General features: G+C 37.6%; 4 protein-coding genes across 15 annotated transcripts; 2 read left to right on the top strand and 2 right to left on the bottom strand.

Annotated features, from left to right (window-relative positions):
- Positions 1-40,815: 40,815 nt before the first annotated feature.
- Positions 40,816-55,594, top strand: TSEN2 (tRNA splicing endonuclease subunit 2). Of its 7 annotated transcripts, none has more exons than XM_039342568.1 (12): positions 40,816-40,948; positions 43,486-43,706; positions 43,829-43,910; positions 44,946-44,982; positions 48,618-49,104; positions 49,567-49,644; positions 50,325-50,375; positions 50,868-51,006; positions 51,989-52,025; positions 52,876-52,987; positions 53,870-53,959; positions 55,237-55,296. In XM_039342568.1, the coding sequence occupies exons 2-12, from the start codon at positions 43,518-43,520 to the stop codon at positions 55,294-55,296; spliced, it is 1,362 nt and encodes a 453-aa protein (XP_039198502.1). In that variant the 5' UTR covers positions 40,816-40,948; positions 43,486-43,517. The 7 variants fall into 7 exon arrangements, 6 of the variants coding, with proteins under 6 accessions (XP_039198502.1, XP_039198504.1, XP_039198503.1 ...); XM_039342570.1 differs by lacking the exon at positions 40,816-40,948 and adding an exon at positions 40,978-41,162; XM_039342569.1 differs by lacking the exon at positions 40,816-40,948 and adding an exon at positions 40,978-41,183.
- Positions 55,595-55,881: 287 nt separating this feature from the next.
- Positions 55,882-61,421, bottom strand: MKRN2OS (MKRN2 opposite strand). The gene is made up of 4 exons (XM_039342573.1): positions 60,961-61,421; positions 60,611-60,660; positions 58,321-58,483; positions 55,882-56,408 (listed from the first exon to the last, which is right to left on the bottom strand). Exons 1-4 carry the CDS (start codon positions 61,176-61,178, stop codon positions 56,174-56,176), a joined length of 666 nt encoding a protein of 221 aa, XP_039198507.1. The 5' UTR covers positions 61,179-61,421; the 3' UTR covers positions 55,882-56,173.
- Positions 61,422-63,470: 2,049 nt separating this feature from the next.
- MKRN2 (makorin ring finger protein 2) lies at positions 63,471-81,432 on the top strand. Of its 2 annotated transcripts, none has more exons than XM_039342565.1 (8): positions 63,471-63,634; positions 64,560-64,688; positions 65,806-65,993; positions 67,629-67,936; positions 69,979-70,193; positions 71,064-71,174; positions 74,869-75,013; positions 77,369-81,432. In XM_039342565.1, the coding sequence occupies exons 1-8, from the start codon at positions 63,606-63,608 to the stop codon at positions 77,510-77,512; spliced, it is 1,269 nt and encodes a 422-aa protein (XP_039198499.1). In that variant the 5' UTR covers positions 63,471-63,605; the 3' UTR covers positions 77,513-81,432. The 2 variants fall into 2 exon arrangements, with proteins under 2 accessions (XP_039198499.1, XP_039198498.1); XM_039342564.1 differs by lacking the exon at positions 63,471-63,634 and adding an exon at positions 63,705-63,906.
- Positions 81,433-86,574: 5,142 nt separating this feature from the next.
- Positions 86,575-142,132, bottom strand: RAF1 (Raf-1 proto-oncogene, serine/threonine kinase). Of its 5 annotated transcripts, XM_039342563.1 has the most exons (20): positions 142,001-142,052; positions 124,432-124,522; positions 122,296-122,349; positions 119,452-119,682; positions 114,395-114,501; positions 113,544-113,646; positions 109,224-109,381; positions 105,148-105,243; positions 104,207-104,360; positions 103,177-103,236; positions 101,244-101,271; positions 100,125-100,249; positions 99,107-99,224; positions 95,006-95,090; positions 92,531-92,707; positions 91,986-92,032; positions 90,873-90,991; positions 89,874-90,005; positions 88,100-88,234; positions 86,575-87,715 (listed from the first exon to the last, which is right to left on the bottom strand). In XM_039342563.1, exons 4-20 carry the CDS (start codon positions 119,656-119,658, stop codon positions 87,575-87,577), a joined length of 1,992 nt encoding a protein of 663 aa, XP_039198497.1. In that variant the 5' UTR covers positions 119,659-119,682; positions 122,296-122,349; positions 124,432-124,522; positions 142,001-142,052; the 3' UTR covers positions 86,575-87,574. The 5 variants fall into 5 exon arrangements, with proteins under 5 accessions (XP_039198497.1, XP_039198493.1, XP_039198494.1 ...); XM_039342559.1 differs by lacking the exon at positions 122,296-122,349 and having other exon boundaries at positions 142,001-142,132; XM_039342560.1 differs by lacking the exons at positions 122,296-122,349; positions 142,001-142,052 and adding an exon at positions 141,174-141,197.
- Positions 142,133-144,179: the final 2,047 nt, after the last annotated feature.

Below are 144,179 nucleotides of genomic sequence, written 5' to 3'. Positions count from 1 at the left end.
ACAGCAGAATAGAAGAGAAAGAACTGGAGAAGATAAAAAAATACAAAGACCTACAAATAGAAATAGAAAGACTGTGGCAAAAGCAAGCAAGGGTAGTACCAATAGTAATAGGCTCCTTGGGTGCAATCACAAAACAACTGGAGCACCACTTGAACACCATTGGCATTGACAAATTCGCTATTAGTCAATTGCAAAAGGCGGCCTTACTAGGAACTGCTTCCATCCTGCGATGATATCTGTAATACCATCAAACATCCACATCTGCCTATCTCAGGTCCTGGGTAAGGACTCGATAGGTAGACAAAATGCCAAATCCAGTCTGAACATCCGGCTGACTGTGCGATGATCCATAATAATAATAATAATAGAGTTGGAAGGCACCTTGGAGGTCTTCTAGTCCAACTCCCTGCTCAGACAGGAAACCTATACTATTTCAGACAAATGGTTGTCCAGTCTCTTCTTAAAAACTTCCAGTGTTGGAGCATTCACAGCTTCTGGAGGCAGGTTGTTCCACTGATTAATTGTTCTAACTGTCAGGAAATTTCTTCTTAGTTCTAGGTTGCTTCTCTCTTTTGTTAGTTTCCACCCAGTGCTTCTTGTCCTGCTTTCAGGTGCTTTGAAGGTTAGGTTGACTCTTCTTTGTGGCAACCCCTCAGATACTAGAACACTGCTCTCATGTCACCCCTAATCCTTCTCTTCATTAAACTAGACGTACTTTGGTCAAGAAACATATCAGAAGGAACTTTCCTTTACTTTTATGGACTAGAGTAATAGAATCTTAAAAGCCTAACTGAATTTTACCTCCTTTTTACACCCTAGGAAATTAGGAAGGAGTTAGTCTGAATTTATTTTCAGGCTCCATTTCTTCTGCTTAACAAATTTTTCCCAAACATTACCTCCATCCAGTTTCTTCAAGATCATCTCTGTGACTGCACAAAAGAGATCGTTTTTACTGGAAGCACTTTCTAAGTTGTACAAAATGGCCTTTTCTGTTTGTGTCTTCAATGTATCTCAAATTCATATTATGTAATCTACAAATTTCTTGGTTTCACAGAAGTTTTAGTTCAATACATGGCGGTCCAGCCTGGCTTTGCTCAAGAGTTTCTAATGTTTGGTGTGGAAAACATTCATGAACCGCAAAGATATTGCATGGGCTTCCAAATAAATATATAAATAATGGCTAAAATCTCGTGAGATCACCAATAATGCAAGATGTTCATATTCTCATTCAAAATGTTGCAAGATTTCAGGAATGAATGTTTTAAATCTCAGTAGGATTCATATTTTCACAAGTTTTCAACATTAAAAAATAACATGTTGGTATATCTATTTCATCAGGTTTTTACTTGGTGGTTTTTTTGCTTTTAAATTGGTTGTCCTTATTAAGGTTCTTATGGGAGAAACAAAACATCAATATAAAACTGAAAAGAATTTGATGTAGTGCAGGGGTCTTCAAACTTGGCCCTTTTATGACTTGTGGACTTCAACTCCCAGAATTCCTCAATCAGGCACACTGGCTGAGGAATTCTGGGAGTTGAAGTTCACAAGTCATAAAAGGGCCAAGTTTGAACACCCCAGATGTAGTGGTTAAGGTGCTGGTTTATAGATAGTGAGTTCTAGGTTTCCCTCAGATACTAAAGCCAGCTGGGTGACTTTGGGCTAATAACTCTCTCTCAGCCCAACCCACCTCACAGAGTTGCTTTTCTGAGGAAAATAGGAGGCTTGAGTATTAGTTAATTTGAAAATAGAAGATGTACACACACATACACTATACCCATTCATAGACACATAAGCTTAAGGGAAAATAATAATAATAATAATAATAATAATAATAATAATAATAATAATAATAATAATAATAATAATAATAAAGTTGGAAGGGACCTTGGAGGTCATCTAGTCCAACCCCTGCTCAGGCAGGAAACCATATACCATTTCAGACAAATGGTTGTCCAGTCTCTTCTTAAAAATTTCCAGTGTTGGAGCATTCACTGCTTCTGGAGGCAGGTTGTTCCACTGGTTAATTGTTCTAACTGTCAGGAAGTTTCTCCTTAGTTCTAGGTTGCTTCTATCCTTGATTAGTTTCCATCCATTGCTTCTTGTCCTGCCTTCAGGCACCTTGGAGAATAGCTTGACTCCCTCTTCTTTGTGGCAGCCCCTGAGATATTGGAACACAGCTATCATGTCCCCCCTCGTCCTTCTCTTTGTTAAACTAGACATACCCAATTCCAGCAACTGTTCCTTATATGCTTTAGCCTCCAGTCCCCTGATCATCTTTGTTGCTCTTCTCTGTACTCTTTCTAGAGTCTCAGCATCTTTTTTACATCGTGGTGACCAAAACTGGATGCAGTATTCCAAGTGTGGCCTTATCAAGGCATTGTAAAGTGGTATTAACACTTCACTTGATCTTGATTCTATCCCTCTGTTAATGCAGCCTAGCACTGTGTTGGCCTTTTGGGCAGCTGCAGCACACTGCTGGCTCATATTTAGGTGATTGTCCACTAGGACTCCGAAGTCCCTCTCACAGTTACTACTATTGAGCAAGGTACCCCCTATACTATACCTGTACATTTGGTTTTTCTTGCCTAAATGTAGAACCTTGCTTTTTTCACCATTGAATATATACTTATACATTAGGGGTTTTTTAACAATCCTTTTTGCCATCTAAAATTTTAACCACAACGATTTCCCAAACAATTGAGTATCTCCGTTAAAAATATATTTCATTTTATGTGACCTATATGTTTGTCTTACAGATATGGACAGACACCACAGCAGATTTCAAGGGAATGTTAATTCTACTAACAAAGATAGTATATTATATACCAATTTGCTTCCAATCTGCAAACACAATCTAGAAAGGTTACAATTAATAGAATAGAGTGTTCCCTTCAAGGTCAATTGCTGAAATAGATTTATTGGGAATTGTGTGCTACAAAGGAATCCAGGTAGATTCTTCCAATGCTTAGATTCTATTCAGTTGGGCATTTTGCCAATCCCAGTTGGGATTTTTCAGTATGTGCACATACTGGTGCCCACAGGTACCATATTGCTAATCATTAGTTTATATAATTCTCAAAAGCCAGAATCTTATTGGTGTAGAAAAGGAAAACCTTGGGGACCACTGCTACAATATTATAGCACTGACTTTTGTGAGCTTTCCTGTATTTCAACAGAATTTATCAAGGCCACATAGCTTTTCAGAATTTGTCCATAATTCCCTGGAGCATAAAAACCACCAAATTGTGGGGGTAGTTTAGTTTTGTCCAAACAGTGCTTGATATCCGCTGACTTGATTTTCAAAAAGAAAATAAAGAGTTAAACCAAAAGAATGCTTTATTTCCATGCACAGTGGGAACAATTTAGGGAAATGATAGTCCATTTGGAATAGTGTCAAAGATTCCTAACTGCAAATTTGTTCTCAGAGGCAGGTACTGTATCTTGAACTTTGACAACATCTCAATTGGAAGGGGGGGTGTTTGTTTTGTTCTGCATAATGCCTAAATCATTTTTTCTCATTTCAGTAAAAAAAACCAACAGTAAGGAAAGGAATGAATCCCAAAGTACAGACAGACAGACAGACAGATAGAACACTCACTAGTTATTTGTAACTAGATAACCATGTCCAGTTGGGTCATCGTTTCAGAAATATTTCCCTGCTTAAACAGAGAAACAGAGTGAAGAAGGGAAGAACTTTCGACTTCCTATCAGCTTCCCTATTGAGTTTCCTTATGGGAAACTTAGGGAAATCTGGCAGGGAGCATAGGAAATCCTTCATTCCTTCCTGGCAGGTAAGTGGCTGCTGCTGGGTGGAGGAGCAAGGGATTGTGAGACTGGCTGAGAAACTCTCACAGAACATTGAAAATTAAGGTCATGTGATTGTAGCAGCAGCCAGTAGCATTAAAGCCGCCACAAATTTCCCAAATTTCATTTTCTCAGGAGTCAGGTGTCCTAGATTTTGGACACATTCTGTAAATTAGCCCATTTGAAGACCTTGGCTGAAAAACTGGAGCCCTATAATGCATCATTCTGTTCCAGTTAAAGGTCATAAAAGCAAGAATTTTAGCATGACTGTAGATGACTTTTTGGCTATTAAAATGCTCAGCTATCAAAATCATGCCTTGATTATTAATATTGTTCCCATTACCATTCAAGTAACACCGTCTCATCATCAAATACTCTTTATACGTTTCAAAAATAAAGAGAAAGAAAAATGTTCTTATGGATTGGAATCTCCCTTTTTTTCCCACACTTAACCAGATGGAATGCTATAATTTGAAGCACCAAACCTCAAAATGTATTAACATTCCATTATGTTTTAAAGGAAATGTAAAAATGGTTTCTGGTATGGCTTCTAAAATAGCAAAGATGATAGGAATGAAATTCAACTTTATCAAGAGTAACCTGTACTAAAACTGGCTGTCAGAATTTTTGTAATCCTATTTCCCATGTTATTATATTTTCATATATTATTCTGCCTGCCTGTCTATAAAGTAGGTAGGGTGTATAAAAACAGTGAGTGCCATGAAGGGGGAGAGAAAATTACAAAGATTAATAAAAATAAGAAACCATTTTGCATAAGCTCAAGCATGAGCTTCACTTTCATGCTCACATTTACTTTTGGAAACAAGCCTTGGCTTTTTTAATGAACTATTGCAGTGTGGATAGTTTCAAAGTTAATATATGCCATACATGCTGCTGAAATGAGCTGTTGTCATTAAATAATCCATATTAATGAAGGGCAGAAGAATTACATGAACTAGAATAGGGACTGACTCTAATCTTGATCTGTTTTTCATCCCCTATAGCAGTGGTGGCGAACCGATGGCACGGGTGCCAGAAGCGGCACGCACAGCCCTCTCTGTGGGCACGCGCGCCGTCACCCCAGTCCTAGGCCTTCAGCTGGGTTTTATAAAACCTTTTCGCTTTAGGCCTCTGCTGCCATGTGCAAAAAAAAAAAAGGTTCAATCAATTAGTCAATTTCAACTTCTCGTGGGGAAAAAAAAGATCTCGCAAGGTTGGAATTGATTGATTGAATTTTTTAGTCCCACCCAGTCTGCCGTTATCACCGCAGCCACGCCCACCCAATGGGCCACACCCACCCAGCACTCGACAATGCATAAGTAGGTTTTGGGTTGCAGTTTGGGCACTCAGTCTCTAAAAGGATCGCTATCGCTGCCCTGTAGCTATTTGAGATTCGTCCTAATTGGATCCTAAGTGGATTGCACCCACCTCTTTTTCCCTTAAAGCCTCCCACTGCTTGGAGAGGACATTTGAAAAGGGTAGAGCAGGTCAGCACTAGGCCATCTCTACCAAGTCCAGTGAATACCTCTGGCATATTTGCAATGTTTCAAATGCATTTTGAAACCAGACACTTGTCTAGTCCAGTCTAGTCAATCTCCTTGGTAGGCTGAAACTCAACAATGTCTCTCCAGTGCACAGAGTCCTTCATTCCTAAGAAATCCTGGGGACATTATGACCTCCAGCTGTTGTAATAAAGGAGCAGAAAATTACAAAAGTGTGCAAAGAACAGTATGTTTTAATAACATTATTTGCTATACATGGTTTTTATATCTTTTTAATATATCCCTTGAGGATCTCAGGAATTAAGTTCAGAATGAAACCAAGAATGTACAGAGAGCAGAAAAGAAAAGAAGCATACCTTTTGTTAGAGTCAGAGGCAGGGAAGGAATTTGAACCCAAACTAATTTTGGGATTAGTTAGAATGAATTATAACTGACATTATTATGGGTTTAATTTCTGCTTCGATTGGATATTTTGACAGACTCGCCATTAAGAGATGCCAATGAGTAATGAAGTGGAAAACAAAACAGAGTAGGCAATGGGGCTCCTTTTTACTGTTGCTTTGCCTAGGGACAATTACTAGGAACTCAAGGAGCAAAATGGAGTTATGTTTTTTCCTCATTCTTTTCTAGTTGCACCTCGGATTGGATAGTACAAAATGATGCCTCCAAGCATCACAGAGTCCACAGAAGGATGTGGCCTTAAGCATTCCTTCTGAATTTCACTGACAGAGAATACTATGAAATTTGTAGTGAATAACCATATTATTTGCACTTCATCATAGTAATTCTATTAATTTTGGCTTCAGGAATATTTGGGGTCGGGGTAAAAAAAATCAAGATGGTGGACATAAGCATGTGATCTAAACCATCATCTTGACTTTTGTTTTAGTCTCCTTGACATATCACCCCAGAGCCAAGCACTGTCCTTGGCCCAAAACTGGCATGTATCAATGTCTTTAGTGAATAGAACATCTCTGTACCAAATACCAATTGAAGAGGATCCCCAGGTATGGATTATCCATTCCCAATATTCTGAGTAATCTTCAAAAATCCAAACCTAATCAAAAAGAGTTCTCAGATTAGTAGAGACTTCTGCTTCTTGTGTGAAACAACAACATATTCTGTTAATTACTATAATATAAGCTAGGAATGATTAGAAACTTTCAGGGAAAAAATGGATCTTGTATGGAGAATGAAATTCAGCAGCTACTGATTTAATGAGCCAAAAAGTGCACCAAATGTTTAAGTAACATCTCTTTAATCTTTTTATCATTCTATGAGACAACTTACAGGAAAATAGTTTAGAACAATGAATGAAATGTGTTGATCATTTTGTTTTTCTGCCTTTTGTTTCCTAGGCCTACAATCCTATATTCATTTAACTATGAAAACAGTCCACTGAACCTTTTGAACTAAGTGAGACTTACTTTTGAACAAATATATATGAAATTGTATTATTAAGAAACTTACATTCAAATGAGAAAATTTGTACTGGTGCAAAATGTAACACTCAGGATCAATTGCACCTAAACAAAAACTATATCTATCTATATTTATTCATTTATCAAACATGTATGCCACCTGACTCAATGAAGGCACTGTGAACTTATTATTTGCATGTTAGTTCACTTTTTCTCCTTAAATATGTTTTTTTCTTCTTCTTTGTAGTCACAGCAAGACTAGAACAAAAGGGCAGAAATGCAGAATGACTGAAATAGAAGACAAGATCAAGACACACCCAAAAGTCACCATCTTGGAGGCAAACATATTGTAATCTAAAACCTTTGTGCTATTTCTTTGAAAAGAGGTATTTTGATTTTAATATTTTCTTTTTCACTTCTCTCCCACTGATTTCTGAGGTAGCTTATAACACATTAGAACAATAATATAATTAATAGAAGGTTCTGTCTGTTGCCTTACAGTCACCAAGATCTCTTGATAGACTGACATGAGTGATAGAAATTGAGGTCATCACATCTGGAGGCCAGAACTTTCAAGAAATTTATGTCAATATGGAAGAAGCCAGAATATTATTTTCCTTATTCCTCGAGCCTAAAGCAAAAATCTCTCTGAGGTTGGTCCGTAAAGGTTGCTCGGATTTTGACTGGCAACAGTGACAGTCAGAAAAGTCTACCCTCTATCATATATTGTTCTTTTTGAGAGGAAAGAAAATGTAAGATTCCAATGATTATTAGCAGAAATCCTTCTGTATGGTTTGAGCAACAAAAGTATTAAAATACAGATACTTTTATTCTTTATGTATGCATCCCTCCCCAATCTGATATTGTTAGATGGCCACAACTGCAAAGGATTGACATTATAGAAAAATACAACCTAGGCCTCAACTAGAAATTGTAAAGATGGAAAAAATGTGTTGCAACATTATGCTGCAAATCCTCAGCCTTTCATATTGCTCCTAATATAAATAACCCTACTACTTAAATCACAGGATTTGCTTTGTCATGACACAAAACATTTTGTGACATTTTGTAGGTGCCAACCCCCTGTGGACACCTACAAAAGCACATCAGGTGGATGCTAGATTGAGAACTTGCCATATATTAGTCCTGTGGGGAGCCTCAAAAACAATAAGAGCTGGCAGGAGCATCTCCCTATAATTCACTAAAGCAATTGTGTCTTCTTGTGGGCTCATACAACTGTTTTCTGCAGCTGCTGTGAATACTTAGGAAAAGATACATTTGATTTCACACATCATACACGCTCCATACATGCTTTGGTACTAATATTTACAAAAAATTGCAACTCTCATCAGCCAAACTGCCAACGTCGTCAGAGTAAAAGCAAATGATCTGGAAGTTTTTACTTATACGGCCAGCTGCTTCTGTGCCCTGCTCCTTGAGTGAGTCACCGGTCCATTCGCTTCAATCAGCCGTAATGTTCTTAGTTGTCCCGCATCTGTCAGCTTGTTAGCGGGTTCACAGGCTGTTCCCCCACCCAGCCGCTTTTGCTCTTCGCCCTCCTCCTCCCACTCTTCTGACTGAGCCTGAGCGTCCATCTCAGAGTTGAATTCAGGGCACGCTGTGGACTCATAGTCCTCCTTGGTGGTCACAATTGTTACACCTACAGCCCTGCCGTTACAATCCTGCAAGGAGCGGGATGGTGTTCCTGTTCCTCCCACCCCTAAGTGTCTGGTAAGCAGGTAAGAGGTCTATATGTTGGTTGATTGAATTCTCGTCAGACAGCCATAATAGAAGCTTCGAAGCACAAAGCTGAAAGCACCAGCCTGAAGATGACGAATGGGGCTTCGTCGAAATGTCGCCAAGACACTTCCAATTTTACGCGGGAGAAAACCTGAATAATCAAAGACCTACTTACAAATACCCGCGAAAACCTCAGAAGACATATATATATATATATATAAAATCAGCTATGCAAGTAAAAATATGACTCTTGGGTAAATTCTGAAAAGAGAATCCAAAACTCGATTTTGCCACTAATACACAGAACAAATAGGTAAACATGAGTCACAGCACTGAAAATCACACTACCATACAGGCTGGCAAGAGTTGTATCTATTTTAGACCAACATTAGAAATGGCATAAAGGAAGATCAATATGATAAAGTTTTTGGAATATGGAATTATTTATAAGATTGCCAAGTTATTTTTCCTGTGGCTATACAAAGGAGTTACACAGAAGCAATAGTTTACAGTCATGCTGCGCTTGATTTATGGTAGTATTACATTTTTGGCATCTTGAGGAACTTTCATAATAGGAGAAAATGAATAATCTGTTGTTTGAGCAAAGAGAACCCATTTGAATACAGCTAATTCATTTTTTTAGCCAAGTACATCAATGTAAATCCAAGTCTAGCTATGTGGCAAGATGCAGAAAGCTATACAAAAGAAAATGAAAACACGATTGTACATATTTAGGAACTTCTAGTTAAGGATCCTTAGTGCTCTCTGAGCCTGCGTGTTTTCTTGCAGATGTTTCATTACCCTAACTAGGTAACACCATCAGTACTAGTAAGAAGTGTTGTTTGCCCTCAGTTTATATTCTGGTGTCTTGCCTATCTGTGTGGGTGGGGGTGGTATAAGGGATTCTTTGGTTGGGCTGTTTAATAATGGCTCTTTGGCAGTTTCTAATGAAACATCTGCAAGAAAACAAGCAAGCTCAGAAAGCACCAAGGACCCCTCATTTCAACTCTGAGCTACAAATATTTTCCTTCATTGGTAACTTCTAGTTAAAAACAAATGGCACATTAATAGAGCGGTTCAATTAAATAAAATATATTTCCATGCCATCAAAGTTTCTACTCTCCCATACCAATCCCTTCAAAGCACAGGTAGTCCTCCACAACTGGGACAAGAATCTTGTTTGTTTAGTGAAGTAATCATTAAAGCTCAATGACCATAATTCCAGCACTCCCAGTTGTGGTCATTAAACAAACTTGCAGGTCATTAAGACAAGCCAGGTAGCTCTTTTGCTCTGATTTCAGTTCCATTTAGGTTTCTGGGAAGCTGAAATCCTTGGGCAGGCAGCTCTTTCAACCAGCCTCCACAGACGAAAGGGAGGAGGCAACAGTTTGCAATCTTCCTTATTCAGTTTCTGGGGAAGCTGGCAGAGAAGATTGCAAATGGTGATCACATGATTGCAGCACACTTGGCAACTGGTCATAAGTGTAAACAGGTTGCCAAGCATCCAGATGGTGATCACATGACTTTAGGGTGTGTGTGGGGGGGGGGCATAGGCTTCATCTTCAATAATCAAAAGTGCTTTACAGGCTAAAGAGCATCCTTTCTGAGACTGTTGCTAAGCAAAAAGTCATAACTTGAAAATTGCCTGCATTTTCAATCTGACCCATAAACCTCTTCACTCACAGCCCATCTGTCGGGGCAAAATGAAATGAAATAGCAATAGCACTTAGACTTGTACACCACTTCACAGTGCTTTACAGCCCTCTTTAAGAGGTTTACAGAGTCAACATATTGCCCCCAACAAGCTTTTTTTTTACTGACCTCGGAAGGATGGAAGGCTGAATCAACCTTGAGCTGGTCAGGATCAAACTCCAAGTAGTCGACAGAATTAGCCTGCAATGCTACATTCTAACCACTGCACCACCTCAGCTCATCAGCTATAAATAAAGGCTCCCTTCATCCACTGCAAGCAGGGATGTCTTCAGGATGTGGTTTAAAAAAGTCAAGATAGCACATATGCACATTAAAAACAGGCAGAGCTCTTATCACACCATTGTGGTCACCATCTTGATTTTCTTGACCATGCCTTCAGTTATCCCCAACTCCAAATAATGACATGATGCTGCACTGTCAAGTCCTCTACAGCTGAGCTGTAAAGCAAGAATGGCATCCTTTGGGGCAGTGATGCCTGGAAGGGCTTTTTGGTTTATGTTCATCTCCTGCCATTCATGATCTCTTTTATTTATTTTTAATTGTAAGCTGCCCAGACTCACTAGGAGTCAGACAATGTTTACATTGTATAAATAATGGAAATCAGTGACGGACATCCATAAGTCTTTTTGGGGGGGTCCCATCCCTCTGAGTCAACACTGGCACCTGCCAACTGCCTGGACAAGTCCCTGCAATTTTCTTGGCAAGGTTTTTCAGAATGGTTTACCCTTGCCTCCTTCCTAGAGCTAAGCGGGTGTGACAAGTCAAAGATCATCAATCTGCCTTTGTGCCTTAGGTGGGATTAGAACTCAGAGCCTCTCAGTCTCTAGTCTGGTGCCTTAACCACTACATGAAACCCACCAAACCACCACTACATAAGAACAACTACAGGCTCTTGGAAACTGTAAGAAGAATTTCCTAGCCTTGCTTTGAAATACTTTTCTCAGATACTTCCCCATCTGGGCTAACTTGCTCTTTAGGCAATACTTTGTCAACTGACTCATCTCCCGGATTGGCAGCTTCCTTCATGCAATTGTCTTTAGTTTTTCCAGGGTAAAAATGGTATTTTCCTTGTTACCACACAAATCTTTCCATGTCTAGGGTGCATTGTTGGTTGTGGTCATTTTATCTTAGGCTACTACCTAATCTATTCATTTTTCTTATTTTTATTCCAGAATATCAGTTGATTGCTATTCTTGTGTGTATATAGCATAAACATACTATTCCAGTGATGGCAACCTGTGGCATAAGTGCCAGAGGCGGCACTCAGAGCCCTCTCTATAGGCACACATACTGACGCCCCAGCCCTGCCTCCCCCATGGCCCCCTCCTCACCAGCAGTCCCCCCGGAGGAGAGTCATCCCGGGTGCGGCCCGCTTGGAGCAGCATAGCCAAAGACATGGCAGCTGGGCAGCAGGGACAAGACTCCACCCTCGCGCCCCGTTGTGTGCAGATGATGCTGCAGGGCATGGGCGGAGGGCATGGCCACCATGGCACTGCAAGGCCACTTGGGCATTCTGCAGCAGGCCGTGGAGGCAGTGGGTGGCCCTGCAGGCGGTGTGGGGACAGAGCAGGGTGGGGGGGAGCAGGGCAGGCCAGGGGCGGGGAGATTTTTGGGCACTCGGTCTCTAAAAGGTTCGCCATCACTGTACTATTCTATGTTTATATAGAGGGGAGGGGAAGAAATTGGTCATATGTAAATCTCCTCTTTGCTTTGGCTATGGATTTATAAGACCACTTTGTTAAGCCTTCACCAATCATTTTCTCTTCTCCAAACTCTATTTCATACATGTTGTATAAATAATAAATCATTAATTCCCTAGCAATGTAGTCAGTTATCCAGTTATTTTCTATTCTTGATTGTAAGAGCACTACATTATTTAACAATAGCACAAGATAGCAAAGATTCAACAGTGTATCTTTCCTTGAATTTCTGTTATGCAAAGTAAACACTTTTGAAATTATCTGCATAATTATCTGAATTATTTGGGACTGGAGTCTAAATCACATTGATTAGTCCAATGTTTCGATGAACCTGACATTTCTCTACAGAAAAAGACATAATTATAAGCAATGAAAACAGTAATATTTTTATTGCAATTATAAACTGTACTGTGCCTTGCAACCACTCAACAATTGTAGAATAACTGATTAAGATACTGAAGGTCTTGTTTAATTTTGCAAATTTCCAATGACAAATTCTCAATTGGACTCCAAACATGATTTAAGTAAATATCTGCTCCCTGAACTGATAGATATTCCTAACATTTAAGTGATTTCTGAGTTTCACAAGTATTCGCATATTATGGGTTATATCATTTTAAATATTGGATTTAATGTTATTATTAAATGCATTTAATTTTATTTTAAATATGCAGCTAATTCCAGGCATTGTCAGCCATTTGAGGTAAAGTAGACTAGGAAACCAAAGTTATAAATACTACTTTTATTCTAACATTACAATAACAAAATCAAACAAGTCTGAATGTGCTCTCCCTCTTTCCTTCCATCCCTTTATCTTTGTGAGAACTAGAAACCATCAAATCTGACACGCTTTCTCAAATTACATTTCTGCCCCAGCCTCAGATTTCTTTTTTTGACTGGTACCTTGCCCCTCAAGATTATTCCTATTGCTCATTACAGGTATCTAGCTTAACCCATATTATTGCTTATTTATTTGTTCTTTGTTTGTTGGTCAAAGACCAAACCAGACACTGTAAAGAACAAGGCAGTATAGTCAGAAACTTACACAAAAAGTATTGAGGCTGTCAAGATTACTCAACAGTTAGACATAAGATAGAAGTATAGCTGCAAGAAGAGAAATGGCTACTTGAGAGATATTTGGAAGCTTGTCAACTAAGAGGAGGAGTAATTATTGCATTATATATTGCATTGTTGTATTGCACCATATTTCTATCATCACTTTGTGATAGAAATCTACACGTGGAGATGTCATTTGTCAATTATTAGTTACAGCTTCTGTGTCAACCTATTGAGTACTGCTAGCCAATGTAGCTTATTGTGGGAGAATAATTCATAGGAGCCTATACAAGTTGTCTAAATCATTAAAACTTCACATGCTGATAAATGGCCAAATTTTCTTCTCTGAATTTTGATTGGCCTAAAAAGAATTAAAATCCACCTTGGGTTGTAGCCAAATTCTTTAAACCTGATCACCAGGAAGCAACAAGATGTCTTGGCTTCATTCCTACACCCCCCCCCCCCCCACATACACACACACCTCCCAACTTCTTGCCAGAAGGCAAGCTGGAAAACTGGAAAAAATTAAAGGGTTAGTGCTCCATTATTTCCGAGTTCATCCCGGCGTGTTTTTCATTTCTTGTATGGATAAAGAGCAGGACATTCATGTGAAATTACTGTTGGGAAATCAGGAGACCTCGTCCATTAGTTTCCTAGGGATGTAAAGGTGTGGATTGTTTCTCTTCCATCCAGATTTTTGCTGCTACAAAATGCCTTTTTGTATAAAAATCCAGCACTTCTGAAACATCATGCTGTGGCTGCCTATGCACCATGATGGTTGAGTGGGATCAGGGAAAGAGTTCTTACTTAACTGAGGGCACAATGTCTTTGTCTGAAAATTCCACAGCTAAACAGGAATACATTCAAGCAATTGGTAACTGTTTATATTTACAAAACAAACCTGGGGATCAGCCTTGGGTCTACCTGCAATCTTAGATACAATCTTAGATACATCGTGGTTTCTAGAAGAGCCTAATGCAGCCTTTACAATCTGATGCCATCCAGGTTGTTGTTCTAGGCTACACTCCTCTATTTTAAGGTTGCTACTAAATGAATTCTCGGATCAGTTTTGTTGGCTCTCTACTCCTGAATACACTCTCCTCCATGTCAGTTTATTTAATAATTTAACAATCAATCTGATGAAATACAACTGGCAGTTTCAAACTTGGATGCTTTTTGTTATAGTGGTTGTTTTTAAGAATAAAATGATTTATTTACTTGATTTGGAGGTGATCCACAGATGCCCCCATAACATCTTCTTATTATATGGCAAATTGGTTAGTAAATGAGAAATCTCTTTATAGTCACGGAACAACATTTGGATTTGTGTAAATTTGGATGGGGTGGGGTGCTAGCATTATTCTCTGCATCAAATATGCAAGTCTTTGCTGATTATGCAACATCATAATGGATGTCATTTTGGAATAGAACTTTCTATTTTGTTCTTCCACATATGTAAACAAATAGAGATCAATAAGCGTTTTTAGCTTATATTAGCAGATGTACTTGTTTTTCATTAAACAGACATGGTTCCCCATCAGATCTCCAGAAAGCCACTTCAAGGTCTCCACATAAAGTCTAGTTTAGGACTGAAGAGTGATAACTTGGCTGTCCGTAATTGTGTCAGGACTTTTTCCCTGTGTATTGTATCCCTTACATTCCAGTGTTGGGACTAATGATCTTTTTGTTTCTCTATGGGTGGGTATTTAAAGAAGAATGTCAACTGGGGGCAATTTTCCAAGAACAATTCCTATAGTGCTTGTCATTTATCAAGAAATTTAGTCAGATTATTTTTCCAAGAGACCACATGATTATGAAATTTTTCCAAATGCCAATGAAATGAAAAGACTGGGGCAAAGAGTACTGCTAGAAATGTAAAATATCTGTATTTTCAAGAGCATTAATCTTCTGTGTGGTCAAAATATTGGGCTAGATGACCTTTGATGGTCAACTACCTTAGGGACACCATACATAATAAGGAAAGAACCACTCTGGAAGCCCACTCTTAAGAAGCATGTATTTTGTAGAGGTAAACCTGGGCTACCCATGATCTCTATATATTTTCAGGACAGAACTACAATCAATCCTGCTTTATGAGGAGGACACTTTTATGATAAATGAAACTATGCTGTAAATAAATAGGTTGCATTCAACCTCTACTTACGTGGGTGCAAATTGAAGAGCGATGTTCTCACTGATCATAAAATTTGTTCCGTCTCAATACATCACTTCAGAGAGTAGTCAAAATAGACTTGGAATGACTCCAAAGTGAGAATGATACCTCCCAATAACTAGCATATGAAACCTGAAAAATATTCTATTTACTAATACTTCAGCAAAGTGGGGTGAAATTTGCCAACTGGTTGAAGCCTGATTTTAGATAAACTCATACTCCTTTAAATTTTATTTTAAAAAAGGAAAGGAGTCAAGGCACTTTACTGTTCTGAGAAGAAATCAGATTACATTTTCAAGAATAGTCTGGGACAATAGACCCTTCCCAAAAGTTCAATTCGCGTTGTACAAAGGGAGAATGTACACATTTGAGATGATTCAACACAGGAAGACATACAGAGACACTTGTTATTTGATGAACAATTTGTACGAAAACTGCAAACACTGTAGATTGGCATTTGGGATGGAAACTGATGTATTTTTTATAATATATATTCCTAATATTGTTTGATAGAATGTGATATGAAAAAACATTTTCTGCAAGCAAAAGATACATCTGCACTTATTGTTTAAGTCTTTCCTGGCAGCTTAAGAGTAGAGTTAGGAAAAACATATCCGGACTGAGATGCTGCAGTAATTGTTTGTAAGATATTCAATCCAAAATGCAAGCAAAAATATAATCCTATTAGACAATTTCCCTATTGCTTTGCCCCTTTCACAACTGCTTGTGTGGGGATCATTTAACTTCATGTCTGGGTGCTGTATGTGTACACAACTGCACACAGGATAAAGTCAAATTATATATTGGTGCTTAAAATATCAAAATGTATATATATGGAGATACAACAACTAGCTTTAAAAAAAATAATTTCTTGCCAATCATTTTAAATTCTAATTGCTTTTACTTTCCTTTCTTAATCAGAAATAAAATAGCACAGCGGCTAAGAACTTTGCCTAGTTGATAAAAGGTGGTATGTTATCACAAGGGTCTGGAATAATATTAAAGAAATTGAACCCTTCACCCTCAATGATGGGAAGGAGATGAATATAGATAGCCATTGTCAGTTTCTTTGTTCAACAAATGGTTGCTCTCATTGGAGGCCACTAGCAGCATTGGCAAGAAACCTTTTAAAGAAGAGACTGGACAGCCATTTTTCTGAAATGGTATAGGTTTCCTGCCTGAGCAGGGAGTTGGACTAGATGACCTCCAATGTCCCTTCCAACTTTATTATGATTACGATTATGATTATTTAAAAACAATAATTTGTAAACATCACTCCACATTCTCTGTAAGGTTCTGTCCTGCTCATTCCTTCCACTGGAATTTTGCTACTTCTCTTTTAAAACTTTTCTTCTTCTTTGAAGCACACCATGCACATGATCCCCACTTACGGTCTCTGAATGTGTAAGGAGAAGAAGATATTACATATTATACAATTGGTCTTGGGACAACTTCACAGTAGTGTGTGTGAACACACAGATCTTGCAATTCTTGCTGTTTAGGTTCTTTCCTCCTTCCAAACAAGTGGAGAGCCCAAATTCACTCAGAACAAATATAGACTGTTAGATGAGAGGAGGGAGCTGTTGAAAGGCAAGACTGAGTAAGGAAAGCTCACATACTAGAAATATCTTGAAGCAGACATAGAAGGAAAAAAAATCTTGCATTGTGGGTTTTCCAATGGCATCTGATTGGATCTTATAGGTTATGGAGAGGAACTGAGTACTGGCTTTGAGTCTTAGGAAAGTAGGGCTCTTCTTAAGATGGTATAACTTGATCCTAAGTAATAGAACTTATGGAGAATTTGGCAAAGTAGGATCCATCAGAGACTTGTTTTGAATCTACTCTGTTATCAGCAGTCACACTGATTTATGAAATTGCCCAACACTCACTCTGGGTGTTGTTCCACTTGCCCCAGTTCTCTGTCTCCCTATAAATAGCCAATTAAGTGTGTGTCAGGCTTGTACTGTTTTTACAAAAATCTATCTGAGAATGGGCTGCTGACTTTGCGTAACCTCAAAAGCTATTTGGGTACCGAGGGGAAAAAATTATAGGATGCAGTATAGTAACTGATTAGCCATGTGATATTGATAGGGGAATCATGTACATTACAAAAATGTATTCAGTCTCACTAAGAACTTGTGGTAGGTGATTTACCAGTTGGCTGCCTTTTTTGCTTTATTAATAAGCACTGTTGATATCAGGTTAATGCCATTCATACAAGGTGCAAAGGGGCATTTTACAAAAGCTGTCTGAGAATAAGAGAGTATTGAAAGTTAGCCGACTAAACCAACTATTAATAGAAGTAAACTTTGCCTTCTTCTGGATTCCCCTCTCTCAATATAGCAAATAATACAGTGAAAATACATTATTTTCACTGTACTAAATATGGCAAAAAAGCTGAAAAATAACTTTAGCATTAAAAAAAAAGGGCTGTAAGATTCTCCCTGCTTCTCCCTGTAGTTGCAGCTATGTACATTCCCACCTTCTCTGAAGTCTGGGGCTGATTCAGTGTAGAGTATTTCTGTTCAGAAATACCTAATTATATTATATAATTAAATTATTTCTCACTTTTTCAGATCTTTGAATCCCAGTGTTTAAAATGGTCTTTTAAAATTCATTTCAAGATATGATTCTGTTAGAGAGAGTTGCACTAATTCAGTCTGAGAATTGATTTATTCACACAAGTACTTTTGGTAAAAGAGGAATCATTTATAGCAGAATAGAGAATAACAGAGTTGGAAAGAACCTTGGAGATCTTCTAGTAGTCCAACCCTCTGCCCAAGCAGGAGACCCTATACCATCCCGGACAAATGGCTGTCCAATCTCTTCTTAAAAACCTCCAGTGTTGGAGAATCCACAACTTCTGGAGGCAAGTTGTTCCACTGGTTAATTGCTCTCACTATCAGGAAATTTCTCCTTAGTTCTAGGTTGCTTCTCTCTTTGATAATTTTTCATCTGTTACTTCTTGTCCTGCTCTTAGGTGCTGTGGAAAATAGTTTGACTTTCTCTTCATTTTCATTTTCAATGGATATCTAGGTGGAAAGGATTTGACCCATAACGCATACATGCTTTTCCTTTGCTACTGCTACCTCTGTAGGCCATATTTTCTGTGACAAGTATGCCACTACTACTCTCATCATTTGGATTTGCTGTAAGAAAGCTGCACCTGGCTTCTCTTTCCCTGTAGCATGTGGTGTTCTGCAAGATACCTGGACACTGTCACAAAGTTATCACAAACTCACTGTGCCTTAAAGAAATTGTTCTATTAACTTCAATATGTTTTAGTGACTATGGAGATTCAACAAGTTAAGGAAAGAGGACCAACTTGTTTTGAAATACCTATATTCATGTATGGGTTTGTTTGCTAAGACAAATGGAGATACAAAATTAGAAGATTTCTCTCCACCCTTTTAGTATCAAATAGGGCTCCCAAACAAATGTCAAGGGAAGTTCAAAACAGCATACACTGAAGAAGCCAAGTAGCACTTGAGCATATTTCATAAGCTGGTCTAGAATAACATGACTTAAATATCCAGTGAGAAAGATAATTTATTATTTTTAAAAATAGAAAAGGAGCTTACTGAGGCACACAAGCATTATTCCATTCTAAGCAGACATTTACTGAGAAAAGCAAAGAGTAAATAACTACTTACTACTTAGCAATTTATATATATACATGTCATGTCTGCAACCTTGATAAATTCTGGATAGCTATAGTATAACTAACATCAGTTCCTTCCAGTATTTCAGTATTTTCTATATGTTCTAGGGACTCTGCTTTCTGAAAACTGAGGCACAAATAGAATTAAAATGTCATATCCTAACATTTGCTGTCCCATACAAGTTTGAGTCAAATCAGTTATGACACAAGACACAAGAATCATGTTGTTGCTTACTTTAGCTCCCCTACCAAGAAGATAAGTGGCATGTAAAATGTTTTAAAAATTTATTCTCTATCAGAAATTTTGAGATTCATTTTGTAGCAACTGAAGGTAGGTTTTAACCAGGATACTGAATTTGCTTTTGCCTTACTTTTTCTGTTGCAAAATAGTAAAAAAATAATACCTTCTCATTCTGTAAGATTTTGAAAGCATGACCTTCAAATATTCAGAAAATGTTTAACATACTTTATTTGTTTACTTACCGTATTCTGGCAATAAGATTCAGTGCACAGCCCTCATTCTCCTTATCTGTCTTGTTGCTTTCCAAATGTATAAGGCTATGGTTTCCAATATTTTCAGCTAATAAGTGGAAATTTTGAAAGTAAATAGTCCAGTATATTTGGAGCACATCAGATTAAGGAAGATTGCTGTGAGCACAGAAAAAAAAGGTTAAATCTTGATCACAAATGCATTATTCTGGTTTTAGAGATGGAAGGAAAAAAACAGTCAAAATGGACTCAGTTGTGAAGCCATGTAATGGACATTTCTGGAATAAGAAACATAAGAAAAGTCTTCCTGGATTAGGTCAGAAATTATTTATTCCAGCATTCTGTTTTCCACAGTATCGAAGGAGATGCCTCATGTAGAAATCAACTTATATGTTTTGGGACTTTTCCTTTTACATGTAACTTTATTAAATTAAAAAAAAACAAGAATAAAAGGAGAAAAAGAATTGGGGAAAAAAGGAAAAGTAAGAAAAAAAGCAAGATAAAGTGCAAAAAGAAAGAAAAAGTAAAGAGAATAGAAAAGGAATGACTTCTTGCTTTCTTTGGTGCAGATATAAATAAAAATACATCAAACCCTTCTTCTAAAGTTGACAATAATCTACATTATTTCTATAATTCTAGTCATCAAATCCCAAAATCAAAATTTCATTTCTTTCAGTTTCTCGCAAAAAGTACAAGTGGTTTCCATGTAGAAATAAAATTGGTCAAAATCTTTACTTCAATAAAAACTGACAATTTTGCCATCTCCAAAAATTCAATCAGCTTTACTTCCACTCCATTCTTCCATTGTAGATATTTAAAAGTCCTTCCACCTTTGAGCATATAGAAGTCTCACCACTGTTTTATATGTTATGGGAGTTTTCCTAATTTTAGAAATTTCTTTCTTAAAGAATGGAAAAGAAACTGATATTGGAAAACCAAGAGTACATAAATACTCTTCATTTATCACACTATTTTAGACTAATATCAGCATTTTTGGAAACAGAAATTTTCCAAACCAGAGTTTAGTTTCCAGAAATTATGACATGAGGTCCATAGGTTCTTTTGCAGAATCATTTGCAATCCATTTCTTCCCTTGAAAAGCACCTTGAGTGAAGTGGCATGTTAGAAGGAGATTCATTTCTAATTAAAGATTCGTTTCTAGCTTTGCTCAGCAAAGGATTTCTGGGAGCTGTTGGAGCTTCATCCCAAACTCAGGTTAAATAGTATCATTAGAGATAGCCAAATATTCATAGCCATCAGTTATGCTGGTTTAATTCTAGGCCAATGAATCTTAATTAATAATGGAATTATTTGAAACTTGCATCTTAGCTGCAACAATGGCCTTGATACATACCCAGTTCCACAGATTTATAAAAGATGTCAGCTCACAGTCTAACTAGGAAGACAAGAACTGGTTGTACATGAATATATATTTTTCCCTAATAGGCTATGAAAGTATTGTTATTTAAAAATAAATAATAATGTACTTTATTTACAGTTCTGAAAATAAAGATTGCACAGAAGTTGGGTGGCTGACTCAGGCAAGGGGAATTTTTGAAATGATATGAAGCCATGACAGAATGTTTAACAAATCCTTTGCCATAAGTTGGGCTGATTTGGTTACGGGAAACAATTGTTTGCATTTACTTGCTTATAAATGTGTTTTAAATAAAGAGAAACTTCCTAGCACATGCCTCGGCATACAGTATAGTATTTTGTTGTTAAAATGGTAAAAAAAATGGAATAAAGCTGGTGGTATTTCAAATTCAACAAAGGAACAGCAATCCTTTTCCTGTTATGAAAAAAGAACGGAAAGAAAATATTAAAAAGTGGGACATTTCTCAAGAGGATGTTTTTTAGTTTATTTTTGTTTAAGAAAAGACAACATGTCTTTTCTGGCAGAAAATTAGGGGTTTTTTGCTTCCACACTATTTAAGAAGGTGATGATTTAGGGCATTATCCTGTCTTTTGGATAATGAATACCCATTTTCTGAATTATTTTGGAAGTTTTTAAATTTTTAGGACATTTTAGACAATAAACAGGCACCAGGTCAAAAAGGTTCTGAGGCATGTGCCAGATTTATAACACTGTATACAATGGGACTATTAATAGAAAAGCCCATTAAAACATGTGCTTGATTGCTGTACTTTGCTGAATCAGGTCCATGCATTGTTTCTAACATTCCTGCAAAAAAGGGAAGACCAAGGGCCAATTTTAGTCTGATTAGAGTCAATGCAAGTTGAGATTTTCTGCCAAAAGTGAACTGATGCCTGGAATTAATAATTCAGAATAAATCATTATTAGCTAACTGGACCCATTCTTAAGCACAGTTCCAAACTAAATGACAAATCTACAATCCAAGCCAAGACATCTTTTCCATGAAGGGCAAGACACAGACACGCCCCCAACCCCTGTGGGAAAGCTGGCTGGATTGGCAATTGAACCTGCTAATGAGAGGACAGCATCCCTCAAGATGCCTAAAGGTAACAGCCTATTTTAAGCTCTCTAATATACAAAATCTGGTCTGTTTTCCTAACAACCAGGCTGTTTCCCAGCAGCCGGTACTTTCTCTGTCTAAAGAAAGAACACCCCCCCTCTTATCCTAAATGATAATGGCAGAGTTAATATTTATGTTCCAAATCATTCATTGTATTCGGTTCAGAGGTAAAATCATAGAACTTGTCTGGGGTAGGAGGGAGAAGCCAAATATTCATATCATATCATATCATATATCATATCATATATCTTATTTATACCTTTTCTTCAGGAGCTCCAGGCAATGTACATAGCACTTTTTCTTCCAATTTTTTCCCACAACAATCCTGAGAGGTAGGCTAAAGGTGACCATGAACCTTCATGGTTGAAGCTCTAGGATAGTTCGGAAACTCCCCCCCTTCTCCCACACACATCCTGCTTTTCCATTGTGTATAGCTCTGTGTTTTTCAAACTTGGCAAACCTTTAAGATGTGTGGACTTTCACTCCCAGACTTGCCAAGTTTGAAAAACATTGAGCCAGACAGTTCTGAGGCAATTTTAATCTCTGACTGGTAAATATCACTGACTTCTACTGCCTTCCTACATATCTCTTAGTTTTTCTAAGAACAATAGAAATTCAGTTTTTATTATTTTCTTGTTTAAGATGTTTTGAGGCCAGAAGTATCTTACAGGATTACAATAAAAACATTTATTAAACAATAGTAAAACCTACAACAAATGAAGTCTGAATAAGGTTTACAATCACCACCAATTAAAGCTACCATCCCTACTAAAATTAATACCTACTAAAATTAATACCTACTAAAATTAGGAGGTGGGGATGTAGCTCCAAGTCTATGTTGATTCCTGGCGACTTCCTGCTCAAGACTATGCAGCACTTTCAGAATTAGTTTGTCCTTGGCTACTTCCTAGGGCTGAGAGTGAATGGCTCAAGGTCACCCAGACAGCTTCATGCCTATGGTGAGACTAGAACTCACATGATTTCTAGCCTTCTGCTTTAGCCACTAATCCAAATGCCTTAAGTTCTTAATCCCAACTGGCTCTCAAAATTAGGCTTTGTTACAGTCAATATCCAGAAGGGAACCCTAAAATTTCACTGGGAGAAAAACTTGGGGAGAAAATCAATAGGTCTCTAGGGCTTTTTAAAAAAACTGTTAATGATAGATCCTGGTGATATAAAAGGCCCTGTGCTCCACTTGTAAGATGCCACTAGGGGAAATCTTTCTTGTTAAAGCTCTTTCAGGAGGGTATTAAGTCTCTTCTTCAGATGAAACAGTGAACACTGTTATGTCCTGGGCCAGCAGGCGCAGGCTGCAGCGATTGGCCCGGGCAGACCACGTGGATGCCTGGCACCAGAAAGGCTGTTCCCAGCCTTGCACGCATGCACAAGGCGGGAAAATCCCTTGCAACGATTGGCCAGCAAGGTACTGTGCAGGGGACTATAAAAGGGAACCGCACCATTGTGTAAACTGTTCTGTTGGTGTTGCAATAAAGAAGGACTGTTTGGAACTCGTTGCTTCGTCTCAATGTCTCTTTTCCGAAAACAGAACATTGGCGACGAGGATGGGATGCCTGCAAGGAAAACAAAGTAAGAAGCCAAGCTGACTCATCACGGGAGGCTGGCAGCTCAGAGAAGTGTGGTGTCTGGAGACTGCGACTCAGCCTGCCAGTATGGAAACGCTGGAGGTGAGCTCAGCGAGGGAAGCCCCTTCTCAAACCTTGCAGCAGGAGGCATGGAGGAAGCTCCTGGACTGTAACGATGGCGAAGATAGGCAGGCTGTCGGAGTTTGACATAGCTTATCCAGAACACTGGAGCTCGTATGTGGCCCAGGTAGAGAACTACCTCCGGGTGAATCAAGTTTGTGAAGATGACCTCAAAGCTGCCATGCTGCTGTGTGTGTGTGGGCAAGAGACCTTCGAGATTGCGGAGAATCTGGTCACTCCAGCACCACTGGAATCAATCACCTACACAGAATTGAAGACGATGCTTCGAGAGCATTTCGAACCCAAGCTCTCAGTGATTGCTTGGCGACACACGTTTGAGCAGAGGGACCAGAGGCCTGGTGAGTCTGCTGCGGAATTTGTTGTGGCCTTGTGACAAGCAGCTAGGCCCTGCAAATTCAAGGACTTGGAAGAGAGGCTGAGAGATCGGCTGGTCTGTGGCCTGTGAAGCCGGGAGTTGCAGCAGAAGCTCTTCGTGAAGGAAGGCCTCACGTTCCAAGATGCCTTGAGGGAAGTTGCCGCCGAAGAAGCAGCAGGCAAAGCTGTGAAGGCCTTGCGGCTCATCAAGCCCCCTCAAGTTCCATCCACCGTCCATCAAGAGGTCGCTCACAAGGAATCTGAACAGGATCCAGAATCAGAAGTGGACCGGCTGCATCAAGCTCTAGAGAGAAGGCCTCATGGAGGAAAGGCCCAGCCAGCATCATCCTGTTGGTACGTCGGGTGTGGAGGCCGCCATTGATGCGCAGACTGTCGTTTCCGCACCGCCATCTGCAGGGCATGTGGTAGGCAAGGCCACATTGCCTCCATCTGTTTGGGTCGCCAGAGGGAACGTTACCCAGAAGAATTGCCTCAGAAAGGTACCAGGGTCCCCAGCCAGAACAGGGTGGGTTTCTGCGCATCACATAGGAGCATTTTTAGAACGGGGGTCCACAGGCCACTTAGGAAGAAGCTTCACATTGACATGAAGTTGCAAGGGGTCCCCTTGCTGATGGAGCTGGACACAGGGTCCACTCTATTGATCATTTCCCTAGACACCTTTAACAAGGTTTGCAGCAGAAGCGGCCTACGAGTCAAATTCAGGCTGTCAAACCTCATCCCCACAGATTTCCAGAATTCCAGAGTCAACGGGAGGGGGGAGGCCACGCTCAAGGTGCAGCGTAGGAATTTTGAGGGGCTGCTAGATGTAGTTGTGGTTGGGAGAGACCGTACGAGCCTCGTTGGACTCGACTGGTTTGAGGCCCTTGGGATTCAGGTGACTGGAATAAACAGAGTGCAAACAACAAGCCTGGGTGGGGTCTGCAAGGAGTTTGCAGATGTGTTTAGTCCAGAACTTGGCTCGTACAAAGGCCCCCCAATTTCTCTGAGGCTAGATCCAGCTATAACCCCAATTAGAATCAAGCCACGCAGGTGCCCTTTGCCTTAAAGGGTAAAATAGATGCAGAGCTGGATAAGCTAATTCAGCAAGGCATCTTAGAGCCTGTGGACAGCAGTCCATGGGAAACCCCCATGGTTACATCACTAAAGGCCAATGGTGAAGTCCGAATCTGTGCAGACTACAAGTGCACACTTAACAAAGCGCTGCAACAGCATTCATATCTGATACCTGTGGTCAGCCACATTCTGGCCTCCCACAAGGGGGGCCAGATCTTTGCTAAGCTTGACCTGGCCCAGGCCTACAAACAATTGCCAGTTGACGAGGCAACAGCTGAGGCCCAAACCATAGTAACTCACAGGGGGGCATTCAAGGTAAGAAGACTGCAATTTGGAGTAAATGTGGCCCCGGGCATCTTCCAGAGTGTAATGGAGCAAATGCTCTGAAATATTCCTGGCATTTGCCCATACTTTGACAATATCCTTATAGCTGGGGACTCAGCTGACAATTTAGCCGAAAGACTGAGAGCCATTTTGCTATGTTTCTGCCAAGCGGGGTTGAAGCTGAAGCAAGACAAGTGTAAGATCGGGGTCAACTCCACTGAGTTCCTAGAATTCCACATTGATGCTCAGGGCATCCACCCTGCTGAATCCAAGCTGCAAGAAATTCAGCAGGCCCCAAGTTCCAAATCCAAAGGCGAACTTCAGGCCTTTCTGGGACTGTTAATTTTTTACTATTCATTCCTTCCCCACAAGGCTGCAGTGGCTGAGCCATTACATCAGCTCTTGGACAAACAGGCTCCTTGGCAGTGGACATGAAAAGCGTTTCAAAGAGGTCAAGTTCTTGCTCTCTTCAAATGCGGTCCTAGCGCATTTCAATGAGCAATTGCCGGTGTGCATCGCCTGTGATGCGTCCCCTTATGGGATTGGGGCTGTGTTAAGTGACTTGAAGGCAGATAGGACACAAGTCCCAATAGCAAGCTACTCTAGGACCCTATCCTCAGCTGAACACAACTACGCACAGATAGATAGGGAAGCTTTAGCCATAGTGGCTGGCATAAAGAAGTTCCATGACTTCGTATATGGCTGCCATTTCACGGTCTTTACAGACCATAAGCCACTGCTTGGATTGTCCACAATGAACAAATAGACCCCACACATAATATCCCCAAGAATGCTGAGATGGTCTATCTTCCTGTCTGCATATAACCATACATTGTTCACAAGCCAGCCAAAGACATGGGCCATGCAGATGGCCTCAGCCAGTTGCCATTACAGCAGGTAGAGGCAGATCCGGCACCTGCCAATGGCATCCTGTCTATTCAGGACTTGCCTGAATCTCCCCTTAATGCTAGGGATGTGGGTGCAGAAACAGCCACCGATCACACACTAACACGTGTGCTGACCTGGGTGTTGTCTGGATGGCCTGACACATGTCCAGGCTCAGAATTCCAGAGTTCCTGGCAGAGGAAGCACAAGCTTTCCACCTTCAAGGGGTATGTTCTATGGGGTAGCCGGGTGGCAATCCCAACTTCATTGAGGACTAGAGTCCTGCAGTCTCTGCATGAGGGACATCCGGGAATAGTCTGGATGAAGGCGTTAGCGTGCAGCCATCTTTGGTGGCCTAGGCTCGAGAAAGACATTGAGGCCCAGGTCCACGGGTGCAGTGTTTGTCAACAGTCAAGGCCCAAGATGCCCCAGGCCCCAATTCATAGGTGGGAGGAGACTCATACCCCTTGGTCGAGGGTCCATATCAACTATGCTGGGCCCTTTCAGGGGCAATTCTTCTTACTCATTGTAACAGCCATTCCAAGTTGCTAGAGGTCATGCCTGTCTCCTCCACTACTACTGCTAGGACATCCAGGTGCTGAGGGAGATCTTCGGCTCACATGGACTTCCAGATGTCCTGGTCTCCGACAACGGGCCCCAATTCACTTTGTTTGAGTTTAAGGCTTTTCTTCAGCCAACATGATCTGACATGCCACATCCGCACTGTTCCATCCAGCTTCCAATGGCCAGGCTGAACAGATGGTGCGCACAACCAAGGATGCCTTAAAGAGGATCACTTACAGAAACTGGCATCACATGTTAGTGGACTTTCTTCTTTACCACCGTACCACACCTTGCACAGCTACTGGGAAGAGCCCAGCTGAACTCCGCTGGGGTCGCCGCCTCATCACAAAACTGGACAGGTTGTACCCAGACCAGGTGGCTTCACAGATGTCACAGCTGCGGGCACTTAGGAGACTACAGGTGGGCGATCCGGTCAGGGCAAGGAACTATGGACCTGGACATCTCTGGGTCACAGCAGTGGTATGCAAGGTCTCTGGGCCACTGTCATACGAAGTGGCCTTGGAGGGTGGTCGGGTGATCCAACTCACATTGACCAACTGCGCTGGAGGCTCCACAGCAATACTTCCGCTCTGGGCTCTGCTCTCAGGGGGGGAGGAGGACCACAGTTACGATTGTGGACCACAGTCTCTCAGACATTCACAGGCTTCAGCTATTGCTCCAGACAGGGAGTCTCTCTGACATTCACAGGCTCCAGCTATTGCTCCAGGAAGGGGGTTTGCCATGGAGGCAGCTCTTGACTCTGGCACCTGCGGCACAGACACTGGCGAAATGGGCCATTGGGGTAGGTCAGCTACTCAGGCCACTCCAGCTGCTGGTCTTGGGCTCAAGGGACAGCGCTCCCAAGAGGTGTCCAGTGTGGACTTGGGGGATTCCACCCCTCCACTGGACTTAGGGAATTCCACACCCCCCCCCAGGAACTCTGGCTTGGATTTAGTGGATCCAGCCAGTCAGCAGCTGGGTGGGTCACCTGGGTCTTGGGGGCAAAGTCCTGGCCTGCATAGCTTGGCAGGCGGGCTGGCAGGCCAGGCACACACACTGACTATGAGGAGATCAGGGAGGGCCAGAGGTCCTCCCAAATACTTACAGGTCCTTATCAGTTCTTGTGCAGGCCTAGTGGTCTGGGTAAGTAAATGTAGCTCAAGAGGGGTGGGGAGTATGGCTGTAGTAAGATTGTAGCTTGTTGTGTATATATGAAATGGAAGCAATGTAATGAAGTGTTGGAGTATTTAAAATAATAAGTGTGCTTTATTGTTTTATCCAAGGGGGAGGGGTGTTATGTCCTGGGCTGGTAGGCACAGGCTGCAGCGATTGGCCCAGGCAGACCACGTGGATGCCCGGGAGCAGAAAGCCTGTTCCCAGCCTTGCGCGCATGCGCAAGGCGGGAAAATCCCTTGCAACGATTGGCCAGCAAGGTACTGTGCAAGGGACTATAAAAGGGAACCACACCATTGTGTAAACTGTTCTGTTGGTGTTGCAATAAAGGACTGTTTGGAACTTGTTGCTTCATCTCAATGCCTCTTTTCCGAAAACAGAACAAACACCATCCTACGAATAACGTGGGGTACAAAGTTTAAGATTGATGTCAGCAACAGCTCTGTGAGATAGGCTGGGCTGAGAGAAGAGGACCCAGTGAGTTTCCATCACTGAGAGTGGAAGTGAACCTGGTTCTAATCCCAGCCCTTAGTCCAAACTTTGTGATATTAATCCTTGTTAATAAAACTGAATCAACTATCAATCAATTATAAAAGCATTGTTACTGCTTCACTTAGCTTGTGCAAACCTACTGTGAGTTCCCTGAGCAAAGTGTGAGTGAGTTCTGAGTGTGCTCCTGTTTTTCCTGAACAAGCCTGATCAAAATTATTATCTCCCCCATAGATTACTCTTGACACTCCAAGGAGTCACAACATCTCACAGTTTTTAAAAATAATACTTTATTCAATATTTTAAATTCTGTGCATGTTAACACTATACATTTAGGAGAAAAGAAAAAGAGAAGTGGAATATTATATTCTTTTTTCACAAATGCATGCTGAGTCAAAATAACTTTTGTATGTTTTAATTAGGCTGTGCTGTGAATAGTCAGGCAGAGAGCTAAAACACATTACAGTCTAAACGTCTGAGAAGAACAATTAGCCATCAGCCCATGAGCTGTAATAAAACTTTATCTTTCAGTGAAAAGGCTACATTCCACTATGACTATAAGAATAATGGTTTCTGAGGATCACAATCATTAAAGTGAGTCCATCTTCAAAATGTGCAGTGCTCAGGTCCAACAGCTAACAACAATGTTCCAAATATATTGACAAATGTGATAGACATATTGCAACCTATATTATCCTCCTGTCCCTTATTAAGCCTTAACCTTGAGCCGGTTCGTTTATGGAACCGGTGAAATTTGAATCTTAAACCTCACATGAAATAGCAATAATTAAAGTTCTCAAGATTTGGGCCTAGTAACTATATTCTGGATAAATTCTATTCTGAAGGATAAGAACAAGTCAACATATCATCTAACTTGCAGTGGGAGATTGTGGTAAGGAGGTTTGATTCTCTCAGAAATGTCCTTCAATTTGCAAAATCAAAACACTGCACCATGCTGACAATGAACCAACTCTTAGATGTTCGTTGCAGATGTTCAGAGAGGACATAATTCTGGGCAGTATTGCAGATGAAGTACAGCAAAACTGGGTACGTGAATAAAATGTACACCCAACTGCAGTTAAAGTATTTAATGAACTTAAGAATAAAACATATATGTGATATTGCTAGTTTTACAAGTGAAATCAGATTGAGGTTGGTCTTAAGAGATTTGTGGGAGATTTAATGTCATTCATTAATAACTAACTTGGCATGCCTCACCTTCTGTTGACATTTTCAGCAGGCTATAAACACATTCCCATAAACTACTCTGCAGGAAGATTAATTTTAAATCAGGGATAAACAGTGAAAATTACTGAAATGGGGACATCTAGTGGCTCCATCTATTCCTTTTTTCCCAAAGAATGAGCACCTTGACAATACAATGGCAAAACACACTGGACTTGTCTTTTCATTGAAAAATAGAACTTAATTGGTTGCTTTACCCTTGCTGGCTAAGAAGATAAAAGGGGTCAAAACAGAACCAGATGAGCCTTTAAAATAAGCGCTTGACAAAAGATTAATGCTGTAGAATTCATTATTTAATGCACATGTTTAGAGTTTTTCAAAGTTACAGTTGTGGGGTCCTGGATGCTCTCAGAGATCAGCATGGACCCACAGCTCAACACTGAGCTACAAATGTTCTCTGCTATTGGTAAGGCTAGATTTAATTCAGAATGCAGCAGCCCATTTTTTTATCAGCAATTACAGTGTGTAGCTAAAATACAGTATGGGCTATTAATTAGTTTAGGTTATAATTTAAAATGTTTAATATTTAAATTCCTAAATCAGTTTTGATAATCCATTGTTGTAGTTTTGACTCAATATCAATTCTATGCTATCAGGTCCCCTGCACCAACTTTCTTCCTCACTTGAAATTAAACTGAAGCAGTTCTTCCCAGTGAGGATAGGCTGATTCTGCTCCTTCTCCCAATGTGATAAGTGTCCCTACAGCAGCTTTGTTCAATCTCAGCAACTTTTAAGATGTCTTGACTTCAACTCCCAGAATTCCCCAAAACTAAAGGTGTTGAGGTTGAGATAATTTGCCCTACAGGCTGAGATAGAAAAAGAAGTTGTGTTTCAAAGATTTCAAAGAGGCCAGGTTGGGGAAGCCATTTTAGGAAGAAAAACTTTATTTTTAATAATAATAATAATAATAATAATAATAATAATAATAATAATAATAATAATAATACCTGGCAATGGCTAAGAGCAGGAAAATTGAAGAAAGAGACCGAGGGACTAATTCTGACTGTACAAGACCAACCCTTAAGGACAAATGTATACAAAGTCAAAATTGAGAAGACAGCAACAGACAGTAAGTGCCGCCTATGCAAAGAAGCTGAAGAAACAGTGGACCACCTGGTAAGCTGCTGCAAGAAGATTGTACAGACTGACTACAAGCAGCGGCATGACAAAGTAGCAACAATGGTGCATTGGAAGATCTGCAAAAAATATCATTTGCCTGTAAGCAAAAACTGGTGGGATCATAAAATAGAGAAAGTCATAGAAAATGATAAAATTAAACTGCTCTGGGACTTCAGAATTCAAACAGGTAAGCACCTGCAACATAATACTGCAGACTTAATAATTATCGATAAGAAAGACAAAAAAATCTGGATAGTGGATGTGGCAATGCCTGGAGACAGCAGAATAGATGGGAAAGAACTGGAGAAGATAACAAAATACAAAGACCTACAAATAGAAATAGAAAGACTGTGGCAAAAGAAAGCAAGGGTAGTACCAATAGTAATAGGCGCCTTGGATGCAATCCCAAAACAACTGGAGCACCACTTGAACACCATTGGCATTGACAAATTCACCATTAGTCAATTGCAAAAGGCGGCCTTACTAGGAACTGCTTCCATCCTGTGACGATATCTGTAATACCATCAAACATCCACATCTGCCTATCCCAGGTCCTTGGTAAGGACTCGATAGGTAGACAAAATGCCAAATCCATTCTGAACATCTGGCTGACTGTGCAATTAACAACAACAACAACAATAATAATAATAGTAATAGTAATAATAATGTTGGAAGGGACCTTGGAGGTCTTCTAGTCCTACCCCCTTCATTTGATTGGGGGATGTTTGTTGCATCACATGTGAGATTATATTTTAATAACGTTAATATTCTTTTTAAACATTCAAATGTTGTTTTTATGGTGCTTATAGTTTACATTCTCATTTGTATTTGACTTTCAAGAATATGGCTTTTTAGTTATTTTTTTCTTAGAGACATATTTCAGAGTGTAAGTTTCAGGTACTACTTATAATAGTAGAATGCTATAGATTGCCACAATAAGATGTGTGTTAATATGCAAATCCTTATCCATAAATCCACTGGACTTAATGATGCAAATCCTTATTGTAACAAGCCAAATTTGTGGGTGAACCAAGATATAAAAAATGCCTTTAGAGAAACTGGCAGGAATTAAAAACAAAGCTAAATTTTAGTGGCATGTAAAGCATGTAAGATAATCTCTGCTTTATGACCCTTTTTTGGCAAAGTGACATACCATTAAAGTATCATTGCAATAAACCAACCTTATATAAGCGATAGCATGATTTAAATGAAAAGTTAGCTTTTCTATACCAATACCAATATGTAGCTTTTTAATACAAAAAGAACAACTCGGTGGCACTCAATTGGATTGAAATATGTTGACATACGTTGCCATTCTGTTATTTTTTAGATAATTTTATATTCTTCCTGCCATGCCATTTCTGGGTCTGTGCAATAAGTATAGTTTTCCTTTCTCTGCTGTTGCCATATTATATGCAGGACAGAATCCTTGCTAAGGAATGGGAAATAAAATAGCTAAAACAAAAATATGCAGTGCTTGTGAAATATTTATTAGATTTTTATCCCACTTTTATTACTTTATAAGTATCTCAAGGAAGTGAACATACATAATACCTCCTCCTCTTTTTCCCCATAATAAGCCTATGAGGTGAATTTAACTAAGAAAAAATGGCTGGCCTAAAGTAACCCAGCTGGCTTTCATCTCTAAGGTGGGATTAGAACAATAAAGCAAGTTAAAAGCAATAAAGCAAGCTTTGAGAAAAACGAAGTTTTCTATTTAGGCAGGAAAAAAAAATCAAAGGTATAAGTACAGATTAGGCGAGACCTGGAACGAAAACAGTAACTGTGAGGGACCTTGGAGTCCGACTGGACGATCACTTGACTATAAGCCAGAAGTGCGCAGCAGCAGCAGCCAAAAAAGCTAATACAATCCTGGGTCATATAAACAGAGGCATAGAATCAAGATCACGCGAAATATTAGTACCGCTTTATAAAACCCTAGTAAGACCATACCTGGAATATTGCAACCAATTTTGGTCACCATACTACAAAAAACTGTTGAGACCTTGGACAAAGTTCAGAGAAGAGCAACTAAAATGATCAAAGGCCTGAAGACTAAAACATATGAAGAGTGGCTACAGAACTTGGGTTTGGCTAGTTTAAAGAAAAGAAGAAACAGGGGCGACATGATAGCAGTATTCCAGTATTTGAGGGGCTGCCACAAAAAAGAGGGGGTCAAATTATTCTCCAAAGCACCAGAAGGCAGGACAAGAAACAATTGTTGAAAACTGACCAAAGAGAGAAGCAACCTGGAATTAAGGAGAAACTTCCTAACAGTGAGGACAATTAACCAGTGGAACAGCTTGCCTTCAGAAATCGTGGGTGCTCCATCACTGGAGGTTTTTAAGAAGAGACTAGATAGTCACTTGTCTGAAATCATATAGGTTCTCCTGCTTGAGCAGGGGGCTAGACTAGAAGACCTCCAAGGTCCCTTCCAGCTCTATTCTATTCTTTTTTTTTATAACAAATTTTATTGGTTTTCCATTCTGGCATGATGTCACATGTTCCGACTAATGAAGCACTTCAAAGAACTTTCAGGCATGTTTCCTAAAGTCTTTATTTGCAGAGCTACAAATTTTGCCGGTCATCATGTTGGACTGGTTAATGCCAGAATCTGAACTTCCGGTCGCTGGCATCAAGCTTTCCTTGCTCAACCCCTCCCTTCTCATGCAGTCACAGGTCACATTATCCAATTAGTGAGAAGGTCAAAAGTTTACTTCCTCTTTCTTTCCCGGGCTTTTTCCCCCGCCCAGTCTAAGCTAAGTATTAACCCAATAAATGCCAAACAGTTTTGCATATTGTCAAAGCAAGAATATACAGTATTTGCAGCATTGACATCTACATTTAAGTATTTGGAAAGCAGCGTGGTGATTGGGTAGTCAATAGTTCAATAACAAAATCTTTAGTACATATCTCAGGTTACATCATCAAAAATTAAATTTCTAATTATAACAAGCTCAGTTAAAACATTTATCAATATATTTTTTGTTTATACATATCCATATCCTGTTTTTAAGTTTTACTTAATTTTTAATTACAGTATTCCAATTTAACCTTTAACATCCATAGTATTTAAGTTTCCTTTATTTCACTACATAAAAGTTATAATGTCTAAAATACACATATTACTTAAATATATTCTTATTTTATTTCATAAACATTTTCTATTTCTCATCCTAGTACATCCCTACTTACTAATAGAGTATCCTTTATTGTCTCAAGTCCGTCATCTGTATTAACTGGGCTAAACAATAGTTCGAGGCTAATTCCTAATAGTTAATTTGCATTTCCCCTATTAATCTAAATATTAGGCCAATTAATCCCTTATTTTTTACCATTTTCCAACAATATTTAAATCTAATAATCATATTTCCCTTCATCTCTAGATCTCCCTTTAGCCCATTAATTGAGACTTTAGGATCCTCTGTTATAATTCAAAAGACCCCATTTTTTAAATCTAACTCTAGCTTTCTTTTTATGCCAACCAGGCTTCCATACCAATGCCTTTAAATCATCAGATAGATCTCCCTTCATTCTTGTACATGTTACTTGAATCAAAGGAGACCATCTAGTTATCAATTTTCCAGAGAAACTGGCCCATTTATAATTGTTAAATTGTTGCCCTGGTGGCTCAGATCTCCATATTTGCTCTAGTATATTTATCTTCAATTCGGTCTGGTCTTCTTGTTCCTCAGGTTTCTTCTGGTTTAAGTAGAAAGTCATGTCCAATTTTATGGTTGTTCTTTGGTTGTCTAGGTTTTCAGTATACTGTACTTGTTGATCTTTAACACCTTCTGTCTTGGTATTACTTTCTTCCGCTTCTGTTGCTTTTTGGGTTATAGGTTCTTTAATTGCAATCAGGGTTTGGTTGTCAATATTTTCAGTACATTGTACTTGTTGTTCTTTAAAGTCCTCTGTCTTGGTATTAATTTCTTCCGTTTCTGTTGTTTTTTGAACTGTAAGTTCTTTAGTTGGAATCAGAGTTTCATTTTGGCGCCTTTGTCTTTCAGTCTAGATTTAATTATCTCAATAGCTTCAAGAATTTTTTCAAGTATAAGTTTATAATTAGCCGAAATTTGTTGCTGGTCCTCTTCCATTTCTGAGATGGTTATAAATGGTCCTTTAGTGGAGGCTATTTTTTTAAACAAGAGTCAGTAAGTATTCACCTCCACAGTTCCTAAAACCCAATTTCACCACCCAGCTTTTCTCTCAGCTTTTTATCTCTTTTAGATAATACCAAGGACAGATCTGGGCTGTGAGCAGGTCTCTTTGTCAAGAATATTTACTTGCTGTACCAAGCTTTGCCACAAGATGTCCCCAATAGCATTTAAAGTCTTTTTCAAAACCCGGGCTAGGTTTTTATCCAATTTAAGTTCTTTTCCATCTTTTTTACAAGTAGATAAGGTGACAGATGCCCATGAAAGTAGGAACTTTGGGGGTCTCCAAATATCAAGAAAATGCAAATCCAGTTACTTAGTTGTTCTTTTCAGGGCTTTATTTCCCCTAGGTAGTCAGACGCCGCCATTTTAGAGGGTGGGAAGAAGACGTTCCCTTCCCTCTCTCCTTGCAGGGGGAAGAAGTTTCAAGAAGCTTTTTACAGGAAAGTATTTGGGATACAAAGAAGGTAAGATCTCACCCAATTCCTCCACTGTGCTTTCAAAGTGCTTGATAGTAATTTTGGCCTCGGCTGATAACGGCTTAGTGATGGGTCATGTTAATGGCCGATCTTTTCTCCATCAGTTTGAAGAACTGTCCCGGATCAAACGGGAGGACTGCTGCCCTTCCGCGATCAATCAGGGGTCCTCTTCACGCTCGTCGCCCTTCCAGGGCAATTTTCGACCCTTTTCAGGGTCCCTCAGCAGGAGAAAACCGAACGGCAGAAAGAGCGATTGCCCCGAACGTCCACCAGTGCTGCGATCACAAACCGGAAGCCCCAGCTCTATTCTATTCTAAATCTGCTTTCAATTAAAAATAAATGCAAATTAAAATTGTATGGAAAAAATATTTCTCCAAATTGCAATATATATCTGGTCTGGCTTTATTACGTATTTACCAAAGATGATAAAAAGTACCAACAAAGATTGTTTTTCCAACATACATTGGCAGGGCATAATCAGCTGAGGGATGCAGAGCTCCTCAGTGCCACCTTTCTCATTGTGTTGTTGTAGCTACTCTACTATATCCAATATAATTCTGAGATTATCTCTTTTTTTTAAAACAAGTTTTATTAATTTTTCAATTTTACATCCAAATGCTTAGGAAGCAGCGTGGTGATTGGGTAATCAATAGTCCAGGAACAAAATCTTTCGTACATATCTCAGATTCCGTCATTAAAAGTTCCCTCTCTATTTCCCTTAATTATTATATCACATTCAAGTTCATATAGCTCAATCAATCAATACATTTGTCAATATAATTTTACTTATACATATCCAAGACATGTTTTTAAGTTTTACCTAATTTCAATTACAATGTTCCAATTTAGCCTTTAATACCTATAATATTTAGACTTCGGGTAACCCAAATTTTCCTTATTTTATTACAAAATAGTTATCATATCTAATATACACATATTATTCAGTTAATTGCATTCTTACTTTATTTCACAAGTATATTCTATTTCTCATCTTAGTACCTCATCATTTGCTAATAAAATATCTTTTATTGTTGCAAACCAACTTCCGCATTACAATTCAAAACTATAATCTAATGGCTAATTTTCATTTCCCTTATAAATCTAAGTCCTAAGTATTAAATCAATCAATATCTTTAAAGATCTCCTTAGCCCATTAAGATTTTAAGCTCTTCCATTATCAGTCAACAAAAAAGAGAAAAAAATGAAAAGAAAGAAAATCCCATTTTTTAAGTTTAACTCTAGCTTTCTTTTTGTGCCAAGCAGGCTTCCATGCCAGTGCCTTTAAATCCTCAGATGGATCTCCCTTCATTCCTACACATGTTATTTGAATCAAGGGAGAGCATCCAGTTATCAATTTTTCAAAGGAACTGGCCCCTTTTTGATTACTAGATTGTTGCCCTAATAGTTCAAATCTCCATGTTTGATTTAAAATATTTATTGTCAGTTCAGTCTGGTCTTTTTCTTCTATCAGTTTTGTCTGGCTAAAATAAGAGGTCATGTCTGGTGTTGCAGTTGTTGTTTGATTGTCTAGATTATCTAGGTTCTCAATATGTTGTGTTTGTTGATCTTTAGCACCCTCTATCTTAGTGTTGCTTTCTTCAGTTTCTGTTGCTTTTTGAGTTGCAGTTTCTTTAATTGAAATCAAGGTTTGACTGTCAAAGTTCTCTGTAAGTTATACTTGTTGTTGTGTAGAATCGTCTTTGATATTAATTTGTTCCTCTTCTGTTGTTTTTTGGATTGTAAGTTCATCAGTTGAAATCTGGGCTTCAATTTGTAATTTTAAGGTGACATCTTTGTCTTTCACTCTGGAATTCATTAGCTCAGTGGCTTAAGGATTTTTTCAAATATGAGTTTATAGTTAAGTTGTGGGTAGAATTCCTCCATTTCTGTGGTGATTGGAGATAGTCCTTTAGTGGAGGCTATGTTTAATAACAGTCGGCAGATGTCCACCTCCACTATTCCTAGAAGTTGTTTTCACTACCCAGCTGTTTCAAATTCTTATCTTTTTTAGATAGTACGAAGGACAAACCTAGAGAGTAAGCAGGCCTCACAGTCAAAGAAATTCACTTGCTGTACCAGGCTGCGCTACAAGATGTCCTCGATAGCATATAAAATCTTTTTCCAGACACAAGTTAGGCTTTTATCCAGTTTAATTTTTTTTCCCAACTTAACAAATAGATAAGGTAATAGATCCCTGTAGCAATTGGAACTTTTTGGGACCCCAAATATTCAAAATGTACAAGTCCAGTTATTTAGTTGTTTAGATTAGTTGTTCTTTTCTTTTCAAAGCTTTATTTTTCCAAGGTAGGCAGACACCGCTATGTTAAAAGCGGGGAAGAAATTTCAGAAGGCTTTACAGCAGTGATTCTCAACCGGTTGTAAGTCAAGGACTACTCAACCGGTCGTAAGTCAAGGACTACTCAACTGGTGCAGCACCGTTTGCAGAATGGGACTTTTGGCAGGCTAGGCAGGGCAGAGACAGCCTGGACAATTCCTATTGGCTTTTGAAAGCCAATAGAATTAGACTCTATTCAAGAGAGTCTATTCTATTGGCTTTCAAAAGCCAATAGAATAAAAGGGAGTAGCACAGCTAAGGAAAAGGGAAAAAAATGGTGGATTGCATTGTTTGGCGACCCCCGTGAAATGGTCGTTCGACCCCAAATGGGGTCCCAACCCACAGGCTGAGAACCACTGCTTTACAGGAAGATAGTTGGGATACAAGAAAGGTAAGGTAAGGTCCCACCCAATTCCTCCGCAGTGCTTTCGTTGTGCTTGGTGGTGATTTTGGCTTTTGGCTGGTACGGCTTAGTGATCGGCCATGTTGATGGCCAATCTTTTCTCCATCAGTCCAAAGGAGCTGCCTCGGATCAAACAAAAGGGCTACCGCCCTTCTGCAATCTGTCAAGGGTCCTCCTCATGGTTTTCGCCCCTCCAGGGCGACTTACAAACCTTTTCAGGATCACCCGACAAAGGGAAACTGGGCGGTGGAGAGAGTGCTCCCTCTGCACATCTGCTAGTGCCACGATCCAGAACTGGCTCAATTCTGGGATTATCTCTTAATAGTTATATTGGTTATCATAAATAAAGTCCTATAAAATCCTCTTTATTCTATCAGAAAATATTAATGTAAATATTTCATAGTCATTATTCAATCAATCTATAATTCTTAAAATTAAATTTCATCTTTCCTTTGGTAATAAAGCACTATTAGCCCCTTCCAAGATTCTGGCATAGCAAATCCCTGTAATTCATCACGCTTTTAAGTGATTGAAAAAGTTGGTCTTTAAAACTCTTGGTAATCCATCAGGCCTTGGTGCTTTCCCTATTTTATTCTTTTTTATGGCTTTGGATATTTCAAAACTTGTTATAGGATTATATTATGGAAAATCTTAACAAGCAATTTACAAAAGTGATTAGAAAAGTATGTGAACCCTATATCTTTAAGGGCACTGACAGTGGTTTGGACTACAGTGGCATTCCCTCATCTATCAGAGCTCTAAACCCATTGGAGATCACTGGCTTGCAGACTTCTCATGAAGAGTAATTGTCTGAAGCACTTGTGGGCAATCCCAAGTGGTCTCCTTGTCCAGAAAGGAATCACAAAGAGTCAATTCACTCACTATCATTCCGTTCTGTCATGGTCATTAGCTCCACCCTCAGTCGAGCTGTCCTTAACTTGTCATTTTTCCCCCAAGGAGCAGTTTTTAGGTATTTCTTTAATCTGTGAGGGGGAGATCTTTGTTTTGATATAGAAGTCTATTATATTTCCAGGTCAATGCAATATACATTCATCTTGCTGTATCAACTGCAAAACTCAATATAAAGCAATTACAGGTAATACTACTTGAAGTATTTCCAAATGATTCCATCAAATTCTGACCTCTAAAAGGAAGTTCATACGTTATGCACCAGGTTACTGACCTTTCTTTAAATGGGCTGTTAAACTTGAGCAATTTTGTTATCACTGTGAAAGAAAGTGAACTGCTATTAACCCCAGCTAAATATATTGACACATATCTATTTCTGGCAACAAATGGGCATTTCAAACTTTTAAAGACAGTCTCCATGAATTGTAAAATTTCTATGTTGTTATACTTATTGGAACTAAAATTACTGTGGTGTATTATTATCTGGCCTTCCCCCCTCTAAAAATAATAATAATGTAAAGCACAAATTTGATCTTTAAGATAATTATTGCCAAAAGCATTATCAGAGAACAAGTACAAATAGCCTTGTTAGAGACTGAAAATAGCTATGTTTTGCTTCTGAAATTTCTTTAATTTCTCAATTTGTATGTATCAAGGTAACTCTATTCAGCTTGAGTTAAAACAAATTGAAAATAATGTAAGAGGCTAAAGCTCAGCTCATTTTGTTGGGCTTTATTTTGGTTCAAGAGGAATAGCACTGAAGTTATCCTCCTTGATGCCATTATCAATTTCATAGATTAGTGAACTGGCGAAACAGGCAAAACCTGCTCCCTATTCACCCACATTTTAACTAGTCATATTGATGTATTTTCCTTTTTCCCCCTGGTTTATTTTATTGTTCTATTATTTTACTTTCACTTTGTTTAAATTTTATTTCTCTTTTTTGTTATAAACCATCTAAAACAACCCCATGGCAAGACGGGCGGCAAATAAATTTAATTATATTCCAAATAGTCATATTCATGATATTTATTAATTTCAATTGTATTGTTTATAGTGTTTCATTATAGTCATTGTATTTCAGATATTTGATTCAATTTGGGGTAGTGGTTAAGGCACCAGGCTAGAAATGGGGAGACCATGAGTTCTAGTCCTGCTTTAGGCACAACGCCAGCTGGATGATTTTCAGCTACTGACTAGGAAGAAGGCAAAAGTAAACCACTATCAAAAACTTTTACCAAGAAAAATGTAGACCACTCCCCAAGAATCTATATTGACCCAAAGGCACAATGCTTGTATGCCTGTGTGTGTGCTATGCACCTCAGAATCCTAAAGACATCCAATTTACTATGCATCACTACGTTTTTTGACATTTTAAAGTGCTTTTACATCCACATTATAAATCCACAGTTTTGGAAAAAGCTGGCTGGAAAACTGTTGCAGAGAAATAGCTAGACGTGTTCAGAGATCTGCAGAAATAATATCCCGATACACCATTGCAACGAACAGACGTGCAATACCTTTAAACCAATGTTTCTCAACCTTGGCAAATTAAAGATGGATGGACTTCAACTCCCAGAATTTCCCAGTCAGCAAGCTGGTTGAGGAATTCTGGGAACTGAAGTCCACCTATCTTCAACTAGCTAAGGTTGAGAAACCCTGCTTTAAACACTAGACTCGATTCATTATAGCCTCCCCTCCTCCCCCCCCCCAAGACTTCTCCAGAGTCGAGTCAACCGCATCAAAGGCACGTCGCTGCACAAACAGCGATGACGAAGCCTTTGACGTCCCTTCGTAATCACGCGCTTTCTCCCTCGCCCCTCTGTTGCCTCAGCAACCGAGCCGTAAATCCATGCCATCTTCCGAACGACCTTCTGCTGCGCTTCTCCGTTGCCACAACAACCACGTTGGACCGTAAAGGAGAACAGTCGTCAAACTAAGATCTTCGACTATAAAAGTATGTTGGGAGTTTAGTAAGCCGGGTGGTTTCTTTCGGGTCGGGTTCGACTTCTGCCGACGTCATAGGGGATTGCCTTGCTGTTTTCTGGACGGCCGCGCGGAATAGTTCGCCACTGCCTTCCGCTGGGTTGCTTTCCGATTTCCCCTTCGAGACTGCAGCACTGGGATTCCGGGGTGGTCTCCTGTCCACGCATTAACTAGGCCTAACCTGGGTAGCTTTCGTGTTTAGCAAGGTCGGCGGGTGCAAGGGGCACTTAGCCATGTTTTACTCCAAAGCTCAGTTCCCGCTTGGATTCTAAGTCGCGAACTCAGAAAATGGGGCTTTGGGGATAAACCTGGGTTCTTTTAATCTTAGGCACGTGTATCGTGTGAACGCGGATTCGGCGGGCTGGCGGGCGGGATTGGATTGAGCAAGGGAGCTGCCTGAGAAACGGGAGCAGAATTCTCCCTCCGCGGGGGCTTTTTCTTAAAAGGGAACTTCCTCTGCGGCTCTGGCCAAACGAAGCGGAGTCCCCTCACTCCATCGGGACTTTAGTTGGGAGTTGCCCGGAACACGATTGCACCAGGCTCGCTTTTTTAACTACGCGCCATTCGGCAGGGTTATTTCCGCAGAGCTTCGAACCTGGAGGCTCTTTCGAGAAAAGTGCCGCTTTGGCTATCTGGGCAGTGAATGAACGAGGAGCGGGATGCTCTTCAAGAATTAAGAATCCGACGCAGGGAGCTGGGCTTCCTTGTTTGAGAAATTACTTTGAAATCCGATATGGCTATAATCGCTTTCAGTTACGGGAACCCATAAAGCGCAAACGGGGAGCAAGGACTGCAGTCGTAATCATCTATGTGCGGAGCAGAGACTCTGATCTGATTGTAAATGCAATCTTTTGGGAAAAAAAATGGTTACAGAAAATCTCTGATAAGGAGCCCCTCTTGTTAAGTTACATTAAAACATTTAATTTATTTTAAAGTGAAGGATATAGAGGCCAAATCAGGGATACAGGACTCCTGTGCTTGCACCAATTGGATTTCTATTCAGTATACAGGTTATTTTTTTAAATGCTCATAGCAACCTAATTAGGGACTTAAGCATTCTGTTAATTTTTAGCATTATTAATAATATGAGAACAATTGGGTGTTTTGGGTTTCTAAACGTATTGCATAGTAACAAATTCATATAGTGCATGCCTGCTTTTCCTCCTTAGAGAAGGCATAGAAAGTCTGAATGTCAGACCTAAAAGTAACATGGAGCTATTGTCTTTTATCCTCAGGAAAACAAGCTCTTGTTACTTCCATTTTTGCAGAGAAGTCTGTGGAGTTGCTTACTTTCTAAGAGTAGGACATACCTGCAGAAACCCATTTATAACCACTGTTTAAAATAACCATAAATTTTCTTAACAGTTCTAAACAAGATAATGGAAAAATGCATGTCTACATGGGGGTGATGTATTATAACTTTCCCCTCAGTTGGCTTATGGTCTGTATAGAAGAAGAACTTGTGCAAGTGTCTTTTTTTTTTCCTTTCCCATTTTGGTTTTGAGTGAAAGGTTATAAAAAATGCCAGAGCAGATGGCAGTATCTAACAGCCACTAGACATTTCCCACCAGCCTCCAAAAATGCTAAGCATGATCCAACCTGTTTAATACGTGGATGAGGGAGAGCATTGCAAGTGGCTAAGCTATAGAGCAGAAAGTAGGGATATATTTTAAAAGAAAATAGTGCTCATATTACTGCCAAAGGTTCCGGTATGGATGGCTCTGTGACATCCCCTGAAGCTATATTCGATTCAAAATAGAATTTCTTTTGTGTTTTGTGAAGAGCCTATACCTCAGTAAAGAGCCATAATGTTATCATGCATAAAAGTCCATATTCAGTCTCTGGTATTTCCACTATTTTAAGACTTGGACCTACGCAACACTTTGCACGCTGTTAAGAATACAGGCAGCCTTTGTTTAACAATTGCAATTGGGACTGGTATCACTAAACAACATGGTTATTTAGTGAGATGTCACATGACTATGATGGATGTGTGACCTCAGTTCTATCAACACATCTGTAATTATTAAGAACATCACATGACTGCAGATTGCAATTTTACTGATGGCTTCTCCATTCACTTTGCTTGTTGGAAGCAGGTTATGAAGCACAGAAATGGTGTTCACAGGATGCTACAATGGTTGCATCAATGATTGCAAAATGCCCGAATCTCAATGATGATTGCAGGAACACTGTAAAGATTATAATTGCAAGGACTGATCATAAAGTTATTTTTTTTCAGTGCTGTCCTAACTTTGAATGGTCCTTAATGGGGAAGTTATTAAGTGAAGAATACCTATGCGTAGCTTTGGACAATGTAAACAATTTAGAGCAGAGGTGTCAAACTGCCGGCCCGCAGGCCAGACACGTCATCTGGAGGCCACGCCCAGCCCATTGCCGGCAATGGCAAAACCGTCCCGATATGTTGTGTGACGTCACAAGTTTGACATGTCTGATTTAGAGCATAACAAAATATATCAAATATTTCTTTATGCTATTTACCCTTAGGTACTTCCATTGAAAGAGAAAGATAATACAAAATGGCAGAAGCAATTTTTCATCCTCCAAGAAGGAAAAGAAAAATATATGAATCATATGATTCTCCATTCCCTATTTCTCCTTCCGTAGAAGGCAGTCATGGAAGAATTTGTAAAATGTGCCGGGCTGAATTTATAAATAACAATGTAATTGTGAAGAATCCTGAAGATATAGAACAACTATATAGCAAGGTATTTTGGGTTCATTTTATCTGTATAAGCCATTAATCAGTCTTGGATCCTTATCCTGTGCTTCTGTCTGAACAAAGAATGTTCTGTTAATGAGTGGTATCATAATTTTGCTTGTTTTCTAGGGATTTTTTGGAAAAGGTATTCTTTCAAGAAGTCGACCAGAATATAGTATTTCAGATCCTATGATGACTGCTAAATGGAAAGGTAAATTGAAGTATATATGCCATGTGTGTATATATGTATTAGACTTATATAGCTCCATCTTATATACCAGAATCCTGGACAGGATCACAGAACAGCAACAACCAGTCTCCTGCCCCCCCCCCCCCCGGCACTACTCTCCTACACAGTCACATTCAGTTGAGCTCTAGCCTCACCCTTTTCTGATGCTTGCAGGAAGAGCCAGCTCTTTAGAGACTTTCAAAAGATTAGGAGAGTGGAGGCCTGCCAGATCTCAGGGGAAAGGATATTTCATAAGGCACGGGCTGTAGAGAGAAGGAACACTTTCTTGGTCCTTTGGGTTGGTAACATTTAAAAGAAGAGATCTGGCATGCACCCACCCTATCAGACCTAATTGAAAAAGTAAATAGATATTCTGGGAGAGACAGTTCAACAAATAACCTGGCCTTTCACCCTCAAAAGAATCTTCCCTAAAAAGGGAAGGTTGGAGAATGGACAAAAATTATCCAACTCAGTTGGATCCAAAGAAGGCCTTTTGAGAAACAGGCGTACTAATGCCTCCTTCAAGGGAGGTAGCCCTGCCCCATCTTCCAGTAAGTCATTAATCACTGTTTGGACCCAATTGCATGTCACCTCCCAGAGGATCTTAAGCAACCAACAGGGGCACCAGTCCAGCACAAAAGTAGCAAACTGGCCTCCCTGAGGACCTCTGTCCATTTCCTCAGGAGTAACCAGCTCAGACTCTTCCCAGATAAATTAAAAAAGCATGTGGTAGGCATAGGGTTACGCAATATTGCAACAGTGCTGCTTTGCGTTCTCTGTGCAGATTAAGAGACAGCTACACTTTTCAAATTTATTTCAAGGTCAGCATATTTCTAGATTTATTTACCCCATTTATTTATATATTGTCCCTTTCCCAGCATTCAATGTAATTTTCATAATAAAGCATTTTGTATATTATATAGTAAATATAAGTGCCTTTCTAAACTTGTATCCAAATTACGTTAATAATATTGAAATATTATTTATATAAAATAGTAATTACACTTTTTATTGCAGATGCTAAGTTAAATATGCCAATCATCTCATCAGAAAAGTAAGGTTTTTTTTGCTTTGTCTAGCCTAGAGTTTGAGCTTGCTTAGTAACTATAAAAATTACAGTTTAATCAATAAGTATTGTCTCATTGTTAAGATACTTTAAAGAAGCAAAGTACTCTTTCTTTGATTCCTCAATTAAAACCATCATCGTTCCAATTATTAAGTGATTAAAATGGAGAAATCTAAATATGGACAGGTTTTTCTGAACCAAAAATTATCAAACAATGATTTAAAGCAGGGTGTCAAACTGCCGGCCCATAGGCCGGTTGCATCATGTGGAGGCTGCGCCCACTCCAGCTCTGGCAATGTGAAAAAAGTGACGCAGCAGGTTTGACACCCATGATTTAAGGCCTAATTTGATATGCTTTTAAGTATTACCAATAGAATAGAATATTTGTAATTCAGGGTTGAACTGTGGGATCTTGGTGCTCTCTCAGCTTAGTAGTTTTTTTACAAGCATTTCATTACCATGAATAACATCATGAATATACTTTTGAGAGATTAGCAGTCATCTGTTGCAATATGATATATTGAATCTTGCTTCAGAATTAACAAAGTGCATCAAGCGTGGTCTCCTGTTTTCCTTGTTCTCATATCAAGAAAACAATTAAAAAAATTTCTAGGTGAATTGCACTTTTTTTACAAGGGCTTGATATAGGGGACTTTGACTTGTTTAAATGTTGGTTAGTGAAGAAATCGTATTATTATGGCTTGTTTTCAATTATAATTTCAGCAAAGCCTGTCTTTCCAGAATTATCGGTGATTTTCCTTCTTGGAATTAACACTTCCTTCTGGAGCAGTTAAGCTGGTTGCATATTTAAACTTGCCTTTTTGAATGGAGGACAGTTTCTGGCCATACTTGGTCAGCAGTAGAGTTTGGACTAGCTACAGCTTTTCAGACCCAGGTTTTATAATTCAGCAGAGAACATGCACCCATACATTCTCATGAAGGATGATCTTTTAAAAAATTGTCTATGCTTTATTCCTCACTAACTTTTAATCTACAGAGGAAAAACATTTGTCTGAGAATGGGGCATATGCAATATTAATGTTCTTAAGCAATAATAATGAGTTCCTTCTTTATGGGAGCTTGAAATTTAGAGTAACCCTTTTTTGCTATATTTAGGGATGCAGAAAAAAGCCTTGTAAAGAACAACATATTTAAACCTGCTGGATCCTTTCAGTCTGACCTCTGATAGCAAAAACAAGTTACTTATACAGTTACAGATCCTCTGCTAATCATAAAAACTCACAAAAGATCTCTTTTCTTCTTGAAATTACTATATACATCCTTATCCAAATTTAAGAAGGAGTAAAAAAATATTGTTATGTCAAAGCAATCCAGAAAGCTAAAGGAGAACATTTTTTTTAAAGAATTCTTGATCAGATCACAGTTTACTATAGATCATTAGGTGAGGAATATTGCTTCCGAGAATTACTCTTCGGAATTTGCTTGTCTATTCAGTTCTGTTGTGAAAGTCACATCTGACATTGCTATTGTTTCCTAGTAATGTAAAAAATATTCAAGAAATATGCTGAAAAACCACAAATTTAAGTATGTGTTAGCAGAATCTTAGAAATAGTGTTCATACTTTGGCTTGAATATGAAATTTATTCCATGTTTTTTTCAAAAGATGAATGCAGGCATCAGAGCAATCTTGAATCCTAAACAAACAACTCAAGAATTTAAAAATGGAAGTGTTGGAATTTACTATGGCAGCCATCATCAAACATTATGGGCATCAGTAATTCTTTCTGAAGCATACTTCATATCCCAGTCTAGAAGACACCAGCATTATACATTTCAAAATTTTTCTGATACCATGAATCTAATGACATTGGCAGTGACCTATAGCAGTGGTGGCGAACCTGTGGCACGTGTGCCAGAGGTGGCACTCAGCGCTCTCTCTGTGGGCATGCGTGCTATGCCCCGGAGATGGCAACCGTCCCTTTTCAACCAGCCGCCCGCTAACTCGTCGAGGTCCCTCATGGCTGGATGCATCCCAGCACCCATGCGCTCACTGACCTCTGTATTCAGGGGCCGATGGTGTCAGGCAGCAGCCGCCCCGGCCCTTGCCTCACCTTTCCCTGTGACAATGGCACCCCCGCCCTGCCTCACCTTGCCTCGCTTCACCCCGCAGGACGAGCCTCCTGCCCACCACCCCACCTGCCAGAGACCCCCTGGATTTCCCCCAACACTGCGCGGCCCCCACAGACATCCCTTCCCATGAGCAACATCGAGGTGATCACGCCCACCTTGGCCACACCCACCAATCTGCCATGACCACAGCCACGCCCACCTGGCACCCGGCGATAAATAAATGGGTTTTGGGTGCAGTTTGGGCACTCAGACTCTAAAAGGTTCGCCATCACTGACCTATAGGGATGATCACGCACTGCCTCTGGTCTCATTTCCATTCTCTATTACAAGATTAGAATTACATGAGTCTCTGGGTTCATCTCAGCTTCAATTCACAAGAAACTAGGATTGTTGCTGAACCTCTAAACTTACAATGGAAATGATTGTGGAAGAAACAGACAAAATAAGCATAACCACAGTGGTGGTTTTCTTTGATTTAACCACTTTGACCTCAAGGAGGCAACAGCGTAATATTAGTTGCTGGAACTGAAAATAGTAAGATTCAGTGTCAGCATGAATGACATTTCAGTTAAAAAATGGTATTCAGGTGAAAGCTTACTTGGATAGTCAAAGTATACAGTCTATCAAGAAAACCCAGCCTTCTCTGTGGGAAAATAATGCACAATATGGCCATTGTCTCTAAATAATAATACTACCAAATCTTGATTTCTCAAATAACAATGTAATAATTTCTAATTAAAGAGTTTGCCTTCTGAACAATTAATACAAATAAATGATGAAATTAAATATTTGCTCTAATGTATTGCATTTTTTAAAAGAAAATAATTCTCAAATATTCCTTAAAAATGTATCCTAAATGTAATTAAGACCCTAGATCTCAAGCTGCAGTTCAGATTCAGTTCTACAATTCCAATCTGACATTGTTGTAATCTTTTTTATTTTATCTACAAGTTGCTCTTCCTCCGGATGGTCAAGTTGCAAGAGTAACTTGCACATAAAATAAATAATACAACAATCATAAAAGAAATGGAGTAAAAGAATGAAATTACTGGTCTCATCATTCAATAACACGCACGTTACAGTAGTGAATTTTTAATGTATTTGTCTCAATGCCACTTAGCTCTATTGTCTTGATCAAAAGATGAAAGCTTGAGTGGATAATAGTATAATCTTTGTGCACCTCTGAAAATGTCAGAAGGTGTGGATTTCTCACATAAGGCAATCCTAACTAACCCAGAAAGACAATCATACTTGTAGTCTTTGTATGTTGTGCAATATAAGAATAAACAAAAAAATATTTATGAGTATCCAGGGATATATAATATATGATTAAATAAACTAGATATTATTTATTTATTTTTCATATTTCTAAATCACCCATGTCCCTCAAAGAGGGGCTCCTAATATACCTAAGACTTCAGTAAAACTTGAGAAGTGATCATTTGTTTTACAGATATTTTTATATTGTTCATACATTTATTCAGAATGTCTACTTACTATGAACCCATACTTTCTGTTTTCTTCTACTCCAGATACCAGCACTGTATTGAATGGGCTAAAAAACGTCTGTCAGAACAGGGAATGGATGACTCCACAATTAACAACATCATGCAAAATTATACTAAACAAATTAATCTGAGAATAGAAAGGAGAGAAAGTAATAGATTTCAAGATGAAGAAACATTTAAAATGGAAGCTAATAAAGAAGAACCAGAGCTTTTAATGACTTCATCTGAAATTAATGGGAATAACACAATGTCTTTCAGAGATAATCCACATTGTGATCCATTAGTCAAACATGACTGTAGTGAATCAGATATAACAGACCCTAACATTTTAGCTAAAACTCCTTCACCACAACAATGTTCTCTCAATATGTATGATAGCTGCAGAGAAGACAGTTACGTTGAACCAGAATCTCATTGTTTCAGTAATAGTGAATATGACCATGAGCTTGTATTAATAGAAGAAAAAGAATCAGATTTGTGTATGGAAGAGGAAACCAGTGAGAAATTGCATGTAAGTATAGCTTGCTATAATGGTAATGGTAAAGTCAATTTTAAAATTATTAAATTGGGTATTTTGCTTTATAGATGTCCTTTATCCCTTTTTATTAAGAGATTCTGAAACTAATCAGTTGATGGATATCAGCAAGAAATGTTTGTCATTTACTCTGTAATCATAGCTTAATTCGGAGTTTACTTCAGGAGTCCTGTTGAATTGCTCTATCTTATCCAAAGCATGTTGTAACACCAATGAGACTGAATAGGAACATCCAGAAAGTCATGTCTTTGCCTGCAGATCTACTACTATAATGTTAGAGCAAAAGCTTGAGGATTTAGGAATGAAAAGCCAAAAAAAATCAAAAGGATGTCTTACGACACAAAGGAAATATAATACTGGTTGACCTTTAGCTGATGCTATGTAAATTACAGAGATGTTTTGATTGATTGCTTATAATTTTTATTACTTTTCTTGTAGTTAATTAAAAAAGCAAAATTAGTATGCAGAAGAAATCCTTTCAGGATTTTTGAATATCTGCAACTCAGTCTAGAAGAGGTAAGTTTTATATTCTCTCTTATTTTGCATCTCCATATACTTGTATTAGGAAAAAGCCTTATAAGGAAATCTCTTTTTCAAAAGTCTAAACTGAAAACTTACAGGCAAATGTATAAGATGGAGATTAAATAGATGCATGCATAATTGGAGCAACAAAGTGATAATGTCTACCAAATCCTTCCATTTGGGAAGTTTTATTAAGCACCAATCCATCTGCCAACAGATGTTGCATGATAGCAAAAATTGACTCACCAAGTCTTACTACCTCATATTCTTTTTCCTTTTTGTTCCTTGAGATTTTACTCTGATTTCCTCTTTCAGCAATGGATTTCTGTTGCTTAGCACTAATATACACAATGGAAGTTTATTCCTCTCTGGACTGCTTCCATTTTGTGGTAGTACATAAGGGAAAGAATATCCTTTTTTTCCCGGTTTAACTTGCTTAGGAAAATATCTCTGTTATTATCATTGCTTTATAGAAATACATTTCTGTAATCGTATACTTGCTTATTCGGATGTAAATAAATCTAACTAAATCCCATTTTCTTATCAAATTGTAAATATTGTAGATAATTTTGTATCTTTAAATATGATTTCCTTTTTAATTATATAAGGAAGCTTTCCTAGCATTCTAGTACTTCAAACATGCACAAACTAATTTTATTTGATGTTATTTTTAGGCTTTTTTCTTGGTCTATGCTCTGGGATGTTTAAATATTTATTGCAGCGAGGTAAGTTAATGCCTGTTGTCAGTAGTAATTCTTGAGTTCTGTTGATTGGAGTACTGCTTATTAGCAAATAATGAAGCACATTATTTATACCAGCTTTAAAAAGGGATGCTAATTTTTCCTTTAATATAAAGGAGCAATACTATTTATTTGTTCATGTAAATAATTTTACTTATTTGTGTATATAAATAATTTTTGGCTGCATTCCTGAAGTAATATTTTTGCCTAAAACTGACTGGTCAACTTCTATACAAGTATGAGGCAATGATTTTTTTAAAAGAAAATGTATAGGACAATTTTTTCAGAAATTATTGCCGAACTTTTATCATTGTGAAATAATAGCCCTACCAAATTACTGTTGTCTGCTTTTTATAACTAATTTCACACTTGGCTTCTATTTTGTTTGTTTTTATAATTTTGCAAAGCACTATTTATGACATTTCTATAATAGTAGAATATATTTATTTGCAATAATAATATGGTTGTGTTTTTAAGGCACCTTTATCTATCTTGAAGCTATGGGACCTTTTTAGTAAAGCACAACCCAATTTTAAGGCTACCTACATGGCTTATCATTACTTCCGCAGTAAAGGATGGGTCCCTAAAGTTGGCCTGAAATATGGAACTAATTTGTGTAAGTAGTATTCTTTCATTATTAGCACCTAATGTAGTAACTGTACAAGAGTGGGTCCATTCACTTGTGAACATATGAATGTTCCTCTTTCTTTACATTCAGTAATTCTTTAGTGGGGTTGAACATTAAATCATTCTTTAGTGGGGTTGATGTTCTGCTGCTAGGAATATTGACATATTTTAAGTATAGTTACGTCTGCTTGTCATATTCTTGGAATATATTATGTTTGGAGAAAAATGTTGGCAAAGAATAATGCTGGGCTTTATTCTGTGAATATATGATTGTATTCATGTATTAAGTGGCACGTTCAGTTGATGTATTATATTTTTTTACTATACATCAATAAAACTATACTAAACAGCTTGTGATCCTTTGGCTCATTGTTTCCTTATAAGGTTCCAGGTTCCTCAACGCCTTCAACAATGGCAGGGTTTCTAATTTATTTGAAAAGTTCTTAAAATTTTAATGAGATATTCAGTGCATCTGAATAAAGCCCAGTTGAACTGTGTAGCACAGTCAGACATTAAGAACTGACCACTGGAAATGTTTTGTGACATTCTGTATTATGTCATAAAATGTTTTATGAAAATTGACATGTTTTTTTTATAAAACTTGTCAAATTTTGGTTCCATGGGAGTCATGGGACCCAGTTTTTAGATGCATTCTGTAAGTTAGCCCACTTGAGGTATCTTGGCTCAAAAGGTTTTGCCCTATGATGCACCATTTTGCCCAGTTACTGATGTGAAAATTTTAGTAGATAGAAGTAAAAAATCAATTTACTTTCAATAAGAATGTGGTATCACTTCCACTTATTTTGAATACATTCATGTTATAACTGGTTAGAATACAAGCTCATCTTACTATAAAGTGGTTTAGATTCTCAAAGTTTTATAATGGGTTACCACAATCTTATCTTGTTATAACTGAGAACAAAAAACACGACTTTTGTAGTAAATGGATGTTCATTTTATTCTTGTTGTAGTGCTATATCGAAAAGGCCCTCCTTTTTACCATGCCAGGTATAGCATTAAGGTTTGGATATAGTTTTCATTTTTACTATGTACTATGCTTAATTTTGATGCTATTTGAAAATATGATTATATGTTTGTTTCTAATTTGCTTTAACATAATTCAGAATATTGTTTTTCCAAAGCTGAAGCTAAGAATAACCTCAAATTAGGAGAGCCCATGGGTAGCCATCTTCAGTAAGAACATTCAGATAACCAATCCTACACTGGAGTGTTCTGTTACCCACAGAATAGCCCTGGAGATGCCCTGAGATTCAAATAAGGGTCTCAAACTCTTCAGTAATAGGAATTTCAAACAAAGAAAAATTATGTTGATTTTGGCATACTGATAGTGTATTGTCAGTATGCATTTTATTAAAAGCTGCCCTTGTGGTCTTCAAATGCTGCTTTGATGAAGGCAAACCAGTGTTGCTCCTTCTACTAATTAAAGTAATTAAAACATGAAAGTGGGTGGTGATAAGTACCTCTCCTCACAAATATTTGTTCTGTGGGACCCTCACTGTTGTCCAGAGGTGATTTGGAAAGGGGAAAATGGCTTTGGTGGCCAGGGGAGGGTATAAATGCCCTCATCATCGTAATATTACATTGGATTTTACCTTAGCTTTAATTACATAGTCTGCTTGTCTATTTGAATGAATACTGTGGGAAACTATCCCTAATTTACTAATCTCAGAAAAGAGACTTAAAAGAATATGAAAAGAAATCTAATATGCTGTTGTTTGCTGAATTGATTCTTTCATTTATGCCGAAGGAGCCATCAGTATTTAAGCTATTTTGATTGTGATTTTTGAATACATGTTTTTTCATTCTAAAAAAAAAAATATTGCGGGTTATTTTCCAGCTATTCTGTGATTGCTGAATTAATTAATGATGATTTTGATGGATCGTTGCACAGACCATTCAGTTGGAAAACTTTGTCTGGATTGAACAGAACTACAGCAAATGTTTCCAAGGTAGCCAATAAGAAGAATTATTTTAAAATACACCAAAAATGCTATGGAGGAAAATGGATGTATAACTTTAAGTACAGTAGGAGAAATTATATAAAGCGTATAGTAAAATAATTTTACAATACTTTTGCAATAAATGAGAGTATGTGTGTGTATGTGTGTATGTTTCTGGTTAACAGTGGAAAATCATCTTTCATATAAATGTTGCAGTGTGTGAATTGTAAAGCAATCACAATGTGGTCGGGTTGACTGAGGCTGCTGTGATGGATTTTCTCTTTTCCGTCTTTAATATTTCATCACTGACACCAAGCAGATTTTAGATTCCATTTTCCCAAAAAAGAGCGAAAAAAAGACTAAACTTTCATAGTGGTGGCCTGCTGCTAAACTGAATTTCAGCTTTCTAGTTTTTAGGGAACTCAAATGGTTCAGATTATATTTCTCTAATAATTGAGGTTTCCTTGAATACTTATCTCTACCCAGTGCTTTTTTAGCTCACTTTTCAAGTATATTTTCATTTAGTTTAATATAGTTTCGTTTAGTTTGTCCCAATATACTATTTAGGATAAAAGTTGATAATCCCCACTGTACATTTTTGAAAGAGTAAATGGCATTTGAAAATTAGCTCTAGAAAATCACCTAATGGTTTGGAGCTTCCCCGGGTGCAGTAAAATGATCAAGAGCTTCCAGCGCTCTTTTGAAAATTAGAAGATTTTGATTAAAACACCCTCTTACAAAAGGACTATTTTACCCTTGTTTTAATTATAATAATAACGCTGTCTATCCTATTACTGCTATAAAGAGTGAATGAACCTTAATTTGAAGTTTTCAGGAGAAACATCTATTATATTTACATTTACTTGACATTTTGATAACATTTGTCACCAGGAACTCATGTTCTGCTATTTGATTAAGCCATCTGATATGAATGAAAAAGAAATGCTTTCACCTGAATGTCTCAAAAGAATGAAAGTCCAGGTATGTATGTTTCCTCCCAATTTAATGTTTTGTCAGAAATGAAAATGGAACTGTTTGTTTGTTTGTTTATTTACTGCTATGGTAAATAAACATACTGTGTCATTTATTCACTATCAGCTCTCTAAAATTAACATATATATATTAGAACAGATTAAAATACATCATTTCTCCCAAAGAAATAGGAATGATGCATGATCCGGATACATTAAACTAATTTGTCCAATAATAAGTTACAGGTAGACCTCATTTAGCGACTACTTTGTTTAGCAACCATTTGCAGTTATGATAGTGATGAAAAAGTAATTTTGCAACTTTAGATTTACAACCTTCTCAAGTCTGTAAAGCAAAGGAAAGCTTAAATAAGATTATAAGCCCACAGTTTCACTTAGCGACCGCCTCGCTTAACAGTCAAGTTGCCAATCTCAATTGTTAACACTAATGAGGACTGCCTGTAATTGCATTTGAAAGAGCAGTGCCAAAAATAGGTTTTGGTATAATAAAATAAACAATGGAAAATAATGGTTTGAATGCAAGATATTCTATTCTTTAATCTTAAAGGAATATGAGCTTATCTAGAAATGAAACAGCCCCATCAAATAACAAGAAGTCTATGAAGCATTCCCAATACTGGAATAATATGTTCAAAGAGAAAAAGCTTTTTAAAAAACTCATAATATGCACAATTCTAAAAATAACACCTTAGATCTCAGCTATGTAAAACATTCATCAAATAGATTGATCTTTTAAAAAATCTGAAGGTCAACCAAATGACATTGAAGTGCTATTGCAACTAGTACAAGCAATTACTAGTGTAGTTACTTTCTGTAAAAATGCCATAAATACCAAATTACCGAATTCCATTCTGCTTGTCTGCTAATAAGTGATAGTGGTGCAGGTACTGATTTCAGGATGACAAAAATATTTTCACAAATAATCAAATTCACAAATATGGCCTTCCAAAATAATGAAGATTGTCTGTATTTTCATTAATCAACTATAACCTTCTTTAGAGATGAAACAACCATTATATGTAGGCCACAGGGAAGCAATATTTAGGAAAGAATCATTCTTCCATTTCCACTAATAGTCTCAGTAGTTTTCATAATTGTGCCAATGATCATGTCTCCGGTTTGTATTTTATAATTGTGAATCAAATACTTACAAAAGGTAGAACCAACCCAAATGCTATCTCTTCAGTAGGAAAATATACATTAGCTAGCAGTATTATTCAGCAACCACATTTACATATTTTATAACCCATGTCTGTCTTTTTAAAGGAATTGATCCTAAATCGCTGGGTTTCATCCTGTGAACGTAGTGAACAAGAAGAGCTGTGAAAATTGGAATCAGAAAGTTGAGCAATATTAATAGAATTGCAGCAACTAAATAAATTTTAACTATTCCTCCTTTTAGCATGTGTATATTAAATGTATATAATACAGAGCGCTACAAATTTGATTTTTTTATGAAAGCTCAAATGGATAGTGACAATTAACATGAGCATGTTTTATGACTATTAGCTTAATACTTCTAGAGTTAATAAATCTCTGCTATAACCTTAGCTCAAAATGTTGTTCTGGTTATGCCATGTGTGTTGGAGATAGCTTAAATCAATTAAAATTAAATCAAAAAATAGATTTTTTTTAACTTTTGTCAATCAAATGTTTTTGCTACATTCTGCCAAATTAAAAGTACATCTTATTGATGTGGTTGATAGGTCCTTTCCAATCCTATGATTCTATGAATGCTGAATTTAATTTTCTTGGTTGGTAGGAATTTCCTTAACTTCTATTCATGAATACACCCAGAGAAAGAAAAATGTCATTGTCTTTGCTGTGTAGTGCCATCTGGAGTAGAGAAAGAATTATTAAAAATTGTCTTCTACTTCCAACAAAAAGGACTTCTTGATCCCAATGAATGGATTTTTTTTTCTATTCGTAGATTCTTAGACTTCATATCAGTGTCTTTAAATGAAAATAATACTAAATATAATTATTCAGACAGAAAAACGTTTATTAGAAAGATTACATTGTGATTCAGTTTCTGCAGTTTTATGGATAATAGGAAATAGTTCTGATTTCTCTTGGATTTCTGTCCAATTAAGTATGATGGTAATGTTTCCCACTTATTTTACAAGAAGATAGGAATAACGCTTTGTGTCTTAACTTGAATATTTTAATTTTATTTACCATCAGTAAGTGCTTCGGCCTAAAATCAAATGGCATTGGCAGAAGTACTGCCTTTCTGAGCAGGATGGTCAACAACGTAAAAACCATTCTTGCATATTTCTTTGTAGATAGTGATATATTTGGAAGCTTTTCTTGTTCGCGGAATTACAAATTTCTCTGTAAATTCATTTTTATTCATTTGTTGTTGCTTTTGGGCACTCAGCACACAGTTAATAAATGTTAGTGCATAAGTATAACAATTATGGAAACATTCTTCATACCTGTTAAATAAAGAGAAATGAGTCTCAAAGTAACAAAGCTCCTGCATAACTACTATATATTAACTTCTGGTATATTTATAACACATTGTCTCAATGGGAATAGAATCCTAAACAACTCTTATTTAACATACTTATCCTGCTCTTTAACCCAAACAGACATCCAAAGATCCTTCTTATTCAGTCTAAATAAGAGAGAAGAAAAAAGCAAGCCAGGCACTGGATTTTAGTTGCAGATTTCTATCGTGCTCAGCTACAATAGAAATAATAGTGGCAGCCTTACAAATAGAATAGGTTTACAAATAAGAAAAAGTGTGGCAAAGAATATTGCCATACAAGAATATTGCAATAAATTATTTACTAGTCCTGTACATGCTCTGAGCAGCATTATTGAAAAATGTGAGTTTAGTAGCTTCTTGCATGGAAGGCTGAAAAAATTTAGATTGCTTAGCTGATTGTAGGAAGGTGCTGCACTTAACAATGAAAACTCAATGCCAGTATTGCGACAAAAAAGCAAATCTGTTCATAATTTTCTGCAGACCAAAAAATATTTTTCAATACACATGCTAGCCACCAAGGTTATTCTCATTAGGAGGTCATGTAATTCCTCTCCTTTAAGGAGAGCAAGATATTCAATTTATTTTTCCACACAGGCTACTTTTATGGAATGAAACTTTCATACAAAATTCTGCAATTGACAAAGAGCTCAAAACTATTCAGATTCCAATAAATTAAATGCAGGTAGTCCTCGACTTAAGAAGGCCACAACTGAGCCCACAATTACTACAGCTAAGCGAGACAATTGTTAAATGAGTTTTCTCCCATTTTATGACCTTTCTTGCCACATTTGTTAAGCGAATCACTGCAGTTGTTAAGTTAGTAATGTGGTTGAATCTGGCTTCCTTGATTTTGCTTGTCAGAAGGTCACAAAAAGTGATCACATGACCCCGGGACACTGCAGCCATCATTAATACATGCCAGCTGCCAAGCTTCCAGATTTTGATCATGTGACCATGGGGATGCTGCAACTATTGTAAAACAGTCATAAGTCACTTTTTTCAGTGCCATTGTCGTTTCAAATGGTCACTAAATGAATTGTTGTAGGTCGAGGACTATACAGGTATCCCAATTTTTCAAAAATATATTTTGAAAAGATATTTCCAGTTTGCTTCTGGGACTAGTTTTCTTTTCCTGAACCAAACCTTTCTTCTGGAAGAATGAAGAAATCTCAGAAAACAAACATCTAGCACCTACCACCTGAGGGTGTTACCTTATTTGACCTGATGATAATTGAAGCCTATACATCTTAACATATAGAAATATAGAACACTGGGACTGTTTTCGGTTGTAGAATGATCAATAATTTCTCCAAAGTTCTATCAGCTGGTTCAATTGCAATCTGTTTATTTAGAGCTCTTGTTTAAAAACAGATAGTCTTTATTTAACGACTACATTTGGGACTGGGAACTCCATCACTCAGTGATGCAGTCATTGAGTGAAAAATCATGTGACTGTTCCTGGTGAACAGGATCAGTTCCCCTGCAATCATTTAAGTGAACCACCCACATCACTCAGCACAATGTTAACGTAAGTTGCAACTTAACAATTTACTGCTGGCTTCCCCTCTGACTTTGCTTCTCAGAAGCCAGCTGAGAAGATTGCAAATGGCAATCCTGTGACCATGGGATAAGCACCTTTTTCAGTTCCATCATAAGTTCAAACAGTTGGTAAGCAATGCAGTCATTAACCCAGAACTACCTCTATTTCTTGGAACAGGTTAATGAAGGCAATGGTTCTGAAGGGGTTTATTCTCTTCAAATGATTGCATGAGACTCGTCTGTAACTCACAGCCTAAGCAAAGTCCAAAAATTTAACTTATTAGATGAAGTCACAAATACCATTTTGAATGCCATACCTGTGTGGAAGCCAAATATCTGTTGTTGAAAATTGTTCTAGATAAGTATCCCATTGATTAAGGAGGCCATACATATCAGGCTGCACAAGTGGAATGCTTACACATTGTTCCCATCCATATTCAGCAATGGTAATACCAGTTTCATTGTAATTATAAACCAAACCTACAAATACAACAACAGATGTGATCAGAAGGGCAAAATTGCTGTATATACAATGGTAATTTAGTGACTATCTCTTGTAATATTTTCATTTCCTTTACAGACATGTACAGAAGTTATCTGAAAATCCTGGTTATAAGAATAATGTGGAATAGTGGAACAAAGAATATTTACCAAATGTGGCTTTTCTGACCATCCAATTGTCTAAGCTTTTGGTGTCTCAAAAACATTGAAATATATTATTTTGAACAATAGAATTATTCTAACGGAAATAGAATATTTGAATGCTAAATTTACTTTGTAAACATGAAATAACCTTTGAGAGTTTGCCATCTTTTATCCATCTTCCCATTTTGAATGACATAATTAAATCTTTCAGGCTTGTCCTACAAGCCTGCCATTCTACAAGCTGCATCCTTATGTGCACAACATGGACTATTAACCTACATGTTGATGCCCAATATGCAAGACAGTTCTGAAAGATTGTCTCATTATTCAACATAAAATATCAGCAAATGAAAAAGACTGGTGAAATTTTAATGAATAGGCTAACCCTGCTTGTATATAAACCCTATGTTCAGCGAGAAACTTCCTTTAATTAAAATTGTTTAGATTTGAGGTAAAGAAAAAAGATAATGAAAACAAAATAATTTGAAAAAGTGAGAAACAGAAGAGCCCAGCAATGTTTGCTACAAAACAGATACTGAGGCCCTCAATAAATAGTGAGAGAAAGAAAGGCAAAAGAGTAGAAATTAACACTCTAAAACACAGGTATCAAACTCGCCGTGCTGCGTATCGCAACTTTTTTTGCACTGCCGGAGCTGGGATGGGCGCGGCCTCTGCATGATGCAACCAGCCTGTGGGCCGGCAGTTTGACACCCCTGTTCTTAAAGATGCTTTTGCATCCTATGTATAGAAAGAAGGTGGTGGCCTGAAGAATGGAGGGGCAGAGAACCATCTTAATTCACATGTTGTCAGTACAAGTGTGCAAGCATCCAACTCTTCCTTGAACAAAGAACATCCTAGCCTTGCAAGCAATTCAGAACTGAACTTCTGCACAAATGTGAGATTTAGCAAACATTTAAAATTAATAATTTTTAAAACATAATACTTCCAAAAGCGCACCCCTTTGTCTTTCTCAAAGGCTCATTAGTTTACTAGGCACAAGGCACAGAAGGGTGATCAAGTAAATCCAGCCCCAAGATATGTTGCCTTTCCACTTTTCTGTCAGTGTGATAGATTTCTAGATAGTTTGAAAAGAGGATTGGGCATATGCAGCTGCTTCAGTTTCGATTCTCATCACTACTAGCAACCAGTTTGCATATCCCCAACCTAGAATCAAACTGCCTTTAAAAATTTAATTTTAAATTTCTTGCTCAAAAGCAGTGAGCTATACAGGCCAAACTAATTGGAAAAGGCTTGAGGGATAAACCAGCAAAACTGTACTTGCCTGAAGACTTGAGCTGTGTTTGAACTTAAGGGAAGCAGTTTTGTGTCGTAAAGCTGCTTCCAATGGAATAGAATGGAATGATATCAGAGTTAGTAGAAACTGTAGATGTTCATGGTTTATTAGTGAGGAAACAGCTTTTCTCTTATGCTATAATTCTGAAAACACTCTTCCTAGCTGTAGCTAGGACATGTACTGTATTTATTTAACAAATGTATACCCCCATCCATCTAATCAATGGAATTTTAGTCAGCAAACAGAGGTAAATTATGTGTCATGAAGTCAGTGGCAACTCAGCAATCTAGATTTTCTCCACAATACACAATCATAAACTATTATATGTACCTACACAAGACACAGATATATGCTAACCTTCACTGAACATCCTGGTTACAGTGCCTGAGGGGAGGGGAAACACAGGTCTTTATGACTTTCCAGAAGATAAGCAGGATTGGGGCCCTCAAATCTCTGGGTGCTCCAAGAGGCAGGAGCTATGACAACAAAGGTACATTTCCTAGGTCCCACACTAGGTGACACTGCTTCATAGAGGCCATTTCATATTGCTGTCAGCACTGCATGTAATCAAACTACTCTGCAGGATAGAAAATACAAATTGTCCTATACAGTATACTTACAATGCATGGATACTTCATATTAGAAAGTTAATTATATGTTTTTCTTACCATTGGTATTAGTTATTCCAACATGAAGGTCAGAATCTCCATCATAATCTCTGAAAAACATTTAATGTTTCATTTTGGAAAAAGACATTAGAGATTTTTTTTAATTAGAAGAATTTTTGAAAAAATAGGCTGGATATGCCATTCAAATACAATTAGAGATAGAAATGTTATTTTATTAGCAAGAGTAATTACTTCTAAAAAGCTCTAATTGAGTAAAAAGATCTCCAGTAATTAGATGTAAAAAAAATCCACCTTTTCTAAATTGGTGTTTGCCTTATATTCCAGCAATGACAGAAGATAGCTTCTACGTGCCTTGTTTCCAAACATAGAATAACAAAGAAGATCCATACCTTAGAAATGTTCCTATAGTGGGCTTCAGTAAAAAAGAACATTTTTCTCCGTGTCCATTAACAAATGGGCTTGGAATACTGACAGGTGCTTCTTCCAGACTTCTGTAAATCAGCCTTTGCCCACATAATGGGCAGTTCTCTGGAACAAAGGAGCAAAAAATGTCTTTGTCACAGTGGGTGACCTTAATTAAGGCTCTCTCTGAATCCAGAGGTTGCATGATTAGTCCTTCCTTGGATAAATGAACCTGCTTTCCAACTTGTATTTAATAAACAGAAGTCAGTAGAATTGGACATTGAAGGAAGGAAGAGATTAGTTGAGAATGACAGCTCCCAGCACCAATACTTCTCTACTGTGGACTAATTAGCAAATGAGATACAAGATATGGGAGGGACAGCTTTTCCCTGGACATGCTTTTAAAGAGATAGTGTTCATTTTTTGTATTGATTGTATCTGGTACTTCTGTGCTGACTTAGTTTGATAAATAGAAACCACCACATTTGTCTGTTATTAGTCTGTAGAATAAACTCCTGTTAATTAATTGTAAGCAGATACATCTTTGTGAATTTCTCTCCTTGATTAAAATGAGGAATAAACAAATTTAGATTTGCTACCATCTCTTGATACAAATCTTCTGACTTTTGTACCACAGGCAAAAATGTAAAATTTTCTAGTTTATTTGGTCATAAACTGAAACTTTCTAAGTACAACCCTACTCTTCTTGTTGGCTATACTGGCTGAGATTTTCCAGGAACAGCAGTACCAAATTATCAGAAGAAACCAGATTGGGAAAGATTAGTTTTGTCCTTGGCAGGAAAAGATCAGCATCCTAAATTTAATGCTGGCTTATCATACAGTTATTAAAGCCAGGGGACTCTATCTCTTTTTATTAGTATTCTATTAATTTGAATAATTCAGATTTATTCTGGTATATGAATGAATGCAAAAAAAAAGTATTGCAGACAACTCACAATGTTGTCCAATAAGAACATAAACATGAACAGATAAAAATTAAGATTTCCAGATCTGAAGCAGCTGCATATGGTACTTCTCATAAGCTGCCAGATATCAGAGAGTACAAGGAACCAATACCACAAAATTTCCAAAAAGTTCTGTCCTTGGTTCTAGTTATGACATCACTAATAAGCTATCTGCATACTGCAAAGGTTATACGTCTCCACAAAATAATACACATATTTATTATAAATGCTTACAAATGACATAAGATCAAAAATATTTGCATCCAATCTAGAAATGCTGATTTTCCAATTATTGCTTGATATACGGTCCTAGTTGCTGTCCTTACATGATCAACTTCATTTATCTTCCAAAGCAATATGAACTATCATCTGTTCTTACCTTTACAATCATGAGACTGCTGTAACATTTTCCTGATCTCTATACTCTGCCTTTTAATCTATACATTTTACAAGATAACTTCAAAAGGAGAATCCAACATGAAGAGTTTGGATTATATGGACTATAAACTGATTTAAAATGTGATAATTATTATATCAGCGCCAGAATCATTCTCAAGAATTATTCCACATGGACTGAAGTTTTAAGATATTCATATTTTCTGTGTCTGTGTGTGTACACATACAAGATGGACTCGCTCATTTAAAATGCATTTTATAAGTTGAGTTCTGATGCATCTATATAGCTCAAGCCTTCAAGATATGTCAAGATAAATCCGTTGATGTTCCAGTTTTACACCATCTGTTTATTTTTTGCTGCAAGTTAAACATTTTATTGCAACTAAATATATCTATATTGGCCTAGCAGACTGCATGTCTTTTGCGCCTCAAAAATGAGAGAACAAAAACCAGACCTCTATGGAGATTCTCAGTCATCCAGGTCATGGTTATCCCAAAGATGTTCTTCACGGGGCAACTGGACTTTGGGTTTTTTTTTTTAAAAGACGTTTCGCTTTTCACCCAAGAAGCTTCTTCAGTTGAAGAAGTTTCTTGAATGAGAAGCGAAACGTCTTCAAACAAAAACAAGAAAGTCCAGTTGCCTCGTGAAAAAGCACCTTTGGAACAAAAACCAGACCCTCTCCTGTTGCTGGTTGTGCATTTTCCCCCGTATTCCCTGCCAGCTAGGCAAAAGGAACCATGCAGATATCCCAGAAGTAGCGAGTCCCGAAACCTATAACTTTAAACTGAGAGAGGGGCACTCTGTCCGGCAATCGTGCTTCCGCCAGGCGGCCGCTCTCCCGCCTTCCGGATCTCTATGCCCTGCTCTTGAATGTACTGTATACTCGGGGAGCCGCGTTAGTCTATGGCAGAAGGCCGGCTGTCCTTTTCCCGACTGACAGTTTTATTAAAACGCAGCTTTCCAATAATGTGTCTAGTCGATTTCCTTCCTTCCAATATTTAATGTATCATAAGCGGCCCTCCTGCTAAAAGATTTTATACCGCCCACCCACTGCGGTGCAAAGGAAAGCCTCTCTCTCCTGCTCTATGGTGGAGTGTTTCATTCATAATTTCCGGCCGGAAACCAGTTCCTGTAGCAAAGGACCGGCTCTCTTTGTTGGGTTCCCAAACAGCTTTCCCTTCCTCTCCCCTCCCCGGCGCTACAGCGGAACCAAAATGCGAGGAGCCGCGCAGGGAGGAGACACCGAAGCAGGAGCGGTGCCAAAGGAGACATGAGCAGCACGAAGGACATAACCTGCAGGTCAGAGGGAGCGGTTACCGCTTGAGATGAGCGCTCTCTGCCTTCCTCCCCACCCCGAAAAACGGACGGGCGCTTGGAGACGCTCCGCCCAAGGGGAAGCGGGGGGGGGGAGAGGGAGGACGAGACCGAGATGCCTCCCGCCTCCTTTCCCGCTCTTTTCGTCGGTCTCTTCGCCAACTAAGCCGCGAGAGGAAGGGCAAAGCCGGAGAGACGATGGTTTCCTGTCCTTGTTCCACTAACTCGCGGCCCTCCAGTGGCCCTCTTCCATTTCCGTGTGTGTGTGTGTGTGTGTGTGTGTGTGTGTTGTAGTCCTTGAAAATGCCTGTTACACATAGGAGAGCTTTTTCCAGAACAGGGAGGGTTATTGCGGGTTACTGGTTCCCCCTTAAAAATCTAAATCTGATTTTCCCTAAATAATTCCTAAAGGACAGTGTGTCTTAAGGCCAGGGCCTTTGTGCAATTGGTCCAAAAACATGGCTACAAGTCAAGCTCGGGTGGTTCTCTTAGTTCCATATCATAAGAGATTGAAGTTTGACACAGGGATGGAAGTAGGACGTTAATCCTGTGGGCTGCTGATTTGTCCCAAAGTCTCTCCTTATTGATAATCAGGGAAAGCTTTTTAGGATGTAAACTACATGTATTCAGAATCTTAAAATAGATTTTTTAAGTTCTTTTAAAAGTGCCAATAAAACAACATTCCTAGAGAAAACGGTGTAACCTTATTTGAGCCATGAGTTTAGAACCTATCTCTTATTTTAGGATATTTGTGTATTTCAATATACAATATACAAATATTCCACATTCTGCTTTTCTGAACTTTCTGGAGAAAATCTTGGTAGATTTATTTGTGGACTTGACGAATACTGAAAGAATTATATATTTGACATCTGTTGCTGTATATGACTTTGCATATATATTATTGCAGGTATTTTATACAAGGAGTATGTCGTGAAGGAAATAGGTGTCTGTTTTCCCATGACTTGTCTACAAGCAAACGATCTAATATCTGCAAATTCTATCAAAAAGGACAGTGTGCTTATGGAACTCGCTGCAAGTATGAGTTATTGGTTTCCAAGAGAAAACCTACAGTTAATTTATCATGTTAAAGACATTTAAGAAGCTGCTTATTGTTTGTGTACTTCTTGTACTTAATGCCAGTGCAATTCTCATAATTTCTTATTAGCAATGTTTGCTGAGATGATTGGGAGTTGAAGGAATTTGGAAAAGCCTCTTTTAGAAGAGGAATTTTAGAATTTTTTAACTGTTTTAAAAGAAACTGCACAGAGATGTGGTCCATAAATAGGTTTTATTTTTATCGAGATGACTTTCTAAAACCCGATCATATGCATATCTACTCAAAAATAAATGAAATTCAGCAGGTCTTGCTCCCAAATAAGTAACAAGACATAGCAATCTCAAAGTACACTAATAATGCAATGTTCAGACCCCAACTATTAAAAGGAGGAAAGACTTTCTTGACTTTGTAATTTTTCTTTCTTTTTTTTACTTGAACTCCAAAATCTAGTTCAGATATAAATTATATGTTAAACTACTGAGGTCAGAAATCCTGATCTATTATAAAATACCCAGAGATCCACTAATAGATTCTGATTTACTTTCTATATATCCACATCTTAAAGTCATAATCCTGCACATGCTTGAATATTTATTTTATTAAATTCATCAGATTGAATTAGCATTGTTAAACTAGAAAATATGACAATAATCCGTATTGAATTTAATGAATGTCTATATCGGACTACTAAATATTACCACGAATGAAGTTTCTTTTTTAATCATTTGGAGTTCTAGTTATATATCATTATATTCTTTACAGTTAAGTTGTATTGAACTTTGAATTTCATAGGATAAGATTTTTATATTACATGTAGTTTTATTATATTATAAAATTAATAACAGGCATTTAAATAACTAAAAGCCTGTTAATTGTTACTACTTTTATTTTCGGCATCTTTCTCCTAGGATTAGAATAATTTAGGTTTCTGCATTGAGTTGATCAGTTCTGTGAAACAAATCCATATTGCAAGTATTGCTGTCTTTGAAACCATTAAAAATTCCACAATAGCACAGTCTTATCTTTGTGTTCAGCAAGCTTGATGAAATAAATCCCTGTACTATTTATATCTTATTGTTGTTTCTAATTTGTTAAGATATGATCACGTCAAACCTCTGGGGTCCTCTGCATCTGGGGGCACAGTGGGTTCTAGACCACTTTATATTTCTGCACCACCATTCCAAAGACTCAACTCTCCATCAGAGCAAAACCCAACTGTTACCAAAAGTAAAGTACATGAATCTGGAAAACGTGAAAAGAAAACCTTAGTGCTCAGGGACAGAGGTGAGCAAGAATGGGTCTCTTTTTTTTTTAATGGATTTGCTTTAGTTCATTAAAGTGTAAAGTTTTTCAATCCGGTTCTAATCCTGGTTACATTACAGACATGTCCATATAGTTTTGTTAGTAACAATAGAGAAGTTGCTTATTATTGCCTTCTGAGGTTTTTTTTATGTCTAATCTGCAATCCTGGTACGGTATTCATCCTCTCATGAACGTAAACCTGCTTAGCTTTTTGAAGTCAACCATGGTCAGCCATCTATCTGGATTTGACTAGTTCTTTGTGGTCCTATTTTTTCTATTAAAAAACCCTATTGTACTATGAAAATTAACGAGTTGTATATGATAATCGATAATTTTCCTTTGTTGTTTACCAATATCCATTCCCTTGTATTTCATTTGCCAATAATGGCAAGTTCAGTTCAGTTATTCAAGCCAAGGGTGGATACATCCAAAGTATTTGGTTTACTAGACATCTGAAAATACAAGGCACATCTTAATATTTGATTGCCATCTTTTGCTAGCTCCCTGTAGAACCAGATCTTTGGATATGTATGGCAATTCTCAGTATTCTGTCCATTGGAGGCATCTTTCATCATATTGGTAAAGAAACCTTTATGTAAGAAAGCTTCAAATAGTAACCCGACATGTCTCATACCATTCATACCTACCTAAATCTTGAGGCGAAGCCATTTTCTTACTATTTCTGGCAGATGAGATCTGACAAGGAAGACCTTTTCGGTGTTGGTATCATGAATATAGAGTGGCCTTGTCTTAGAAGCTTGCCTGGCGCCAGATGGAATTTTTTTAAAAAAAAAATAACCTCCTATGGTGTCATAGACCCTGACTTTTGCTTTTGAAAATTTTAAGACTTGCTTTTTGTGGTTTGTATTGCAATCATTTTTAAAATTTATGTTTAATATCCAGAAGATTTTATGGGATAAATATAAAGAAATATCATCGGGTCCCGTATTCTCTCAGTTGCTAGACCGACCAAGAAATAGATCCTGCATTAAATTGTGTAGTTAAGGGCAGACTTGATTCATAATGGGTGAAGTCAGAAAGTAGATTTAGCCCCAGTTCCCACTCCAGTAGTGGTATTATATTGCATTCCTTGATGTTCTTTTCCCTGATTGGATGGCTGCTACTTATAGAGGGAGAATAGTAAATGTTGTGCTTGTAGACTCATGTTGCAGCCAAAATATGCTCAAGCCTCACCTCTAAAGTCCTTGAAACAAGTTTTTTTATGTGCACCCCTCTGGTTGTCATTACTGGTATTTCGTTAATCTGCAATGATTTTCATGTAGTGTTGTAAACTGAGAGATTATGTTGCTGCTGCATGGTTTTTTTAGGCAACTAATAGCCATAATTTTGTGGTTTTATAGTGTGTCGCTGGAGATTATAGTAATTACTATGCTTTGAAGTTGAAAGCAGATTTACCAGGTTTGATGGAAGCACATCAGCTGTTATTAAAAGTCAAGCTTAGAAATACTTGCTAATTCCCTCTGCTTTGGAATAGGGATTTAATGAGAATGGCCTGTTTTTAATGCAATCAAATATTCTTCTTCTTCTCCTCCTCCTCCTCCTCCTTCTCCTTCTTCTTCTCCTCCTTCTCCTTCTCCTTCTCCTTCTCCTTCTAAGACTTGTGTGGAACCAATGAAGAAAGGACAAGGCCCGGGGCAGTAAGTGACTTGGCATGTTGCAGTATTCCAGTTGACACACCAGAAACAAAGCCCCATTCGTATTTAGATGCTATCCGCAGCGGGCTTGAAGATTATGCTGAACCTGGCAGCTCATATACATATGATGAACAGTTATGCCCCTATGCAGCAGCTGGCATGTGCCAGTTTGGGGACCGGTGCCTCTACCTCCATGGGCAAGTATGTGAAATCTGTGGGTTGCAAGTACTCCATCCCTTTGATCCAGAACAGAGGAAGGCACACGAGAAGGTAAACATAACCAGAAATAAAACTAATCTGGCTGTTATTTTCAAATCAAATCATTATTCAACTGGCAAAAATATCAGGTTAACTAATAATACAGGATGTAAAATATAAGAATGACAAAGATTGAACAATTATATGTGCATGTAAAAATGAGGAACTGGTCCTCATCTGATTTACTAGCTCTTGTTATGTTAGTGGCCAATTCCTGATGGATTTTATGTACTGTTGCACAGAACATGATGATTGTGTATGTTATGGGAGGGGTTAGGTATTAGCACAGGTTATAGGCTTGGTCTGAAATCAGTACTGGGGAAACAAGAGCACTTCAAATATCTTTTAAAAGTTATCACTGAAGCAAAGCATGCTTAGGAAACTCAACTGGCCCACAAGGGCATAATCATATTACATATTACATTAAAGTTAACACCTACAAATGTTAAAAATGATTCATTCCTGTTCAGCTTATGACCTATTGTGGCAAACTTTGATAATCTGTTGTATTGGCTGCATGTTGTGGAGCTTCCCTATACACATCGACCTGGTTCATATATCATGCTGTGATTTATGGCTTATTGTGTAAGAAATATGTGCTCATTTATTTAGGTCAGCGGTTCTCAACCTGTGGGTCGCGACCTCATTTGGGGTCGAACGACCATTTCACGGGGGTCGCCAAACAACGCGATCCGCCATTTTTTCCGCCATTTTCCCCCTTTTCCTTAGCTCTGCTACTCCCTCTTATTCTATTTGCTTTTGAAAGCCAATAGAATAGACTCTCTTGAACAGAGTCTAATTCTATTGGCTTTCAAAAGCCAATAGGAATTGTCCAGGGCTGTCTCTGCCCTGCTGAGCCCGCCAAAAGCCCCAGTCTGCAAACAGTGCTGCAAGGGGAACAGTCTGTAGAGCTTCCCTCCCTGCTGAGCAACTAAAAAGTAAGTAAAAGAGGGGTGGGAGGTGGGGGGCCGGTGGGCACAGGGAGGGTCGCTGGCGCGCGTGGGGCCCGGCAGGTGCCTTACCTGCCTTGGGCTGGGCCAGCTGGTGGCCCAGCCGGTGGTCGCCCTGTGCCGCCGCAGCCACCCGGGAGCGCCTGGGCCTGCCTGCCGCTGCCCCAAACGGGCGGCGGCCAAGGTAAGCCTAGCAGGGCAGCGGCAGGCGCAGGGAGGATTGCTGGCATGCGTGGGGCCCGGCAGGTGCCTTACCTGCCTTGGGCTGGGCCAGCTGGTGGCCCAGCTGATGGTCGCTCTGCCTGCCACGGCCGCCCAGGAGCGCCCGGGCCTGCCTGCCGCCGCTCCTTGCTGGCTATGGCTCAGCCGGCGCAGGGGGCGGCACCATGCATACGCTGCGCTCCCGGGCCGGTAGTCCTCAACTTACGACTGGGGTCACGGCTATAAAAAGAACCACTGATTTAGGTTGATAATTTATACTGCAGGCCACTTTAGCTGACTGTGTTCAGCAGGTCAGCGGTTCAAATCTCACCGGCTCAAGGTTGACTCAGCCTTCCATCCTTCTGGGGTAGGTAAAATGAGGACCCAGATTGTTGGGGGCAGTGTAAATATATATATACATTGCTTACTGGTGTACACCGCTTAGAGAGTGCTTGCACTTAAAGCGGTATATAAGTCTCATAAATAAATAAATAAATAAATAAAAGGTATAATTCTATTCAGTTCCTTTTAAAATCCAAATTGTCATCTTTTTTTTTTTCTGTCTGGCACTTCAAATGCCAGTGTTACTTATGGTGGTGGATCATGTCCCATTTTTCAGTAAGAACAAAGTGACTGGTAGTTTTTAATAAGGTTATTTGTTATTATGTAATCCAATTTTATTAGTGACGGTTCTTATTAATAAAATTGAGATGCTAGCACATAAAGCCTTCAGTAGTATGCAGAGACGGCCCTTTCTCAGTTATAGTCCTGCATCTACTCTATTTATTGCAGAGTAAGCCAATTGATTTTAATGAACTTGTGTTTTTACTGTGAGCATTCTATTTGACCAGTCTAGAGCAAACACTCCTTTCCTTTGTCTTTGCCTTCTCTTTCCCAATCTAGATGTGCATGGCTAGCTTTGAACATGACATGGAGAAAGCTTTTGCCTTCCAGGCAAGCCAGGACAAGGTGTGCAGTATTTGCATGGAAGTGGTTTATGACAAGCCATCCGCCTCGGAAAGAAGATTTGGCATCCTTTCTAACTGCAACCACACCTACTGTTTGTCCTGTATCCGTCAGTGGAGGGGAGTCAAGCAGTTTGAGAATCCCATCATCAAGTAAGTGCCCACAGCCTGCCTGCTCTTCCAAAACTTAGTTTGTTAACTTGTTTCCTTTCAAACAGCTCAGTCCTTGCAGCTTAAATAAATGTTAGAATAGCTGACATTTGACAAGGGGAAATAGTTTAACTTACAGTTCTATATTCACCAAAAGACACTTAAGTTGAACAAAAAAATAACAAGGTGGATTTCTTAGTTGCAGATTATCTTGATTAATTTCAAACTGGCTTTAGGGACTTTGGGACTGTGATTTCCAATGGATTGTCTTCCTTTGTACATCAGGTTACAGACTAATGCCTGATTTCTGCATCATTATTAATGCTATTAAGCATAATATATTTCTGCTGTTTGCCATAATTCTATTCATTTTTTCAGACAAATTTTAGTTGGGGTAATTATGATGTCCCTCCAAGTTCTAGTCTGTCTTCATTTTAGTTCAATATTTATATGGAACTGATGGAGTTCTCCAGCAGATTTTGAGTTGGATGGTGCTACTTATTTCTTAAGTTCTAGTCCTGCCACTTAAAAAAAAAAAAAATCTAAGGACACCAACAAAAGGGTAAATATAGAACTTTCCAAGAAATGAAGTAGGTGTTCTTCAAATACTGTAAAGCTTACTTTTATTATAAAAAGTTAAGCCATAGGAATGAAAACCTAGATCAGAAAACACAAATAGGAGGGACTTTTCTTAATAAAGAGAATGCTTAGGTTTAATACAATTACATTGTAGATGTCTTAAAAATCATGACAAGTGCAAGGGTAATTTATTCAAAGAATCTTTGGGAGGGGTTGCTTTTTGTTCTATTTTTGAGTTCGTTAAAATAGCTTTTTCAACAAGCAATATACCAGCTTTTCTTTTTGCTGCTCAAGGTCCTGTCCAGAATGCCGTGTGATATCAGAGTTTGTCATTCCCAGTGTGTACTGGGTGGAAGATCAGACAAAAAAGAACGAACTAATCGAAGCATTTAAGCAGGGGGTTGGGTAAGTATATATGTTCAAGCATTTAAGGCCACTTGTAGGACATTTTTGAAACTGTTGCTTAATGAGTGTATGGTAAACAGGGACTTCCTGTAAAGAGGAGTCAGAATTCTGTACAACCATTTATTTTCAACCGAAGCAGAGTTGTATGTTGCAAAATAGGACCAACTTATTGACCACCAAGAGTCAATCATTTCAATAAGCATGTACATCTCTAAATCACTCCGTGGATAATCCATGCTACATGCTCTTTTTTTTTTTCTATGAAATCAGCCACTGCACCAGAGTCTAAAAGAGCAGAGGGTTGTGTTTCTGAGCTTGGTAGTTTTCTTCAGACATTTCATTACCCAAACTAGGTAAGATCATCAGTCCTTGTAAGGAGTGGGGTTTGCTCTCAGTTTATATTCTAGCAGAGCAGCCTGCCCTGCCAAGTGTTGGTGGGAATGGTCTTGGAGGTTCTTTGATTTACTGTTCTTTGTTTACTGTTAGCTTACTTGGCATTTCTTTGATTGGTATACCCAATCCTCATTTCAACCCTGAGCTACAAATATTATCCGAATCAAAGAATCCCCAGTACCACTCCCACCAACACCGAGAGGCCAGCACAGGCCATTAGAATATAAACTGAGAGCAAACTTCATTCCTTACCAGCACTGATGATGTTACCTAATTTGGTAATGAAACATCTGCAAGAAAACAGCTCAGAGAGCACCAAGGGACACCCCCACCCCCATTTCAGCTCCGAAATACAAATATTGTCCTTTATTGTATTTCTGTGTTGATGGGATGTGAAGAATAACAGGGATAATAACATGCATTTGCCTATTGTTCCTTATCTGAGCCATTTTTAATTGCCTGGGGCCTGCTTGCTAAACTTTTGGGAGAAGACACCGGACTTTCCTAAAGAAGAGGCTATGGAGTGATTTGGGAGGTGACTCACAGTTCCACTGGTATTGCGTTCCAACCAACTTGGAGGAAGAAAGTTTGGCAAGACAAGCCATGGCTAGATGTCCTAGAGCTCCACAGCAAAAACATAAACCAAGATCTGTCCTTCTTTATTTCTTTACTACAGATAAAGATTACTTCACCACTCCTATTTACATGGTTTTACTGTGCTGGAATTCAAGGAGGCAATAGGAGTAGAAATACAAAATGCCATAAAATCTCTTTTATTCTTTCTGTGCATCAGCTCATCCATCAATTAGCATACAGCACAATGGTTTTAAATTCTTTGGTATGCTCCGTCTTACTAGTTTATCCTTCAATTTATCAGACTCAAAGTCTTTGTGAAAATGTTGAATTAGGACAAGATCATTTAGTGCACATCTCCAGCATGCAACTAAAAATTAGCCACATACTACTACAAACTCGCTAGTTCCTTGTTTTACTTTTCAAATCTGCCAGACAGTGGTCATTAAAAGCATCTCCATATTTTTTTCTTTCCTAAGCCCAAATCTTTTGCATATACGTTAGTAGGACTGTGTTTTCAAATCATATTCTTTTGGTAGAACATCTTTCATTGATTTATTGAAGTCATCAAATATGTTCTACAAATAGCAATTCAGAATGAAAATGTGAACAAGCTTAAAAAACATGGTATTTTGATCAGTGTGTTTTGTTGTAGGTCAAGGCAATTGTAAGTCAAAATTTCACCAAACTGCTTGGTTTTATTTGAAAAAACAGTGATCAGTATATACCATAAAGTAATAATTAATCTAGTATTTAGTTAAAAGTATGTTATGTTTAACAAAAGGATGCATTTGTAGTTCTGTGACCTTCACTGCTAGCCTCTAAAACGTTTTGTGTGTGACTCTTTAAAAAGTTGAACTTTCATTGTTTAATTTATGTTGCTCTCTATTTATGGAGTGTTTTGCTTATCAGTCACATCAGGAGCTATGCTGTTAATAACTCTAGAGCTGAAATCTACAACCGTTGATTAGAACGCACAGATTAGATTTATATTACATAATTTAGATTATGGTCTTGTTTGAAGTCTATAATATATAGATTTCCATAGAAATTAAAGAATGACTATATTAAAACTGATTGTTAGATTGTTTGCCCATGATGGTTTCCAGGTAACTTGTGGAATAAATCCCTTTGTGCAGCCAGGTAAAAAGACCCTGTGAATTTATATTTTGCAATGATGTAACTGGAAAAGATTCAATGATTTGGTTATAAGTCTACCCTAAGTGGGAATATAGTTTCTTTCACTTCTGTTATTTTCTTTACCAAATGATAAATTTAACAAAGTTAAGATAGGCAAGAAAATGGTGAGCACCTGTCCACCCTAGACAAGTTCAAATCACTAGGACCAGATGGATTACACCTCAAGGTTCTGAAGAAACTGGGAGATGTGATCTCATAACGACTGAACTATATCTTTCAAAGATCCTGGAGCACTGGGGAACTACCAGAGAACTGGAAAAGAGCTGATGTAGTTTCCATCTTCAAAAAAGGGGAAAAAAATGGATCCAGGAAACTACAGACCTGTCAGCCTGACCTCAATACCTGGGAAGATTCTGGAAAAGATAATCAAACAATGAATCAGCAATCACCTAGAAGCAAACAAAGTTATTACCAAAAGCCAACACGGGTTTGTCAAAAATAAGATCATGCCAGACAAACCTTATTGCATTCTTTGACCAAGTGACAAAATTAGTGGATCAGAGGAATGCTGTGATATAATTTAATTGGACTTCAGTAAGGCATTTGGTAAAGTAGATCACAACTTACTACTCGATAAGATAGAAAAATGCGGGTTAGACAGCATCACCACCGAATAGGTCCGTAGCTGGCTGACCTGCCGTCCTCAATGTGTGGTCCTCAATGGAACCGCATCTACATGGAGGGAAGTGTGTAGTGTGGTGCCCCAGGGCTCTGTTCTGGGCCCAGTGCTCTTCAACATCTTCATCAACGGTTTGGATGAGGGGATAGATGGGGAACTCATCAAATTTGCAGACGACACCAAGCTGGCAGGAATAGCCAACACTCCAGAAGACAGGCTTAGGATACAGAAGGATCTGGACAGACTTGAACACGGGGCGCTATCTAACAAAATGAAATTCAATGGTGAAAAAAGTAAGGTTCTGCATTTAGGTAAGAAAAACAAAATGCACAGGTACAGTATAGGGGGTACCTTGCTCAATAGTAGTAACTGAGAGGGATCTTGGGAGTCGTAGTGGTTGACGAAGAGGAGAGAATGTCTGTCATACTTCCGATTGCATAAAATTTGGTAGGATAATTAATACCACTCAATAACATTCAAAAGTATCTTTATAAATTGGAGAAATGGGCTAAAATAGAATAAAATGACTACAGAAAAAACAAGCAGGTACAAAGATCAGGTACGTTACATTTTGACAGTGGCAGTCAGAGAAATGGTTTTGTAATACCCTGTACACTTACAGATTGTTCAGCAAGGGTTATCGCCAATATTAACTGAGAGAGAAAAGGAAAGGTGTTGGTGTTTATTCCAGCATATAAATACAGCCAAAGGTCTGTATTTACCAAGTTGCTTTCCTTTATACTTTTGTCGTCACAATTCACATTTCAGAAATTGTCCCCAAAATATGCATCACACTTGCTTTCAGGATTAATGTTCTATGTGCAAATTGGCTTCACTAAACTCCTTGAGTTTTTAATAATCAGTTCAGTCTGCACATACTGATACACATTCTTCACCCTCTTATTCTAGGAGAAAAGCCTGCAAGTATTTTGAGCAGGGAAAGGGGACTTGCCCATTTGGGGGGAAATGTCTGTATCTCCATGCTTATCCAGACGGAAGACGAGCTGAGCCAGAGAAGCCACGAAAGCAACTCAGCTCAGAGGGGACAGTCCGGGTAAGAAGATACACAACTCTGTCTCCTGTCTTAGCTTCCCAAAACTGCCGAGGTCGCTAATAATCTTCCTTCTACATTTAAACATTTTGAGGCAGCACATGCTATATTGAAAAGAACTGAATAGTTGGGGTAGGAGGAACACTATCTGTGATCCCCAAATAATAGTCCTAGTTCCAACTTTGACAATCCACGTGTTTGTTGTTTCCCTTTTAGAATGGGAACCTCAATAATTTTAAAACGTGCATTTAAGAATACATGGAACTATTTGTCTAGCAATTGTAGTTCCAACAGCTTTGGAAATTATTTACAGTAGTCCTCGCTTACTGACCACTTGTTCAGTGATCATTCAGAGTTGTGACAGTGCTGAAGTGAAATAGTACTTACTACCAGTCTTCAAAGTCCCAGCTGTCACAGCAGTTCCCAGTCATAAGATTGCAATTTGGCTGCTTGGCAACCAGCTTGCACTTAACAATTGTGACATCCCAAGGTGGTGTGATCACTCTTGGCAAGCTTCCCTGCTGGTTTCTCACAAGCAAAGTCAGCGGGGAAGCTGCCAGAGAAGGTTGCAAGTCATTCTGGTGCCAGCCCCCCCCCCCCAGCCTTTCTGCACACTACACTGCACCCTCCTTCCTCAGCCTCCTTGTGCTTGCACCAATACGCAGTGAGGTGTTGGGATGCTGCCCTGGGTGTGTGTGTGTGTGTGTGTATGTGTATGTATGTGTGTGTGTGTGTGTATATATATATATATATATATATATATGTCTTTGGTTGTTCGGGTTTTCTCCCGCGTAAAATTGGAAGTGTCTTGGCAACGTTTCGACGAAGTCACATTCGTCATCTTCAGGCTGGTGTTTTTAGCTTCTTGCTTTGAGCAGCAATGTGTGGTTTTAGCTGTTTCTTCCTTTTAACTGCCAGTGAGGGTATGAACTGATTGGATGGGAGCTTGGCTGTGTTCTGATTGGGTGGAGGTGTGTTCTGAATGGTTAGGGGCTTGGCTGTGCTCTGATTGGCTGGGGGAGTGTTCTGTTTGGTTGTGCTCAGGTTATCTGAGTTGCAGAGGGGTTTAAGATTTTGGGGTTAGGGAGTCGTTTGTCAATAAGGGCAGGTTTCCAAATGGCTGGTAGGCGGGAGGTATCATCTCGCTTGTTCATGCTGTGTGGCGTTTTTCTATCTCGATGGCTTCTCTGATTATTCTGTTATTAAAATGTTCACTTTTGGCAATGGTTCTGGTATTTTTAAAGTCAATTTCATGTCCTGTGGCTTTAAGGTGTTGGACCAGGGAAGATGTTGGTTCCTCTTTTTTGACTGAGTTCTTATGTTCTTCAATGCGTGCACTTATTCTTCTGTTGGTTTGTCCGATGTATGTGGTGGGACAAGTGGTGCATGGGATTTCGTATACTCCTTGATTTTCTAATTCAATTTTATCTTTGGGGTTTCTAAGGATGGTGGATATTTTTCTGTTTGTGCAGAATGCTGTTTTGATGTTGTGTTTATGAAGGATCTTACTGATTCTGTCTGTGGTGCCTTTTATGTATGGGAGGAGGGCTTTGCCGTTTTCTTGTTCTTTGTCTTGGATTTTGGTGGGGGTTTCTTTTTGGATTAGGTTTGTAATCTTATTTCTATGGAATCCATTGGATGTTAGTACATTGGTGAGAGTGTGTAGTTCGGGTTTTAGGTGTTGTTCGTCAGCTAAGCGTTTTTTTTAATAACAGAATATAATCAGAGAAGCCATCGAGATAGAAAAACGCCCACACAGCATGAACAAGCGAGATGATACCTCCCGCCTACCAGCCATTTGGAAACCTGCCCTTATTGACAAACGACTCCCTAACCCCAAAATCTTAAACCCCTCTGCAACTCAGACTAACCTGAGCACAACCAAACAGAACACTCCCCCAGCCAATCAGAGCACAGCCAAGCCCCTAACCATTCAGAACACACCTCCACCCAATCAGAACACAGCCAAGCTCCCATCCAATCAGTTCATACCCTCACTGGCAGTTAAAAGGAAGAAACAGCTAAAACCACACATTGCTGCTCAAAGCAAGAAGCTAAAAACACCAGCCTGAAGATGACGAATGTGACTTCGTCGAAACGTTGCCAAGACACTTCCAATTTTACGCGGGAGAAAACCCGAACAACCAAAGACCTATATACAAATACCCGCGAAAACCTCAGAAAACATATATATATATATATATATATATATATATATATATATATATATATATATATATATATATAATATATATATATATATATATATATATATATATATATATTGTAGCTGTAAATCCAAACAATGCCTCAAATATGTTAGTAAGAGATATGTGTAACTCATGCTTTCTGTTTTAGTTCCTCAACACTGTTCGTCTGTGGGATTTTATCGAAGACCGAGAAAACAGAACGCCGCCCGTCGCCAATGATGATGTATCAGAGATTGGAGAGCTTTTTATGCATCTTTCTGGCACAGATGCTGAATCTGCTGCTCCTCCCTAGAATACCACAAGATCTCTCCCGTGTCTCTTTCATATTGATCCCTCTGTTTCTTCAGTAACTTTGTATCCACAATGTTAGAATTACTGTGCCATGGAGACTGAGGTCCTGGTGAAATTCTAGTATGAGTGTCACTGTAGAGCAAAAGTGTTGAAACATCATAAAATGAGTGCTTGGAATAAAAGTGATAGATGTAATCATGAGGAGAAGAACTTTTCTATTAGAAGGGAGCAATGTGTTTTTAGTTTAAAAGAACATTTACTCCCATTTTATTGAAAAAAACCTTGGTATTCTAAGATTTGAGGTAGATTCAAGTATTTGGAGGTTGTCTTTTAAAATAATCATCATATCTTAATAAAAGAACGGAAAAATACATCTAATTATCCATGTCAAATATATCAGTGTGGTTTAAAACTATCAGACTCTGTTTTCAGGGTTGTTAGCAAAAAAAACAATCAAGTTATCTTAAGGGTTTGTAACACTGCCCATGGCCATTTTAAAAAAAAAAGTGATTTTTTTTTTTTAAAAAATGGGCATGAGTATCGTTAATGTATTTCATAAGCAGCATGGTTATTTAAACATTTGCTGCACTAGCTATGCTACAGTTCTGGCTTAAGTTGACACATTTTTTTCCATTTTAATGCAACTAAAAGTAGCAACATTTAAGATTATTTGCAGGAATGAGATATCTAAAAATGAAAGTACGGTCAAAATAATCCATGTTAGTTATATGATTTTCTTGGAAGCAATAACCAAGATACATATAAGTAGAGAATTCCTTTGTTAGCCCCAAGTAGGAGGAGTGTGGCCTTTCAGAAATAATTGTTTAAGTTTCAATATGCCTAAGTTCAAATATTGAACTAAAATCTGTTAAATCCATATATGAGTATTATTTTTTTCTTTCCATTTAATTGTGTACAATTCTTGGAGACTGGACGAGCCCCTGCAGTTTTCTTGGTAAGGTTTTTCAGTAATGTTTGCTATTGCCTCCTTCCTAGGGCTGAGAGAAAGTGACCGGCCCAAGATCACTCAGCTGATTTTATGCCTAAACAGGACTAAAACTGATGAGCTCCTGCTTTTTAGCCTAACCACTACACCAAACTGGCTCTCATGGCCATAATAGGCAATGCTAAAATACTAGTGTTCCATCACATGATATAATTTAACATACTGTGTTTCAGATTTGGAGGCAAAAAGATGCTTTAGAGCAGTGTGTTTACTCACGGAGCCCCTTTCTGCAGCTCTTTAAAGCGGCTTTGTCTTTTTTTGAATGCTGTGCATTTTTGCCTTTACATCCAAGTATTGCAAAAATCTTCAGTTGTTTTAAGCTGTTCTCTTATGCCAGCCCCATTAGTGGAAGCTAGTAGTGTGGTAGTAGTTCTGTAGTAGTGTACAGCCTTCAAAAGAGCCTTCACTGATACCATACTACATAGGAGGATAGCAGGTAATGGGAAATATGACTCATGTCAGTCCAACTAGTGGGTGCATGTACTAATTTGCACACAGAGAACTTTCTGAGTTTTGAACTATTCTTGCATGGAAATTGCAGTCCCTGTCAGAATGAACGACTCATTTGGTATCCTGCCTGATATTAACTGAACTTTAATATATCTTTAAAAACAATGTCTTATATTCCTGGTAACTGCAGGAAAAGTGTACTTTTCTTGGCAGGCATTACCAAGTCTATTTTTTATTGTTTTCTCAGAAAAAGAAATCCCCCACTTTAATATACAGTCCGAGAATTCCCAGGTAGTCTCCCATCAAAGTATTCATCATGATAGACCCTTCTTAAATTCTGAGATTGGCTGAAGTTGCTGAGCTGACTATTAACCTTTTAGGCCCGTGATGGCAAACTTATGGCACGCGTGCCACAGGCGGCACGCAGAGCCCTCTGTAGGCACGCGCACCGTCGCTCCAGTCCTAGGCCTTCAGTCCCATCCATGAGCAACCTGCATAATACCTGCGTAGGGTAAGGTTGCCACACCTGCCCTTGCCTCCAAGTGTTTTTTTACTAACCTGCCTCTCAGCTGCATTCTGTTTCTCCATTTGCTTCTCAGCCTTTGCCGCTGAGAAAAGAGTTCCATCAAACTTTCTATTGGTGAGATCTAGATCAGGGGTGTCAAACTACCAGCCCGTAGCTGGTTGCATCATATGGAGGCCACGTCCACCTCAGCTCTGGCAATGCAAAAAAAGTCATGACAGTTTACATGACGTGGCAAGTTTTGACACCCGTGTTCTAGATCCTCACAAATGGGATTGTGTAGAATAGTGGTAAAGTAAACAGGGAAATAGATTAATCATATAGGTTTCTTTGTAGTGTATGTACCACCATATAAAGAAGCAGAGTATCCTGTCTGGCTTGCTTATCTAATATAGGAGCAGGCAGTCTATGCTACCAGGAGCATGTTAGGAGTTTTGAGAGTATATTATGAGTTCATTCTCTCAATCAATGGCGTGGGTTTGAGAATCTATAAATGCCCAAAGATGTGATGAATGTACACCATGTGGTCAACACCTGCTCTAGTAGACCTTTTAAAAATGCATTTAATTCAGTCATCTGGTTTGGCCTTTATGCATCAGGTGAGAAGAAACAAATATGGTCACAGTCTATTCTCCAACAGCATAGTTCCAAAATAGCATCATTTTCTGTACCTGAACCAGATATTCAATTTCATATAAAAGTCCTAAGTGGCATCTTTCATAATTAGCCTTGTTAAAACTCAGTATCTAGAAATCAGCTATTGGTAGGGGTCTAGAAGTTGTAGACAAATATCCAAGCAGACTGAATAATTAACTTGCTTTGTCGGTGGTTAGTAGTGTCGGTGGTTAGTAGTGTCACCCAGACTAATCTTATTTGAAGACTATATTGGCTATTGCTGTAATTTATTACTAGATAGTGTATTAAATATTGTTTCAGGTTTGTGGTCCTTCAAATGCTACTGAACATGTGCAGCTTTCTTACCACAGATTTAGAATTTGAAATGTTATTGAAGAATTGCAAAAAAAAGGGTGCAAAAATACAACCCAGGGATGATTTGCCAGCATACCTTTTACAGAATAAGCAGAACCAATATTTTCAGCCTCATTTTTGTTCTGTTTTGGCAAGATTTGTAAAGAGCACACTTTAAACCTCATGGGGACTTAAGGCATCTGTTTGAATTCACCCCTCCCTTTAAATTCACCCAAACCTAAAAAAAGTAGGTCCTGGTCATACCTATATGCCATCTAAAACCTGAGCCAAAGGTTATTTATACCTGTATAAATAAATAGTGTATCATTCTTCAGAATATCTACAAGATAGAGAACCTTGATTATAGTTAGCCATAGTTACATTCTTTTTCAAGAACTCCCAGCATCCACAGTTGATCAAAAGGAATTATCTATGCTATTTGTATGAAAAATTACATTGTTCTGTGTATACACTGATTGATAATTGCTCCAAAGATTATTTTACTTTATTGACAAATTAAGCAAAATGGAAGACATGCAACAAACTTAATTAAATTGAAGAAATTAACTTTTCCATTTATATTTAAATAGCCAAGTTATTAGTAAGTAGTTCTATTTAAATAGATCATAGGTTTGAGTTCAGGTTACTTTTCTAACATAGAAAGTAGTGTTGTTCTTTTGACTGATGTGTGTTTGACTTCTGAAGAGCTTCAGAGGGCAGTAATTTTAATTTAAACTTGAATCAATAAAAATTCAAGGAAGATAAAACAAGTTCTCTTACGTTTCCTTTTGCTAACTTTGCAAGTTCTTAAATTAGATCTTCAGTTTTCAAACTGCAACTGATAGCATGATTACTACAAAACACAGTTTTGAAATGGAAATGTTTAGTTTTTACTTCTATATGGCTATAACTCTACATTAATATTTTGTAATCAGACAGATACATAAAATAAAGAACATACTAGTTCTTTCAACAGCTTTTCTCTCTTATTCTAGGGGATTCTTTTAGATCAGGGGTGTCAAACTGCCGGCCCGCAGGCCGGATGCGTCATGTGGAAGCCATGCCCACCCCATTGCTGGCAATGGCAAAATCGGCCCGATACCTTGTGCGACGTCACGTGACGTCGTGAGTTTGACGTGCCTGTTTTAGATCTACTGTATCTTCATATAAGGTTGTCAGATTTATTTTAAAAACTATGGATAAGATCATGGCAAATTCATATTAATCTCTGAATTTTTTCAAGTTGGTGGTGTTCCAATAATTCAGAGCTCAAAAACTTATAGTAAATTACTAAGAGATTCCAGTAGACAAATAAAACCTGATGGAGTTTCAGCCACAGGAAACTAAGAGAACACAACTCTAACATTAGCTGAAAAAATTCTTCAGATTAAAATCTCTTACTTAAAAAAACAGCCCTTCTCAACAGGCAATATGCAAAGATTTTCATTTATTGGTTCTCCAATATTTTGGTCTCAGGTCTCCTTTATATTCTTAAAAATGATTGAGGACTCCAAAGAGTTTTGGCTTACACAGATTATATCTATCAATACGTGCTGTATTATAAATTAAAACTGAGAAATGTTAAAATATTATTTGACCTGAAAGGGGATCAGGGACTTCCAGGGGCACCCAGACCATACTTGAAGAATTGCTGACACTATGTCATTCAATAGATATGGGGTCCTCAACCTTGGCAACTTTAAGACTTGTAGACTTCAACTTCCAGAATTCCTCAGCCAGCTTTGAAGTCCACAAGTCTTAAAGTTGTCGAAGGTTGAGGACCCCTGCAATAGATTACAGAAGTATAGCATGCTGGTTGGGGAATTCTGGAACTTGAAATTGACAAACCTTAAAACTGCCCTGGTTGAGAACTACTGGATTATAGGATATAAAATGCACTCAATTTTTTTCAATATTTCTTTCAAATGGCGTATTTCCCCTATAAAATCTTAATGTTTTGAAGTTGTGTGTTTTAAATAATGTCTGCCAATTTTTATGTAAGTATTGATATGTCCCTAGGCACAAATCTAATGAAAGCAACCAAATTGTTCTTTGCTGATATTTTACTTGCATAGAAATGTACCACTGGCTACAAAAACAGTTGGTGGTTGTGAACTGAATTAAAGTAATTGGTAACAAGACAAAACACGCACGGAATGCCCAAATGTATTGAAGTCTGGCAAATCAGCTCAAGTTAACAGATTTTTTTCATTTCTAAATGTACGCTGAAGTTAATAATTAACATGAGAACATGCACAATGTAAAGTGCACATCAGCTTTCAGCTAAGCATCACAGGCTAATATAATAATCCTTGTATTTGCACAATTGCAGCAACATTATGACTTGTGGGCACAGTACTGCATACAAGCACCTATGCATTCTCTGCCTGCAAAATAGAACGCCATATCACACCCAAACCCTTGGTCTGCCCATCTTAATTCTAATTTCTTTGCAGCAATTTAAAAAAAAAAGCAATAACATACCAGACTTCTTTATGGCCATTGTTAGATGACATGCAAGAGCTGTGGTGGTGCAGTGGATTAGAATGCAGTATTGCAGGCTAATTCTGCTGACTGCTGATTGCCAACAGTTCAATTCTCACCAGCTCAAGGTTGACTCAGCCTTTCATCATTCCGAGGTCAGTAAAATGAGGTCCCAGATTGTGTGTGCGTGTGTGTGTGTGTGGGAGGGGGGAATATGCTGACTATGTAAACTGCTTAGAGAGGGCTGTAAAGCACTATGAAGCGGTATATAAGTCTAAGCACTATTGCTATAACTTTCAATACTCAATAGTATGTATCAGTCTGTTTAAACCTCCCTCCTTCCCCCCTCTTCAATTTCATGTAATACTGGCCTATTCAAAAATAATAAGCTGACAAGTCTCTCCTCCAATATCACACTGAATTAATTGAAAAAAACAAAAAGTCTGGCAGAAAATTTGAGGAAGATATTAATTTTTAGGTGAAAAGGCATTCATGACTCTTATCTTCTGCTGCTATCTTTTTCAAAGTGAATCCTTATTGCACACTACAACCAAGACCAAATATCAAAAGGGACTATAATTTCTTTTATTAATCTCACTCGACATTGGTGAAATAATGCCATTATATGCAAGTTCATATATACTATGAAGACTTACACCTGATGTGTTGAATGTAAGAGAAAATAGAGTATCACTAAAACATGTTTCAATATCTTTTCTTTTGAAGAAGAAATAGATGTTCAGACAGATAAATGTTCCATGTCCTTGAAAAATTTAAGAACACTGAGATAAAAGAACAGCAGAAAGATTCCATAGACAGGTCTTAATTACAGTACATCACTTCTTAGCCATAATCAAAAGATGTGTGACTTACTGGAAATAAAAAAAAAATATATATAAACATGAACTTAAATACTTTTAACACCAATTTCATTTAATAATTTCTACAATAATTTAGTACACTCTATCCAAAGTAAGCAGATTTGAAATAAAGAGAAGTTAAATATGAATATTTATGCATGATGTCCTGAATAGTTTAGCACTCTTATCTGTCAAGAAACAATAAATACCATACCTCTGTGAAATGCAACTACAACTGATCAGTAACTGATCAGTCCTATGCATATCTATTTAAAAGTAATGGACAATGATTTTAAAGGGATATAATTGTAAGAAAAACTACTGCATTCTTACCCAAGCTCAGCATCCTGAAGATGAGTGGATTTTAACTTTCAGAATGCTCAGCAATGGCTGAAAATACTGAGAGATGGAATCCATACATTTGAAGAGTATCCAGATCGGAAAGCAATGACGTGACAAGCTGCAAAAAATGTTATGTGTGTGAGATAATTGGAAATGTACAATGTAGTTCAAAGGGAATTAATATAAAAATATATAAAGTAGATCACAACCTACTACTTGATAATATAGAAAAATGTGAGTTAGACAGCATCACCACCAGATGGATTTGTAGCTGGCTGACCAGCCGTACTCAGCGTGTGGTCCTCAATGGAACCGCATCTACATGGAGGGAAGTGTGTAGTGGGGTGCCCCAGGGTTCTGTTCTGGGCCCAGTGCTCTTCAACATCTTCATCGACAATTTGGACGAGAGGATAGATGGGGAACTCATCAAATTTGCAGATGACACCAAGCTGGCAGGAATAGCAACACTCCAGAAGACAGGCTTAAGATATAGGAGGATCTGGACAGACTAACAAAATGAAATTCAACTGTGAAAAAAATAAGGTTTTACATTTAGGCAAGAAAAACCAAATGCACAGGTACAGTATAGGTGATACCTTGCTCAACAGTAGTAACTGTGAGGGACCTCAGAGTCCTAGTGGACAATCACTTCAATATGAGCCAGCAGTGTGCTACAACTACCAAAAAAGCCAACACAGTGCTAGGCTGCATTAACAGAGGGATAGAATCAAGTTCACGTGAAGGCATCCAGTTTTGGTCACCACGATGTAAAAAAGATGTTGAGACTCTAGAAAGAGTACCCAGAGAAAAGCAACGAGATAAGGAATGGTTGCTGGAATTGGATATGTCTAGTCCAGTGGTGGCGAACCTATGGCACAGGTGCCAGAGACGGCACTCAGAGCCCTCTCTGTGCCCCAGTCCTAGGCCTTCAGCTGGGTTTTATAAAACCTTTTCTCTTTAGGCCTCCGCCGCCGTGTGCAAAAAAAAAAAAAGATTCAATCAATCAAGTCAATTTCAACTTCTCACAGGAAAAAAAAGATCTTGCAAAGTTGGAATTGATTGAACTTTTTAGTCCCACCCTGTCTGCCGTTACCACCACAGCCACACCCACCCAGTGGGCCACACCCACCCGGCACCCAACGATGCATAAGTAGGTTTTGGATTGCAGTTTGGGCACTCAATCTCTAAAAAGGTTCGCCATCACTGGTCTAGTCTAATGAAGAGAAGGACGATAGCACCGATAGCAGTGTTCCAATATCTCAGGGGTTGCCACAAAGAAGAGGGAGTCAAGCTATTCTCCAAAGCACCTGAAGGCAGCACAAGAAGCAATGGATGGAAACTAACCAAAGAGAGAAGCAACCTAGAACTAGGAAGAAATTTTCTGACAATTAGAACAATTAATCATCCAGAAGTTCTGAATGCTCCAACACTGGAAGTTTTTAAGAGACTGGACAGCCATTTGAAATGTATAAGGTTTCCTGCCTGAGCAGGGGATTGGACTAGATGACTTCTAAGGTCCCTTCCAATTTTTATTTATTTTATTATTGTTATTATTATTAAATATAGTATTAATGTATATATTGGATGACTCAACATTCTGCTTCAGTAGTCCGATTTAACGAGAGATTGGATGTACCTTGGGAATTTTTCAGAGTATGTAATGAGTAGACCCACTTATATCTGGCTATCAGAAGAAATACATTTTCTTCTTATACTATAGAAAATCAGAATCCAGCATTCAGGTCCGGCTGGAGAAAGAAGCAATACTTTTAGCCAAACAATCTTTCTCTCTGCAGCCTCCACTGTGATTACCCATGCAGCTTCCTAAGAACAAATCATCCCTCCTCCTTCCCACGTTCATGTAATTTGGTCAAGTGCAAGTCTGAACCCAGCAAAGTATGTCAGGGATCTGTGGGACAATGCACAGTGAAAAGCTATAAATACAGTGGGTTTTTTTTTTTTTTTAAGAAATAGCATTTTAAAAGGAATTGCTTCAGTACTTTTTATTCCCTTCCTCTAAAACAGCGGTTCTCAACCTATGGGTTGCGACCCCATTTGGGGTCGATCGACCATTTCTCGGGGGTCGCCAAACAAGGCGATCCACCATTTTCCCCCCTCAGGGGGCGGCGCCGCGCATGCGTGCTGCACATGGGGCCGCCGCCGTGCATGCGCGCCGTGCATGGGGCCGCCCCGCGCATGCGCGCCGCACATGGGGCGGCACCGCGCGTGGGGCAGCGCCGCGCGTGGGGGCAGCGCCGTGCATGCGCGGCACGTTTGTGTGACGGGGGTCGCACGTTGAGAAGCACTGCTCTAAAAGTACTTGATAAAGTAGAATTTATGGATTTAACTGGATAAACACATACATACACATATTGGGAGACCAAACCCATTGTGTGTGAAATAGTTAAAAAAAACATATTAATGACAAATTTAAATTTAATTTATTTATTAAAATAAGATAATCAGAAGAACTGGGTTTACAATAAATGTTTTTCTCTCAGAGCAATAAAAACAAATTAAAACCCAAATCAGCAACTGTATATGCCAAATTTCCTTATAGTGCATCTCAGAAAAAAAGTTTTTTTTTCAGTCTAATGGCTGCTTGTTTTGCAGAAATATACTGACATTTATTTTCTTCTCCTCCCACAAAACTATCATGTCTTACTGAACCCTTCAGGTGCTGCAAGAAACAAGCCTGAAGTACCCAATAAGCTTCTTATGTTACCTTATGAAGATTGTAGCAAGATTGTGCCAGCTTCTGGGGAGCAGTGCTAGTTATAATATACATCTCATCTTAAAATGATTTTTTTTCTTCTATGTGCAAAATTATTTGTAGTGATGAAACTTTAACCACCAATATTAAGCGATTGCGACAAATGCTCAGTCGGGGATACTTCCATGAACCTGCATTTCCCTCTTCCCTTAAGTCATTTTTTTACAAATTGGCATTTTAGTTATGATTTCTCCAAGCCAGAATGTTCTTAAAGTATAAGAAAAACAGCACCATTTGCATTGCCTTTTCTCAAATGCTGTTGCTATACAAAAAAAAATATAACAGTCCGTTCAGCAGAATGCAAGGGTTGAAACCAGAAAAGTAATACTTTTTTTTCTTTGTCTTTTTTTTTTTTTTTTTTTTGCATATGGGAAAAAAAAAATAAGGCTCAAGTGCATCTATAAAAAATAGCAATAGAACTTCTGTTTATACAGTTTGTGCACTATTTCCATAAGATAAACTGTAGCAAAAGGCAACATGGAGTTTTGTCCCTGTAGGCTTAGAACAGCAGAAATTCATTAGCAGCTCACTCTTAAAATTGGCACCCAGGTGAATCCCACGCTGGCTGTTCAATTCTGTAGACTGAAGCTTTCAAAACACAACTGCTATAAAATAACTGTTATTGGGGAGAACTGTGAAGACTGCACGTGGATCTCCTAGAACACAGGTAACTTTGTTGAAGTCAATGTGCATGAGTTTATGTCCTGGGTATGAGTTGCACGATGCAGAGAAGGTTCTGAAGCACTTCGGTTAATTTTGGGTAAAGAATGTTGCAGCAGTTCAATGGAAGACAATATCTGGAAGACGATGGGGAAAGGAAGCAAGAAATGTTTTTTTATTTTTTCAGAAATAACACATCCACACAGAATATAATATTTTGAATATTATATTGAGCACAGGAACATCAGAGAGACATTAACATTATACATACAAAAAAAACCCTTGAATCTATATAAGTTTAGTTTCAGTTGATGATAATGGGAATAATTTATGAGCTGGTAATTTTGTATATTTTGAAAATTAAAACACTGATTATCATTCATTACAATATAACATGATCATTCCAAATCAAAGAGCTCAGTGACAGAACAGATTTTTTATTTTTCAACTTGCAATTCACGGAATGTATATGCAATTTTTTTTTCTGATTTTGTTTTATTCTATCATAAAACTATATTCACCTGTGGAAAAAGAGGTCTCTCTTCCCTCACTTTTTTCACACAATCTGCTACAAGCCTCTTCATAGCTTTTGGACAGTTTTTGTATAGTTTGCTGAGATCAGGCGATGTATAACCACGACCAACCATGAAAATGATCTACGAATTATAAATAAACACATTTTTGTATATGCAAATGTGTGTCAACTTTATAAATGTGCAAATGTGCGTCAACTTTTCATAATTCTCATGAAAAAAAATGAGTAAATAAGCAGCTGCTAAGCTCTGGGCAGCAGCCTTTCATACAAAAAGGATTCCTCCAACCCTTTGCATTTTCCAGTAATAGCCATTACTACTGCACTAAATTAAGCTCCATCAGAGTCACTGCCAGGTTAAGAAAAGAAAAATGCAATTAGTGAAACCGATTAGGTTATGGCATTAAAAAAAAGTGGATGAAAGTTGCTAGAAATGCAAACTATAGTTGTTGCCATCTTGAGCAAAATGTAAAAAACATTCTATATTATTCACATCAAGGAGAAAATAATTAGAAGGATGTGCAAATGCAGAGTTAGCCTATATTGCACCTATTCAGTTCTGCTACTGGAGAATGGAGGTATAACTTTCCTGAAATGTAGACTTTGCTGAAGCATTCATTTTCACCTTACAATACAGAGTATAGAAGCTAATCAAAGAGTAGGAAATCTTTTATCAATACGAATTGCTGTCCTCAACAAGTAGGAAGATTAGGAGCTTCAAGCCTTGACTAGACTTCCAAGCCTTCTCAAGGCAGACAGATACCTTTGCTCAGCAACAAACATTGTGCTTCTTAAAACTTCCCCACAGGACAGAGGTTTTAGACTAGACTAGGTTGACAGAAGTGCTCAGAGTCCAACTGCCAAAAAGGGCGTGAGACTCCCGTAGATATAAATTTATACCCCTAGATATAAATTCCCTTTCATCCCTGAAGAAAGGCAGGAATATATCAACTTTACTGCTGCATAGTGGGTCCATTTTCAGTCTATTTATTAATCAGCAGTCAAGAGCGGGCTTTCACATCCTCCATTTGGTGCCCAAGAATTGTCCAATTTAATCACCACATTTCTTCCGTGGAGTTGGAATGCTTCCAGTCAAATCCCTCTCTCTTTAGCTTCCATTTGGGAGGAAGGCTACTCATTTATTATGCTAGCTAGAGGAAAGTGTCGTATTTACCACGGCAAGTGAAAATGTTAAAACCTAGCATGCTCTGATCTCATTCTCTTTAGCGACTGGAATAGTTAAGATTTTTTTACAAAATTAATTCCATCATATCTCACTGTTCTGAAACAATTTTAGACCCTCCTCCCAACTAGCATAATTATTCATGATCTCTGGGTAAAGTAAAATACAAAAGGGGGAAAAAATAAGAGTACACAAGTAGGCTCTGATTAAAAGAGCAATTGGAAGACCAAAGAAAATTAAAGGAAGTTCTTGGAATATACAATGTGAAAACACCAATGAGCATAGTTAGTTCAGTATAGAGGAATTCTAATTTTGTATTTTTAATATATGAATCCTGTAGAGGCTCACAAAGAAGGAACTTAGGACAAAGACAGTGGCATTACACTGAGGCATTATAAAACAGGAACCATTGCAAAATTATTGAGAAAACATGCAATAACATACAAGATAGATATGATCCAAATACAATTCTTAACTGTCGTATATTTTAATCTGTTTTAATGGGAAAATCTATATAATTTAAAAACAAAACCTGATCCAAAAATACAAAGCCCTCTATTAAAAAATAATAATTTCTCACCTGATCTCTATTGTTAATATGTGAATAGGGTAACTCTCCTGTCATCAGTTCATATAGTACTATTCCATAAGAATACACATCTGATTGAAAGGTGAATGGATTGCTATCTTGCATTCGAATTACTTCCGGTGCCTTTAGAAAGCATAAAATGATTAAAAAAAAAAAAAGGTAATGACCCACCCCAAAACCTATACTTCTTTGTCCACACCCCACAGACAACCATAATTTCACAGACTAGAAGAGTGTTAAACTTTGAAAATACTTTTCTAATGTATTTAAATTGAGTCCAAGACTATACATACATTCCCATTCACTTATTACCTTTCAAGGTAAGCAATGTTATGCACTGCATGGAAAAGGAATAAAAAGTAGAGTCAACTAAATTAAAGGTCATAGGTTTTTTAAAAAATCATGAAGCATAATTTAAAGTGAATGGTTGGGTGTAGACTACTTTATCTTACTTTTTTTTTCTTTATGATATCTGTCAGTGAACAGATGGCTGACCAGCAAATTAAATTAAGAGCATGCACCTAAGACTATGCACCTCTACACAGGATTTTCAAAGCACTGGACATATACAGAAGACTGGGACCAGATCTCTCACCAGCACCAATCTTATGCATGGAAATAATGGAAGGTTGAAAAAAACACTGCCGGTTGCAATAGGGAAAGAGACCTCACATTCCAAAGGCAGGGGTGGGAAGTGTCAATTTGTGCATAAATGCAGGCTATATAGTTTGGACCTGAATCCAAATGAGATCAAAGCAAAATTATTAATTTGTTTGAGAAGCCCTATGTTCTGTAAACACAAATATATTATTAACACTGCAGCACCAGAAATCTGGTTCTTTCGTAACAACGAAGACAGTTGTAATGGAACAGAAAACGCCACATTTTGGGGATTTTTCCCCAAATTTGTTGTACATAAATAATCCTCATTCATGTTAGAGCAATGATGGATAATTTAATCATCTTTTTCATTTATACTGCAGACCTTACCATCCAGAGAACAGATCCTGTTGGCTGTTCCACCTGTTGAGAACCACTCCATCTGGATTTCACTGTTGCCAAACCAAAGTCTCCTATCTTCACTGTTCGGTCTTCATGAAGAAATATATCTTCACAATTGTTAAGGAACACATCTGGACCATAATTTGAATTACCAAGCACTGTCCCACTTGCAAGTAGGTCAGCCAATCTGTTTAGGCTGTCCATACTGTTGACTATAATATTTACAGCAATTAATGTACTTATAAAATATATGTTAATTGAAGGAACCACTTATGTATACTTCTTTATCAGCCTTTCAAAAAGATAACTACTATTTATGGTAATGTCTATGGAGATTCTCCGTCATCCAGGTCATAGTTGTCCCAAAGGTGCTTCTTCAAGAGGCAACTGGACTTTCTTGTTTTTTTCTTTGAAGATGTTTCGCTTCTCATCCAAGAAGCTTCTTGGATGAGAAGTGAAACTTCTTCAAAGAAAAACAAAAAAGTCCAGTTGACTCTTGAAGAAGCACCTTCGAGATGTTTATGCTTGTGTTTTGCTAAATAAAAAGATCATTGTTTGCTCCTCTTCCCATCTACAAAATTCAGTATCTCTAAACAGGCCAACAACCCTTTCCCTCTTATTACTGTCATTTTGACTTGAGAGAAAGACTAAGGAATACACTGTGTATTTCTTGAATGTTTGGCAGTCACTACTCTCAACTGATTTATCATAGGGGTTATGATATGAACATTTTATTATTTACTGTTATGTATTTATGAATATTTTTGTTATTTTAGTTCTAGAGTAATTAAATTATCAATTTTTGCAGAGAAGTATTGTCTTAAGGCCACAGTATTTCCCAAAAATACTGCCTAAGAATTTGTCCGTAAGCATGAAGTCTAACAATTAGATAACAGCACTTTTCCACCAGGGACTATATGCAGTGCGACTTTTGATATTAATTTTCAGCCCTAATTAGTATCAAAATAGTGAATGAATGCAGAAAGATTCATTTGTTTTGTCAACAGCTTGATCTCATGAAATCACTACTCTTACTTAGCAGTAGTAAGCTTTTTTATTGCCTTAATCGATTACTAGAAATCTCTCAAACAGAAAGGATACTATTTGATTTCATGTCTCTGTGTATTATATTCTTTGCATGCAAGTAGCTATAAACAGAATTTGATATATTTTTAGAAGTTTCAAAAACAATAAGCAACAGAATTAATTTCCCCAAACTGTTTTAGACAAACAATTCTATCCATCTAGATCAGGGGTAGGCAACCTTGGCTCTTTTATGACTCGTGGACTTCAACTCCCAGAATTCCTGAGCCAGCAAAGCTTAATGGCAACCAGAGATTGCTACTTGATTACCCAAACATCAATACAAGCACTGATGATGTTACCTAGTTTGGATAATGAAATGTCTGCAGGAAAACAAGCAAGCTCAGAGAGCACCAAGGACCCCTCATTCAAACCTAAGCTACAAATATTATTCTTTATTAGATTGCTATCTTTAAGCATTGGGGTCACTTGACATCACAAAATTTTTTGCCAATAACTTAAGATAACATTTCCTCTAGAATCATTTTTGTTCTACTGAGCAGTCAACCACACTTAAACAACCTCTTAATGCAACAAGTTCTGTTATCATTAAGCCTACTCACTCCATTCCTTGTGCTGTCTGTCTTGCAATATCAATACGTTGTAACATTGGAAACTTGGTCTCCTGAACATGCAGGTGTTTATATAGGCTACTTCCTTCACACCACTGTGTGACAATGGCCAGGTTATCTTTAGTCATATAGCCCATAAATAGTAGAATATTAACATGCCGAGTTTTCCTACCAGAGACAAATAAGAAAACATATTCAGCTGAAATTTTAAACATCTTAACATCAATAAAAAATGCTGAAAGTCCAGCTCCACATACAACATAGGGTAAAACAAATGTGTGATACAGATGAACTTCTAAAGTCCTCAATATTGACATTTAGTCTTAGTTTTGCTGTAATTCCAAATAATATTCTTTTAAGTTATTTGGACTGTATGCATTGGTATATGGTAGAAACACATGGTTCTCCAACATGCTAGAGTCCCTTAATTTGTATAGGAGTACTTAGCAGTTTATTTCACTGCTTTTCATTTATATCTCACAGCATTTCATATTATTTCCCATCTACTTAATATCTTCATAAAATCACAGATTAAGACCACTAACAATATTAATACTCCTGCACCTGTAGGAGAAGGAGTGGCAGAATCAGGGTGCAGAGTCAAAAGAGGAATCAGCCTAGAGAATCTACATAGTCAGAAATTAACTAAGTCCAACATCCCTTGAATTTCGCTGACCCTTATCTAATGCCAAGATAGTTGAATAGACTCCTCTACATTGGCATGATTAATAATAAATCAGTTTATTTGGAATTTCATGTATGGTCCTGATCTGTCATGCCTGAGAGTACTAAAATTCAGATCATTTGAAAAGCAGAGCTTTGGGCACACAGCCCATTATGTGTAACCACATACGCATCTGGGACAAATACAGTTTGGGATCAGGCTTTAATACAGTCTGTGGCCAAGAGATAATACAGTATTACAGTATTTCAACCGAGGAGAGCATTAAAATTAACTGTCTGGTTATTAACTAACAATTGATACATTTTAAAAAATGGTCTTTCAAAGAGACTCTCTCAATATGGTAAATTAACAGGAAAGTTATGAAACCTTTTAAGAGACTGAAATATCTCAGAACTGTTTTCTATGCTGAGTAGAGTTCAGTATTTGAAAGACAAAATGAAAAGAAGTACAGTTGCCATCTCTAGTTTTTCTGTATGAGAGAAGGATGGATTAAAAACATTTGAGGCATATCTATTTAATTTTTGAATACTTTATATTTCTGGTCCAATAATGAGTCCCAAACTCAGTCCTTTGACTTTGGAATGGCATCAATTAAAATTTAAGTTCAGATAGAAAACATTACCATTGGGTTAAATTAATTACTTTTAACCTAAGTGAGTTGGCTATTCTGACTTTTTAAGGTAAATTTCAGTCTTCTTGGTGGAAATTGCTTAGCAGAACTTTAAGACCATTGATTTTCACTTAATACTCATCTCAATAGGTTTTGAATAGATCAAATCATTCCTCAAGCAATGTGAAAAAGACATTAATCTACAAAATGATTTCTGATAGATTTGTCCTCACTTTATCCCAGTAAAACCAGAAAACAAGCATTGCACCTTTCCATCATTTAATATCACTTCCACAAATAAGGAAGAGTCTTCACATTAGCTTATTATAGCACCTTTACATCTGTTCTTCCAGATCTATTTTTTCAAAATTGTAGGTCATGTACTATTGTGTTTTGTAGAAATATTCAAGACATGTATATTTCTCCAATCACAAATTTACGCAGAATTGAGGATGACAACTTATATTAACTGATGAAGAGGAAGAGATCTTTGGTAGTTAGAATCTATATATTGGCTATGATGGAATGTAAATATTGCTTAAAGCGGGAAAGTCAAGTATTGCTTTATGTTAATAAATTTTATATGTTTTATATATTACCTTCATTTGTGTGTGGGTGTGTACACACACACACACACACACACATTTTGATGTATTTATTTTATTACTGATAGTTGCTTCGATCTGTAAGTGCAATACATTGTATTTTAAACTTTACTACAATCTAAGCAACAATACTGACAGGATAATTTTAAGAAACAGGTTTTTCCGCGGACCGGAGAGTGCATGGTTTTGTATGCTGCCTGCATCCCACGGATGGGGTTTTGCTTGTTTGTGTGGACCAGTTGCTGGAATGCCATGGCCCAATATTGGGGACCCCTACATAACAGTACAAATATTTAAACAAAGCATGCTGATTTCAATGCCTTTATTTTTCCTCCTAAAATGAAAAAGAACTATCTTCTATATAGATAGCTTCCCTTGAAATATTTGTTGAAATTATTACATTAACAATGTTCTTTTTTTCATCTTGGAGATCTATCTCTATGGTCATGAAGAATCAACATTGACTTGATAGAACATAATTAATCAATCAACCAATCAATCAACTTTCTTTTTTTATTCTCCTCACCTGCCCTTTGCAGTGTATTAAAATTTCAGTAATATTTTACCTTAATACAGCTACTTCATTTCTAAAGGCTTGGAATTGTTCTGGGGTTGGATCTACAACCTTTAGTATCTTTACTGCTACATCGCCTGCAAAAATAATCAATAATAAACATAACACCAAAATCATTCATGGAAGTCTCAAATGCAGAACTTTTATGTATATACACAACAGCTGTTATGATAAGGAATAACTTGAAAACAATATACCAGTTACAGTGGAAAGTGACAGACATAAAATGGACTTTTCAGACTGAAAAGCACAAAAGCATTTTTTTCCCTCAGAGACAATAATAGTTTAGCTAAAAGCAAAGTGGTTTGAATGAAAAATGCTCCGTTTTTATTTTGAAACAACTCAGTTCCAGTATGGAATTAACTGTTTTGATATAAGCTGTCTGAATTGGCCTGTTTTGACCCAAAGCCATAGTGTTGAAATATCCCATAGAACCAAGATATGGATTTCACATTATAAACAAGCTATTTTGCCCTTAAAACAAGTCACTTCAAATTCTAAGCAGTTCATATATAAAATATTTACATACCATTAAATATATTCAGCTAACTAATATTTTTAAAATTGTCGTTAAACAACTAATTGATTGTAGAAAAGCATTTGTATTGATCACTTCAAGCTATGTGTTTACAAAAATAGGAATCCCAGAACATCTTACTATCCACATGATAATCACATAAACAGGTCAGGAAGCAAAAGTACAGACAGAATACAGTGATACAGACTGGCTCCAGGTTGGCAAAGCAGTGAGACCCAACTATATACTCTGCCCTTATTTATTCAACCTATATGCTGAATATATATTAAGGACAGCTGGATTGGAAGTTGATCATTTAAAACTGGAAGAAAAACGTCAATAAACTTGAACTATGTCGATGACACTACTCTGATAACCAGAAACACAGAGAATTTGCAAGCTCTAATGATAAAAGTCAAGGAGCAGGATAAAAAGCTGGGACTAAAATTATTATAAAGAACAGACTAATGACAACAGACAAAACAATCCAGTCTTTGAATTGATAATGAAGATACTGAAATTGTAGTTAATTGATCCTAAAAGACAGAAGCTATCAACAATCAAAAAATATGCCAGAGACTAGCATTTGTAGAGCAGGAATGAAGGTCTTGGAAAAGATATTTAGATGCTATGATGTGTCTATACCTACAAAAATTACAACAGGGCAAGCAATGATATACCCTATGACACAGAACATTCTCTGTTCTATGGAAATAAAACTGAACTTTGAAGAAGCAGGGTGGGAAGAATATTGACGCTTTTGAATGTTGGCATCAGAGAAGACTTCTGAGAACATGGTGGTCATAATGGGAAAAAAATTTATGTGGCTACTAAGAATCGACACTGACGTGATGTTACATAGTCAATCAAAAGTTAAAGAACATAGTTATATATAGTAAATTATTGTGTAAAAACACAACTACTGTACATCTCTTTGCTAAGTATTCTTATGAATCTGAACAGAGACAAATATCAGTTGTGCTTTAAATAAAGGACAGATCAGAGTGCAAAAATCTCCATCAGTTATATAACCTGAAGATTCTTTCAGTTTGTGAAGCAGCAACCTTTTCACCTTCCCTGCTAAATGCTGCCAGCCAACACTGTTATAAAATATAGAAAATTCTCAGAACAAGTTGCATAATGGCCCAGGGGTCCATTCAATTAAAAAGAAGCAGTGGGAGGTCTCACACTGAATACCCAAGCACATGTGGGCTGTTAAGTAGCTCTTTGGATCCTAGCCACTGTTTTCAAACGTTGTATTGTTGGGAACTCTCCCAGTCTTAAAAGGTTCAAACAATAGCATATATAACTTTCCCCTCATAAGAGTAATGGAAAGAATGTGTTGAAACACAATTTTTATGACGGAAAATGTCAATAATTGTCCTGGTCACTCTGAGCAGAGAAGCATCTTCCAACAAATATAATGCATATCTAGCTTCTTCTTAATATGAAGCTGGGCCAAACCAGTAATTTCACTTTCTCCTGGTCTTTTCTGCTCTGGATTTGACAAAGATTGGATGCTCTTATTTAAAGACAGCAAGCATCAAACCTGGCTAGCATGCATCGAACAGCTCTTTTTGAAAGTCTACCCAAAGAAGAGGAAGAATATCTCATTTACAGTCTTTAGCCAGGCAAAAATCCTAACTCCCATGAAACAAATCAGAACTAAATATTTAAATTACTGATTCAGAAAAACTACAGTGATACTTCACTGACAATACAAGATTGGAAGGCCAAGATTGGAGTACATGCAGCAATGGAAAATCTGACTGCATATTTGCAGTAGAATCTAATCAAATTCAAGCAGAAATGACCCCCTTACATACAACATATACAGAAAGTCGAATTTAGACATGATTTCTGAAGAAAAAGAGAAACTGTCTAAAATAATTAAAATGAATCAAACAGAAATGAGCAATAATCATAGTAGTTTAAAGCACAGTATAAAAATATTTAAAATCCTTAAGCACTACTTAAATAGTAAAAACACTTAAGTAGCAGTCAATGGGAGGAGAACAAAAGAATGAAGTGGCTTGAATGTTTCTTAAAAGACCATTTTTCTGTTTTTTTTAAACTTTATTTTTCTTAATTTTCATATTAAATCTCATCTTTTGAATTCTCACTTCAATTCTCACCTCAGTATAAAGTTTATACAAGAGCAATGATATTAATTTACATAAAGTTCAACAACATGGATGAAAGGGATTATGCTGCTATGTATGTACTTAGAATATCCTATTCCTTCTCCCTTTTTTCTTTTATTTTTCCTATTGTTTTTACTTAACTTTTTCAAAATATAAAAAAGAAAAAACAATGAGAAAACAACTTAGATCTCTGCAGAACTCATTATAAATCTGTATTTGAAAAGGATACGGCTTTTATCTGATAAAATTAAATGCTTGGAGAGCATTTTGCTACGCTTTTAAATTCTTAATCATCAAATCTAGCCTATTTTTATTCTGGCAAAATAAGAAATAATCTTTCTTTTGGGAAGGATTTGGATCTTGTTGCCCTTAGAACAGTATATCTACAATGAGTTTGGAAAAAGAAAGTTGTGATAACAAAGAGAATTATGCAACTGACCTAGATGCTCTGCATCTAAATTAGATGATCTAAAACTAATTAAAATTTGATCCTAGGAAAAACAACGGACCAGCTTTTTTTTCTATCCATAAATTTTTAAGGAAAAAGAAACAAATGTAGAACCCTATCAGGTTAGCTTTGTTTTTAACCTCAGTTAAGTGCTTGAGAAACCAATTTGGACCATGTATTATCTTCTGAATGCCTCATGAATTGTGAATTCCCTTTACCCTATTTAGTCTGCTGTATTCAATTCAATTTAGTTTGGGGTATTCATCTGATGCTGCCCTGCTTATGTGTTGCACCCTAGATGAATTCTTAAGTAGAACTTTTCCACTTATGAAATGTTGGCTTTTCTCCTAATCAGTATAAATTGCTGATTAGGAGATAAAAGTATCACTCAGACTATTAGATATGGACACACAAAGTAAAATTGAAGCAATGAAAACCTGAACTATCTGCATCCTATATAAACATCTGATCTTTGTCAAGCCAGCTTTTCCTTTAGCAAACTGGCATTTTCCTCAATAAGTACCTTTATATATAATCACTCTATCCGAGAGGCACAAAGACAGGAAAGAAATATACGTATACATTTATTTACTGTCATTCCTTTTCAGAGCATCAGGAGAGTCAAATGTCTACCTATGATGCTGTCTGTATCCAGTCACTTTTCCCTGTCCTTATTTCAACACAACTGAAAGACATAGGATCTTGAAGATACTATTGCATCTTAAATATTCATGGACCCCTATTACATACACTATTCCTAACTTTTAAAAAGATGGTACTGTTAGTCCTATTATAAACTTTTGGAATAAATAACGAATCTGTTATTTGGGATACCACTCCACTCATCAAAAACATTATTACAATCCTTGTACTTACTTATGAAACAAATACATATTAAAGATAAAGAGAGCCAAAAGTATATTTTTGCTATCGTATATATACTAACAATAGTTCAAAAGTTAACAAAAAATACTCAGTAGCTACCATGCCATTTTCCCTTATAAACTGTTCCAAATGAGCCTGATCCAACTCTGGTTGACAGCATAACTTCACTTGCTTCTATTTCCCAATAATAGCTTGAATCCCTCTGTCCACGTGGTCTCTGCAAAACAAGTAAAGTATTTCAGACAGCTTGATGTGGAATCCATGGTTTAAGACAGGGGTCCTCAAACTTGGCCACTTTAAGACTTATGGACTTCAACTGGCTGGCTGAGGAATTCTGGGAGTTGAAGTCCGTAAGTCTTAAAGTGCCCATGTTTGAGGACCCCTGTTTTCAGAGTTCATTAAAAGCATATATGAAATATGTTTCATGATACTTGAATACACAACCTGTATTGGCCATACAAGATGCAAAGTTGAATTGCGAATTTAAATTCTGAACAGAATGTAGTGTAAAAAATGAGGATTAAATTATTAGCTTTCTGTTCAGAAATCTGTGGATCATCTGATAATTTTGTTCCCAAGAAAATGTTTCAAGCTACAGAACTTATCTTGCATTCTTTTAAAAAATACATGCAATTTCATTTCTGTTCCTCTGCTTCTTTTCTAGCGCTCACTACATTACTGCCAATTAGCATGATTTCCCCTAGCTCAAGAGCTACCGTTACAATTCTAACATAGAAGGTATAAGAGAATACCTCAAATAAAAATAAGAAAACATTTTATTTTATAAAAGCTCTGCATGTTTTGTTTAATTTGATTAAAGAATGCCAGTGCCTATCCTCTTCCTATCCACTTCTTTCTTTAAACAGCTATGCAGAGGGAAGATCTATTGGAAGCTTTGGGATTTCATCTGCAAACTTGCAAATAGAATTCCAATCAGATATGCTAAAGAGAAAGCACCCATTTTGATAAGTTCATAACTTTTTTTCAGAAACTCACATAATATTCAGGTTAAGTAAGAAACATTTCACTACACGCATATACCAATCAGACTTGCATGTGCAGATATTTGATGTCTGTATTATATTCATTTCATGCAATTATATTTTTTTATACTTACTATTTTTTTTTCTTGCGGATTAGCTCCTGCAGCTCGCTCTCTTTGAGCCGGAACTGGTGTTTTAGGCTGTGACCACCCTGTTGGACTTGTATTGTTGGGGCTTCCTGACATAGCTGGTGGTGATGCTTCAAATATTCAAAGAAAAAGTAATAGATTCTAATAATATAGGACGCCTTCACAAGCAAAGATTGTAGACAAGAACTGGCATGAAACCTGCACATATGCCATATTGTATAAAGACTAAACCGCACTTGACAATATTAATGCTAGCTTATACTGGTCAGCGACATTCTAGCACTTCCTATTTGGAATAGAATAGAATAGAATAGAATAGAATAGAATAGAATAGAATAGAATAGAATAGAATAGAATAGAGCTGGAAGGAACCTTGGAGGTCTTCTAGTCCAGCGCCCCACTTAAGCAGGAGAACCTACACCATCTCAGACAGGTGATTGTCTAGTCTTTTCTTAAAGATCTCCAGCCCACAATTTCTGGGGGTAAGCTGTTCCACTGATTGATTGTCCTCACTGTCAGGAAGTTTCTCCTTAAATCCAGGTTGCTTCTCTCCTTATACAGATAGTCCTCTGTTAGTCCTCTCCTAAACAGCTGCCCTGTTTAGCAACCATTCAAAGTTGTGACGGTGCTCAAAATTACTACCAATCCTCGTACCTATGATCACTGCAGCATCCCACAATCATCTGATCGCCATTTGTGCATTTCACTCCCAGCTTCTGACAAGCAGACTTAAAGTAGAAGCCGACACTTAACAACTGCAGGGAAAAGTGATATTCATCTGCCACAGTCACATGATGTCTCGCTTAACTACTGAGTCACTTAGTGACAGAGCTGCCAGTCCCAACTGAAGAGATAAGGCAAGGACTATCTGTATACACTACTCGCTATATGCAAAATTCTGTCTGACCTGAGTATTCTGGATAGTTTGAGCATTTCCAAGATCATTTTGATACATTTCCTGTTTTCCAAGAAATACATTTGGAGAGGAATGAATCTGGAACATTTCAAGTAGTCCATTCTGGCAGGAAAACTGAAAGTTGTGGGTTGCTTCATTTCACACTTTTAAGAAGTATCTAGTTACTATATTTTAGTGAACACACTCACCAGATTCACTGTGACTACGTATAGCATCCTGAAACAAAGAGAGAAAAAATACTATCACTCTTTCAATATAACTTCTGTGAGAAACAGAACAGAGTAGCAAATGCCTCTGTAAGAGAACCTGATTCAGTAGCTTTGATTTTAGACTTCAAAACATCAGCCAAGACATATAGTGAGAAGGGATATTGGCAATTCAAAGCACAAGGAACCCTAATTGCACTTTCAGCAATTATAACATGCTTAGCGTTCAAAACTTTCAACTTGAGGCCCAAATTATTTATTTACAGTTTGTACAGGAATGTCAAAATTGTTATCCACATTTTTGTGCACTGCTTAGAAATTATTTTAATAAGTCATTTATAAGCAATCCAAAATAGATAAACGAAGAGAAGAACAAATGCATAGGATAGTTTTAATATTTCAAATTCATTTTTGCATAAAATGGTTTTTATCCTAGCGTCTCAGGGGTGTCAAACTGCCGGCCCACGGGCCAGTTGCATCATGCGGAGGCCATACCCACCCCAGCTGCGGCAATGCAAAAAAAGTCACGATACGTCACGACACATCACACAGCAAGTTTGACACCTGTGTAGTGTCTAAAGCAGATAGGTTGCTGAAAACATAGCAACAGGCTGGATCTGTAAAAAATTTAGATGCCCTCTCCACCCTAGCACTGCTGCAGCTGAGCTGGTTTTTCTTTCTCTTCCTTAATGTTACGCATGCTAGTCTACGTAAACATGCACAGCAGTGATCAAACACATATTTGTACTGTTCCTCATCTGTCCAATACCATCCAAATTAACATTTGGATAATTGACAGAAAGACATATGTACCCAAATACTCTGGAAAACAAACAAACCCAAGGTCAAAACGTGGGCCAAAAAATGGCTTGAAGGCACTTCTGCTGCTGATGAACTTGTCTGTCCCTGTAAATTGGCTACAAACCACTCAGAACTTTTTGAAAGGTAAGTGAGTTTGAGAATACAATCCATAAAACAGAAATAATGAAGGTTTCAAACAATTTTGAAATAGAGCTGTGAAAAAGTTCAATGGAATCCTCTGTGAGAATTACATAATCTATGAAAAGATTTAGTTATAAAAAAAGACAATTGGGAACAACTTCAGGTCCTAAGAATGATGTGTAAAAATAGCTTATTTATTGTTTTCATTCTACTTTTGCAAGGCATAAAAATTGTGTTCCAGCTAATCAGCAGAGCTTCTAAAACAGTTCTTGCACACGTGTAAAGGGAAAAGAGCACGTGCACACAAGGTTCACAAAATGATGCCTTAGATCTCTTGTCGGACTAAAAGCAACTGTTGCACATTCTTGTAGATTTATGTAGAACACAGGTTGTTTTTCCAATGTTTTTTTTTAAAAAACAATTCTACTATCAGTAAGATATATAACCAAGGTCCCAAATTGCTAATGCTGAAAATAAATGGTTGTATTTCAGCCATTTTGAAATTATACCAATTTCAAGTTTTACCAATTTGAGAATCACTTACTTTCACTTCAATTATGTATTGTGCATTCTATTTTAAAAGAAAAAAAATTATGCTGAAATCTTACTTTATATAAACTGAACCGTGAATGCAGATTCCCATTCAACTACATAATGAGAATCTATACTGTTTCTTCAGTAAACGGATGGCTATTTCTGGCTCTATTTTTGTATATGTATTTAACCAGCAATTAGAAAATATAAGAGGATGACACTGAAATGAAAAAGTTCAGGCTAAGTGGCTATAGGATCTTAATCTGTAGTGCTATACTACAAGTGAAATTCTACTAAATATAAACAGCTCTGATTTTTGTATTAGGGTCAAGCAAACATGCCACACTAGTACTTCAATATGAAGTTTCAGTTAATTCACTCTAATCTGGTCAGCTGTTTTGTTAAATGAACCAAGCAAAGGCATCCAGATAATACCTACTCTTCCCCTTAAACAGAATCGTCTGCACCAGGACCTGGGAGAAGCATTCAGGCTGTTATTCTAGTTCAAAGCAATGAGAAATAAGAAAAGAACAGAAGGAGTAGTAAAAAAACAGTTTCCAGCTGCTCAAGATGAAAGAAGTATAGAACAGATTTGGGGGTGGGGGGGGGAAGAGTTAGTGCAGTAGCTAAGCGTAGGTTACATTATCTAAGAATTGCAAGAATTTTAAAACTGAGGCAATCGCCTCACAAAGTTAGCCAAGCAGACCTTCTATTGACCCTGAAAGTTCCTGAAAGGGAAGTTCTCAAAATTATCTTCTTTCTCCTCCCCCAAATTGGAGAGCAGTAAGGTTCTGCTATAAGCCAAACTTGCAGGCAAAACAAACCAATGAAAAAGAATTCAAGTATGTTGTGAGTAAACAAAACACTTAACTTTATAAGAAAAACACATGAAAAAAACCCAATAGTGCAAAATCAAGTAGAGTTAAACTAATCAATTACATTTCATTTCTCAAAAATGCCCCCCTAATTTCATTCAATGAAAAATCAAGGGGGGGGGAAACAAAGTTATCATGGACTCCAGGGAAAAATCATCTCCCCCCCCCCTTTGTTCACCTCAACACTTTAGGAAACACTTCATTGCTGGTTTAAGCATTTCTAGGTGTGAGAACATAACCTATTTATCTGTTCCAGAAAAGGCAGATCAACACAAGTACATGAATACAAAGTAAAACCCACCACATTCATGGAATCAGAACAAGGAGCCCGAAATTCTATCATAGCCCTGTCTCTAACAATTGTAAATTGTGTAGCTACTAGCTGAGGACATTTGAAAAACATGTTGCCTGAGAAATATTTGAGAAAAATATTTTTTCTTAGGGCGGGCGGGCACAGTGAATAAATGGTATACAATGGAGCTTAATAGTTTAGAAAAAAAAATTGCATCTGAATGAAACCACTTTATGAGTTATTAAGTAGACACACAGTTAGATATTGTAAAATACCAGCTAAATAACAGGGAGTAAGAATACCTCAATTATCCGGTTATCCACAGGCATAGTAGTACTGACCATGTGGACATTTGGGGTAGAAGTGGATCTCTGTCTTTGAGAAAGGGAACATTCAGGAGAAGGATTTGTTCCACTGAATGTGAAGACATGAGGTGTAGAATATCTATGCTGAGAACTAAGGAGAGAAAACAAAATTATAGACGCATGCTTTTGTATAAAGAGATTAGCATTAACTTGTGAGAATCTGTAGAACCTATTTAAGAATAATAAGTTTTATAATATACTTCTCTAGAAATAAAAAGTTATTTTGGAAATGATCATAGTTTCACAACTAATCCATCTTGGTTTTTTACACCAGAGATTCCCCTCTCCCATATATGGAGGAGCATCCTAGCTATGTTCCACATGCCAGGGATGAGAACTATGAGTGGTGGACAGGAGGCAGGTGCAGTGAGTAGTGTGCGTTGGGGAGCTTGGGCAGGTATGCACTGTACATCACTACTGGCTGGGGCCTTCTTTCCCAGAAAAAGGCCCTGGCCTGGATACAAAAAAGGGCCCTGGCTGTGGTGGCACAAAAGAAGGGCACAGCTGGTAGTGACATGCAGTGTGCTGGTGTGGAAGTGGATGGGGTGATGCAGCAGGCAGTCCAGCAGAGACAGATGGGTGAGGAGAAGTGAAGTGGAAGCACTTATTGCTTTAGATTGAGAGGCAAAGGAATCACTTCTTAACTTATAGTGACTGTGCAAAGCTATACTCCTTTGCGGACAGCCTGAAGTGTTACCGAAGAAGTGAATCAATTTGAGATGAAGTGTTCTTTCCAAAACACCTTACCATTTTACACACATGAAACTTGCCCAGAAATTTGTAACATTTTTTAAAAATATCAGCTTATGTCATTACTGCTATGAATGTTGTCAAAAACAGTAACAACCTAACACAATACAACTTAAAGGGCCACTTACTTAACAGGCATCCGAGACACAGATTCACGTATTCGCCGAGTCATCAAAGGAGGTGCTGAGATACCACTATCACCAACATTTGAATGTGGAAATAATCTAAAATCAAAACATCCAAAGGATAAAATTACTGAGTTCAAGAGATCTTAACATTTCAACCAGGACAACTGTTTTCTTCAAAAAAAAATCATCTTAGGAAAAATTATAATCAATTGATACAGTATTTAAGTTTAAAAATGCATTTGCATGGGACAGTATGCCATACCTAGAAGGTATTGTGCAAAACATGATTAAGCAAAGTACAACTTAGCATGATAAACTTAGAATTCTTTTACCAATACAATCTTTTCTCATTTTTTTCGTGATAGCATAGTATCTTAGGGAAGGCAATAAGGATTGCTATATTCTGGTTCTCATTTATCTTGAGATTCAGTTATTATAAACAATTAAAACTATATCTTTGAACAGATAATACAGACAAAATGTTTCTGTCTGGAAGCATAGAGCTGTGCACTTTTTATTAACAGAATGCTGCTATATCATCTCACATGCTCCAATCTTTTTTATTTATATATTTATCTTGATTGTCTCAATCTTCAACTGCTTCACTCTTCATATCTCTTTCTCTCCCTTTTTCTTCTTAATTTACTATTCAGCCATGTTTATACTTACTTTAATATAAAGTAACAGCACATGTATATAAGTTGTAGAATGCAGATGTGCATCTTCATGGATTGTTACTATGTAATAGTGAAGAGGCTTGCATAGCTGAATAATGCAATGAGACTATGCTATTGGAATATTCATTCCCAGAAAGGTCTCATGACAGGAAAGTCATAAAAAAGGGAATCAGACTAAATGCAATCCACTGGAGAAAGAAACGGTAACCTATTCTAGTGCCCTGACAAGAAAACTACATGGACATTCACAACCACAAGATATCAATATGATACTGAAAAGACAAAATACCCTGATTAGAAGATCAGCAATAAACTACTGGAGAAGAGCATATTGCAAGTATAAGTAGCACCAATATTTATTATGTGGCTAGATTAAAGCCAAAAGGATGTGTCCAGAGGCAAAAGAAAAAGTTCAGTGCTGCAAAATATGTGTGCCATTGGTATGTGGAATATCACAACCATAAACCAAGGCAAACTTGACGTTAACAGAGCAACATCAACAAGATTGAACACTGAATTCTGGGAATCAGCACATTGAAACTTGCTGGAATGATACTCCATAGAATCAAGCCTTCTATTGCATGGTCCAAATCTATGTTCCAACCACATGTGCAGAGGAAGCAAACATTCTGTGACAACTTGCAGCACTTTGTCAACACAAAACCAAAAAGAGACTCATTATAAATTATAAATGACTAGAATGCCAAAATTGGAAATAAAACAGTGTCTGGAATAATGAGAAAATTTAGCCTCAAACAAAACAAAGCAATAGAGTTATGGCCAAGAAAAATGAATGTTTATAGCAATATTTTCATTCCCACAACCTAAAATAATATCAAAGCAACTATAAGACCTCCACATCTCAGAATAATATCCTGTTATGATTATGGAATGAAAGCAAATAGGTTTAAGTGATTCAATTGACAAAAAGAATAGTGAGGTGAAATTTGTGATATGATTATAGATCAAACAGACAAAACTACCCCAAAATGCAAAAGGAACAGTTGTTTGACACATTAAAAATAGCAGAAGGCAAAAAATAAAAGGAAACTTTACCTAACTAAATGCTGAGTTACAGGGAAGAGCAAAAAGAGACAAGGAGTTACATTTAAATAAACAGTGCCCTCCAAATGTAGGATAAAAATGGGAAAGACAAGAGATTTAAGAAACAAAATTACAAAAATGAAGGAAAACTTTTAAACAAAAATGGGCATAATAAAAAAACAAAAAAGGAAAGATCTACTGAAGAAAGAAAATATAAAGAAAAAAATAGTCCAAATATATGGAAGAACTATAGAAACAAATATCCAAAAAATCAAATATACAAAAGTTTGATTACTGAATTGGAACTAGATATTCTGGAAAGTGAATTTAAATGGGTTTTAGAAAATACTGCTAACAATTAAATTAAGCTGCAGAAATTGATAAAATAACAATCAAATTACTTAAAATTTGTAAAAATGATGCAGATAAAACTATATATGATTTTTAACTGGCTATCAAAAGCACAGCAATAACCAAAGATTGAGAAATATCTGTTTATCTTCCAATTTTGACAATCTGTAGAATTTCACACTACAATACTAAATAATTGCACATATCTCGCATACCAATAGGATAATGCTCAAGATTTTACAATCTAGGTTTCAACAATAGATGGAACCTGAACTGCCAAATGAACATGCTGGATTCAGAAAAATCAGAGGCATTCAGGATCATATTGCTAAGATCTGATGGATAATAAAAAAAGGCAAGAGAATTCCAAAAAAGATGCTTATATTTTCTCTATTATACAAACAAAGGCTTTTGACTGTGAAGATCACAACTAATTATAAATAGCCCTTAAAAACATGGGTGTACCTGTCCAACTCATTTAACTTTTGAAGTATTTTTATGATGACCAAGAAACTACAGTACAAGCAAAATATGGAATAAAATAGTTGTTTGGTACTTGAAAGAAAGATGATAGACCTAAATCAAATGTTAAAAGTGCAGAGATATCAAATTGTACCACAAAGGTACAAATCAAAGCCTTGACTTTTCCAGTGGTTAAAATGCTACTCTGAAAACTGGACCATCAAAAAGATTGAACAAAGAAATGCTTCTGAACTCTAGTTACTGAAGAAAATTGTTAGATTACCTTGGATAATTTGGGAGAAAGGTATCAGGTGGACACATACTATCATTGATGACACAAACATGAACTTATAAGAATTTAAAGAAACAGTTACTGACAGATAATCATGATGAAATGATAGCACCAAGTTGGAAGTGACTGAATAACTGAAAAATGACAAAAGGCTATGGAAATTTTTTTGGGATTCAAATAACTTTGAATTTGAGGCTCTCCTAACAGTTACTTGTAAACATGCTATTTCAGGTTCAAGGGGGGGGTTCAAGTTCCAAAAATTATCAAAATGATTGAACCAACACATAATGAATGCAGAACAGCCATTCTGAACTCAAAGCAAACCATTTTGATTTTAAATGCGTTTGCGGATTCCTTGCAAAAGGAGTAACTTATTATTCTATCACAAGAATCATATTAGCATTAGCAGAAATCTTTAGTACAATGTCAGAACTAGGACAAAAAAAAACTGGCAAAGAAAACAGTAAAAAAATTACCAAAGGACTAGTAGACCTGCTTGCTCACTGGTTCTTTAATTATAGTTTACTGAACAAATTACATTTGGCTTAGCTAAAACATGGAAAGCTATATATCACAATCTGTAAACCACTATGATTGGATTCACCACACCAAAATCAAATAAAACACGTTTTGGTTTTCCATGTTGGCTGAATCAGACTATAAAATAAAGTTGTTATAATTAAAAGTTGTTTTTAGATTCTGTATAAATACTTTGCTTTGCATCTTTGAGCAACACCACACATTATAAATTTAGCTATAAATTTGCAGCAGTGAGTGAAATGACAAAGATTCTAAACAAATGGGAGGGGCAGCTAATTTTACAAATACTTTTCCCCATTCCTGATAATACCTGTTGAAACAAGCACCAGAATTAAAATACAAAAGAAAAACAAACAACTGAGTACTTTAGGGAAACTGCACTGGCAACAAATATAGACCAAAGCCTAACTCCTGCCAGGTGTACTAAGGACAAATAAAAAGTACAAAAGATGTAGCTAGAGTGCATGATTAAAACGACATGCACACAGTTACTGCATATAAAGTCACAGATTGAGGCATTAGATAGGAACTAGGCAAATGAAATGCCAACATCAAATAAAGTAGTTTAAAGTTTCAGAAAAAATCTCTGTAATTTTTACACAGAAGTTTAGGAGAGAATCATCGAACATGCAATTCAATAATAGGGTGACCAGCTTTTTTTTCTTTTTTTAAAGCAATCAGGGTTCTGCATTATTTCAACAAGTCCTTACAAGAGTTGCCGGATATTGCTCCAGTCCACACACATAGTTGGAACTTTTGTGCTGCAGTGCTCATGGAATTTGTAACCGCAGGTTTGGCATCGGAATCCATTTAGTAAAAACTTCTGACAGATGTCACAGTATGCAAGCTTCAGAAATGTTTTCCGTGCCTAGAAAACAATTGCAATTGTTTGTCACTTAGGTTGCCAATTATGAAAAGCAAACAACTTTCAATAAATGTGTTTTCAAAAACTAACTTTAGTTTATATTTTCAAATGGTTTCAGTATATTTCCATGGGCACTGAACTTTTATAACAATCAGCAAATTCTAGCATTGTGATCAAATTTTAATAAGCACACAAAAACAAATACATAATCAAACAGTTTTCTGTTTGTATGTATATCATATAGAGAAGAAATTCTCAAACTTTTCTTTAATTCCTCCCCCTCCCCCAAAAATTAAGTACATATTGCATTTGCTCACAGTTACCTTTTCTTTCTTTTTTTATTTATAAATTTTACAATTTTACAATAAAAAACCCCTTTCCCAGTCCTTCCCAACCCTCCCCAAAACCCTCCCCCCTTCTTCCCAGAGCTGAATACAGGGTTAGCTAGAACTTAAAAAGAAAAACTTTTAAACTCAAATAAACCTCAAACAAATATAATTACATTCAATAAACAAATTATTAAGTACTTTAACTCCATTATGTATGAAAAACAGAAAGAGAAAAGAAAAAGAAAAAAGAAGAAAAAAAACCTTCTTCCAATACTATCCTATTAACAACCATACCGCTGTAATTAAATTTAACATTAAAATAATTTCTTTGTCATTACAATCCTACCAATTTACCATTATAATTTATTTTATCTATAATTCACAACTTCTATTTCTTTCACAATTAATAAACCAATCATCTCCCTAGCTTAATAACATTACAAAATATCATATTTCATATAAAGTAAATTAATTGGAGTCTAGTCCACCATTAAGATATTATAAACTTAAAGTATAAATTATTCAAAAAGCTAAACAATATTTTCTAATATCATACTTATATTATATAAAGTTTATCCATCTTTCTTTGTCATCACAATCAAAAACACACATATAAGCATTACTTGTACCATTGAAATTCCCTTATACATATTTAAAACAAAATATTCCTTTAAATGCTCCTTAAGTTTCTAAGCATGCACTTCTTATCTAAAGTTTTCATTCAGTCTCCATAATCTTCTCTCCTCTTTTCCAATAACCAGTTCCATCCGCAATGGGCTATAATCTGTCAATAACCTTGGAAGAATTTTTACATTCTTTATCCATCTCTCTTATCCAATAACCTCGAGAAAGCTGCTTGAAGATCTGCCATTGAAGATTGCACCAAAGAACTCTTAGGTCTTGCTTCTCCCACAGACTCAGAAACAAATTCTTATAAAACTTCTTTAACCTCCTTTTTCTGTTGTTCCTTTTCCTTGCGTTTGTATGCTGCCCGAGTCATTCTCTGCTCCTTCATCTCAACTTGTTGAGACCCCTCAGTCTGTAGTTTTCCAACTTTCATCAATACAGCTTCTTCAGACTGCTGTTCTACCTTCTTCTCTTCCAAAACTTTAAACATTATAGGTGGTGATGAGCGTGCTCCCAGGACCGAAGTATAAAACTCCTTTGCTTTAAAAACAGTATTAAGTCTATGACGTGTCCCCGCATAGCTCACCACTATTCCAATCGGAATATCCCATATAAACGGCATCTGCCTCTTTTTAAGTTCATCTGCTAAAAAAGCAAACTCCTTTCTTCTTCTTAAAATTTTAGATGGGATTTCCTTTAAAATTATAACATCTTGTGCAGCAATCTGAAACCTCTTATTGTAAAAAGCTTGTATAATTTCATTGCGCAGGGATCTTTTCCCAAAGTAAATTACCACATCTCTTGGCAAATTTCTTTGCTTTGCAACCCAAGAGTTGACTCTAAATATTTTTTCAATTTCTCTGAATATTTCCTCTTTTCCTCTATCCAAAATCACAGCAAAGTCATTTGCAATCATCTCTCTCAGATCTCCTTGCAAATCTTCTCTCAAACCTCTGATTCTTAAAGCGAATTCCATCTTTCTATATTGAAACATAAGAATCTCATCTTGTGAATTTTCCATCTTTTTTTCCATGCCTTCAAATTTTTCCTCCAATACCTCCACTTTATCTGCAACTTCTTCAACACGAAAATCCAACTTTTCAACAACAGAAGAAAGTCCTTTTAAAGCCAAAACTATATCTTGCCTCAAGATCCTGTTATTCTCCACTAAGATCTCTTTCACTTCTCCCCTAATTTGAGATATAACATTTCCCATTACATCTTGCAAATCTTTTACCGTTAATGACTGTACAAGAGGAGAAGGTAATAATGTTGATTTAGGTTGTTGCGCTGGTAATATCGCCGAAGAAGAAGCCACCTTAGGAACTGTGGAAATTACTTGGCGCTTTAAAGCCATCTTAAAAGAAAAAAATTTGTTTCTTCTTTCCTCCTTCTTAAAAAAAGAAAAAGAAAAAAGAAAAAAAGAATTAAACAAAAGAGAGGGAGATTAACTCCAAAAATCCAAATCCTCCTTCAAAAAAATCATTGTAATAAGAAAAAAAAATAGGAAAAGAAAAGAAAAAAGAAATAAATAGACAAAATCCATTCCGACTCCTTAAAAAAAAAACTTCAAATCGCCATTTTACTTTCCCTCTCAACAAAGAAAAAAAGAGAAAATGAAAGTAACTCTTTAAACTTAAAATCCGAATAAAATCAAAAAATAAAATCCTTTAATCAGCTCTGTCCACTTTTTAAATAACTCATCAGTTCTCTTTAAGCGCGGAGGTGGGAGCAGCGTCTTCCTTTGTCCCGAACAACAAGGGATAAAGGCACCTGAGAAGCGGAGACACCCTGAACTCTGTGGGAGCACTCCTTTCACCCCAAAAGAAAACTCCTTTGGGGATTTCAGAGGCTCTACCACTATTCAGGGTGAAACTCCCCTCCCTCCCTTGGCCCGGGAAGGAGGTTTTAAACCGCGGACCAGCTGATGCCTGCTGTTCTCAGCGGTTTTAACGCTGTCTCAGGAGGACGGCTACAAAGTAGCCGCCATCGCCAGCGCTACACCACCGGAAGTCGCCACAGTTACCTTTTCTTCTCACTATGTACCATATCAATTTCAAAGATTCTTTGAAGTTTAATATACCCAAGGGGACATAAGTTTCAGGGAGGCTAAACTGTGCTAAATTTACAGATGGATTAAAAAAAAATACTTTTGAGTATCTTTATATATCCTCGCCCAATGAATGCATTACTAAATGAGAAAGGATCATGAAATTGTGTGTTCCAATCTTTATAAACTGATGACAAGGGCTTTTACATCATACAGAGAACTACACATTTCATTCAGAGGATTGCATGGTCAGCAAATTTTAGTGTCTTTCTTTACAGCTTTCGCACCAATTTTCAGAAGTTTCAGAAAAAAGAGCTGAAGCTGGCATGTCCCACGCTCCCTTCACATTTTCATTTTGTAATGCCTGTACTTGATTAGTGAGAGTGTTCTGTTACAATCATTAGACCAAGATTGGAAGAAGCATTAAGTTTAGCAATTGCAATAATTCAGGTGCCTCAAAATTGGAAGAAGCATTAAGTATAGCAACTGCAATGATTCAGGTGCCTAGAGGATCATAATATAACAAAAATTAGTATATTTTCTGCCTCTTTCTTTGTGCAAGGAAGGTCAGAATATCTTTGACTACTGAGGTATATGTATATATATATATGTGTGTGTATGTGTATGTGAATATGTATATATGCACCAGGAAAACCCATTCACAAATTTGCTGCTAAGAACTATAGAGGAGCATGAAGAATGGAAAAAATATTAAGTGGTTAAGAAAATTAGTTTATGTTATTTCTATTAGTTAAAAAATAACTTTTGAACAATGTAGACACTGATGCACGGATCAAAGGAGGAACTTTGTAGTTCACCCCTGACTACTTTAGGTATAAAATCTAACTAATGTCTTAATGGACATTTAAAAAGGAGACTTTTTAAACAGCACTTGATAATTCTTAATCTTGCAAGGAAAAATGTCCAATGCAAGCAAGAAAAAACTGTAGGAAAGAAAAAGACAATATACTACAAGACTAGTGAACAAAACTGTTCATTTTATATCAATATTGGAAAGACCAGAAAACTCTATATTATAGCTTTCTGATTTACATGTTTATTTTGTAAGAAGACAATAGGATAAAGTCTGTATAGAAATCTAGCAGCATTGCTTTCCAAAAAACATTTCCAGTTTTATACATACAAAAGATCAACCTACGAAGTTATGTGTTGTGAGTGGAACATGATCAAGGAAGTCAACTTGTAATTCTTCTCCAATCAAGGATGCAGCATCTGTACCCCAATCCAATCGTGCTTTTTTACTACAAAAATAAACAAAACCTCTTAAATATTTGCAAGCATTCACTTTCCAAAGATGTTAGAATTATGCAAAACACAATTTGGAAACTTCATTTATTTCAGATAATTGTTATAAACAGAATTACCCTAAGATACACAAGATAATATATTTTACTTTCTAGGCTGAAATATTCAAAAATTACAAGCAACAAGACTTAATATTATACTTGTCCATGGATATCTGCTGGGAGGCCAAAGGTGGCACGTGATAAAACATATGAAACATCATCATACAAATATCATCATTGTGTAATTAGGTCAGCCATCAGTAGAGTATACAAACACATAATGTTTGCACTTCCGTACTGATGTCATTGCATCTGTTGTTATTTTGGCATCCTGACTAACTTTGTTAAAGACGGTGCTGCAGCATCTATATAACCACTTGAACCTTAAGTTATCTGGAATACACATTCAGGAGAAGAAAGGAAACTGACATCATCCATGAATTGGGCTTAATGTGGCCTTCAGTATAAGCCTTAGAGGGGCTGAAGTTATCCTCTCCAGCAGCCTGATGCAGAATTATTTGATCTCGTCCTATAAAAGGCAGAGGAATACCTAAAGCAAGAAACATAGCCGATTTGTAAAAAAGAAAAGAAAAAAAAAGAGTCCTGTCTTAAGAGAAGAATCTGAAATGAAATATACTAAATATGATCTTAAATACACTCATGGGAAGAAATTTTTTATATTCAACTTAATTCAAATTCTTACCCTTTGTGTTGTAATCGAAAAACAGCACAGCATTCTGGCTGCAGACCTCTAACTTTGAGTGCTTTCATAAGACAGTCATGAAGAGTCATTCCATTACGTACATTGACCTGTTAAGCACAAAAATAAAGTTTTTCTAATTCCAAAAGTATAAACTATTATTTAGCTTCTTAATCTTCATATTTCAATTATACAGCAATTGTTTTTAAACTTTGAAAGACTCAAATCATTAGACAATAGCCAGATGCCTTAAATTCTGGTAAAAGCTTAAGTTCAATGCAGCAAATAGAATTGAAATTTCACCTCATTACTATTGTCAATTCCCCCCCCCCCTTTTTTTTTTTTTTGCATCTATCCCAGTAATTCTGTAATGCATTTTCCTTGGAAAAACTAAATTCAAGCAACTTACAAAATGCATTGAAGATATTGACTTCTGATCACAATAGGGACCACAATTTCTGTTGCTAAGCAAGGCAGTTTTTAAGTGAGTTATGCCTAATTTTACAGCCTTTTTTGTCATGATTATAATCACTGCAGTCATTAAGTGACTCTAGTTTCCCCCAATGACTTTGCTTATAAGAAACTGACAGGGAAGATCACAAATGGCGATAACGTGACTATGGGACACTGCAAACATTGTATATTCATGCTGGTTGCCAAACTTCCAAATTTTGATTACATGTCTATGGGGATACTGCAATGGTTCTAAGTGTGAGCACCAATCAAAAGTCACTTTTTTTCAGTGCCATTGTAACTTTCAAGTTGAGGACTACCTGTAATTACAATATAGAAGCAACTCTGCAAGAGATTTACTTCTCAAGAGAGAGAGACACATTGTCCATTATGTTCGTTAGGGGTTTAGTTACATTGGTACTATAGCTGCTTTTATTGATTGTTCTTGGATATAATTATTTTTGCAGGATGGAGCCAGGATGAACTGGAGGAAGAAAATGAACAGAGATAGAACATCAGAAATAAAGCATTATTTGATTGGGACATAGGATCAATGCATCCAGACTTTTGCAGAACTATAGTAACTATTGGGATTACTTGCACCTAGATATTGACAAGTCCAACTGTTTTTTTTTTTTAAATCTCTTGAAGAATTCCTGTCACACAAAGTGACCAACTCATTTGAAGACTACTTTATCAACCTCACCTAGTCTCACAGACACAAATTTGTTGACATCTGCCTCAGTTCCATCATATCTGGATTATTGCAGATTCTACCAAAACCAACTTCAGGGAGAACTTGAAAACTACAACTGGCCCAAAATGTAGCAGCCCAAATGTTAACAGACACTGCACTGAGAATGTAGGACTGATCTTCTAAAATAGCTGTGCTTTTAAATTTGTTTCTAGGCTACAATTCACACTGCTACAGATGATCTCCAAAATCCTAAATGGTTTATCATCTATCCATTTAAAGGAACCCCTTTTTCAATCTGGACCTAATGCCTATTGAAACTGTATTTGAAGGCCTTTAGTTTATTTTGATGAATTGTTTGGTGACCTTTCTAAGCGAATGCACCTAAATTCTTGGATTACCGTATATTCCGGCGTATAAGACGACTTTCTAAACACTTAAAATCTTCGCAAAAGTCGGGGGTCGTCTTATACGCCGGGAAAATACTACTCAGCAAGTTTTCTCTCCCCCCCACTCTCTCGCTCAAAAAGAGTCCTAGGGTTATTATTATTAAAACCAACTGATCAACTAAAGATATCTCTTTCCAGCCTCTATACTGGGAGTACGATAGGCATTATCTGGCTGTCGTGACGGTAAGATTTCCTGGAGGTTTATTCCCCATTCTATAATGCTACATTGCAAACCGTCTCCTCTCTTCTTCTCTCCCTTTTGCCATCCCAATTCCTTGCCCACCCCTCCAGAAATGCGGATTGGTAGTGGCCGTCCCATGATTAATTCATTCAAAGGAAGTAGAAAGGGATGGCCCATGTAATGGGGAAGGAGGGAAAAGAGTTGTAGGGTGGTTTTTTTTATATAATGAAAACAAACCTAAGCATCTGCGTCCATTCGAGGCACTTCTCAGCGCTTCTTCATGCAGGCTTTTCAGCGTTTACTTCTCACTGCCAGTGAGAGTAGCTTGGGGGAGGCGGAGCTTATGGGTCTGGAAGGGGAGGGGTGTCAGCTAAATTCCTCTCAGATTTACGAAGCAGGAATGGAGTGGGGACAGAAAACAGCTACACAATCCTTTTGCATGTCAACTTCCACCGAGCCTATGCAAGCAGTTCTCCCCCAGCCTAAATAAACTTGCATGGTGCATTTGTGGTGTTATTTATGACAGATCCTGGCTGGTCAATCTGGCTCCCATCTATAAGTACTGTAGTGCACTGAGTTTTAATAACAAATTAAAAGGAAAGCATTTACTCCCCCCCCCCATTACCTGAAAAGGAGGCAACTTATCACATTTGTGGAAATGCAAGTTTTCGAAGGGCGAATGCCTTTCTTACTCGGTTTATTAACTGCTTCCTTTCCTTCTTCATTCTTGGTAGTGTTGCTTTAAAAAACTGCTGAGAAGTCCTTTTGCAGGCAGGGCAATTTTCATCAAGGTGTGTGTGTGATTGACAAGGCAGAGCCTTTGACAAACAGGCAGGCTTTCTGCTCACTCGGCTCGGGAGGCTGTGGAGGATTCGCAGGGTGGAAGACTGAGAGGAGGAGATCCCTGTGTGCAGCCTGCTTGCTCCAAGCCAAAGCTTGCTACTGGGGGGGGGGGCAATGGAAGGGACTCGGGGAGTCACACGCATGCCTACACACGCACGCACACACCCTGAGCTACTCATTTGGGCTTACAGGTGGCCAATGAGAACTCAGAAACTGCGCTCCCTTTCCCTCCTCCCTCATGGAATTAGCTTGTCCATTTTTTCCCTAGGGCCTATACAGGGGTAGGCAAACTTGGCTCTTTTATGACTCATGGACTTCAACTCCCAGAATTCCTGAGCCAGCTATGTTTATATAAATGTTTATTTATATAAATATAAAATATTTATTTATAAACATATAAACATGTTTATATGTTTATAAGTGACAGTTTTCCTGCTAAGTACCTGTATGTCATAAGCATTTGAATTAAAATTACCATATTGAAATCAAATCTGATGTTTTTTAATTTTTATTTGGTGTGCGTTGGAAGAGGGGTAGTCTTATACGGCGAGTATAGCCCAAACTCTATATTTTAACTGGAAAAGTTGGGGGTCGTCTTATACGCCCAGTCATCTTATACGCCAGAATATACGGTACATTCACTTGGAAATTATCTCATTTCTTCACTAAAATCCATCTAAAAGTTGAGAAAATCTTCAGTTCTAGGAAGCTAAATTTTCTGATAGATTGCTATATATTGATGTACTGATTTAACCCCTTGCTTTTTTATTGCTTATTACAGCTGTTGTTGTACTGGAATTTATTCTGCTCTTTGGGGGCCTCAAGTACCCATTTAAGCAGCTTAAAGCACCAAGTGTGACTTTTGTGTTAAGAACTAGGAGAGTAATGGTAGAGAAACAGGAGCACAAGCCCTCTATAAACTAAAACACTCACATTCCCATATAAAAAGCTCCAAAACTAAAGAAAATGGATCAAAATCATGCCACCATAATTTAACAACAAATTGTCTTAATTCTGTCCAAAGTCCAATTTTAGGTAAAAATAATAAAACACAAGTGATAATATAAGCAAAGGAGCTATGCCGATGAAACATGTTTATCCACACATTAAAATTATCTTAAATTTCCCAAACCACTGAAAAACGGGTGAAACATGCTGACTGTTCTCTTCTAGTGATACGACAATGACTTCCTAAATCCATCCAGATGAGTGAGTTGCTACCCCACATCAAGGACAAAACCAAACTAGAACTAAGGAGAAATTTTCTGACAGAACAATCAGTGGAATGGCTTGCCTTTAGAAGTTGTGGGTGTTCCTCATGGGAGGGTTTTAAAGAAGAGATTAGACTACCATTTGTCTGAAAAAGTATAGGCATTTCCTGCTTGAGTAGGGGTTTGGACTATAAGATCTCCAAGGTCCCTTCCAACTATGTTATTCTGTTATTTTAAATCAATACTTTAAATCTATGTATATTGTTGTAAACTGTCCAAAATTGTATATAGAATAGACAAAATACAAATTCTATGAATTAATATTGTTAGCATGGATTCCTACCAAATTCACAATTTTAGATTTTGATTGAGAGGAAACCTGGTAACTGTTAATCCTAATAAGCAATTATGCAGATTAAGGCAACCAAGGAAAAAGAAAAATATCCCTGGAAGAAGGGAAATAGACATGAGAGGTTTCTGTTTCTGCTTTTTTAAAAAAAAACTCACAGTAGACAGTCCAGTAGCTTTACTCTTATATTGGGTTTCTTTACAATATACAATCTCACATTTAAGCACTTTTTAGCAGCCATAGGCAAACTAAGGTTAAACTTTGTACAAACAGAGAAGGGTCAGAGAATGCCATCCCTGTTCCATATGTGGAAGGAAACAACCCTGAATAAGATGTCAGAGAAGAAAGCAAAAATGTTATTCACAGATGAGAATTACGTTTATAGATCATTTCTATGAGTAAAATTAAGATTCTATCTAAATTTACCATTATCATGTCCAGAAGCTTGTCAGCCATTTAACAAAAGAATCCATTTCAGATTCTTTTTAATTTGCCTGAGCTTATGTGATTTTTGCTGCATGTTTAACAATCTATATTCATGATGTGGATACAAGTCTAAAATTCTTTGAGGCTCAACTCAGTAGTCTCTTTCAAACCAAGAGCAAAATACAAGAAACCATCTAACATCCAGAAAGTATACGTTAGCAGGACCTACTCATAAGAGCAGGTATACATATATTCAGAGAAATTACACCAGTCTCACTACTCTCTCCAAAGTTATGGTGTGTGTATATTGAGTAAACATGTTGAACAAAATGTCAGTGTATCTATTCTGGACTCTTCCACATTTAAACATTTTTAGACTATTGGGGCACTGGAATGAACTAGTAGGGAAAAACAGTGAATCTTTTATTTTGCTCAAAACAAGAAACAGACTCACCACTGTGCGTTGCTTATTAGGCAAAAAAACACGAATAGTATTACTTGTCTTGGAGGAATCTAAAAGTTTCCCATCATCAGATGCTCTGCGCTGATAACCAAATTGTTCAACAATGGTAGGTGAAATACAACTGGATCCATTGAAGACAGAATCCTTTAATCCAATTCCATCAGGAAGAGTCTTCCAAGCTCCGGGAATGTGGTCCATTGAAGCAGATTTAAGCAACCAAACCTTTAAAAGAAAGACAAGTCTCCTCAAGAGCATGCTGAAACCAGCTTATTATTTTGCAATAATAAGTAAGTATTTGCAACACCGATGTGTAGTGAAGGATTTATAATTCACTTGTTAAATATAAGAAAAGTTCATCATCAATTGAGTTTATTTTGCCTTAGTGGATATACACAGATACATGAACATATTTCTGGAGCAGTACATTATAACCAACCAACCAACTAATAAGACCAACTGTTTACAGGTAGTCCTTGACTTATGACCCCAATTGGGACCAGAATGTGTTACTAAGCAAGAGACTACTTTATTTTAGTTCTAATAACAGACATATTTGTTTGCTAACAACTTCTTTAAAAGGTAGTAGCTCTGTCTTCATGCTGGAGGGATTTTTTTCATCAGCCTATACAGAATGTTACATATCAATACAATTTTAACAGACATAGACAAGATCTCATTATTACCACAATAGACTGGAGAGCAAATATACTTTTAATTATCAGAACCAATCAAAATTGATCTTGAAATTTAACATTCCCCATTTGATCTAGGAACTAAACCGTGGATTTAAACACTATTTTTTTATATTAGATTAGTACAAGCATGTACAATTTAAAATTATCTATTCAGTTACTGGAATATTATTTCAATTTCTAAAACTGTAGTGCCATCTTCATTAATTTGTTAGAGAATCTTCAACAATTAGAATTCTGCACACAAATTGGAGAGAACAAGTAGTCTGAATGGTGAAAATAGAAAATACAATCTATTCCACCCATTCCAAATTAGGTTTAATGGCAACTTGCTTTTACTTATGTGACCTATTTTGTATTATTTTTGCAATGTACACCAAACACTGAGATTTCACCTTGTTAAGGTCAGAAGTGTTTGTCATTTTCAGAGAATGCCATCCATAAAACACATGCACGCTGACACTTCCAGCCAAATATGACTCACTTAAATTTTTATGAGAACAGATGAATTCACCCAGTCTGACTTTTTATCACATTTTTTTGCCACTAGGGGGGAGAAAGGAGCTACGCTTTGACAACCTCCACAAACAGCAGATGAGAAAAATGCACCAGTCTCTGGTGTCTCTCCATGACCTCTGACTAAGTACTGAATGGCAAAGAAAGGCAAAAGCCTACCTAGAATTGTGACAGCAGCACAGGAAAATAATATAGAATAAGTATTGAGGCAGGACATTTTCCACAGTTATATTTCTCTGTGGGAAAAATGTCTATACTAAAAGACATGCTATTTTACAGTATTAATATTCTAATAAACAAACATTTTTGTATGAATCATGCATACAGACATTCCATATTGACAATACATATAGGAATGTGGCTTTTGGGTTCTAGTGGTGGAATAACAGCTCTCAGCTTTTGTGTATTTTTCTTGACATTTAAGCAATGTAAGAATCTCAACACCGTATACTTACTATAGCTTACATTATTTTGGAGGAAAAATGAAACATTTTGAATAGCATTTAAAACGAGTGTGATTGTTAAAGAAAAATGGAAATAATTATATGGCATGCAAAATACAGTCCTACACATTATAATAAAATAGTTAATCCTTCAGGTGCCACAAGACTCTCTTAATCGTGTTTTTTGTTATTGTTTGGTTTTGTTTTTCTGCTGTAGAAGTCCATCCCTTGTTACACTATGACAATATGTTCAATAAGTATAGCTATTGTGGTTTATAAAACACAATGTACATCTAGCACAATGAATGAATCCAACCAAGTATAATTTATTCAACAATGCTGCATTATTATACAATAGTGGAATTTTTCTGGAATATTTTGAATCTATTTTTCATAAATTATTAAATGCAATTCAATTAGGTTCAAACATAGCATTCTTCAGTTTGAGACTATGGGTAAATATGTGAAATCATATAAAATATTTCAAATTTACTATTTCAAATGTATTTGAGACACTAGTTATTTATGTAAATGTATGTTTGAGTCAAAACAATAAAACTATGATTTAAAGGAACCTTTATCAACCATGATCACATTCTTGCTTATAGAGAGCCCTCAGATCAGGGAAGGGTTAAGTGTTAAATAGAAATTATTTCACAGAAGCATTTTTAGGTTTATGTTACAGATTGTTAGGAGTCATGATCACATATAATTTGAATTTCATTTCAGCACGTTCTCATGGGTTTCAGTGTATTAAACATTCTTTTGGTTAATTTCTATTCTGCATGTTCATTTAATTTAACAGACTATAAGATTTAGAGGAAAATAGATCCCAGAAGCCTACAAAATTCATGACATTATTAGTAGATATTTTAAATAATTATTTCTGGTGAAGGGCTCCTAAAATGTATGCAGAAATTATTCACACGTTTCTTTAAATAATGTAATATGATTATTACATTAGTACATTTGTAGTGATTCCAATATCAACATTTTTATAGGTCAATAATGACGACATCAAGAACAGTTCATTGAACTACCAGTTCAGATGTGGCAAAGGAGGTGAAACATTATCAGCCCTCAAATGTTGATCTCTGTTGTTCACCACAGCATAATCAAACAACTCGTAACTTGCACTTGATATTCCTTGTCTATGCTATTCATTTAAAACATTGATAACTCACCTTTTATCTAGAAAATCAAGCAAGCTTTGTCCAAATATATTCTTCACAACAAACCTATGAAATAGTTTAGACTGAGAGATAGCAAGTGACACCAATGATTTTTAATGACTGTGGATATTTGATATAAAGTTTTCTAGTCTTAGCTTAGTTTCTTAACAGGGAAATTTTAACATGTTAGGGGCTAATCTTTGGATTTTAGTTATGGCGGTGCAGTACCTATTCACCATGAGAATCTGAGGTTCAAAAAATATTATCATTGACCTGACATTTGTGGAAAGGCTATTTATTCAGCTGTATTTACTGAAAGGGATTATTTTTGCCAACTCATCTACAGTTTCCTATGCCATTTCTCATACCAAACATAATCTTAGAAAACAGATATTCCAAGTATTTACAGGGTATTAGAAAATATCACTAGCCTTCCTTAAGAAGGTCAATAAGGAAAACTCTAACATCAATAAATCTATGATTTTGGGAAAGTACTATGAATCTTCAAAAAGGTATCTCAAAAGTACATGAGTTGGCAAAAAATAATTCCTTTCAGTAAACAGTCTGATATACTGTACATTTTAGGGGGTTTAAATTTCTTTGTACCAAAAACAAACATACCATACAGAAGTCTGATATAATCAATGCACAGAAACAATATTAAGCAGAAATTAATACATCATCAATATTTTATTTTCAATAAAAGAGTTTAGCTATTTCCAGTCTTTTTTATATATTAGATATAAAATTCATATGAAACTCTCACAAAAAATACTAACATTATTTCAGTTAGAGGAAAATTCATTTCCTCTAATGAAGGCGGGAGAAAAATCTAATAAATAAATTATATCCTAATTTATAATATAGAAACAGTTACCGAACAACAAATATGAAACAGAGATTTTTTTTTTTAAAGTAAATTTAATCCCTAGATTCTACTGTGTGGCTGTGAAAAATAACTTTATACCAACATCTCACCCTAACTAAGATGACAAACTTCTACATCAGTGAGCTTTTAATGTACTGCCATCAATGTTACTATCAGATAGAAATAAATAAATCTGCTTTTGTCATTCTGATCAAAATAAGTCATGTCCTTCTTTACTTCCTTTTTGATCATTGATATTATTACTTATTTTGCATGATGTATCACCAACTACAGCAAATCAAAATAATGCAGCATCAAACTGGTTTAAGAATACCTGATTGTATTTGTATCAATAACTGAGGATGTTATGCTGAACTTGAACTATAAATATTACAAAGCATGTAATCACCACCAAATTATCAGCATAGTCTCATATTATGCTGGGAATAAAGTTTACCATTTATATAATGGCGGCCCAAAGGCCCTTTGAAAGGGGATATAAACAGTCCCCTATTAGAAATTCCACAATGGGAAAGTTCTGGGCTTTAATGGGCCTTTAAAAATGAAATGCCATTTCCCGTAAAAGGATTGTATGCGGTTTGGCACCGAACAAATTTTATATTATCTCTGCAGCACCATAAATTGAAAGGTTTTGAGGAAGATCTGTATGAACTGTTTTTTTTCTTTAAAAAAGTACACAAACATGTTTTTCCAAAAATAGAGACAGATGACTATTAGGAAAAAGTGAATATTTAACTTTTTCATGGAAAGTTAAGTGTCTTACCAATTAAACAACTAAAAAAACTCCGTTTTTATGACCCTGTAATCTCTTATTTAAACAACTAAAACTAGTAAACTATATGAAAAAGTATAAATAGTTCTGAAAATATATTCAGAAATTTGGGAAGTTTCCTTTTAGAATTCTTCCACATACAATATGGCAGAGCCATAATCTTTACTGATTTTATTATTTGTACCAGTTTTTTTATGTGTTGCTTTTTGCCTTTACTTTGTAAAACCTGCACTTCATACCCTAATCCTTCAGAATTCAATTATGTTTGTTTCTAAAACATATACCTATCAACCCGGATGATAATCATGATCAATTCTCATTTTCAAAGTGTCAATTTCTTCTTTTCAAGTGTCTTTATTTTCAAGGGCTGACCTAGAGTATGTTTCAGAGATGGCACAACAATTAAAAACTAAGGGCTGGAGTGCACATATTTTGCCACGGGGATGCTGCCATCACCATCCTGGCTAGAACATACAGTAGTACTTACTGTGTGGAGCTCCGTGATCATGCACTGATATCCCATGCTCCCGTTTTCAGCAACATCTCCACCATGGCAAATGTAGTTATGTGCTCCAGCCCTAAGAATATCAAATGCAATATGTCCATCATAACTAGGCCACACCAGGTACATTAAAGTGATACACCATATATAATCTGCTCAAATAAACAACTCCTCAGTATGTGATAAATTTCTATTTCCCATCTTAGTACACACCAAATCTTCAACATTTCTCTTTGGTCTCAAGTTCCACTATACCACTGAGCTTGCACCATGACTAATTACTATCTCATGAAAAAAAAGATTTTTCTAGCCACGTCTACCAAAAGCTTTTTAGAATCATATAGAGGAATCCTCCCTCCCACACATGCATTTTTAAAAGAATATTTTCAGAATTTTAATTCAGTTTAATTTTGAACCCCTAGTTATCAGTAAGATTTATCAAGAAGCTTTTCAGTTTCCACAGTCACTTATTTTTTACAAAGATTCAAAGTCAGTGTAGAGCAGCGGCTCCCTTTTCTATACCCCGCACCCCTAAACCGCTTCTGATATATTCTCGCACCCCTTTAAAAGTTCAAAATAATGGCAACAAATTATGCATATACATAATTTCAAAAACCCAAGTTTTTGCAACCCCTGGTGTATAGGATAGATTGATTACTGAAGGATGTTAACCATGAGAAAAAAAAGCAAGATACATTTGTAAAATCTCTCTGCCCATGCATCTACAAGTATTCCTCAACTTGTAACAGTTCGTTTAATGACTGTTCAATGTTACAACGGCACTGAAAAATGTGACTTATGACCATTTTTCACAGTTACAACCTTTGCAGCACCCCCATGATTATGTGACCAAAATTCAGATGCTTGGCAACTGACTCCTATTTATGACTGTGTCCCACGGTCATGTGATCATCTTTTGCAATCTTCTCACAAGCAAAGTCAATGGGGAAGCCAGGTTCATTAACAACCGGGTTACTAACTTATCAGCTGCAGTTATTCACTTAACAAATATCTCACTTAACAGTAGAAATTCTAGGCTCAATTGTGGTTGCATGTTGAGGAGTACCTGTACCAGCCCAGCCTAGCCCATTCTTTCCATCACCCAGTGAAATTTCATAAACTATAAAGTTTGCAAGGGATCTAGAAGATCATTTAATACAAAGGCTCTCAATCTTTACTTCACTACAGAACCCCTTTAAATACTTTTTGTGGCCATGGACCACTAAGACTTAAGATTTAAATCATAACATTTCTTGAAAACTTCATGGACCCCTTGTGACATTGTGGGCCCCCTGGGGTCCACAGACCACAGGTTGAGAATCAGTGATCTAATAAAAGCCTCTACCAAGTCCAGGAATCTACTATTGCCTTATAACATTTAATAACTTAACTTAGGGAAGCATTCCTCTTCAGAAATGTAATTTTGTGCAAAGCACAACGTTTTAATCATCATCACCATAGTAAAAGAAATGCTAAAAATGTGGGATTTGAAAGATGGGGAGAGAAGGGAATCTTTTAAATCCTTGTTATTTGATTCAAATCAACTATCCAAAATATATGCTGCATTTTAAATGTGTTTTCTATAACTTTTACTCAGACAACTTAAATGTAATTCTGAGATATGTCACATCACAAAGGCTTTTAACCCAGCTATTTATTCCACAATATATAAATCCAGGATTTTTATTAATTGACATTTTAATGATATTTACTTATAATATTACTTCTGCAACAATTTTTTATTTCTGCAATATCAAAATTGTTCACCAAATTCATTTACTAATCCCTTAATAAGACCACTCTTGTAAAGTAGGGGCTTTTAAAATTTATTCACAATTCCACTACATTAAGAGGAAGTTGATGAACAAAGATACACACACACACACACACACACACACACACACACACGCACGCACGCCTTATAAATTTAGGGGCTTTTACTTTACCATAGCAATTAATATTAAAACTTAAATTACAGGGTGGATACCAGATGAGGCACCCCTGGAAAATAGGTGCTGGCAATGGGAATTAACAAGCTGCTAACCCCAAGGCAGAAGGCTGGGTGAGGGTGAAACTCTAGAGACCTCCAGTCTTCCACCCCACCAGTTCAGTTATCTGCTACAAAAAGCTCTGCTTCCATCAATACAAGATTCACCCTTAATGCAATCAACTTGAAAAAGCTGCATCGTTTCAGTCATACCTTATATGTGGGTTAAAGAATGCAATGCTGCATATTTCATGAACTTGGGAATCCGAACAATATCTCTTTTCTATGGATAATGTGTACAAATACTGCAGTTATATTTCTGTATTTGCATAGTTAATGGTTTCTAATTCTTTAAAGAAAAAATGCATGTTATTTAAACATTGCTAGGAAGGGCAAAATGCTGAAAACAAAACACAGTTCAAGATTAATCTGATAAGAAAAAAAAAGAAAACTGAGATGCTTGAACTGCAAATTAATTAACAGAATTCTCTTCAGGACAAACTCTGCATGTCTGCTCTGGAAAGTGCTCTAATCTTCTGAAGCAGAGTTAAGTAGAAATGGGAATGTACAACATGGAAGAAATGTTTACCACTTTGGCCATTAATACTCTTCTGAAAAACACCATTTGATACATCTCACTATAACTGGAAAAAAAAGAATTATTTTTCAACATAAAAGTTGAAGTAAATTCAAATTATGCTACTAAAGATTTCTATATAAAAGATAGAGAAGAAATAATTTATAAGGAGGAAATATACCATGCTTGTGCTTCTTCTAAATTCAAATGAGCTAATGCAAATAATTGTTACATAACACATTAAAAAACTGGAAGTTGATTTGATGGTACAGAACATAGTGGCTCTGGAATCACGATATATTATAAACAATCTCAAACTCCTTTCTTATGCAGTGCTTCTTAAAATATTGCAAAACTTATTTGAAGATTATTGATTTTGCAATTAATACAAATATTAATAGGATCAGAAGAAAATTAAGGTAAGTTTTACTTGCATCAGAGTTAATATATGAAAATATTTTAATTTCTTCAATCTCACATGACTTCACCAGAGTAGAGATATCTCAGAATTTACTAAAGTGGCAATATGAGGTATATTGACATTACATTTCTACAAAGTAGGTTTTAGATGAAAATTAAAAAACACAAGGGATGGTGGTTAGAGTATTTTATTTGGAAAAAGAAGAGCAATGTCAATGAAAAGTTAATTTAGAATGAAATTTAGTAGTATGTTTTCGTTGACTGTTACAACATTGGAACTAGGAGAGAACATATTCATAAATTATCTATTCCATGTTGTTTCAGATGTCTGCTAATCCAGAATTCCGATGATGAGGACCCTGCCAGCTCTTAAGACCTAAGTATTCCCTTGGAGAGAAAGAATATTGAGTAAGCTTATCTTTAGATACTATTGTAGCATATTGGTTAACATCTCAGTTGCCAATTTGTTCTGCTGTTTTGATATATACTGTGTTTCCCTGAAAATAAGCCCCACCAGAAAAAAAAGCCCTAGCCTGATTTGTTTAGGGTGCGCCTAATATAAGCTCTACACCAAAAATAACCCGGGGGTGCGGGTGGCCAGCAAGGCAGCGCAAAGCATGCAGGGGCCAATGGTGTCCGACAGCAGCCGCAGATAAGTCCAAGAACGGAGGCAGAGGCGGGGGGAAGGGGGGAGGCAGGCAATCCCGACACGCTGCCCATTCCATCCCACCATCTCTCAGTTTGCTCGCAGACACGCCAGGGCAGGCAATCCCAACACACCACCCACTCCGTCCCACCATCTCTCGGCTTGCAACATGTTTTAAAGATGGGAGATACTAATATCTATGTAATGATAATTTGCGTATCAAGGTTTCAAATCCTTTAATTCAATGGATTATTTACTTACAGATATTCTAAAACCAGAAAAATGAGCATATAACATATTTTTCACTCTACATTCACACACACTTTATCCAAGATTCATCTGCTTATCTTTTTATAATAGTTTCAATTACTGATTTAACCTTCGAGTCAGTCTCAACTTTTGGTGACTGCCTGGACAAGTTCCTGAAGTTTTCCTGGCAAGATTTCAGAAGTGGTTTGCCCTTGTTTTCTTCCTAGGGCTGACAGTGTGTTTGGCTCAAGGACACCCAGCTGGGTTCATGCCTAAGCCAGGATTAGAACTCATGATCACCCAAAGAGACTCTTTTCAAAACTATTGGTGACATTTTATTAGAAAATATGTTTATATAATTGGCAGTTTTAGCACAAAGAATGTATATAACACTCATGTTTAATTACAGCATAAGTACAAACACGCTTATAATGAGATTAGCTTAATTTTCAGTATTTCAGAACTTCAATAAAGGAACACAACTGGAAATCAAATGGTATATAGATTTAATAAAGATCAAACAGATATATGCTTATACAGTTCCAAAAATTTAGAACAATCACTATACAAATAAACTGACTACATTTGTGTAAAAACTCTCTAGAATATGCAAAATGTTTACTTATTAAAGAATTTAGAGTAATAAAAGATAAAAATTTACCATTTATGCATACTTGCAAAATGATTTGTTTCAAAATATCAATGTTTCAAAATCAACAAATTAGTAAAATAATTTTAGGAGTAAAAAAATGGTAACATATTTAATATATAAGCTTTTAAAATGTAGGATTAGGAATTCCTAAATAAATAAATGTTTGTGAGAATAGTACTGTACAACTGAATAAGAAAATTCCATTTGGTTGCGAACAGCTTCTTATAAAATAAGTACTACTAATTTAAGATGCCAAAAGAGATCTTAAAATTAAATTAATGATAGGTTCAAAAGGATTTTGACCTGCTAAATTCATGAGCAGCAATCTATGAGTTAAATTTTAAAGCAGTTTAATCTAACTGAATGGGGCAGTAACCCTGACTAATAGATTAAGAGAATGCAGTAGCTTGTCTTGTCTCATTTTCCCAGCATGCAAGAGCCTCCAGAACATCAATGATTATATTGCCATTCTTAAATACCACAGGAAAGCCCAATATACCCTAAAAGACCAAATTAAAAATCCCATATTTCAAACTTTTCCCTAGGCCAGTGGTGGCGAACCTATGGCACGGATGCCAGAGGTGGCACTCGGAGCCCTCTCTGTGGGCACATGTGCCGTTGCCCCAGCCTTGCCTCCCCCTGCCACCCCCTCCTCTCCAGCAGCCCCCCTGAAGGACAGTCGCCCCTGAGTGTGGCCCACAAGGAGCAGCGCAGCCAAGGACATGGCAGCCAGGCAGCATAGACAAGACTCTGCCCTCACACCTCATCATGCAGTTGATGCTGCAGGACGCAGGCAGAGGGTATGGCTGCCATAGCAATGCTGGGCTGCCTGGGCAATCTGCAGCGGGCCCTGGAGGTGGTGAGTGGTCCTGTGGGCAGATAGGCGGGGGATGGAGTGCAGAGTGGGGCGGGGCAGGGGTGGAGCAGGGGTAGGGCCAGTTTTTGGGCACGCATCTCTAAAAGGTTTGCCATCACTGCCCTAGGCATACAGGCTCCAAGGTAAAATAGGTAACTTTACAATTTTTTTTAGGGTACGGCTATATGCATATTATAAGAATAGAAGCAAAGGTAGTATTAATTATTTGGAGGAATTCTTCCTAAACAACTTATGCTTTGGATGAGCTCCACATAGGTAACATCCCTGATGAATAAAAATTAGTTAGAAAGAAAAATAATAAAGTTAACGTGCATAAATGGCATATTATTGTATTCAATCCATTCACTTCCATTGTATTTATAGACAAGTGACCAAATGAAGAAAGAAAGAACTGTAATGTTTGAACCCAGGATTGTAGCTCACTGTGCACAAACAAGTCAGGATAGTAAATCAGTTATAAACCATGATGTGTTAGTATGTTTGGTTGCCCTTTGCTTATAATACTGTACAGCTTCGATTTAACTGACCCCCGTTTAAAGGTCCCCATTTAAGGGACTTTGGATGCAATGGACCCAAACAAAACTTTAAACCATAAAGAAATTAGTTGCATTCCAAATATTTTACCTTTTGGTTCTGTTAAGTTTTGCCTTAAGTTTATAACCTATGCAGTTATTACTCATTTGCATAATTACAGCAATCTGAAACAAAAGACAACTGGCCTCAATTAGTCTATTACACTTAATTTCACTGTATTAGCTTCAGATATTGCACACCACTGCCTCTGCCTATCTTGGTGCCCTGCCAGTCTGTCTTGCCACCCTACACTTCACTCTCTCTAGCAGCTCTGCCAGCTCTCTCCACCTGAGCTTGCTGGCCATGCCATCCAGCCAGCAGTTGCCTTACATAGGGCCAAGCCAGATGTGCCTCATCAACAGTGGAGATAGCAAAGATCAGCTGAATGCAGCAGGATAGTGGAACGTAGGGCAATAGGGTAGCTAGGGCTTTGCACTATAGCGCTGGAGTGGCTGGCACCGGCAGGTGGCTTGAGGTGGCACTTCTAAGTGGTGGTGGCAAGGCTGTGGCTAAAGTAGAGGCCCAGGGGCATCGAGACAAGACTTCTACTAACCCAGCATCACCACTGAGGAATGCCAATATGCAGACCAGTCAGACAGGGAGAAGGGAATAAGCAGTTGGCAGAAAGAAGAATCCCTGTAGTCATAAGTGCAGGCAGGATGCCAAATTTTGATCATGTGATTGCAGGGGGGGCACTCCAATGGCCATAACTTCAGTGGCTGAGCATAAGTACCATTTGTTCAATGCCACCATAACTTTGAACAGTTGCTGAACAAATGGTTGTAACTAGAGGACTACCTGTACAGAAAATGTCCACCATCTAATCCATGTCATACATACCAGCAGGTTATCTCAAGATGTTCCGACAGGCCATCACAATCTGAATAATCAAGTTTAGGTAGGCATGAGATAGAGAAGTTCCCCGAGGATGGACTCCAACATGAGTCCAAGAGCTTGGAAGAAAAAGCCTCTGGTCCCGTTGACTGACTCAGATTGTATCCTCCAAGAACATTCAGCCTATGTTTATAGCTTATGAATTTCTGGTTGGTTTAGTCATATGGCAACCTCCTGAGGAGCATGTACAAAATGTTTATTTGAAGTAAAAAAAAAAAAAAAAAGAATGTCACTAGGAGTAGCTGTATGTTATTAGCTGTTCAATAATAGAATGGAAAACAGGTGTTGATGATTCAAGAAATGTTAATACCTGCATGTTTAACACCTGACCTTTTTAAGGAAAAGGAATAATTGAAGATCATGCACAAACCAAGTAGATTTTCTTATGTGCTTAGTATCAAAACAATTTACTCAATCCTTTGTAGAGAACACCAAAGCACTTGGACTATACTTAGTTGGAAAACTGATTAATTCTAAATATATCCTGCAGCAATTAGCAGATTTAAGCCTAAAAGCAATATTATGAAGACTGAAAACTCTATTTACTCTATATACTCTATGGATATGTCACCATACTGCAACTTCTGAATAAAAAGATCATACAACTGTACTGCTTAAACGTCTAGAAAAGTGTGCAGAGAAGAGTAGCAAAGATGATAAGGGAGCTGGAGGCTAAACCATAAGATGAAGGGCTAAGTGAACTAGGTATATCTGGCCTAAGAAAAGAATGAAGGGAGACATTGTAACTCTCTTCCAGTACTTGAGAGGCTATCACAGAGAAGAGGGATTAACTTATTTTCCAAAGCACCCAAGGGCAAGACAAGAAGTAATGGATGGAACCTCATTAAACAGAGATCCAACCTTGAAGTAAGGATAAGTTTCCTGATAGTGAGAACAATTAATCAATGGAACAGTATTCCTTCCAGAATTGTGGGTTCTCCATCACTGAAGGTTTTCAAGAACAGACTGGATAACAATTTGACCAGGATGGTATAAGGCCATGATGGCGAACCTACAGCATGCGTGCCGCAGGTGGCACGCAGAGCCCTTTCTGTGGGCACGCGCACCATTGCCCCAGTCCTAGGCCTTCAGCTGGGTTTTATAATATCTTTTCGCTTTAGGCCTCCGCCGCCGTGTGCAAAAAAAAAAAAGGTTCAATCAATCAATCAATTTCCACTTCTCACAAAGTTGAAATTGATTGATTGAACTTTTTAGTCCCACCCAGTCTGCCGTTACCACCGCAACCACACCCACCCAATGGGCTATGCCCACCCAATGGGCCTCGCCCAGCTGGCACCCAACAATACATAAGTGGGTTTTGGGTTGCAGTTTGGGCACTCAGTCTCTAAAAGGTTCGCCATCACTGGTATAAGGTCTCCTGCCTTGACCGTGGGGTTGGACTAGAAAACCTCCATGATTCTATGAATACAAAGCACATCACATCCCAATGAAATTCTGTTAAACTAGTACATTGTCAAAAGAATCCCATAGTTGACAGCAATCTTGCAGAATATGCTAAACAGAATTTCTATAATAAACTAGCATTTTTCTGTCAAAATGATGACAGTTTAGCATACCAGCTAAGAACTTCTCAACTGCTCATTCATTTTTATGCCTGTTAGATGAGAATGCGTAAATTTTTGAATATGGATAAGAATAAGAGATGAACTAATAATACTATCATGGGTTAACAGTAGTCTGGCATAATAATGCTAGCATCTAAAACAGTGGTTCTCAACGTTTGTGTGACGGTGACCCCCGTCACACAAACGTTCTGCGCATGTGCGGCGCGGCGCGCATGGGGGCGGGGGCCCATGCGCAGCGCACATGCGCGGCGGCACCCCATGCGCGGCGCGCATGTGCGGCGGCACTCCCCATGCGTGGCACGCATGCGCGGCACCGCCCCGAGGGGAGAAAATGACGGATCGCCTTCTTTGGCGACCCCCGAAAAATGGTCGATTGACCCCAAATGGGGTCGCGACCCATAGGTTGAGAACCGCTGATCTAAAAGATGTTCTAGTTATGCAAGATGTTATTTTTTTAACCTGACAAATTCAAACAACACATTTCTTTCCCTTTACAATTTATGATGCTTTTTTCTTTTTAGTGATCTTACTATGTTGCTTTCCTGATTGCTACTAGTCATTGTTTTAGGATCTAGTTTGTTTTAAACTTAATAACTAGGAATGAGAATTGTAAGGCTGACTCTGTGCACTGAAGTACCATAGAACCCCAAGTAAATAAATGAATTCCCATGGATAACAATCATGTATATAGCAAAGTCAGACTGTTGAAATCCCTCTGATTGTTGTAGCACTTTTTCCAACAGCTGCAAAGTGAGGAATTGCTGCCAGCCTTAAATGAAACTGTCTGGTTTGTAAATTTTTATCCATAATTACAACTCAAACAATGAAGAATCTCTCATACACCCAGTCATAAGATTTCTAATACACAATGTATAAATTCCAAGCAAATACGAGGCAGGCTGCTGCTGTCTGCAATCCCAGGGCCCAAAACAGGACCCATTTACGTTCTCTTATCTGTACCAAAATGTTCATCTTGTATCCATAAGGAAACCCCCTGAATGAAGATTTCTTCATAAAGAACAACATGATTATTTTTCATGAAAAAGCAACAGCCTAACTGGTTGGCACAGAAAGGAAGCAGCTATGGTGTTGAAGACCTGATTTAAGACTAGTCAGTCCAGAAATAAATGCACATATAAACACATTCCCAAGTAAAGTCTCTAATTAATTCTATCTTTTCATGCAACAGAATGCCAATGTAAAACTTCCCTGGAGCCTTCTCTACCAAGTATTCTACAGGTAGTTCTTGACCTATAGAGTACAACAATGATAAAAACTGTCTTGAATGCATTTGGGTCAATATAAAAGGGGGGGGAAATGACATTGCCATAGGTGTATACTACAGACCACCCAACCAAACAGAGGAAATAGATGAACTTTTTGCTAGTCAGCTAACTAAGGTATGTAGGAAGCACATCACAATAGTAATGGGGGACTTTAACTACCCTGACATCAACTGGGAGACAAACTCCGCACCAAGTGGAAGATCAAACAGGTTCCTGGCAAACCTAGCAGACAACTTTGTCTCCCAAAAAGTAGAGAATGGAACTAGGGGATTAGCCATTTTGGATCTAATTCTCACTAACAGAGATGAAATGATAGACGGTGTTGGAGCCATAGGAACCCTGGGAGGAAGTGATCATGCAATATTAGAATTCAACATTATAGAAGCACAACCAATAGAACACAGTCAAACTAGAGTCTTGGACTTCAAGAGAGCTAATTTCAATAAACTTAGAGAGGGCTTGGGAAGGATTCCATGGATGAGAATCCTCAAGGGGAAAACAACTCAAGAAGCTTGGGAAATTTTGAAAAATGAGATAATAAAAGCACAGTCTAGCACAATACCAACAAAGAGGAAAAATAACAGCTCTCAAAAGAAACCAGCATGGCTGCATAAAGAACTCTCTGACAAATTGAAAGATAAAAAGGACAAGTATAGAAAGTGGAAAGAGGGGAACATAACTAAGTCAGAATATCAGCAAATAGCCCGAGCCTGCAAAGATGAAGTGAAGAAAGCCAAGGCTCAAAATGAACTGAGGCTTGCGACCAAAGTCAAAAATAACAAAAAAAGCTTCTTTCAACATGTAAAAAACAAGAAAAAAGTGAAGGAAATGATTGGTCCATTAGTGGGTGGAAGTGGCAAGAAGGTGACAAGCAACAGGGAGAAAGCAGAACTATTTAACTCATTTTTTGCATCTGTCTTTACACAAAGGGAAAAAACAGACCAACCTATCAAAAATAGTGCCACAAAAAACAAAACAGAAACACAAGTTAAGATAGGCAAGAAAATCGTTAGTGAGCACCTGTCCAGCCTAGATGAGTTCAAATCGCCAGGACCAGACGGATTACACCCCAGAGTTCTCAAGGAACTGGCAGATGTGATATCGGAGCCACTGAACTATATTTTTCAAAGATCCTGGAACACAGGGGAACTACCAGAGGACTGGAAAAGAGCTGATGTAGTTCCCATCCTCAAAAAAGGAAAAAAAATGGATCCAGGAAATTACAGACCTATCAGCCTGACCTCAATACCTGGGAAGATCCTGGAAAAGATAATCAAACAACGAATCAACGAACACCTAGAGGCAAACAAAGTCATTACTAAAAGCCAACATGGGTTTGTCAAAAATAGATCATGCCAGACAAATCTTATTGCATTCTTTGACCAAGTGACAAAATTAGTGGATCAGAGGAATGCTGTGGACATAATTTACTTGGACTTCAGTAAGGCATTTGATAAAGTAGATCACAACCTACTACTTGACAAGATAGAAAAATGTGGGGTAGACAGAACCACCACCAGATGGATCCGTAGCTGGCTGACCGGCCGTACTCAGCGAGTGGTCCTCAATGGAACTGCATCTATATGGAGGGAAGTGTGTAGTGGGGTGCCCCAGGGCTCTGTTCTGGGCCCAGTACTCTTCAACATCTTCATCAACGATTTGGATGAAGGGATAGATGGGGAACTCATCAAATTTGCAGACGACACCAAGCTGGCAGGAATAGCCAACACTCCAGAAGACAGGCTTCAGATACAGAAGGATCTGGACAGACTTGAACACTGGGCACTAACTAACAAAATGAAATTCAATGGTGAAAAAAGCAAGGTTCTACATTTAGGCAAGAAAAACCAAATGCACAAGTACAGCATAGGTGGCACCATGCTCAATAGTAGTAACTGTGAGAGGGACCTCGGAGTCCTAGTAGACAATCACTTAAATATGAGCCAGCAGTGTGCTGCAGCTGCCAAAAAGGCCAACACAGTGCTAGGCTGCATTAACAGAGGGATAGAATCAAGATCACGTGAAGTATTAATACCACTCTTCAATGCCTTGGTAAGGCCACACTTGGAATACTGCATCCAGTTTTGGTCACCACGATGTAAAAAAGATGTTGAGACTCTAGAAAGAGTACAGAGAAGAGCAACAAAGATGATTAGGGGACTGGAGGCTAAAACATATAAGGAACGGTTGCGAGAATTGGGTATGTCTAGTTTAACGAAGAGAAGGACAAGGGGGGACATGATAGCAGTATTCCAATATCTCAGGGGCTGCCATAAAGAAGAGGGAATTAAGCTATTTTCCAAAGCACCTGAAGGCAGGACAAGAAGCAACGGGTGGAAACTAATCAAGGAGAGAAGCAACCTAGAACTAAGGAGAAACTTCCTGACAGTGAGAACAATTAATCAGTGGAACAGCTTGCCTCCAGAAGCAGTAAATGCTCCAACACTGGAAGTTTTTAAGAAGAGACTGGACAGCCATTTGTCCGAAATGGTGTAGGGTTTCCTGCCCGAGCAGGGGGTTGGACTAGATGACCTCCAAGGTCCCTTCCAACTTTACTACTATTACTATTACTATTACTATTACCTATAACCACAATTGAGCCCAAAATTTTTGTTGCTAAGTGAGACAGTTAAGAGAATTTTGCCCCATTTTATGACCTTCCTTGCCACAGCTGTAAATGGCATCACTGCAGTTGTTAAGTTATTAACAAAGTTGTTAAATGAATTTAGCTTCCCCATTGACTTTGCTCATCAGAAAGTCACAAAATGTGATCATATGATTCTGCAACTGTCATAAATATGAACCAGTTGCTAAACATCTGAATTTTGATCAAATCATGATGGGGATGCTACATTGATGTAACTTTGAACAGTCAGTAAATGAACTGTTGTAAGTTGAGGACTACCTGTACTAAGTTAATGAAATATAGCGGTGAAGAGCATCAATACTGTAAGGAAACCCTTCATTAGCCTTCACTGAAATTGGCATTCCTTTATAGCAAATTCAACTATGTAATAAAGGTCACTTAACTTTTTATATGACAAAATGCTACCACATTTTATATAGGGTTTTTTCCTATCTTATGTCTACTCTCTGGAATCAGAGTACACATTTAAGAACATTTTGGTTTGATTTTTGTGAGGATCACAAAGGTCCTTGAAACAGATCTTTCCCAGATCTTATGAAACTGGAAGAATGTGGATTACTGCAATGCATTCTACATAGAGTACCCTTGAAGAATACCCAGGAGTTTCAGCTAGTGCGGAATGTAGCCAGGCAAGCAGTTTTGGATACCTCAAGGGTGCATATGTGACAACTCTGCTACATGAGCTGCATTGGGTGCCAGTTTGTTCCCAGGTCCAATTCAAGGTATTGGTCCTCACTTTTAAAGCACAGGACCAGATTATCTGAAGAATCATCTTATTCCAATTACATAACCCATCCCACCCAGTCATGCAGGAAGCATATGTTATGGACCCTGTCGGTTAAAGAATTTCATCTGATGGAGTCTAGAAAGACAGCCTTCTCTGCTTGCTCTTAGAAATCTCTAGCTCCATAGACAACATGGCTAAGAGTTGATGTCCAACATCTAAAAAATGCATAGGTTACCATGCTGTGGTAAATGTCTTTAACACAATTATACATTTTAATAAAATCTCACTACAGTGTTAAAGTTTCAAGAAAACTTTTCCTGCAAAATGAAGAAGCTAATATTCAAAATTAACAAGGAAACTGATGAAGCTGAACCAGAAATACATCAGAAAAAAAATCAGTTTTCATTGTATTATTATGTAAGCAAAGCATTAAGGAGGTCAATACTCAAATTTTTTATCCTATTAGATGTTTTTCCTCGGTATAAAACAAATAAAACAAATTTCAATTACTGTCCTTTGGCTTAAAATTACAAGGGATCCTCTGGAATAATTAAAAATAGCACTATGAAAGATGCCATAGAAGAGTCTTTCAGCTATATGGATGCTACTTAGTCTGAAACATTAGCTGGCTTTCTTTTTATAATTCTTTGGCTACAATAACAAAGTACAGCTAACTCAGCAAATTTTTAAAAGGTTGAGAAAGAAAACTCAATCGCTCTCCTGCATTCAACTCTCCCTTTAGTTTTTCCTTTAGATTACAGCTCCTTTCTAAAATTACTTGATTCTGTTATCTGCTGCTTGTCTGATGTAAATGAAACCTACTGGAACATTACTTTCAACAAATCTTTTCAAATATAGGCCAGTACTTCCAACTTTATCATTATTAAGTTGTAATCCTTAACAGTAAATTTTATTTAAACACCTTTATATGGCCATCTAACTCACACATAGCAACTCTAACCTTGTAGGGCTGGCAATGCAGGCACAAACACAATGGTCACTTGATCTGCTCCATGTCAGCCTGGGGTCTCCAGATTCACTGACAGAATATATAATTTATTAGTTTGACTTTTGGTTTGCGTTTTATGTGCTGAAATAGAATCTGGTTATATGCAATTAATGATCTCTTACTATGAATTAAGGTTAAAAAACCTGAAGCTCAATAGATTCAAAGAGTCTTCCATTCATAAGTAAAATACTCTTCTTTCTTATCTACACAACCTTCTCAGCAATGCTTCTTATGATACTGGCTGTGGAAGATTTTTATTCCCTCCTAAATATAATAAAGATTGTAGCAATAAAAAAATCAAACAGGACATGTTTGGAATTTTGGAAAATGTATAACATTGTATTTAGAGCTATGTCATTATTCCTTAATTCATTAAATTTATATGCTGCCATCTCATTGTCAAGCGACTCTTTACGAGTGTCAAATTCGCCATGTCACGTGTCATAACATATCGCAGCTTTTTTTGCATTGCCAGAGCTGGGGTGGGTGCAGCCTCCACATGATGCAACTGGCCTGTGGGCAGGCAATTTGACACCCCTGCTTTACAATGAAAAATTTGAGAGAGGAAGTGAGATGGACTTTTAAAATTCAATGTATACTGAACCATTTAACTCTTAAGATCCCAAATTTTCTGTCCATAAATATCCATTGCCCTATTAATATTTTATTGCCAAATTCAATGAAGAGAAGATTTTTTTAAATAAAATAATCAATGCAAAGATGTTATAATAGAATTAGAATAATTTAGGATATTTGGATTGCTGTTAAGATTGGATAAAACAAATATACATTTTATTGCAAGCAAAAAAAAGTCTGGGGAAAGGGCTTTGATTTATTTTGTGGTTACTTAAGGAGAAAACCTTATAAAACAAAACTAGGATACCAACTCTAAACTTTATTTAAAAACTGAAGTGCAAACCTATGTTTCGCAAATACCAAATACACATATAGAGGACTATATACTTTTTGATTTAGTAGTTAAGGCATCAAGCTAGAAACTAAGAGTGTGAATTCTACTACTGCTTTAGACAAGAGGCAGCTGGGTGACCTTAGGCCAGTCACTTTCTTTCTGCCCTAGGAAAAAGGCAATGGCAAGCCACTTCTCAAAAACCTTGCCAAAGAACTGCAGGGACTTGTCCAGGCAATCTACAAGAAGTGGACACAATTGAATCGAAGAAAAAAAATATTTCAATCCATATCAAACAAATATTAATATAATGATATACTACTTCCTCTATTAAGTTACTGCGTCCTTAGATTTTTACCTATTCTATGGCTAGCAAAAATGTTTCCTTGATTCATGTATTCTATATAACTAATGATATTATTTGGGTCTAAAATCCTGTAACAAATTTAATTACTGTTAATACCACACCCATCCAGCAAGTCAGCAAACCAACCTCAATCAGTTAACAATCTAAAAATATACTAGAGGCCCCAAACATTTTTAAATGAAATTATGTACAGTAAATGGAACACATTGCTAATTGATAGTTTTATGAGAATTTGCCAGTATTCAAGCAATTTTGGTTACACCACAGCTGTACTGGAACATAGCCACTCACACATCATAAATATCATACTCTCAGATAGTACCGAAAAGTCTAATACATAGACGTAACAGCCATCATACGCCTAAGTTTGTGTACAGATGATACATCTGATTTATTCTGAAAAAAAAAGGTTAATATAAAGTTTTTCATTAGAAATAAATTGCCACACAAGCACCCATGTTACAAGTAGCCTGAAGAAAGGTAAACCAATGTGTCTATGTTCTTAAACAGCTGTACATAATTAGGTTTTTTCCTCAAGTTGGTTAAGTATGCTTCACTAAGTTTTAATATTTGTTCCATTTTGAGTTAGCTTTATACCTGAATTCAGCCATTAAGCTACAATTAATGATCTTACTTAGTATCCCTGCAAGGTAACTTAACAAACCAGTTAAGTAAATCATGGTTTAGAACAATGTGTCAATCCACCTAGTGAAAAACATACCTTTCATGAGTTAAAATACAATTTCATCAAGTATGTACTGCCATACAGATGGCTCATAGAGGTTCACATGAAAAGACATAAAGCAGTTTATTCTTTTTCTCTTCAAAAAGCCTTGACTGGAAGCACTGTTATTTAAGTAATCCATTTTGTTTTTCAAGTTACAATCATAAACATATTTACTTGAAAGTAAATCTCATTCAAATCAGAACTTTTAGTTTAGCTCAATCTTGATAAGTCTGAGCTATTAGTGGAAAGTAATATTCTTACTTACACAAGACTATTCAAGGCAAACCTATTTATATTACCATCGCTGGCTTGGTTTGTATTACTTAACTTTCTTTGATCTTTTATAAACCAGGGGCACTTAGCGACCAAGAAAATCTAAGTAGGCTAAACAAAGGCAAATAGACATGCCTCGTAGGATCCACCGAGAATTATCACAGCCATAAAATTAAGAATAGATTCTCTCCAGTTCAGAATTTTGGACACAGCCAAAATCGTTTTCACAACTCCCCATCAGCTATAAATTATTCCAAGAAGCTATGGGACAGCTCAATTTCCTCTCTCTTCGATCTCCTTGCGGCAAACCGCAATTGCCCTACCTAGCAAGAGCGTTTCCCGTCTTCGTCTCTCCTGCAGGTTTAATTCAAAAGCCTCTCTCGGGGGATTCGCTCAGGGGATCCCGCTGCGCTCGCCAGTCTTGCTCAACGCCCGCCGAGCCGACGCTTCTGATGCTCCGCACAGTCCCGCAAAGCCAGAGAGCGCCAAACCTGCTGTCCCGATGACAGCTGACTGGAGGCGGCAGCACCAACAGCGGCAGGGCTAGCATCCATTCCTGCCCTTGTTAATAAACGGAGGTCCCGCAGCCTCGGACGCCAGCAGACAAGATATCCCCAACACGGACTGAAGTCCCCCCCCCCCAACACAGGATAGGCTGATGCTCCGACTTTTCCCCCCTCCGAAGAGAAGAAAATGAGGAAGGAGCTCGAGAGAGAGAGCCAAAATGGCAAAAGCAAACGGGGAGAAAACCAGACTCCTCCACTGGGGCGCCTTCCTTCGCAGACAAGCTGCAAAGAGGGCGAAGCAAGCCGAGAACGGTGGCTGCGGCAGCGGGGATGAAGCCCACCGTTCAGCCCGTGGCGACTCCGATGCACACGCCTTTTCTTTCGGCGCTCTTCGGGAGAGCGAGTCGTAGTCGCAAGCGCCCGAGGCAGAAACTCAGAAGCCGAGCTGCAAACGCGGCGGAGAGGGAGGGAGGGGGAAAACTGCTCCTCCCGCAGCTTGTTCGAGCCCCGCTACTGTGCACCGTACACACGTACCTCTTTCCTCTCGAGCCGGCAGCCAAGCGTCCCTTACTCCACCCTATCCCGCCCCGGGCTCCGACCGCGAAAAACTCACACACACCCCTCACACAGAAATGGCGCCATACCTGCCCGCTTCTCGGGTGCTGCCGCTTCTCCGTCGCGAGGGCTTTTCCCTCACTCGAAGCCTCCCGCTCCTCTCGTCATCTAAAATGGCGGCCAGGGTAACAGCGAAACATTTATTGCAAACCCATCGAAGCTCTCGGCGCTCGGTTTCTCGAGTCTGGAGAGCCGAAACCTCAGCGTCTCGAGCGGCTTTCTGCCCCGCCCCTGGGGCTGTCCCGCTGTCTCGCCGCCATTTGGGACTCTTACCCGCGGGGAACAAGACGAGGGGGTGTGGCCAGAAATTCCCCCCGAGAGGCGGGAGAATAGTCCCGGTTAGGAGAGAGCGCGGCAGGTGCTCGGTGTTGCTGCTTAATCTTGTTTATTCTCAGATGTGCCTCGTTTTCATGTAGGTCTTCTAACCAATGGAACATCAAGAGGGGCGCTTATAGCCCTCGGTTTTCCTGGCATTTCCAGCTGATACGCCAAGGAATGCATTATTGCTCGTCCGTACTTCTGAGACCGGAGAGTTACTACGACTAAGACTGGAAGCAATTGATTAATCGAGGGCTGCGTTAACATAAGACGCCAGCGCCTGGTGTGCTTGAATTAATCTAGTTGCTTGCGGGAGGGGGTGTCTCAAAATTGAGCAAACTAACGTACAGACTAGGTTTGCCCTACTCGTTAAGCAAGCAGGCTTCAGCTTAGTCTGTACTGAGTAAACCAACCTGTCACATAGGATGAAATAGAACAATTTTAATCAGCAAAATCAAGCTGTGCTCATAAATCAGAGAACAATAAGATCTTCGGCTTGTTATAAAAACGAAGCCTTGATTAGATTTAGCATGCGTAAGCCCACTAAAATGTGGCTTATTCACTTTTAAACCATTGTATAGTGTGATGATCGAATCCTATCATTTTGTAATAATTTCCAGAGCGATGGCCATGCTAGAGTACTTAGTTTAAGCCTAGGGCAAGATTGAGAGGCAGAGAATCTTGCTTTTCACCTCAGAATGTTCCTAAATCAGCCCCACCGACACTGTAAAAAGAATGGAGCACCGTTCCTGAAAAAATAATGCAGAGAGCAATTACAACTTAGCCTGCAGCATATCCAAATTTAAAAAACAAAAGCTGTCTGTCGCTATTTAAAGTGGGAAGGGAAAGGAGGGGGAAATATGAGGGGAAAGCATATCCAAAGGGAGTGGAATGTATAAGAAATAAGGTGGAAACTGAGATCCAATCAATCTCTACTTATCCTTAATAGCACCATTGGGAGCAAAAAGGAAAAGTATTTCAACACTTCAGAAACTAAGGACCCTTCTACATTACCATCATTTTTCTATCTGTTTCCTTCTAAGACAGATTTGAAACACACATTTGTCTTTGCTGCTACTGCTGCTGCTCTTAAAGCACAGAATATATGGTGATCACCAGAAGTCAAAAATTATGCTCCCTCCACCTGAACAAAAAGTGCAAAAAACATCAGTGTCCCAAGTGCCCCACATTTTTATGGATCCTGGAGAGGAGGGGGGGGATGGAGAAAGAGCGATCCATATACATACTCCCCCCCCCCAACAAATGCAATGATTTTGCTGTAATGGAAAAAATCCAAGTTGCCTTACATTCACTTTGGTGCATACAAAAGTATTTAAAATGTAATGACTTTATACTGGCAATTTTGCAATTGACTTCTCAATACTTAATATGTTATAGTGCTATGCTGCTACAATAGTTAGGGTGGGGGAATAAATCCTATGAAAGGCGCACAGATACCAGAAGTTCTATTTTAAAATGCAGCCAAGGATAAGCTAAACTGTTTTGGCATGTGCAATTCCTTGTACCCTTGCAGGGTGAAATTGACACACATTCTTCCCCCTTCTCTTTGGCAGGAGACCAGTCAATATGCAAAATACTAGACTTAGTAGACTTACTAGACTTAGCCATAAAAGCCAGATGGGTAACTTTGGGTTGCTCACTGAGTATTTTTTAACTTAAAGCAAAGATTTGGAATTCAATGTACCTGTTATGTTTCTTCCTCTCAATCTATTTTGTTTTATAAATCCCGAGTTCATACATTGTACTAAGCTGCAATATAATTTCTTAGCTATCTACCTATTGTGAATTAAAACATAGTTTATTATGTAGTAGATTATGCTGCCCCAGCTTCTTATGTTTTGAATCAGGGCTTCGCATATGTAAATCAGC

Source organism: Crotalus tigris, unplaced genomic scaffold, assembly GCF_016545835.1.
Source record: "Crotalus tigris isolate CLP2741 ecotype Arizona unplaced genomic scaffold, ASM1654583v1 scf7180000017799.356649, whole genome shotgun sequence".
NCBI lineage: Eukaryota > Metazoa > Chordata > Lepidosauria > Squamata > Viperidae > Crotalus > Crotalus tigris.
Note: the sequence above shows the minus strand (reverse complement) of the source record. Positions and strands in the feature narration are given on the sequence as shown.

Excerpts from the sequence above, each read along its gene's own strand:
- TSEN2 (XM_039342567.1), top strand. The coding sequence starts at position 43,518 with ATGGCAGAAGCAATTTTTCATCCTCCAAGAAGGAAAAGAAAAATATAT. Across the intron at positions 43,911-44,945 it reads GATGACTGCTAAATGGAAAG|ATGCTAAGTTAAATATGCCA; the intron begins GTAAATTGAAGT and ends TTTTTATTGCAG. Across the intron at positions 49,645-50,324 it reads TGCAACTCAGTCTAGAAGAG|GCTTTTTTCTTGGTCTATGC; the intron begins GTAAGTTTTATA and ends TGTTATTTTTAG.
- MKRN2OS (XM_039342573.1), bottom strand. The coding sequence starts at position 61,178 with ATGCAACCTCTGGATTCAGAGAGAGCCTTAATTAAGGTCACCCACTGT. Across the intron at positions 58,484-60,610 it reads TGGAATAACTAATACCAATG|GTTTGGTTTATAATTACAAT; the intron begins GTAAGAAAAACA and ends TTGTATTTGTAG. Across the intron at positions 56,409-58,320 it reads GATATTTGGCTTCCACACAG|GTATGAAGAATGTTTCCATA; the intron begins GTATGGCATTCA and ends TTTATTTAACAG.
- MKRN2 (XM_039342564.1), top strand. The coding sequence starts at position 63,848 with ATGGTTTCCTGTCCTTGTTCCACTAACTCGCGGCCCTCCAGTGGCCCT. Across the intron at positions 64,689-65,805 it reads GCTTATGGAACTCGCTGCAA|ATATGATCACGTCAAACCTC; the intron begins GTATGAGTTATT and ends TAATTTGTTAAG. Across the intron at positions 70,194-71,063 it reads TTTGAGAATCCCATCATCAA|GTCCTGTCCAGAATGCCGTG; the intron begins GTAAGTGCCCAC and ends TTGCTGCTCAAG.
- RAF1 (XM_039342559.1), bottom strand. The coding sequence starts at position 124,467 with ATGGGATATCAGTGCATGATCACGGAGCTCCACACA. Across the intron at positions 119,683-124,431 it reads TGATCACGGAGCTCCACACA|GTTTGGTTGCTTAAATCTGC; the intron begins GTAAGTACTACT and ends TTTCTTTTAAAG. Across the intron at positions 90,992-91,985 it reads CAGAGACATGAAATCAAATA|ATATATTTCTTCATGAAGAC; the intron begins GTATCCTTTCTG and ends ACAATTGTGAAG.